This window comes from Pollicipes pollicipes, unplaced genomic scaffold, assembly GCF_011947565.3.
Source record: "Pollicipes pollicipes isolate AB1234 unplaced genomic scaffold, Ppol_2.1 Scaffold_4219;HRSCAF=4965_pilon_pilon_pilon, whole genome shotgun sequence".
NCBI lineage: Eukaryota > Metazoa > Arthropoda > Thecostraca > Pollicipedomorpha > Pollicipedidae > Pollicipes > Pollicipes pollicipes.
In genome coordinates, this window is record NW_023596448.1 from 6,254,482 (window position 1) to 6,382,123 (window position 127,642).

At 56.1% G+C, this 127,642-nt stretch overlaps 4 protein-coding genes and 1 long non-coding RNA gene across 6 annotated transcripts in view; 2 read left to right on the forward strand and 3 right to left on the reverse strand.

The window, feature by feature from the left end:
* LOC119095725 (uncharacterized) overlaps positions 1 to 4,321 on the forward strand; it is a 17,410-nt gene extending 13,089 nt beyond the window's left edge. The window contains exon 3 of the mRNA XM_037218577.1: positions 4,295 to 4,321. Within this exon, the coding sequence (XP_037074472.1) occupies positions 4,295 to 4,321 (27 nt within the window). The remainder of the gene's footprint in view (positions 1 to 4,294) is intronic.
* Positions 4,322 to 56,590: 52,269 nt separating this feature from the next.
* Positions 56,591 to 63,940, reverse strand: LOC119095540 (histone-lysine N-methyltransferase MECOM). The gene is made up of 8 exons (XM_037218393.1): positions 63,525 to 63,940; positions 62,908 to 63,250; positions 61,493 to 61,718; positions 61,060 to 61,169; positions 60,351 to 60,449; positions 59,749 to 59,896; positions 58,578 to 58,788; positions 56,591 to 58,127 (listed from the first exon to the last, which is right to left on the reverse strand). The coding sequence occupies exons 1-8, from the start codon at positions 63,659 to 63,661 to the stop codon at positions 57,713 to 57,715; spliced, it is 1,689 nt and encodes a 562-aa protein (XP_037074288.1). The 5' UTR covers positions 63,662 to 63,940; the 3' UTR covers positions 56,591 to 57,712.
* Positions 63,941 to 64,317: 377 nt separating this feature from the next.
* Positions 64,318 to 66,439, reverse strand: LOC119094890 (uncharacterized). Of its 2 annotated transcripts, none has more exons than XR_005093841.1 (3): positions 66,366 to 66,439; positions 64,810 to 65,000; positions 64,318 to 64,496 (listed from the first exon to the last, which is right to left on the reverse strand). It is a non-coding gene; the product is annotated as an uncharacterized LOC119094890 (long non-coding RNA). The 2 variants fall into 2 exon arrangements; XR_005093840.1 differs by having other exon boundaries at positions 64,810 to 65,023; positions 66,366 to 66,433.
* Positions 66,440 to 67,985: 1,546 nt separating this feature from the next.
* Positions 67,986 to 115,717, reverse strand: LOC119095726 (MICAL-like protein 1). The gene is made up of 16 exons (XM_037218578.1): positions 115,629 to 115,717; positions 114,992 to 115,174; positions 87,826 to 87,977; positions 85,971 to 86,158; positions 83,723 to 83,793; positions 77,137 to 77,340; positions 75,526 to 76,101; positions 74,783 to 75,456; positions 74,176 to 74,297; positions 72,812 to 72,924; positions 72,057 to 72,293; positions 71,446 to 71,584; positions 71,002 to 71,116; positions 70,480 to 70,605; positions 70,000 to 70,112; positions 67,986 to 68,717 (listed from the first exon to the last, which is right to left on the reverse strand). The coding sequence occupies exons 3-16, from the start codon at positions 87,975 to 87,977 to the stop codon at positions 68,578 to 68,580; spliced, it is 2,970 nt and encodes a 989-aa protein (XP_037074473.1). The 5' UTR covers positions 114,992 to 115,174; positions 115,629 to 115,717; the 3' UTR covers positions 67,986 to 68,577.
* Positions 115,718 to 116,057: 340 nt separating this feature from the next.
* On the forward strand, positions 116,058 to 121,374 carry LOC119095952 (pre-rRNA 2'-O-ribose RNA methyltransferase FTSJ3). The gene is made up of 2 exons (XM_037218815.1): positions 116,058 to 116,180; positions 118,487 to 121,374. Exon 2 carries the CDS (start codon positions 118,505 to 118,507, stop codon positions 121,055 to 121,057), a length of 2,553 nt encoding a protein of 850 aa, XP_037074710.1. The 5' UTR covers positions 116,058 to 116,180; positions 118,487 to 118,504; the 3' UTR covers positions 121,058 to 121,374.
* Positions 121,375 to 127,642: the final 6,268 nt, after the last annotated feature.

A 127,642-nucleotide genomic window follows, 5' to 3' on the forward strand; every position in this document is an offset into this window, starting at 1 on the left:
AGAGCAGGAACTTGCCGAACCCACGTGTGGACGTGAGACCGTAGTCGTGCGTAGGCTGGGGTATGACATGACTCCGTTCATCACAAGACCATTCTTTTGTCGACCTCGTGTTTTCCGAGGGAACACCGGCCGTGTTGTCATGGCCTGCCCAGCAGCTTACCCACATGCAGGCCGTCCACCCGCCGGCGGGCCTGGGCTCGCCCGCGGTGCCTTTCACCCCGTTTACGGGGCGCAGCTGATGGGCGACTACTGTTGACACGTTGGCGGCACAACAAAGAACGTATGCAGTCCCACAGTCAGGAGGGTTGGCGTACGAATCCCGGCCGTGGACATAATTTTTGTAACGACTACAAACCACGGCCGGCTGTTCAATTGTCAGGGGCTTATGATGACGGGTGGCGAGCGTTGATAATATTGATCATTGGGCTCACCTTACAGAAAATGTTTCACATTTAAAGGTATTAAAGTAAGCATCAGATATGATGAAACAAGCTCACTTGTAACTATTGGTGGAAGTCCTTAGGTGGATCAGATTGACCTAGACGGCACAATTCTCTAGAAAAAGCGCTACTCAATACGCCACGGTTTGATTACGTCTTCTTTCTTTGCACAGCATTAATTGAAAGCCAATTGACGGCCGTGTTCTCTGGAAACTGCGTTCACGAACACCAGATATGAACGCCTCGACAACTATACTTTGACTTTACTTTACTAGCTTTGGCTTTGATCATCGCTTGGCTTATAAAATGGCAGGGCTTGGATGACGCTTCTATGACGTCATGAACGCCAAGGTGACTTTGAAATACTTCCCCGATATCCCTATCCCAATTTTCGCTGCCGTATAGCTCAGGAACTAGGGGAGCCTAAGTCACAAGAAGGGCAGGATTGTGAACAGCACCAGAAAATCTTCAAGATGGCTATTTTAGTTCAAAACCCCGTACACATGTGGAGCACTCCCTTTAAGCTCTAATACGCCCCCCCCCCCCCCTCTCCTCCCCAACTGTTGCCTGTTGTGGAGCCTGCTCATCGTTGTTCCGCACGACGACCAGGCCCTGGCCCGGTCGTCGCAGGGACACGGATGGGAACGTTTTTAATGTTACGTTAGAATCTCTATGCGCTACCTTTTACTTAACATCTTTCCTCTCTTATTCGGTGCTTCGACTGTGAAAGAACCGCGCAACTGGATTATAATTTTGACCTAAAAATGACCTCAAGGTGGAGTCTGCAGTACCGGAAACGGCGACAAAATGGACAAAATCCCACCTAGTGACACAGTTCATTCAAAGTTATTTAAAATTCACCCAAAATCACGCGGTTATCTCAAAATACACAGGTGGAAGAATTATGGTGTGGTATTATATTGAGCATTTTGTAGTTAATTACAGTCGAGCATGCCATCACTTGCTTCTCAAAATTATGCTTCTTAAGCTCGGGCAATATGCGTACTCTCGCGCCACCTAAAGTCATCACGTTAATCACGATCTATGCAAACATTCGTGAAAAAACAGGACATTGACCAATCTGGATCTAGTGATTTTTAGTTAAGCTCAGCAATCGCAGAGCTTAACGAGTAGATCAGATAAGATTGTTGAAAGCTGTCATCATATCAGCTGACTAGCTTGAATACACTGGATTTCGCGTCTCAAGCTAATCTCGACAGTTATTTTTTGGGCCACTAACCATAACATCAGAGAACTGTGGACCAACGTAGCGTTCCCTGAAATCATCTAAAATACGTGACAAAATTGATCGAGAGGGATTGACATCATCCCAACAGAGCTCTCAGCAAGAAATCAAAGAAAACAAAAATAACGAAGCAGCGCCGTCACCGCGAAATTCAACAAGCTTCCCGATATCGTGAAATGCAAGTGCAAGTCTCAGTACAGCTTTCCATGCCCATTGACTGCACAGTGTATCAAGAGGAGGTTGCATTGAAGGTTGCACCAGAAGCTTACCCTTGGGTCATATGACCGGAACACGACTGTGAATAGGGAGGCTCGCGAGGTGCGGAGGATGGCCAGACAACTCCAGGAGCGTCATGACTCGGCCGCCAGTGAGGCAGTGTCCGCTGCTGAGCCTGAGTCGCCTTCCCCACCGACTGCTGAGCCAGCGCCGCCTGCTGAGCCAGCGCTGGCTGCTGAGCCAGCGCCACCTGCTGGGCCAGCGCCGACTGCTGAGCCAGCGCCGCCTGCTGAGCCAGCGCTGGCTGCTAGTGCTGAACCCAAACCTGCTCTGGGACCAAGTGTCAGCGCTGGCGACTCAGCCGAGAGCACGGATTCCTATATGGCTCCGAACATGGTAGAAGGCGGCGACGACGCCGATTGTTCGTTCCTGTTGAAGCCACCGTCACTGTAGAATGCAACGTTAACGATCTGACTGACACCGCTCAAGCGGTTGACCGCTACGGTGGCTCGAACCGGCCGCTGCTGCTATCATCAGTGCCTTTCAACAAGACAGCAGAGACGGACTGGCTACTTAAAATCAAATATCATAGATACTAAGAAGATATGCTGCGCAGGAGACAGAGCGAGAAAGGAGACGGCTCGTCAAATTGCTGGAGTAATCCACGAGTCAGGTTTGACCATCCTCTACTCCGACGGCCCGCGAAGGCAGGAGCTTCATGAGTCACACGGAGCAGGGCGAATGCCGTCAAAAAAAAAAACAACAAAAAAACAGGTGGTTGTCATCGCTGAGCCAGACAGCCGTTACGGACTCATTTGACGTCCAAGTTCGGGCGCGTTCTGCACTTACCCAACGAGCTACGCTCCGTGCGCCCGCGGTGCGACGGTCACATCAATGTGCTCTGCTGCGATGGCACGGCATCCAACACCGAGACGATAGGCGACGTGTTCCGGCTGTTTGAGCTGGCCGCCGAGTCACCCGTACGCTGGTTCATCTGCTAGTTGCATGGCAACGAGCTGAACCTCCTCCATCTGCTGCCGCTTTTGGACGGCACGACCACGGGATCGATTTTTTTGGACCCTTCGGTAAGACTTGCGCCGGAGAGGTCTGGGAGAGGGACGTTGTGACATTCAAGCCTATTTCGGGGCGTGTGCCAGACCTGCCAGTCGACTTGATTCAGCAACTGAGCACCAACTAGCAGCTGCTCTACCTTCTGGCCTCCGGCGCTCTGTCCGAAACGTGGCAGCCTAGCGCCGAATCGGACCATCAAACCACGTCAGGTAAATATGAAAACGCATTTTCTTCGAATTTATAGCAATCAGTGTCTAAGCGTCATCCAGAATCAATTAATATTTCATGTAAACAAAGAGAGCCAGAATTTCCGTTCAAACGTATACACCGACAGTAGAATATAAACGTCACTGCGCCGATGTTATTTATTTTTATTCAATATATTCTATTATTAATAACGATATTGTTGCGACCAATGAATCTATGCGCATATCCTGAGGACATACGTGGCCATCTTCCAGCGGTTCACATGGAAAGAACCGCACGAACTCTCAGTATGATCAGGAAGTGGACCAAACCAATTGTACGTGTCCGGGGTGCCGAACTGAAAGCCGACGTTGACTGTCCGACAATGCAGTGCAATATATTTTTAACTCGATATGATGACTGTTTAGTGGTATGATGTCAATTGTCAGCTGATATGATGACAGTTTACAGCAATCTAATCTACTCTACTCGTTAAGCTCTGCGATTGCTGAGCTCAACTAAAATCATTCAGTTATCCTCGAGTGATTTCCGCTAAACCTCGTGTATGTAGTCGTTATTCTACAGCTATGATAATGATGACTGATTGCGCTGATTCAAATGTCAATGAAATATCTGAACAACAATGCACATGAATGTCAATCGCTAGATCCAGATTGGTCAATGCACTGTTTTTTCACGAATGTTTGCATAGATCGCGATTAACGTGATGCCGCAAGGTGGCGCGAGTAGTTTATATATAGTTTTGTTTAATAGTAGTATCTTTCACCCATTTTGCCTAATGCGACTTGTTAATTGCGGACATTCCAAGATACTTTGTGATGCACGTTTCTTGCCCATCTTCATTTCTTTCTGTCCTTTCAATTACACTGAGGGAATTCAGCAACGCAAGTAGAGAGTGCAGAGAGTGCAGTCCAGGGCTCAAGGTCGGACTGGACTGACGTCGTCAGCGGCATCCCGCAAAGATCAGTGCTTTGACCAACGCTGTCCATAATTTTCGTGAGCGATCTGTGCGAAGTGCGAAGTGCAACAAGCGCGAAGCGTGGCCAAGATGCTCGCGGATGACGCCAAGGTCTACTGTCGTGTCCCGAAGCCCCTGACTATCTCACCTCTGCAGGTTGACCCCGACGCCCTGGCCAAGTGATCAAAAGAGTGGATGCTCCCCTTTAGTGCAGCAAAATGCAAAATAATGCACATCGGGAACTGGAGCCCGAGGCTGACCTACTTCTTGGACGGCGCTGAAATCGCAGCCAAGTCCACCGAAAAGGACCTTGGGATCTTCAGACAGCGGAAGTGATATCCAAGGCCAACCAGATGCTGGCGGGTCGTGAGACGGTCTTTTGCCAACATCGATTCTTGCACGTTGCCGTTGCTCTATAAGATCTTAGTTTGTCCGTACTTAGAGTGTGGCAACGTCATCTTGGTCCTGTTCGGCAAACTGGACCAAGTAACAGTGTACCAGCTGTTTTACGGAGGTATGTCGGTGTTAGGAATAGGAGTTCCTGACCAAGCACAACTCGGAGGTGACAAGAGGGCACCAGTGGAAGCTCAGAAAACCTCGAGCTAGGACTTTCGTCCGTCGTAACTCGTTCAGCACGCGGGTTGTCAACAACTGGAGCGCTCTTCCATACCCGCTCGTGCTGTCAACATCAGCTGACCAGTTCAAGTCTAGGCTTGATAGGCACTTGGCTGACATCATGTATGGCGTCCCACACTAAAGCTATCCATAATTTGAGACTGTTCGGTTACCGGACCGGGAGCCTGACGACACCGTGACCTACAGGCCTAGTGGCCTTTTATAATTCCCGATCACCATAAGGTATGGTAAGGTAAGGCAAGCACTTGCAGGACAGGGGGATGGGATGGTGATTATTGGTTGTAGGTAGTAGTTCGTTTACCTAAAGAACTTGATTTTGTTGGACAATATGTCTTTTTTACGCAGTTTTTTGACGGACACCCAGTTGACCGTGGGACCCCTGGATGGACAGATTGAATGAGAACTTTCATTAAACGAACCCCTGGTCCATGAGATTAGTCGCACTCTGTAACCAGTCTTCCAACCAGTCTGTAAGTCCAACTGAAAGCCCAGCCAGCTGTTCGGTCTGCCGTGACGCCGGTGGCAAAATGTCTGAGACGATTTTACCTGTGATTATTACGGCGCTCTCATTGCGCTGTGATATCGTCCAGCGAGTTTTGAGCTACGTAGATCGGGAGAGGCAACGCTGCACGTGTGCTGCTGCCGAAGGCCAGAGCACGGTTCCAAGTGCATGTTATGCCTGAGCAGCCACGGCCAGGAGCGGCAGCGATGCGAGGTTGAAGCGAGGTCAGCCCTCCGCCTTATAAGCGGCCGGCTGCTCTCAGTTGGCACCACTGCTCCCACAGCCGGACACCCTTCCAGAGCCAAGATGAACGCCAAGCTGGTGGTAAGGTGTCGACGGTAGAGACTGTGAATTAGCATGCAACCTCACTTTCCAAAGTTCAAAGAATATCGTGACTTAAGTGCCTGCTCTATTCCTTATTGCAATCATCCGCTATATGCACTATGGAAACTTCTTCCTGGTCTGTTGCAGGTTAGCTGCATCATGGGTGCAAAATTAATTTCACCATCAGTTTTGCTGGCTTATTTGTTATGAAGTTCTCCATGCGCAGTTTAGAGCAACGCTAAAAGCTTGATAAACTGACATCTAGCTGACGATCCGTTTCAAATTCACTCTGACAAGTCTGTGCTAACGAGCATTGCGTGTTTCCGTCTTCAGCTGGTTCTGCTCGCCGCCCTGGTGGTCGTTGTCTCTGCCTCACATGGCCGTAGCCATGGTAGCCATGGCGGCTATGGCCATAGCGGCCACGGAGGAAACGGACACGGCCCTAAGCGTTACGGACGTTCTCTGGGATACAGCTACGGCCACGGATCCGGCCGCAGCCATGGGGGACACGGATCAAGCCACAGCCACGGAGGACACGGATCCAGCTACGGGCGCTATGGGCGTTCTCTCGGCTACAACTACGGCCACGGATTAAGCCGCAGCCACGGGGGACACGGCTCAAGCCACAGCCACGGAGGACACGGATCCAGCCGCGGACGCTACGGACGTTCTCTCGGCTATAACTACGGCGCCTATGCCCATCATCCGTATGGAGCCGTCAGCCGCTCTAACTACAACTCGTACCCGTCTCATTATGGATACGCCCACCGATATTAAAAAGGATCTCCTGTGCGAGCTTTCGATCTGTCCGGCTGAGGGATTTTGTGCGGTGTGATCTTTGCGGAAATAATCGCTCATGAGTTGGTCGCACGATGAGAAAACCTCGTTGCGATCTCCGTTGTCATACAAAATACAAACATTTCTGTACCTGATGTATATGTTAAGTCATAGGCAGAAACAGTGGAAATGACATGTCGTTACAATGAAATTAATTGGGTCATCTCCAAGCGTTTTGCGCTGCTTCACAACCAATTACCTTGATTAGTCTGCACACCTTGCTCTGTTTAATAGTAGCATGTTATGGTTTGGACGGTCGATTGTACACAGAAATGACCTGGAAGGTAACAGTACTTGAATGTTGTCGAATGTAAGTGTTGTTTTCTTTCACCAGCAATATCATGCTGACGCATGGAAGTCGCATTTTCCGTTTCCGTTTTTGTTAAAGGAGGTATCACGTCCTTGGGGAGTTTTTCAATAACATACTCTAGGAAAACCTCAGCACTTATCATGTCTGATAATAATGCTGGGTAGTGCCACTGAAGCACAGTCAAGACATAATAAGGATGTCAATTTGAATCATTTTCTAGTCCGAATTACGCTGTCAGCGGCAGCGGCAAAGCAGAAGTGAATTCAAAATTGCCTGCCGATGATCCTACTCGGTTTTTCAGATTATTTTGTTTGAAACAACAAGCCACAGTTTTTGCACGACACCTGGATGCAGGATATTAAACAAAGAGCGATTGCTAGTGATTCAGTGTAGATTTTGTCAAGTTAGATGTAGATGACTCCATATAAATTGCTAAAGAACAGGACCCCACAGACAGGAAATATAAGTGAATCTATTGTTATAAGAAGTCGGCAACCAAATTTTAACAAGCAGAGGTCATCATGGCCAATTATGCGAACGTGATATAGGCCTCTACGTGTGATATGTGCTAGCTTAAACTCGTTTACATGTGTAAGAGATGTCTGACGCGTGATGTGAGATGCCTGCTCGATTGAAGTCGTTTGCATGTGTAATTGATGCGTGATGTGTGATGCCTTTTTACTTCAACTCGCTTGCATGTTTGAATGAAGCGTGATGTGTGATGTATATTTGCTTGAATTTGTTTGCATGTACACGTATACCCGCGCATTTTAACTCTTAGATAGGCACTGTATCTTGGTAATGGCTGGCAATCGCTCTTTGTTCAATCTTCTCAACGTTGGTGTCCTGTAAAAACTGTGGTTTGCTGTTTCAAAAAATAACCTGAAAAATCGAGTAGGATCGTCGGTAGGCAATTTTGAATTCATTTCTGCTTTTGCTTCGATAAAGGCATGTTGCTGAAATATGAACTAAACTATTTCTTCATTCTCCTGGTTTTTCCGAGCAGCAAGTCTAATGCTACTGTCTTATCTATGTCAATAATGTTCCTCGCTAATACACTGAACAATTGACGTAATTTTGACGAGCGGTCGTTAACATACTTGACGCAGTTAACCAGAAGTGCTCACTATAATACCACAGCATATCTCTTTAATCTGCTGATGTTGACATGATAGGGTCCTTTTAAGTGATTTTCACACGACCGTTCATAAAATGTGCAGCTTTTTGTGTGTCCAGCAATTTCTTGTTTTCCTGTCAGGTACTGCTGCCTCCACATTAAGTTGCTTCGGGTTGTGCTTCCCAGCATGCTCCCATTACGCTTGTTTGTCATAGACGAAGCCCCTGATGCGGCATTAAGGGAAAGCAAGTGAAAGGTAGGGCGTTTAAGATGCTAAAGTAAAGCAAAAAACAGCCCCATCCGTTGCGATCAAGCCTGGTCGCAATTCGAAGGGGCATTGGAGTGACGCCATCACTGACACAGGTTTGACAGGCAGTAGAGGGGTAGCAGTGCTTAATTTGTTCTTAATCGGAATCGCTACGGGATGTATCCATGGAGCCGGCATTGTTAGGTCTCAGTTGTCTGCTTACGTTCCCCGGTGCCTGAGTGTACCCAGTGACGACATTGTGCAATACGTAATAAAATAAGCCCACGGAAACAGAACGTGATCCAGTGGCACGTGACCGTCACGCCTCCGGCACCCCCAACTGGTGCATAGCTGAGGAAGGACGGACATGTCGCCCATACGGCGGCGACAGTTGCTAGAGATACCGTCTGCTGTGAGATGTGACTTCCTTCATGAGCTCACAGCACCAAAGGAGGCCGGTGAACATAAGCCAATCACAAGATGGGATTGTGCTAGTGTTGCTGACTGCAAGACAGAGTTCCAGTATCAACAGGCACGCAAAGCCAGTTGACAAGTTCGGCGGCAGAAGACACAGGTATCCATTGTTAGTTGCACTGGAGAGGTTCATATTTCAGCAGTAGAGCAGCAAGATCATTTTCATCCCCACCTGGTTTATCAACCCGTGAACATTTCTAACCATGGCAACTCTATATAACTACAAACGATGAACAACTGATCAACAACTGGGGATCATGTTAAAGTCGAAGACCGACTGGCATAGTCACGGGTTTCAAAAAGGGTAAAGCCAGTAGTTCATCAGCATCCTGAGGTGGCTGGGACCTTAAAGCCGGCGCTGATATTTACAACCAGTTTGGGGGTGTTATAATATTTCTGATCGTTGAAGACGTCGGTCGAACATGGGCTTCGTAAATCAGTATCATGACGAGTCTGTAAAACTGTCGATCGCCACACAGCAAGTCACGCGAATCATCCGTCAAGAAAAACTGGTCCCACTTGAAGGCGTCCGACCATTTTGCTTGTCGTTAGCGACCTGCTGGATATGCCACCTCCAATATGCCTTCACAGCGAGCTGGTGCGGATGGTTTTTACATCTATCCGACAATGTCAGCACATCGTACTTGTTGGAACAGGTGGCAGATGAGAATGATCTCACATCCGTACCACGGCACTGTTGTAACGGACTTGTAACGGACGAACGAACGCTGCGATATCCCCAACCGCGATGCCAAGCACCCATCAATGCAAATCACCATGCACAAAAAGTACCAAACACACACGTTACCTAGCAACGCATGTTCAAAAGAATACTCTGTGGCACGTGCTTACAGCTAAAGATCAAAAATTGGGCTTGCCGTGATTCGATCTGAGGACCAATACATCTGCCAGGCGGACAGGTTGACAAGCCGTATTGAAATGCACACACGTTATGCTCACGTTGTTGGCCGCTATGCTGATGAACGAGAGGATAAGTACGTGAAATAGTTGTTCCCTGGATGCCATATGAATGCAAAGTTGGCTTTAACGCCATGATTTCGAGAACATCCAATTGCACCCTGCTAAAAGCTTTAACTGAACATTTTGCATTCATTTTGGCCCATGTATCAATTCACCAGTCTTTGAAAAGCCATGGTATTGTATAAAACAAGATTCGTTGCAAGGGAGTATTTTCCTGTTGTTCTCTGCTCAAAGCGTGATGTCGCGCAAGGAGAGCCCTTGAAACAGCTTGTTGACTCCGGGCCTTCGTACCCAGCCGTACGACGGTAGAAACTGTTGCAACTGCCTGGGGACCACAGGTGTGGGATGCATATGGCACGACCGGGTCATGTGACCACCAACTAGCAGCTGCTCTACCTTCTGGCCTCCGGCGCTCTGTCCGAAACGTGGCAGCCTAGCGGCGAATCGGACCATCAAACCACGTCAGGTAAATATGAAAACGCATTTCCTTCGAATTTATAGCAATGAGTGTCTAAACATCATCCTGAATCAATTAATATTTCATGTAAACAAAGAGAGGCAGAATTTCCGTTGAAACGTAAACACCGACAGTAGAATATAAACGGCACTGCGACGATCTTATTTATTTTTATTTAATATATTTTATTATTAATAACGATATTGTTGCGACCAATGAATCTATGCGCATGTCCAGTGAACATACGTGGCCATCTTCCAGCGCTTCACATGGAAAGAACCGCACGGACTCTCAGTATGATCAGGAAGTGGATCAAACCAATGGCACATGTCCGGGATGCCGGACTGAAAGCTGCCGTTGACTGCCCGACAGTGCAATGCAATGGATTTTTAATTCGGAGGTTTTCAAAAATTGTCTCGTTGAGGTCACTCTTGCCTTAACATGGCAGCGGACGTAAAAAGTTCGGGTAAATCAAATATGTTTTCTACGCATTTACTTTTTGCATGCAAGAAAAATCAAAATAGGTTTCGCTACCTCTTATATTTATGTTTGCCATCGACAAATTACTGTGCATCTCAACTGATCTCAAGACACTTGTTTTCAGAATATATTAATTCTCGCAGATCTACAAGCTGCTGAATAACCACGCTATTCAATAGTACTTCTCAAATCATATCTTAAGTAGCTTCTGCAATATAGGGCATCTACAGGAAAAGGACCGATGTTACTTTCGTCAGGAGAACCTTTGATACTTATTACTTACCTACTTACCATTCATCACCACTCCCATGTGACTAAGACGCCCTTATCGAAGATGGTGACAGTCACGCTTGGAGGACACGGGTATGAACTGTTGAAATAAAAAAATTGAAGGTAGTCTGGAATACACGTTACCTGCCCGTAATTTCTTTTCTTTTCATTCGAATCGAGTGAGAAAATTTCGCGACAGAAGTACCTGGAGTAAAAGGTAGGGGCGGAGGCCTGTTGGCTGTAGATAGTAATTATTTCCCACGAAAAAATCACAATTTTTTGGACATTTTGAGTCTTTGAAACTTTTTAGACGGACAACTGGTCCGTTGTTGAACTTTGGACTGGGCAATGGTCTGTTACCGAGAAAAGCGTTGGTTAAAATTTGAATCGGTGCGTCGCATGGATCATGTGATATTACCATTCTCAAAGCCAAAGTGCTCGCCGAAAAGAACCACTGTGGTATACGCCATACGGGAGAAACCAAAGGCGCAGTGTAGTGTCTCGTTAAATTCGCCGAATAACAGCTCCGCGTTCGCATGTCTTTTTGTCTAAACAGTGCTTAACAATTTTGTAGCTTTTGTTACGCGAACATGTTGATCCCTTGGTGCGAAGAAAATATTACAGAACACACACATTGGAAAGAGCATTGCAAAGGAAGTGTATTACCTTCATAGTGGTGAGCAGGAAGTCAAATAAGACTTCTCCAGCAGTGTCGACTAACTCAACCATAAATGTTCAGCTAGGTAGAAAAAATCGGAGAAAACTGGTATTACTGATGAAGTCGTACGCGTCTGATGTGACAATAAGTGAAAAGTAAAAACAAGACGACACACTCTATTGAAATGCCACCATACGGCGTGACCGTTCAGCGACCATAGATATCTTAGGTCAACACGAAACGTGACAACGAGTATCTCAACATGTGCGCGTCGTCTAGCCACGTGACTACAAGGAGAGGCTTGCATACACGCACAAAGACACTAACAATGATGGCGGTCAGAAGCTGGAAGCGTGTTCGCCGAGCTTCCATGTGACACGCTCTATGTGAAGGCCATAATCAAGTTCTTGTCTTTTTGATATCTTCGGGAAGTTGCCTGATCCAAGTCGGGTGGCTTACATGAGCCCTTGTCAATAATGTGTTGCAATGCAATTCCCTAAAACGCTTAAGATAATAAATAAAAGTGTCGTATAATATGTTTCGTACGATGGAGACCATAGGAACGGAAGTTCCAGATGGTGATTATCCGGAACAATATTTACATACCATGGACGGAAATCGAATGAATGATGTCGATTTGACAATGAAACGAGATGAGCTGCATTAAAATGCATTGACGTCATGAAAGTACAAACGATTGTCGTGAAAGTTTAACCGCTACCTTGTTTAACAAACACAACAACAATTATTCTGTGTCAACGTCCATCGCTTCAGGACCACCACAAGGTGCTCTTCATGCATGCGTGTTATGGTTTGTGGCCCAAAATAAAACTGTCGAGATTAGCCTGAAACACTTTTATGTTTAAGTAAAATATAGGTCAAGTGTAATTCATGTGAGGATCCTTTCTTAATTTTGAGCCCTAATATCCTGGATGAGCTTTTCGGTGCCGGAGGAAAAATACGGAACATACAGGCAAAGGAAAGATGCCGCCCTCCCACTTCTCGCTACCGGTTTCGGGTAATTTTTTAATGTTAACACGGAGAACAGAATAGATCAAAGCACGAGGCAGGCTTTACAAAACTGGTTTAAAAACTTTGCTAAACTAAATCTCTATGATCGCTCGAAATGAAGACTTTGGGTTTATCCGCGACCTGAACCCGGGTGGACTTATTTCTCGAAAGGCAGGCCCAAAGCAGCGATGTTTTTGCAGATGATATATTGAAGTACGCAAAATCGCATGGCCCGCTGCGGAACTTTTTCAACATGACAGGTTGAAGGCCAAGAGAGGATCCACATACGCACATTTACCTCACTGACTCATCGGACAGATGGTGTTGATCTGTCAAAACCCACCCTTGCGTGCGTTCGGGATTTCAATAAGATGCCATGTACACTTCCACCACACAACAAATACCCTACGTCCGCCAGTGTTTATAATTCCCTGCATCCACGGTCCGACGCCGCCGCACGATACTGGGCCGGTCGGTGGCGGCAAGCAGCTGCGGGAGTCGGCAGCTTGTAGCCTGGGAGTCGGCAGCTTGCAGCCAGACGGATGTCGGAGCCGGGCAGTGTAGGGCCCTCTCCTGTCTTAAGACATTTTTTCCACAATTTTTGTGTTGCCTCGTCTAGCTTGATTTACTGATTGATCTTTGCACGGCGTCCATGTCTGGTTGACAAAGATCCCTCTCACTCTCTACACCTACCTATACCCTCTATATTTCGAAAGGCCGTTCACGAATCTGTGAGACCAGCGGAGGTCTCATATCACGCTCGCATAATTGGTCATGATGAGCCCTGTAGTTTAAGATTTCGTCGCCGACTTCTTATAAGAATAGATTCACTTATTTTCCTGTCTGTGCGGTCCTGTTCTTTAGCAGTTTATATGGATGCATCTACATCTAACTTGACAAAATCTACACTGAATCACTAGCAATCGCTCTTTGTTTAATCCCCTGCATCCTGGTGTCCTGTAAAAGCTGTGGCTTGTTGTTTCAAAAACATAACCTGAAAAATGGAGTAGGATCATCGGCACGCCATTTTGAAATCACTTCTGCTTTGCCGCTGCCGCTGACAGCACAACTCGGACTAGAAAATGATTGGAATTTATATCCTTATTACGTCTTGACTGTGCTTTAATGGGACTACCCAGGATAATCATCAGACATGATATGCTCTAAGGTTTTCCTAGGGCATGTTTTTGAAATATGCCCCGAGAACGTGACACTTCCTTTAACAAAAACGGAAACGCAAAAATGCGACTTCCATGCCTCAGCATGATAGGGCTGGTGAAAGAAAACAAAACTTACATCCGACAACATTCAAGTACTGTCATCTTCCAGGTCACTTCTGTTGTACAATCGACCGTCCAAGTCATAACATGCTGCTATTAAACAGAGCAAATTGTGCAAATTAATCAAGGTAATTGGTTGTGAAGCAACGCATAACGCTTGGAGATGACCCAATTAATTTCATTGTAACCACATGTTATTTCCACTGTTACTGCCTCTAACCTAACATTTACATCAGGTACATAAATGTTTGTATTTTGTATGACAACGGAGATCGCAACAAGGTTTTTCTCATCGTGCGATAAACTCATGAGAGATTATTTCCGCTAAAATCACACCGCACAAAATCCCTCAGCCGGACAGATCGAAAGCTTGCACAGCAGATCCTTCCTAATATTGGTGGGCGTATCCATAATGAGACGGGTACGAGTTGTAGTTAGAGCGGCTGACGGCTCCATACGGATGATGGGCATAGGCGCCGTAGTTATAGCCGAGAGAACGTCCGTAGCGTCCGCGGCTGGATCCGTGTCCTCCGTGGCTGTGGCTTGAGCCGTGTCCCCCGTGGCTGCGGCTGGATCCGTGGCCGTAGCTGTAGCCGAGAGAACGCCCGTAGCGTCCGTAGCTGGATCCGTGTCCTCCGTGGCTGTGGCTTGATCCGTGTCCCCCATGGCTGCGGCCGAGTCCGTGGCCGTAGCTGTATCCCAGAGAACGTCCGTAACGCTTATGGCCGTGTCCGTTTCCTCCGTGGCCGCTATGGCCATAGCCGCCATGGCTACCATGGCTACGGCCATGTGAGGCAGAGACAACGGCCACCAGGGCGGCGAGCAGAACCAGCTGAAAACGGAAACACGCAATGCTCGTTAGCACAGACATGTCAGAGTGAATTTGAAACGGATCGTTGGCTAGATGTCAGTTTGTCAAGCTTTAGCGTTGCTCTAAACTGCGCATGAAGAACTTCATACCGAATAAGCCAGCAAAACTGATGGTGAAATTAATGTTGCACCCATGATGCAGCTGACCTGTGACAGACCAGGAAGAAGATTCCATAGTGCATATAGCGGATGATTGCAGTAAGGAATAGAGCAGGCACTTTAGTCACGATATGTTTGGAAAGTGAGGTTGCATGCTAATGCATAGTCTCTACCGTCGACCCCTTACCACCAGCTTGGCGTTCATCTTGGCTGTGGAAGGGTGTCCGGCTGTGGGAGCAGTGGTGCCGACTGAGGGCAGCCGGCCGCTTATAAGGCGGAGGGCTGACCTCGCTTCAGCCTCGTGCCGGTTGCGGTCCCAGCCGTGGCTGCTCAGGCGTCACATGCACTTGGAACCATGCTCTGGCCTTCGGCAGCAGCACACTTGCAGCGTTGCCAGACCCCTCGCGATCCACGTAGCTCAAAGCTCGCTGGACAATATCACAGCGCAATGAGAGCGCCGTAAAAGCATACGGTAGGAACATGTCAGATATTTGTTTCCGGCGTCACCGCAGGCCGAGCAGCTGGCCGGGCTTCAGTTGGACTTAAGACTGGTTACAGAATTTGACTAACCCTATGGACCAGAGGTTCCGTTTAATGAAAGTTCTCGTTCAATCTCCCATCCAGGGTCCCACAGTCAACTTGGTGTCCGTCCAAAAAGATGTCCAAAAAAATCAGATTGTTCAAAGAAATTCAAATTCTTGATGTAAAATAACTATCTGCAAACAATCGCAACCACCCCATCGCCCGTCCCCTGCAGGTACTTGCGTCGCTGGACTCGCGCACTCGAATCGAATGGAAAGAAAGAAAATGATTATGGGTAAGAAATGTGGATCACAGACTATCTGGAAAATATCCACAATTAATGATTTACGTTTGACAAAGTGGGTAAAAGACTTCAAAGGTTTAAGCGTCTCGGACCAGTGGCCACGGATGCAGTGGTGAATGGGATATTTTTATGTTTAAGTGAAATATGGGTAAAGTGTAATTCATGTGAGGATCCTCTCTTAACTTTGAGCCCTAAAATCCTGGATGAGCTTTTCGGTGCCGAAGGAAAAATACGGAGCATACAGGCAAAGGGAGGATGCCGCCCTCTTACTTCTCGCTACCGGTTTCGGGTAATTTTTTTAGTGTTAACACGGAGAACAGAATAGATCAAGGCATGAGGCAAGCTTTACTAAACCGGTTTAAAAACTTTACTAAACTAAATCTCTTTGATCGCTCGAAACGAAAACTTTGGGTTTATCCTCGACCTGAACACTGGTGGACTTATTTCTTGAAAGGCAGGCCCAAAGCAGCGATGTTTTTTGCAGATGATGTATTGAAGTATACAAAATCGTATGGTCCACTGCGGAACTTTTTCAACATGACAGGTTTTGCGCCAAGAGAGAATCCACATACGCACATTTACCTCACTGACTCATCGGACAGAGGGTGGTGATCTGTCAAAACCCACCATTGCGTGCGTTCAGGATTTCAATAAGACGCCATGTACACCTCCACCACACAACAAATACCCTACGTCCGCCAGTGTTTATATTTCTCTGCATCCACGGTCCGACGCCGCCGCACAATACTGGGCCGGTCGGTGTCGGCTAGCAGCTGCGGGAGTCGGCAGCTTGTAGCCGCGGAGTCGGCAGCTTGTAGCCTGGTAGCTGGCAGCTTGTAGCCTGGGAGTTGGCAGTTTGTAGCCTGGGAGTCTGCAGCTTGTAGCCTGGGAGTTGGCAGCTTGTGGCCAGACGTATGTTGGGCCGGGAAGTTTTGGGCCCTCTTCGGTCTTAAGACATTCTTTCAACGATTTTTATGTTGCCTCTTCCAGCTTGTTTCACTGATTGATTTTTGCACGGCGTCCATGTCTGGTTGACAAAGACCCCTCTCATTCTCTACACCTACCTCTGCCCTCTATATTTCGAAAGACCGTTCACGAATCTGTAAGACAAGCGGATGTCGTCAAGATTTGCTCTCCGACTTCTGATAAGAATAGATTCACTTATTTTCCCGCCTGTGCGGTCCTGTTCTTTAGCAATTTATATGGAGTCATCTACATTTTACTTGACAAAATCTACACTGAATCACCTGAATGGAGAATGAAGATATAGTTTAGTCGATATTTCGGCAACATGCCTTTATCGAAACAAAAGCAGAAGTGAATTCCATGTTGCTTATCGATGATCCTATTCGATTTGTCATGTTATTTTTTGAAACATCAAGTCACAGTTTTTACAAGACACCAACATTGAGGGGATTAAGCGAAGAACGATTGCCAGCCATTACCAAGATACAGTGCCTATCTAAGAATTAGAATGCGCGGACAAACGTTTACATTAGGGTGTGTCATCATTAACAAAATCAAGTGACACAAAGAAATCCTTTGGTGCAGGAGTCCAAAAGTACACGTCATAGCAAAAGTTCTTCCAAAAACTTAAATTCGGGACGCGCGAGCCGATCGAAGTATCGCCGTAAACAGGCGCCTGGCGTTGCAGTCACCCTATGCGGGGTGACGATGCCTGTCGCAGGTAACACCAAGCCGTGGGTGGCAAGCGACGCAAAACAGTTTTGCGTATGGATACGATGTCACCGTGCGCTCCTTTATCCGTCGTAAGAGAATCCCCTGTCTAAGGTGTAATGTGCGGATCAGACATTGCTCGATTGATTGCCCTTTGGCGTAAACTTTATGTGCTGTTGAGTATGAACTAATTGTACGAGTATGTTGGTCAAAATTGCTTTAGACTTTCACTTCTCTAAGACATCTCACGCCATGAAAGCAAAACCATGCGCAGCATATGACTCAGAATATACTGTCTGGTGTACAGTTTAATACATATGCTAAGTTCTGCGGCCTGTACCACGGGCGTAGAGAGAGAGAGAGTGTGGGGGGGGGGGGGGGCAGGGTGACCCCACTCACATCTCCTTGACGAGCCTGCGTATCCGATGCACCGGTCCAACCAGCAGCTGCTCACAGACTGGAAACCCAAAACGCGAGTTGACGGAGATTGCACTACGGTAGCTGAAATACCTTCGCAGCTGGGCTTCACATATTGCCGAAGCTCCAGCTCCAGCCCCAGGCGTCCTCGGCAGCTGCACTCCTTGTGGGAACCAGATAGAGCGGGATTGCCAGTGGAACCTGCACTTTATTCCACAGCTCGCAGTCGCCGGTCCTCGCAGTGGAGGCTGTGTGACTGGTCCGTGCCAGGGGATAAGGTTGGTGTACCTCACGGCCTCGAAGTTAATCGCTGGGATGGCGAAGACCCTGGGCTGAAGAAGACCCTCGGTTTGCTGCTCACGAACGGCGCGACGATCGGAAGCACCTGTTCGCGGACCATGCGGTTCTCATCCCACACCACGTCCAGCAGCAGCTGTTCCGGATGGTCTTAGCACCCGTTACGCTGGAGGACTGACTGCACCGTGGCCTGTGTGCGCTACGGCAGCTCGCGGAGCAGCGCGATGCTTCGGAGCAAGTTGTGTGATCCAAAGTCGCAGCTGCTGTTCAGCCGGATGGCGGACCATACCGGCACATAGTGGCCGACCACGCACCGGACGAGGCTCTTGAGAGTGCTGCTGTGTGTTTCGATACTAGGAGCAAGCGAGCGGCCAGTGTCAACCATATGAAAGTAAAAGCGAATATATTAGAACAATTTGTTACCAACTGAGCGTCAGATCATGCAAAAATTGTTACGCCTGTTAAGTACATGTAATTATGCTGATGTCCAGAGTCCTTAAGTGTGACAGAATGGATATCAATAAATATACTTGTAAGCATGAATTAACGAGCAAATAATGCAACATACTGCGGCACAAGGTATGATAATAAGTGAATGCACAGCAGTGATTACATGAAATATCAATTGATACTGGATGATGTTTAGACACTCATTGCTATAAATTCGAAGAAAATGCGTTTTCATATTTACCTGACGTGGTTTGATGGCCCGATTCGCCGCTGGGCTGCCACGTTTCGGACAGAGCGCCGGAGGCCAGAAGGTAGAGCAGCTGCTAGTTGCAGCTCAGCTGCTGAATCAGGTCGACTGGCAGGTCTGGCACACGCCCCGGAATAGGCTTGAATGTCCCAACGTCCCTCTCCCTGACCTCTCCGGTGCAAGTCTTACCGAAGGGTCCAAAAAAATCCATCCCGTGGTCGTGCCGTCCAAGAGCGGCAGCAGACGGAGGAGGTTCAGCTCGTTGCCATGCAGCTAGCAGATGAACCAGTGTACAGGTGACTCGGCGGCCACCTCAAACAGCCTGAACACGTCGCCTATCGTTTCGGTGTTGGCTCTGCCATCGCAGCCGAGCACATTGATGCGACCGTCACACTGCGGCCTCACGGAGCGTAGCTCGTTGGGCAAGTGCAGAACGCGCCCGAATTTGGACGTCAAATGAGTCACGTAGCGACTGCCTGGCTCAGCGATGACAACCACCTGACGGCATTCGCTTGGCCCCGTGTGACTCATGAAGCTCCTGACTCTGCGGCCGTCGGGGTAGAGGATGGTCACACCTGACTCGTGAATTACTCCAGCAATTTGACGAGCCGTCTCCTTTCTCGCTCTGTCTCCTGCGCAGCATATCTTCTTAGGATCTATGATATTTAATTTCAAGAAGCCAGTCCGTCTCTGCTGTCTTGTTGAAAGGCATTGATAATAGCAGCAGCGGCCGGTTCGAGCCGCCGTAGCGGTCAACCGCTTGAGCGGTGTCAGTCAGATCGTTAACGTTGCATTCTACAGCGACGGTAGCTTCAACAGGAACGAACAATCGGCGTCGTCGCAACCTTCTACCATGTTCGGAGCCATGTAGGAATCCGTGCTCTCGGCTGAGTCGCCAGCGCTGACACTTGGTCCCAGGGCAGGTTTGAGTTCAGCACTAGCAGCCAGCGCTGGCTCAGCAGTCGGCGGGGAAGGCGACTCAGGCTCAGCAGCGGACACCGCCTCACTGGCGGCCGAGTCATGACGTTCCTGGAGTTGTCTGGCCATCCTCCGCACCTCGCGAGCCTCCTCATTCACAGTCATATTCCGGTCATACGACCCAAGTGTAAGCTTCTGGCGCAACCTTCAATGCAACCTCCTCTTGATGCACTGTGCAGTCAATGGGCATGGAAAGCTGTGCTGAGACTTGCACTTGTATTTCACGATATCGAGAAGCTTGTTGAATTTCGCGGTGACGGCGCTGCTACGCTGTTTTTTCTTTCTTTGATTTCTTGCTGAGAGCTCTGTTGGGATGATGCCAATCTCTTTCGATCAATTTTGTCACGTATTTTAGATTATTTCAGGGATCGCTACGTTGGTCCACAGTTCCCTGATTTCTGCCTGCACGGTCTTCAAGGTGGTATAAGTGAGATTATTCTTCGATTCGCTCAGCCCCCTGATGTAGCTCAAGGCTTTCCCGTAGTCGACAGCTGGTGGTATTACATGCTTATACAAGTAATTGGTCGAACGAAATGTGTCACTACCGGCGAGACTAAACATATAATCCCATAGCGCCCATACAGCAAGAACATAAATTGCAAATCAATATTACAATGATGTGAACGATCGCAAACATGAGCCTATCCCCGGTCTGCTGGAGCATTCTTATAACTGTACAGCTTTAGGTTTTACCCAAAAAAACCGGCGCAAGTATCGAATACCATGTTCTAGGCGCATCAAGGAAAAACTGCTCTTGCGTCACGAACATCAACATTGGTGCGGTGCGAAAACCTGAAAGTTTGTCATTAATCCGTGTGCCACGGAAATATTTGGTCTCAATTGATTCCAAGAGCCCCTCGATGACACACCCTAGTGCACATGCAAACGAATTCAAGCAAATAGGCATCACACATCACGCTTCATTCAAAAATGCAAGCGAGTTGAAGCAAACAGGCATCACACATCTCGCATCAATTATACATGCAAACTATTTCGATTAAACAGGCATTGCACATCACGCGTCCGGCATCACTTACACATGTAAACGGGTTTGAACTAGCACGCATCACACATAGAGGCCCATATCACGTTCGCATAATTGGCCATGAAAAACCCTGTATGTTAAGATTTCGTCGCCAACTCTTGATAATAATAGATTCACTTATTTTCCTGTCTGTGTGTTCTCTAACAATTTATGTGGAGTCGTCTACACATAAATTGGCAAAATCTTTACTGAATCATTGGCAATCGCTGGCAATCGCTACACTGACAGCACAATTCGAAATAGAAAATGATTCCAATTGATATCCTTGTTATGTCTTGACTGCTGTGCTGTGCTTCTTGTGCTGCTGTGCTTCAGTCGCACTACCCAGCATTATTATCAGACATGATATGTTTTGAGATTTTCCTAGAGTATGTTTTTGAAATATGCCCCGAGGACGTGACACTTCCTTTAACAAAAACGGAAACGCGAAAATGCGACTTCCATGCCTCAACATGATAGGGCTGGTGAAAGAAAACAAAACTTAAATCCGACAACATTCAAGTACTGTCACCTTCTAGATCATTTCTGCTGTACAATCGACCGTCCAAACCATGACATGCTGCTATTAAACAGAGCAAAGTGTGCAGATTAATCGAGGTAATTGGTTGTGAAGCAGCGCACAACGCTTGGAGATGGCCCAATTAATTTCATTGTAGCCAAATGTCATTTCCACTGCTACTGCCTCTAACCTAACCTATACATCAGGTACAGAAATATTTGTATTTTGCATGGCAACGGAGATCGCAACGGTTTTTCTCATCGTGCGACAAACTCATGAGAGATTATTTCCGCTAAGATCACACCGCGCAAAATCCCTCAGCCGGACAGATCGAAAGCTCGCACAGCAGATCGTTCTTAATATGGGTGGGCGTATCCATAATGAGACGGGTACGAGTTGTAGTTAGAGCGGCTGACGGCTCCATACGGATGATGGGCATAGGCGCCGTAGTTATAGCCGAGAGAACGTCCGTAGCGTCCGCGGCTGGATCCGTGTCCTCCGTGGCTGTGGCTTGAGCCGTGTCCCCCATGGCTGCGGCTGGATCCGTGGCCGTAGTTGTAGCCGAGAGAACGCCCATAGCGTCCGTAGCTGGATCCGTGTCCTCCGTGGCTGTGGCTTGAGCTGTGTCCCCCATGGCTGCGGCCGGATCCGTGGCCGTAGCTGTATCCCAGAGAACGTCCGTAACGCTTAGGGCCGTGTCCGTTTCCTCCGTGGCCGCTATGGCCATAGCTGCCATGGCTGCCATGGCTACGGCCATGTGAGGCAGAGACAACGACCACCAGGGCGGCGAGCAGAACCACCTGAAGACGGAAACACGCAATGCTCGTTAGCACACACATGTCAGAGTGAAGTTGAAACGGATCGTTGGCTAGATGTCAGTTTGTCAAGCTTTTAGCGTTGCTCTAAACTGCGCATGGAGAACTTCATACCAAATGAGCCGGAAAAACTGATGGTGAAATTAATGTTGCACCCATGATGCAGCTGACCTGCGACAGACCAGGAAAAAGTCTCCATAGTACATATAGCAGATTTTTGCAATAAGGAATAGAGCAGGCATTGTGGTCACGATACTCTTTGAACTTTTGAAGGTGAGGTTGCATGCTAATGCATAGTCTCTACCGTCGACCCCTTACCACCAGCTTGGCGTTCATCTTGGCTGTGGAAGGGTGTCCGGCTGTGGGAGCAGTGGTGCCGACTGAGGGCAGCCGGCCGCTTATAAGGAGGAGGGGTGACCTCGCTTCAGCCTCGTGCCGGTTGCGGTCTCAGCCGTGGCTGCTCAGGCATCACATGCACTTGAAACCGTGCTCTGGCCTTCGGCAGCAGCACACTTGCAGCGTTGCCAGAATTCTCCCGATCCACGTAGCTCAAAGCTCGCTGGACGATATCACAGCGCAATGAGAGCGCCGTAAAAGCACACGGTGGGAACATCTCAGATATTTGCTGCCGACGTCACTGCAGGCCGAGAAGCTGGCCAGGCTTCAGTTGAACTTAAGACTGGGTGCAGAATGTGACTAACTCTATGGAACAGAGGTTCCGCTTAATGAAAGTTCCCGTTCGATCTCCCATCTAGGGTCCCAAGGTCAACTTAGTGTCCGTCAAAAAAAATGTTTAAAAAATCAGATTGTTCAAAAAATGTCAAATTATTTATGTAAAATAACTACTATCTACAACCAATAACCCCCACCCCATACCCTTCCCCTGCAGGTGCTTGCGACGCTGGGCTTGCGCATTCCAATCGAATGGAAAGAAAGACAGTGAATATGGGTAATAAATGTGCATCACAGACTATCTGGAAAATATCCACAATTAACAATTCACGTTTGACGAAATGGCTTTCATAATTGAATGGATTAACTGGCTCGGACCAATAACGACATATACAGCGGAGAACGGGCTATTTTTATGTTAAGGTGAAATATGGGTCAAATGTAATTTACGTGGGGTTCTTTCCTACTTTTGACACCTAGAGGCCTGGATGAGCTTTTCGGTGCCGATCAGATGTACAGCCGCCTCTTGAATGTATTGCGTGATGTCTGTGACCGGTGTGCACCTGATTGTCAATCCACGTACGCATTGCGTTCAGCGTAAATGATTCTTCGAAACATGTTTTGCTGTTGTGCCAAGTAAACGTGCTGCAAGCTCCAAATGTTCTACCCAAGGTGCTGCCAGGATTTTCTTAAAGCCCCGGAGCTCGGTGCTAAGCATCATGCCAAGTTTCAGCTTCGTGTCGGTAGCCATCTGTGGTGAAAGACGGAACATATAAGCAAAGTGAAGATGCCGCCTTCTTACTACTTGCTACCGGTTTCGGGTAATTTTTTAAGTATCAACACGGAGAATAGAATAGATGAAGGCATGAGGCAAGCTTTACTAAACCGGTCCCGATCTCTATGATCGCTCGGGATGAAAACCTGGGCTTATCCGCGGCCTGAGCTCTGCTGGAGTAATTTCTCGAAAGGGCAGGCCCAAAGCAGCGATGTTTTTTGCAGATGTATTGAAGTACCGCGGAAATTTTTCAGCATGACAGGTTTTGCGCCAAGAGAAGATCCACATACGCACATTTACCTCACTGACTCATCTGACAGACGGCGTTGATCGGTCAAAGCTCACCCCTGCGTAGGTTCAGAGTTTCAAGAAGACGCCTTGTACACCATCACACAGCAAATGGCCTACATCCGCCAGTGTTTATATTTCCCTACATTCACGGTCCGACGCCGCCGCGCCATACTCGGACGGTCGATGGCAGCTACCAGCGGCGGGAGTCGGCAACTTGCAGCCAGACGGATGTTGGAGCCCGGAAGGGTAGGGTCCTCTCCTGTCTCAAGACATTTTTCAACAATTTTTGTGTTGCCTTGTCCAGCTTGATTCACCGATTGATCTTCGCACGGCGTCCATGCCTGGTTGACAAAGAACCCTCTCATTCTCTACACCTACCTCTACCCTCTATATTTCGAAAGACCGTTGCCGAATCTGCGACACCAGCCGAGGTCGCTCACCGATCGCCGGTCGAGGTACCGCTCGGAAGGGAACAGGCGCCATCTGCCGGCCGGCATCGGCACTGGCGACAGAGGGCAGCACCAGAAGGTGCGCAAACGGGACATGGGCACTCGCGACTCGCTGGCAGAGGACAGGATCATACGGTGTTGACGGACGAGGGCGTCCAGCGCTCGGGCCCGCCTGGGGGTCGGGCGGCGCGCCGAACGCATAGTAGCTGGAACTTGCCGAAGCCTCGTGTGGACGTGAGACCATAGTCGTGCGTAGGTCGGGGCATGACATGAGTCCATTCGTCACGAGGCCACGACGCCTTCAGCGCCGTGTTTTCCGAAGATATACCGTCCACATGGTCGCTGCCTGCCCAGCAGCCTCCCCACGTCAAGCCCGTCGCCCCGCCGGCGTGCCCGGGCGTGCCTGCGGCGCCTTTAACACCGTTCACGCGACGCAGCTGGTGGGCGACTGTCGTTGACCCGTTGGCGGAACAACAAAGAACGTATACAGTCCCACAGTCAGAAGCGCTGGAGTACGAATCCAGGACGGGGACGGAATTTTTCGTGACCACAGACCGAGGCCAGCTGTTTGATTGCTACGGCTTATGATGACGGGCGGCGAACGATGAAATCGTTTATCCTGGGGCGTACCTTGCAGGGAATGTTTCATATTTTAAAAATATTGAAGCATCAGATATGATTAAACAAGCTCACTTCTAACTATTGGCGCAGCTTTTAGGTGGCAAAGGCTGCTCTGGACATCACAATTCTCTGTTTAGTAAATGTGCTCCTCGATGCGTTATGGTTTGAGCACGTGATCGTCACTTGCTCAACATTGACTGAAAGCCAATTGACGGCTGTGTTATCTAGAAATCGCGCCCACGAACGCCAGACATGAACGCCTCTACAATTATATTTGTTTGACTTTGATCATGGCATGGCTTATCAAATGGCGGGATATGAATGACGTTATAATGGCGTCATGAATGCCAAGGTGACTTTGAAATGCTTGTTTAATCATATCTGATGCTTCAATATTTTTAAAATATGAAACATTCCCTGCAAGGTACGCCCCAGGATAAAGTACCTGTACCAGTACCTGAAATCGCAACAAAATAGACACACTCCCACATGGTGGCACATCTCATTCAGTGATTTACAACTCAGCCAAAATCACCCGGTTATTTCAACATGAAACGGTGAAACAACTGTGGCGTGGTAACACAATGAGCGTCTTGTAGTTAATTACGGTCGAGCATGTCAAGAAATGATCGTCAGAATTGTCTTTTCTAAACTCGTGCCACGTGCCGTAATCTCGTCCACCGAAAGCCAGCGCGTAACCATGGCTTATGCAAACATTCGTAAAAATCAGTACATTGCCCGATCCAGAGCTAGAGATTGAGACTCATGTGCACTGTTGTAAAGATATCTCGTCGACGTTTGGATCAGGGCAATCGGTCGTTTTTTTCATAGGTGAAGAATGGCAACTAAAAACGTGGGGCTTAGCGGAAATCACTCATGGATATCTGAATGCGCCAGCAGTCGCGGAGTTTAACAGGTAGATCATATAGGGCTGTTATGTGCTGTCATCATATCATCTGACTCGCTTAACTGCATTGGATTCCGTATCTCAAGCTATTTCGACAGTTTTGTGCTGGGTCACCAATGAAAACATGCATGCATGCAGTTTTGCACATGCGCCATGCAGTGGTTCTCAACCAATGCACGTCGATGCAGAATTGTTTTGTTCGTGAAGCAAAATAACCGTTGGGACATTCACAACAATCGCGTATACCTGCATGAGATCATTACATTTCGATGCGTCTCATCTCGTTTCATCGTAAAATCAATAACATGATTCATTTTATTCCCATCTATGCTACGTAAACTTTGCCCCGAATAAACACCATCTGACCCTTATGTTTCTATGATCTATACAACTATGATAACAAGTGTATAATGCAACAGTATTATTTATTATCTTAAACGAACTATGAAATACATTAAAATGCATTACTGAAAAGGGCTTATATAAGCCACTGAACTTAAATCAGTCAACTCACCGAAAAAACCAAAAAGACATAAACTTCATTATGGCGTTCACCTAGTAGCGCTTCACATAGTAGCCATGAGAGCACGCTGCCAGCGTCTGACAGCCGTCATTGTAATGTCTCTCTGCGTGCATGAAAGCCATTGCGTATAGTCACGTGACTAGAATAAGCGGACGTGTTGAGATAACCGTTTTCGCGTTTCGTGTTGACAGAGATATCTATGGTTATTAAACGGTGACACCATATGTTCGCAGTTCAAGAGAATATTCCACCTTTTTTCTTTTCAGCTATTGTCATATCAGACGCGTACGATTTGATCAGCAATACCAGTTTTCCCCGATGTCTTGTAAATAGCTGAAAATTTATATTTGGATTAGCCGACTCTGCGAGACAAATCTCATTTGACTCCCTGCTCACCACGATAAAAGCGTTACACATCCTTCCGGTTTTTTCTAAGATGTGTGTTCTGTTATATTTTCTACACGCTTGGGTGTCAACATGATTGTGTAATAAATGCTACGAAATATTTAAGCACCCTGTTTAGACAAAAACATATGTAAACACGAAGCTATTATCCGGTGAACTAAACGAAGGACTTATATACGCCATTGATTTCTCTCCTATGGCCACTATGGCGTTTACCACAATGGCTCTTTTCGGCGAGCAATTTCGTTTTTGAAATTCGAGTATCACATAATCCATGCGACGCACTGGTTCAAACACCAACCAATGTGCTTTTTGATCACAGACCTTTACCCACTCCAAACTCCAGGATAAGGCCAGTTGTCCGTCCAGAACGTGTCCCAAAAATCGGGCTGTTAAAAAAGTTGTAATTTTCATGTGAATCAATAATTACCTACAACTAATAGGCCCCCACCCCCACCCTTCCGCTCCAGGCACTTTTGTCGCGGATTTCTCGCACTCAAATCGAATAAAAAGGAGGAAAATGATTATGGACAAGTAACGTGTATGGTGGGCTATCTTGAATATCTTCATTTCAACAGTTCACACCCATGTCTGCCAAGCGTGATTGTCACCATCTTCGATGACGGTAGGCTAGTCAGATGGGAGTGGTAATGAATGGTAAGTAGGTAAGTAATAATTATCGAAGGTTCTCCTGACGAAAGTATTATCGGTGCTTTTCCTGGTGATGCCTCTTATTGAATAAACTACTTCAGTTATGGTTTGAAAAGTGTTATTTTATAGTGTGCTCATTCAACAGCTAAAAGATCTGCGAGAGTTAATTTATTCTGAAAACAAGCGTCCTTAGATCAGATGAGATGCATAGTAACTTGTCAATGACATACATAAATATAAAAAGTAGCAAAAACTACATCACTTGTTTCTTGCATGAACAGTGGAGATACGTAGCACAGTTGCGATTTACCTGAACTTTTTTCGCTCGCTGCCATGTCAAAGCAAGGCTGACCTAAACGACACAAGTTACAAAAAATTCCGAATTAAAAATTCATCGCTCTTTAACGTTGGGCGGTTAACGGCGGCTCTCTGTTCGGCATCCCGGACATGTACCATTGGTTTGGTGCACTTCCTGATCATACTGACAGTCCGTGCGGTTCTTTCAATGTGAACCGCTGGAAGATGGCCACGTATGTTCACTGGACATGCCAATACATTCGTTGGTCGCAACAATGAACCATCGCCGCAGTGGCGTTTATACTCTGCTGTCGGTGTTTACGTTTCAACGGAAATTTTGGTTCTCTCCACCGCTGACGTACACACCTGGCCTCCTCGGACCGTTCCCGATTTCCTTGAAATATGTTTGCCATTCTGTATTTCGCCCTTCCTTTACATCGTTCCACGTCGCAGGGATGCCTTTGCCGTGTCCATCAGTGCCACATGACTCGGTCGTGCCATATGCACCCCACATCTGTTTCAAGGGCTCATCTTGCGCGACATCACGGTTTGAGTAGAGAACAACAGGAAGATACTCTCTTGCAACGAATCTTGTTTTGTACAGCACCATGACTTTTCAAAGACTGGTGAATGGACACAGGGGCCAAAATGAATGCGAAATGTTCAGTTAAAGCTTTTAGCAGGGTGCAATTGGATGTTTTCGAAACTGTGGCGTTAAAGCCACATTTCCATTAATATGGCACCCAAGGAACAACTATTTCACGTACTTATCCTCTCGTTCATCAGCATGGCGGCCAACAACGTGAACATAACATGTGTGCATTTTAATACGGCTTGTCAACCTGTGCGCCTGGCAGATGCATGAGTCATCGGCTCGAATCACGGCAAACCCAATTTTCGATCGTTAGTTATTGGCACGTGCCGGAGAGCATTCTTTTGAGCGTGCGTGGCTAGATGACGTGTGTGTTTGGTACCTTTCGTGCGAGGTGAAATGCATTGATGGGTGCTTGGCATCGCGGTTGGGGATATCGCAGCGTCCGTTCGTCCGTTACAAGTCCGTTACAACAGTGCCGTGGTGCGGATGTGAGATCATTCTCATCTGCCAACCGGTCCAACAAGTGCGATGTGCTGACAGTGTCGGATAGATGTAAAAACCGTCCACACCATCGCGCTGTGTAGGCATATTAGTCGTAGCATATCCAGCAGGTCACTAACGACAAGTAAAATCATCGGACGCCTTCCAATGGGACCACTTTTACTTGACGGATGATTCGCATGATTTACTGTGTGGCGATCGACAGTTTTACAGACTCGTCATGATAATAATTTGCGAAGCCCATGTTCGACCGACGTCTTCAACGATCGGTAAGATTAGAACACTCTTAAACTGGTTGTAAATATCAGTGCCGGCTTTAAGGTCCCAGCCGCCTCAGGATGCTGACGAACTACTGGCTTTACCCTTTTTGAAACTCGTGACGATGCCAGTCGGCCTCCGACTTTAACATGGTCCCCAGTTGTTGATCAGTTGTTCATCGTGTGTAGTTATATAGAGATACCATAGTTAGAGATGTTCACGGGTTGATAAACCATGTAGGGATGAAAATGATGTTGCTGCTCTACTGTTGACATATGAACCTCTCCAGAACAACTCATAATGGATACCTGTGTCTTCTGCTGGCGAATTTGTCAACTGGCTTTGCGGGCCTGTTGATACTGGAACTCTGTCTTGCAAAGTCATCAAAACTAGCACAATCTCATCTTGTGATTGGCTGATGTTCATGGGTCTCCTTAGGTACTGTGAGCTCATGAAGGAAGTCATATATCACAGCAGACTGTATCTCTAGCAAATGTCGCCGATGTATGGGCGACATGTCCGTCCTTTCTCAGTTATGCACATGTTGGGGTGCCGGAGGCGTGACGGTCACGTGCCACTGGATCACGGTCTCTTTCCGTGTGCATGTTTAATTGCATATTGTATAATGTCGCCACTGGTTACACTCAAGCACGGGGAACGTAAGTAAACAACTGCGACCTAGCGATGCCGGCTCCAGGGTTACATCCCGTAGCGATTCCGATTAAGTCAAATCAAACCTGTCAAACCTGTATCAGTGATGGCGGCACTTCAATGCCCCTTCGAACGGCGACCAGGCTTGATCACAACGGATGGGGCTGTTTTTGCTTTGCATTAGCATCTTAACACCCTGACTTTCACTTGCTTCCCCTTAATGCCGCATCAGGGGCTTCGTCTATGACAAACAAGCGTAATGGGAGCATGCTGGGAAACACAACCCGAAACAACTTAATGTGCAGGCTGCAGTACCTGACAGGAAAACAAGAAATTGCTGGACACACAAAAACCTGCACATTTTATGAAGAGTCATGTGAAAATCACTCAAAAGGGCCCTATCATGTCAATATCAGCAGATTGAAGGACTATGCTGTGGTATTATAGTGGGCATTTAATGGTTAACTGCGTCAAGTATGTTAACGAGCGATCGTCAAAATTACGTAAATTATTCAGTGCATGAGCGAGGAAAATTATTCACATAGATAAGACAGTCTCATTAGACTTATTCCTCGGAAAAACCAGGAGAACCAAGATATAGTTTAGCTGAAATTTCGGCAACATGCCTTCATCGAAACAAAAGCAGAAATGAATTCCGAATTGCCCACCGATGATCATAATCGACTTTACAGGCTATTTTTTGAAACAGCAAGCCACAGTTTTTACAGGACATCAACATTGAAAGGATTACACAAAGGGCGATTGCCAGCCATTGCCAAGATACAGCGCCTATCTAAGAATTAGAATGCGCGGGCATACGTGTACATGCAAACGAATTCAGGCAAATATACATCACACATCACGCTTCATTCAAACATGCAAACGAGTTGAAGTAAACAGGCATCACACATCACGCATCAATTATACAAGCAAACGATTTCAATTGAGCAGGCATCGCACATCATGCGTCAGACATCACTTACACATGTAAACGAGTTTAAGCTAGCACATATCACATATAGAGGTCCATATCACGTTCGCATAATTGGCCATAATGAGCCCTGTATGTTAAGATTTGGTCGCCGACTTCTTATAAGAAAAAATTCACTTATTTTCCTGTCTGTGCGGTCCTGTTCTTTAGCAATTTATATGGAGTCATCTGCCTCTAACGTGACAAAATCTACACTGCATCACTAGCAATCGCTCTTTGTTTAATTCCCTGCATTCTGGTGTCCTGTAAAAACTGTGGCTTGTTGTTCCAAAAACATAACCTGAAAAATCGAGTGGGATCATCGGCAGGCAATTTTGAATTCACTTCTGCTTTGCCGCTACCGCCGACAGCGTAATTCGGACTAGAAAATGATTCGAATTTATATCCTTATTATGTCTTAACTGTGCTTCAGTGGCACAACACAGCATTATTATCCGACATCATATGTGCTGAGGTTTTCCTAGAGTATGTTTTTGAAAAACGCCCCAAGGACGTGATACTTCATTTAACAAAAACGCAAACGCAAAAATGCGACTTCCATGCGTCAGCATGATAGGTCTGGTGAAAGAAAACAAAACTTACATCCGACAATATTCAGGTACTGTCATCTTCCAGGTCAGTTCTGTTGTGTAATCGACCGTCTAAGTCATAACATGCTGCTATTAAACAGAGCAAATTGTGCAAATTAATCAAGGCAGTTGGTTGTGAAGCAGCGCATAGCGCTTGGAGATGACCCAATTAATTTCATTGTAACCACATGTCATTTCCACTGTTACTGCGTCTAACGTAACATATACATCAGGTACAGAAATGTTTGTATTTTGTATGACAACGGAGTTCGCAACGAGGTTTTTCTCATCGTGCGACCAACTCATGAGCGATTATTTCCGCTAAGATCACACCGCACAAAATCCCTCAGCCGGACAGATCGAAAGCTTGAACAGCAAATCCTTCTTAATATGGGTGGGCGTATCCATAACGAGACGGGTACGAGTTGTAGTTGGAGCGGCTGACGGCTCCATACGGATGATGGGCGTAGGCGCCGTAGTTATAGCCGAGAGAACGTCCGTAGCGTCCGCGGCTGGATCCGTGTCCTCCGTGGCTGTGGCTTGAGCCGTGTCCCCCGTGGCTGCGGCTGGATCCGTGGCCGTAGCTGTAGCCGAGAGAACGCCCGTAGCGTCCGTAGCTGGACCCGTGGCCTCCGTGGCTGTGGCTTGAGCCATGTCCCCCATGGCTGCGGCCGGATCCGTGGCCGTAGCTGTATCCCAGAGAACGTCCGTAACGTTTAGAGCCGTGTCCGTTTCCCCCGTGGCCGCTATGGCCATAGCTGCCATGGCTGCCATGGCTACGGCCATGTGAGGCAGAGACAACGACCACCAGGGCGGCGAGCAGAACCAGCTGAAGACGGAAACACGCAATGCTCGTTAGCACAGACTTGTCAGAGTAAATTTGAAACGGATCGTCAGCTAGATGTCAGTTTATCAAGCTTTTAGCGTTGCTCTAAACTGCGCATGGAGAACTTCATAACAAATAAGCCAGCAAAACTGATGGTGAAATTAATTTTGCACCCATGATGCAGCTAACCTGCAACAGACCAGGAAGAAGTTTCCATAGTGCATATAGCGGATGATTGCAATAAGGAATAGAGCAGGCACTTAAGTCACGATATTCTTTGAACTTTGGAAAGTGAGGTTGCATGCTAATTCACAGTCTCTACCGTCGACACCTTACCACCAGCTTGGCGTTCATCTTGGCTCTGGAAGGGTGTCCGGCTGTGGGAGCAGTGGTGCCAACTGAGAGCAGCCGGCCGCTTATAAGGCGGAGGGCTGACCTCGCTTCAACCTCGCATCGCTGCCGCTCCTGGCCGTGGCTGCTCAGGCATAACATGCACTTGGAACCGTGCTCTGGCCTTCGGCAGCAGCACACGTGCAGCGTTGCCTCTCCCGATCTACGTAGCTCAAAACTCGCTGGACGATATCACAGCGCAATGAGAGCGCCGTAAAAGCACTCGGTAAAAACGTTTCAGTCATTTGCCACCGGCGTCATCGCACACCCAGCAGCTGGCTGGGATTCAGTTGGACTTAAACACTGGTTGGAAGACTGGTTACAGAGTGCGACTTATCTTATGGACCAGAGGTTCCGTTTAATGGAAGTTCTCATTCAATCTGTCATCCAGGGTCCCACGGTCAACTTGGTGTCCGTCAAAAAACTGCGCAAAAAAAACATATTGTCCAAAAAAATCAAGTTCTTTAGGTAAACGAACTACTACCTACAACCAATAACCACCATCCCATCCCCCTGTCCTGCAAGTACTTGCCTTACCTTACCTTATGGTGATCGGGAATTATAAAAGGTCACTAGGCCTGTAGGTCACGGTCTCGTCAGGCTCCCGGTCCGGTAACCGAACAGTCTCAAATTATGGATAGCTTTAGTGTGGGACGCCATACATGATGTCAGCCAAGTGCCTATCAAGCCTAGACTTGAACTGGTCAACTGAGGTTGACAACACGACCGGGTATGGAAGAGCGTTCCAATTGTTGACAGCCCGCTTGCTGAACGAGTTACGACGGACGAAAGTCCTAGCTCGAGGTTTTCCGAGCTTCCACTGGTGCCCGTTTGTCACCTCCGAGTTGTGCTTGGTCAGGAACTCCTATTCCTAACACCGACATACCTCCGTAAAACAGCTGGTACACTGTTACTTGGTCCAGTTTGCCGAACAGGCCCCACATGACGTTGCCATGCTCTAAGTGCGGACAAACTAAGATCTTATAGAGCAACGGCAACGTGCGACTATCGATGTTGGCAAAAGACCGCCTCACGGCCGCCAGCATCTGGTTGGCCTTGGAGATCTCTTCCGCCGTCTGAAGATCCCAAGATCTTTCTCGGTGGACTCGGCCGCGATTTCGACGCCGTCCAAGAAGAAGGTCAGCCTCGGGTTGTAGTTCCCGATGTGCATTATTTTACACTTTGCTGCACTAAAGGGGAGCAGCCACTCTTTTGATCACTTGGTCAGCGCGTCGGGGTCAACCTGCAGAGGCGAGATAGTCAGCGGCCTCGGGACACGACAGTAGACTTTGGTGTCATCCGCGAGCATCTTGACCACGCTTCGCACTTGTTCTGGCAGATCGTTCACGAAAATTATGGACAGCGTTGGTCAAAGCACTGATCCTTGCGGGATGCCGCCGACGACGTCGGTCCACTCCGACCTTGAGCCTTGAACTCGCACTCTCTACACTCTTGTTGCTGAATTCCCTCAGTCGAACTGAATGGAAAGAATGAAATGAATATGGGTAAGCAACGTGTATCACAAAGTATCTTGGAATGTCCGCAATTAACAAGTCGCATTAGGCAAAATGGGTGAAAAATACAACTACTCAACAAAACTATTAAACTTTTATGCTACTATTAAACTTAAACTATACTACTATCTTCATTATGATTATTACTCGATTATTATTATTACTATCTTGATATGATTATATAAAATAATGATATTATTGCTCTAATACTCCCTCCCCCCCTCTTCCCCGACTGTTGCCTGTTGTGGAGCCTGCTCATCGCTGCTTCGCACGGCGACTAGACCCTGGCCCGCTCGTCGCAGCGACGCGGATGAGAACGTTTTTAATATTACGTTAGAAGTCCTATACGCAATCTTTTACCAAACATCCTTTCCTGCCTTATTCGGGGCTTCGACTGTGAAAGATCTGCGTAACTGGATCAGAAGTTTGACCTGCTGATCTTAAGGTGGAGCTTGCAGATCCGGAAAGGGCGACAAAATGGTCAGACTCACACATAGTGACACACTTTATTCAAAGTTATTTAAAATTCACCCAAAATTACGCGGTCACCTCAAAAACAACAGGCTAAACAACTGTGGTGTGGTATAGTGAGCATTTTGTAATTAACTACTGTCGAGCATGCCAATACTTGCTTCTCAAAATTATGCTTCCTGAGCTCGGGCAACATGCGTAGCCTCTCGCCACCTTGCGGCATCACGTTAATCACGATCTATGCAAACATTCGTGAAAAAAACAGTACATTGACCAATCTGGATCTGGTGATTGACATTCATGTGCATTGTTGTTCAAATATTTCATTGACATTTGAATCAGCGCGATCAGTCGTCATTGTCATAGCTGTATAATAGCGACTAAAAACACGAGGCTTAGCGGAAATCACTCGAGGATAACTGAATGATTTTAGTTAAGCTCAGCAATCGCAGAGCTTAACGAGTAGATTAGATTAGATTGCTGTAAACTGTCATCATATGAGCTGACAGTTGACATCATATCAGTAAACTGTCATCATGTTGAATTAAAAATCCATTGCACTGCACTGTCGGACAGTCAACGTCGGCTTTCAGTTCGGCACCCCGGACACGCACCATTGGTTTGGTCCACTTCCTGATCATACTGAGAGTTCGTGCGGTTCTTTCCATGTAAACCGCTGGAAGATGGCCACGTATGTCCTCAGGATATGCGCATAAATTCATTGGTTGCAACAATATTGTTATTAATAATAAAATATATTAAATAAAAATAAATAACATCGCCGCAGTGACGTTTATATTCTACTGTCGGTGTTTACGTTTTAACGGAAATTCTGGCTCTCTTTGTTTGCATGAAATATTAATTGATTCTGGATGATGTTTAGACACCCATTGCTATAAATTCGAAGAAAAGGCGTTTTCATATTTACCTGACGTGGTTTGATGGTCCGATTCGCTGCTGGGCTGCCACGTTTCGGACAGAGCGCCGGAGGCCAGAAGGTAGAGCAGCTGCTAGTTGGTGCTCAGCTGCTGAATCAGGTCGACTGGCAGGTCTGGCACACGCCCCGGAAAAGGCTTGAATGCCACAACGTCCCCCTCCCAAACCTCTCCGGCGCAAGTCTTACCGAAGGGTTAAAAAAAAATCGATCACGTGGTCGTGCCGTCCAAGAGCGGCAGCAGCTGGAGGAGGTTCAGCTCGTTGCCATGCAGCTAGCAGATGAACCAGTGTACGGGTGACTCGGCGGCCAGCTCAGACAGCCGGAACACGTCGCCTATCGTCTCGGTGTTGGCTGCCGTGCCATCGCAGCCGAGCACATTGATGTGACCGTCGCACCGCAGGCTCACGAAGTGTAGCTCGTTGGGCAAGTGCAGAATGCGCCCGAACTTGGACGGAAAATGAGTCACGTAGCGACTGCCTGGCTCAGCGATGACAGCCACCTGTTTTTTTGTGTGTTTTTTTGACGGCATTCGCCCTGCTCCGTGTGACTCATGAAGCTCCTGCCTTTGCGGCCGTCGGAGTAGAGGATGGTCAAACCTGACTCGTGGATTACTCCAGCAATTTGACGGGCCGTCTCCTTTCTCGCTCTGTCTCCTGTGCAGCATATCTTCTTAGGATCTATGATATTTGATTTCAAGTAGCCAGTCCGTCTCTGCTGTCTTGTTGAAAGGCATTGATGATAGCAGCAGCGGCCGGTTCGAGCCACCGTAGCGGTCAACCGCTTGAGCGGTGTCAGTCAGATCGTTAACGTTACATTCTACAGTGACGGTGGCTTCAGCAGGAACGAACAATCGGCGTCGTCGCCGCCTTCTACCATGTTCGGAGCCATGTAGGAATCCGTGCTCTCGGCTGAGTCGCCAGCGCTGACACTTGGTCCCAGAGCAGGTTTGAGTTCAGCACTAGCAGCCAGCGCTGGCTCAGCAGGCGGCGGGGAAGGCGACTCAGGCTCAGCAGCGGACACCGCCTCGCTGGCGGCCGAGTCATGACGCTCCTGGACTTGTCTGGCCATCCTCCGCATCTCGCGAGCCTCCCTATTCACAGTCATATTCCGGTCATATGACCCAAGTGTAAGCTTCTGGTGCAACCTTCAATGCAACCTCCTCTTGATACACTGTGCAGTCAATGGGCATGGGAAGCTGTACTGGGACTTGCACTTGCACTTCACGATATCGAGAAGCTTGTTGAATTTCGCGGTGACGGCGCAGCCACGTCGCTTTTTCTTTCTTTGATTTCTTGCTGAGAGCTCTGTTGGTATGATGTCAATCCCTCTCGATCAATTTTGTCACGTATTTTAGATTATTTCAGGGATCGCTACGTTGGTCCACAGTTCCCTGATTTCTGCCTGCACGGTCTTCAAGATGGTATGAGTGAGATTATTCTTCGATTCGCTCAGCCCCCTGATGTAGCTCAAGGCTTTCCCGTAGTCGACAGTTGGTGGCAGGACATGCTTATGCAAGTAATTGGTCGAACGAAATGTGTCACTACCGTCAAGACTAAACTTATAATCCCGTAGCGCCCATACAACAAGCATATAAATTGCAAATCAATATTACAATGATGTTAACGATCGCAAATATGAGCCTACCCCGGTCTGCTGGAGCATTCTCATAACTGCACAGCTTTGGGTTTTACCTAAAAAAAACCGGCGCTAGTATCGAATACTACGTTCTTGGTGTATCAAGGAAAAACTGCTCTTGCGTCACGAACATCAACATTGGTGCGGTGCGACAGACCTGAAAGTTTATCATTAATCCGTGTGCCAAGGAAAAATGTTGTCTCAGTTGATTTCAAGAGCCCCTCGATGACACACCCTAATGTACATGCAAACGAATTCAAGCAAATAGGCATCACACATCACGCTTCATTCAAAAATGCAAGCGAGTTGAAGCAAACAGGCAGCACACATCTCGCAGCAATTATACATGCAAAATATTTCAATTATACAGGCATCGCACGTCACGCGTCAGGCATCACTTACACATGTAAACGGGTTTGAACTAGCACACATCACACATAGCGGCCCATATCACGTTCGCATAATTGGCCATGATGAACCCTGTATGTTAAGATGTCGTCGCCGACTCTTGATAAGAATAGATTCACTTATTTTCTTATATACCACTCATATCACTCATTTCACTTATTCACTTATTTAGTGGAGTCGTCTACATATAAATTGACAAAATCTACACCGAATCACCGGCAATCGCTGGCAATTGCTACAATGGCAATCACTCTTTGTTTAATCCCCGGAATGTTGGTGTCCTGTAAAAGCTGTGGTTTGCTGTTTCAAAAAAAAATCTGAAAAATCAATTAGGATCATCGGCAGGCAATTTTGAATTCACTTCTGCTTTGTCGCTGCCGCTGACAGCACTATTCGGACTAGAAAATGATTCGAATTGATATCTTTATTATGTCTTCACTGTGCTTCAGTGGCACTACCCAGCATTATTATCAGACATGATATGTGCTGAGGTGTTCCTAGAGTATGTTTTTGAAATATGCCCCGAGGACGTGACACTTCCTTTAACAAAAACGGAAACGCGAAAATACGACTTCCATGCCTCAGCATGATAGGCCCGGTGAAAGAAAACAAAACTTACATCCGACAACATTCAAGTACTGTCACCTTCCAGGTCATTTCTGTTGATCAATCGACCGTCCAAACCATAACATGCTGCTATTAAACAGAGCAAAGTGTGCATATTAATCTAGGTAATTGGTTGTGAAGCAGCGCATAACGCTTGGAGATGACCCAATTAATTTCATTGTAACCACATGTCATTTCCTCTGTTATTGCTTCTAACCAAACATTAAAAAATCAGGTAGAGAAATATTTGTATTTTGCATGACAACGGAGATCGCAACGAGGTTTTTCTCATCGTGCGACAAACTCATGAGCGATTATTTCCGCTAAGATCACACCGCACAAAATCCCTCAGCCGGACAGATCGAAAGCTCGCACAGCAGATCCTCCTTAATATGGGTGGGCGTATCCATAATGAGACGGGTACGAGTTGTAGTTAGAGCGGCTAACGGCTCCATACGGATGATGGGCGTAGGCGCCGTAGCTATAGCCGAGAGAACGTCCGTAGCGTCCGCGGCTGGATCCGTGTCCTCCGTGGCTGTGGCTTGAGCCGTGTCCCCCGTAGCTGCGGCTGGATCCGTGGCCGTAATTGTAACCGAGAGAACGCCCGTAGCGTCCGTGGCTGGATCCGTGTCCTCCGTGGCTGTGGCTTGATCCGTGTCCCCCATGGCTGCGGCCGGATCCGTGGCCGTAGCTGTATCCCAGAGAACGTCCGTAACGCTTAGAGCCGTGTCCGTTTCCTCCGTGGCCGCTATGGCTATAGCTGCCATGGCTGCCATGGCTGCGGCCGTGTGAGGCAGAGACAACGGCCACCAGGGCGGCGAGCAGAACCATCTGAAAACGGAAACACGCAATGCTCGTTAGCACAGACATGTCAGAGTGAATTTGAAACGGATCGTCGGCTAGATGTCAGTTTGTCAAGCTTTTAGCGTTGCTCTAAACTGCGCATGGAGAACTTCATGCCAAATAAGTCAGCAAAACTGATGGTGAAATTAATGTTGCACCCATGATGCAGCTGACCTGCGACAGACCAGGAGAAAGTTTTCATAGTGCATATATCGGAATATTGCAGTAAGGATTAGAGCAGGCACTTAAGTCACGATGTTCTTTGAACTTTGGAAAGTGAGGTTGCATGCTAATGCATAGTCTCTACCGTCGATCACTTACCACCAGCTTGGCGTTCATCTTGGCTGTGGAAGGGTGTCCGGCTGTGGGAGCAGTGGTGCCGACTGAGGGCAGCCGCCCGCTTATAAGGCGGCAGGCTGACCTCGCTTCAACCTCGCACCGCTGCCGGTGCCAGCCGTGGCTGCTCATGCATCACATGCACTTGGAACCATGCTCTGACCTTCGGCAGCAGCACACTTGCAGCGTTGCCAGACCCCTCCTGATCCACGTAGATCAAAGCTCGCCGGACGATATCACAGCGCAAAGAGAGCGCCTTAAAAGCACACGGTAGGAACATTTCAGATATTTGTTACCGGCGTCACCGCAGGCCGAGAAGCTGGTCGGGCTTCAGTTGGACTTAAGACTGGTTACAGGGTGTGATGACCCTATGGACCAGAGGTTACATTTAATGAAAGTTCTCGTTCAATCTCCCATCCAGGGTCCCACGGTCAACTTGCTGTCCGTCCAAAAAACGTCCAAAAAATCGGATTGTTAAAAAATTACAATTCTTTATGTGAAATAACTACTCCTTACAACCAATAACCCCCCCCCCCCCCATGCCCTTCCCCTGCAGGTACTTGCGACGCTGGACTCGCGCACTCGAATCGAATGGAAAGAAAAAAAAGATTATGGGTAAGAAATGTGCATCACAGACCATCTGGAAAATATCCACAATTAACAATTCACGTTAGACAAAATGGCTGTAATAATTGAACGGATTAACTGTCTCGGACCAATAACGACAGATACAGCGGAGAACGGGATATTTCTATGTTTAGTTGAAATATGGGTCAAGTGTGATTTATGTGAGGGTTGTTTCCTACTTTCGACACTTACAAGCCTGGATGAGCTTTTCGGTGCCGATCAGATGTACAACTGCCTTTTGAATGTAGTGCGTGATGCCTGTGAGCGGTGTGCATCTGATAGTCGACCCACGTACGAATCGTGTTCAGTGTAAACTATTGTTGGAGAAATGTTCTGCTGTCGTGCAAAGTAAACTCGGTCGGCAGCTTGCATAGGAGTCGGCAGCTTGTAGCCGGGAGAGTCGGGAGCTCGCAGCCAGGGAGTCGAATTATAGAAGGTCGTCACCAAGGATTGCTATGGGTCCCGCACGTTGACTTCCATTCGGCGTGTTTTTGTTTCCAGATTGCACGCACCGAGCCGCGAGCCAGTTGCAACTACAGTCCGTTCCGGTGGTGTTGGCCGCCGAACTGTGACGTCATGGCCTCCCCCCCACCCCACCCCCCCCCCCCCCGCCCGCAGACGGCGCCACGCACTCGTGGCCTCGAGGACCGCCGCAGCCCCCGCTGGCAGGCGCAGAGTCGTGACTCATTGGTGGTGAACCGTGGTCAGTCGGCGAGGGTGTGTCCGGAAGCCGGGCGAGGGGGTCACGGCTTCTCGCGGCCAGCACCCGGCCGCCCGTGCCCCCCCCCCCCCCTCCGTCACGCGCCACGGCCGGCGTCACACGGCAGCTGCTCGACAATTTGGGCCACCCCTTCCCCGCTTTTCATGCTAGCGTTCGCCACAAGGTACGTGCAGCAATGTTTGGCCGACGGCCGACGACGGGGATCACGGCTCTGCACGGGCAGCACCCGGCCGCCCGCAAATTGCGACTCAAGTTCAGTTAAGTCCACCTAGTGATGCCTAAAATGGCAGATTGAAATGAGCTTTCCGCCTTTAAAGCGTGTTTCTACTGTCGCTGGTTTGATGCGCAGCACGATGGACACGCTCTGCTGCTGCATCGAGTTTCACCCGGGGCTCTGGCCTCACATGCATGAATAATGCGCATCTATATTACCACGTACTTCCACGCTTAATTTGACGGCGGTTCTTTGCACGTGCGACACGTTTTCCTTTTTTCGACGAAGTTTCAGCGTGTGACTGCATTAATTATGATTTGTGCTGTTATCTCTGATTCAAAGGCAGGGAGTTCAGTATAATGTGTCAACACGCGGATCCGGTGACATCTCCGGCGTGAGATCAGAATTAGTGTCATTCGTGTCAGTGCGTTTGCCTCGATACGGCAACCAATTACAAACGAGATAAGACTGAAACTTTGACACTCTCTCGTGGCAAACATTGTATTCTATCTTTAAAGTAGTCTTGCCCTCACGCTGATAGGAGGGGGGATGCAACCCCATAAGGCTCTTTGAGGATGCACCCGCGACATGTTGTGCAATCGCGCCCAAATGATCAGTATTCTATGATGCATTCTTGCGCGTATTTTAACATAACAGACGTGTTCCTATCGTTTCTGATTTCCGGAGCAGCGGCGGCTCCGAGGAACACTGCGCGGCGAGGTACGGCCGGCGCGGGCGGCGGGCGCCAGCCGACGATGCCGCGGAACGCGCGCGGCGAGCCGACATTGGGCTCCACATTTGAAGAGAGCAAAGCAAGCATCAGATATCACGTAAGTTGTTCAGTGCATTAGCGAGGAACATAATTCGCATAGACAAGACAGTAGTATTAGCCTTATTCCTCGGGAAGAAAAACAGGAGAATGGAGTTATAGTTCGGCTGATATTTGGGCAACATGCCTTTATCGAGACGATAGTCAGAAGTCAAACTTCTGACTATTGTTTCGAATTCAACGAAATTCAACGAAAAAAACCAATGCAACGAAACTTTATACCATGACCTTGAATTATACCCTATGGCGTTTACTGCAGTGGCTCTTTTCGAGGCGCACTTTGGCTTTGGGAATGGGAGCATCATATGCTCCATGTGACGCACTAGTTCAAAATTGCGCCGATGCGCTCTTCGGTAACAGACCTTTGCCCACCGGACCAGTCGCGAATGTTCTTTAATTCACACCAGTAGAGGTGCACATGGTGGTTGTCATGACGACAGTGGTCGCGTGCGCAGGGAAGAAGTGTAGCACTTTTACAATGCGTTGACAGCGTAATTTTTGCTAGAAATTAATACAAATTGCTATCCTTGTTATGACTAGACGGTGTTGCAGTGGCATTACCCAGCGCTGTTATTAGAAGTAACTAGCCTGAGGGTTCACTAGAGCATGTCTTCGAAATATGCCGCGAAGGTGGGGTGTGCCCTTTAACGGAGGCATGCATCATAAACATATGCTCGAAACACGTAAAACTTCATACCGCTGTACTTAAAATGGAACAGCACAAGACACGCTAGTTAAGGTTTCGCGTCTTTAAGAAGTATGGTCTTGTGCAGATGAAAGTGTAAACCTGAAAAGTGCAACTTACCAAAAGGTTAACATTTCAACTGGCATAATAGGGTCAATTATTGACCTAGCAACATAAATGGTACTGCTTGTAGCGGGATGTCGTTGAGACCAATCCACTGGCGGTTTCCCCTAAGCTAAATCGTTCTTAGTTTGGAAACGGCAAGGGGTTGCATCGACACCTCTCTCCCCTCCCCCAACCCCTGTTGGTCCATGCTGTGAAAAACGGCGACACAGGGAGAGGGCTAAATAATATCTAACGCTCATGGACGTGTGGCAGCGAGGTTAGCTAGGAAAATGTCGGGCATGAGTACGCGTACATTTTCGGCCTGGATGACTCGTTTTGGGCAGAAATTTTGTCTCTTAATTCTGTTCTGCCGGCCGATCATCTCGGACAATTGTCCGGAACGTTGAACACGGGGAATCATCGTCGATAATTATCCGCACCGAGTAAGAATGCCGGAAAATTTTCCGAACATGGTCACAACAGAGAATCTTTTTTCGTCATGCATAGCTATGATCGTTGGTTATGCATAGAGCATGCGAGACGAAACTGGGGATGATTTCCTGGCCTGCCGAACGTAAATGGAGAATCTCCGTGGGTGATAACCGGAAATGAAATTTTTCACATTGAATTGTTTTCCGTCGGCCGAATGCGCCCTTATGCTGACATACCCTTCCGACGCCATCCCGGTACAACCGACACCGCAACTGCGCTCAGAGTTCAGACAAGTCCTGACGGCATCCAATCCAATCAGCCGAGTGCAGACAAGTCTTGACGACATCCAATCCAATCAGCCGAGTGCGGACAAGTCTTGACGACATCCAATCCAATCAGCCGAGTGCAAACAAGTCCCGACGACATCCAATCCAATCAGCCGAGTGCAGACAAGTCCCGACGACATCCAATCCAATCAGCCGAGTTCAGACAAGTCTCGACGGCATGCATCAGCGCCGGCCTTATATCTTCTGTGGGGTTTGTCGCAGCAAATCATCGTAATCATGGCCGGCCTCTCCAAAGCCTGGCAGCATCAAAAGCCGGCTTGCAGTCAATCTGCTTCCAAACGGTGACAGATCTTGAGGTTCTTGTAAACTCTCGAACTGCAACGTGTGTTCTTACCAGCCGCAAAGCCGATTGGTAGTAAAAATGGCACATTGATTTCTCCAAATACTAATCCCAGCTCAAATTTCATAACTTTTTTAACAAAATCATTGGGATAAATTGCTAATAACTCTTATCTGTGACGATGGCGACAGGTTTGCACCGCTCCGCTGTTGCCTCGCTACGTTGCATCCTGCTGTTGCAGCGCTACGCTAACCTTTCATTGGCATTGCCGGGAGACACGAAACTTCCTAAGCATCGCCTCTTCAATATCTAAACGGCGACCCTTTGCTAGGGGTGCACCCTTTGCACCCTTTGCAAGGGGTGAATGTAAGCAATTTACATCACTGATCTGTGTCTGAGCTTGCAGGCTTGAGCAACACAGGCTTAATGAAATTATATATATATATATATATATATATATATATGTATATATATATATACATATATATATATAACTTCATAATATATAGCGTTCACACAGGATTCTCAAGACTACTGATGACTTGGAGTGCTCCAAGACACTGGGGACGCTCTCTGGGGCCAAGAGGGTCACCGGCACATGCCCGAATATCTGGCTTGCTCGATTCGCAAAGCGCACGAATGTGATCGCCGCCATGGTCCGCTCATTAACTAGAAGGCTTCTCGTGCCCTTATATAGGTGGGCCCTGGTAGAGGAGGAGAAGGTGGAGATGGCTTCACGGGTCCACCAGCCAAGGTCCTCATGAAGGTGGGCGAAGTCGAAGGGACATGGAGGAATGCAGCTCGAACTTGAGGACAACCTGAAGTCCTTCACGGGCATGTGGGACAGTGAGAAGCTGGTCTGCTCTGCGCACAACGCAGTTGTCCTCTCCCACGGGCATACGGACGTATGCCACATTTACAGGTGGCTGGTCAAAGACGAGAGTATTCGTTACAACTTGTTTGGCTGCACCAAGCCTAAGGAGTCCTTTCAGAAGGTCATGGTACCCGTTGAGAAGAATGACGGCTGGCTGGTTAAATTGTCATCTGTGATAGTTACAGCTTTCTGGACAAAGCGTTCAAGGCGCTGGTTGGCGCTTTATTCAACACAGTCAAACGAACCACAGCAACGCATCGAGGTGCGCAGCAAAGAAAAGAAAGGGAGAAAAAACTACTGATTGGATCGAAACTAATTTTTCAAGACATTTTGTCCGTGATTGCAGCCTCGCGACAATTTTGCTTTGTTGCTGAGTAAACGCTAATAAAATTTTGCAGTCGAATCTGCCGATATGAGTTCCACTTTGGAATACAGCCATTTTCGCAAGCCAAGTCCAGTAGAAAACGAGCCTGTATTCAGAGTTTCACACGATTCAGAAATGTGGCCTAAGCACAACATTTAGAGCACTCCCCACCAGGAAGGCCAGTGCTGAGCATAGTTGTGCCGTCTCTAGAAAGTCTTGGAGCGCATAACATATAGCAGAAAGACGTTATAATGGAACCAGTAGGAGACCGTTCATCTTTAAAAGCACTGAGCTGAATCGCTTTCCATGACCACACCATGTCCGGAAAGCTCTATAATACCCCATGGCGTCGCACGACAATAAGAGTGCAAAATTCTCGTCCTCCCCCCATATTTTTGGAGGATTTGCAGTCGCTTTGGGTACATTAGTGGCACGAAATTACCTGATCCGAATAATTTTGCTCGATCTTAACTTCCTGCATTTGCCAGCCCACACCTGCTGCGTTGTAACTGTTGCCACAAAAAGACAAACGTTCGATGCGTTGGACTAATGCCCCCATTATGGCACCGGCCCCCTCAGCGGAACCTGCCGGGAACACCACGTTTTTGTGGTATCCCTCCTGCATCACTGACCGCTGTCACGCGTGACGCACGCACGCACCACCGCGCCAGCGCTCCGCACGCCCGGTGACAGCACAGCTGACCCACATACGCCAGCAGGGGCCCGGGTGCTCCCAGTGCTGGCAGAGCTGGTGACGCGCCGGTGGGACGAGTTAGCCCTTCCCAGCCATGCGAGCGCTGTTAGCCTGCACCGCACTGGTCCTGCTCAGCCACGCCGACACCAACGCCGGTGAAGGCGGAGATAACCAGACCAGCGCTGGCCGCATCGAGGGCGATGAAGTGAAGGAAGTACCGGTCTGCGGTGAGGGAATTGCTGGGCTGTTCTCTTAAGAAGTATTTCGGCGAGCGCCTAGTAGTTGTTTCGGTAAATGTGGCTGAAACGTGTAATACGTACGCAGCGCTGCTGTGATTTGTCACTTCATTTTTCTTTCTTTCCACGTGACAGTTTCGTGAAATGTCTTTTGATTTTCACGCACTTAGGCCCGTCAGAATTGCAGGTCAGCGCTTCGAAGATTTTTTCATACGCATTTTGTAGAAGATGGGAGAGTGACACGAGGTTCAAGGTACCCTGAAACACGAAACATTTCATTTTCAAAACAAGCATAACGCATCGTTATGCCTATGACCCCTTGATTTGTTTTAAGGTACTCGAGCAGTGAGTGCAACAGTGGTGCTAGTGGTTGAATTGTTTCATGACTACCCCCTTTCTTTCAGTTGAGCCCTGGAGCTACGAGGGCAGTGCAGGTATGAGTACAGACCTCCGTTTTAAACGATAATGCGTTGTTTTGAGAAGGTTCGATCGCATTCTTGACGCATTATAACAGTATGCAACTGCAGCAATTTATTGGAAGTGGCGCTAACCGGCGTTCAACTTTTCCTTAAAATGAAGTTGGAAAAAGCTTCATCGCAGTTGAACAGGTGTGACTCTCATGGGTACTTTGAAAACAGTGTCTATTTTCAAACCGATTTTTCTGTTTTCCGAGTAAGATATGTCGTGTTTAGGCTCTGCCCTGGCTTAAAATATGGTTATATTATCTACCTTGTGTGCTGAATAGATTAAGTCCAGTAGCCAGAAGAAAACTGCCGGCCATATGATTGCAAGATTTCAGTGCATGACCTAGAATCGTATCCGTCGCCAAATGACACCAATAGGCAAGACGTACCAAATTAAAAGATCAAAATAGGCAGCTTGAGAATTCTTGGCGCGCTACCTTAGCTGCGTTACGCTTTGAACCGAACCAATGCACGCTCAGCAAACGGAGTACATTTAAGCTGCCGGTGTTACCAATTTGAAAACGCTTTTGCCATGCATTTGTTTGAAGGCTTTTGAGACACATCTGACTGCAGGCCCCGGGAATTGGACAAGTCTTGGCTTTGCGGACTGCACCGGATTGAGGCAGTCTCCTATCGAAATCGTCACGTGCGCCTGCATCCGGTCGAAAATTCGACGCCTCAGACTGAGGCGCTTTGACAAGGCCCCGGAAAAAATGACGCTGAGAAACACACTTAACAGTGGTAAGTTGGCACCCGTAAAGCTGGGTGGCTATTGCCGTTGCCAATTTTAAAAGGATGGGATGATGTTAATTTGGCCAGGTCAGTTTCACAAGGCGCGCGTATGAGCTTGGATTCCACTCTTCTTCTTTTTTGGTCGGCATTGCTGAAAATTGCTGTTGAAAAGATGCTGCAAAACCGTGGGTAAATGGGGGCAATTGCTGTGCAGGATTGCAGATTATTGATTGCTGATGTCGCCGGCGTACAACAAAAAATAGCGTTTGACATACCTTATTGTGGCAGCGCAACGTTTGAGACATGTGGAAACGCCGGCTGGCCTGGCAACTCCACAACCTATACAGGCAGGGTCCTTGTGAGAGAGTCGGTAACTATGCGTTGTTTGTACATGTGCGTCCGTTGTCACCAGATTTCTTTCGTACTTTTTATAAGAACACGTGGAGTAAATTCACATCGCTAAGATTACAAATTAGCAGGGATAATTATGAGCGAAACCGTACTTAAGAAATCACAACATAAATTATTGACATTGAGACATTGAAGTTTTGTCTACCATAACAGCTAATTAAAAACGGCTAATCCCTCTACCGTGAGTAACTAACGTCGTTTTGGTTTGATGTGCGACACAGCAACCATTTTCACGCTACCATCATTCGACGACCTAAGTTGGTACTAAATCTTAAATTCACAAAAGCTCGCAATCATCATGAGGAAACTCCACCGTTTTTGTCAGGTCGACCAAAACAGCCGCCCTGTGCTTATGAAGACGCTTTCGTTGCGTCAAGTGTGCACATGCATCATTTAATGTTTACGGGTTTGGCCACATGGGACCAGGCCACAAAGAACCGTGCGCGTGAAATCACGACTAAGTATATGACAACAAATAAAAAACGCTGCTGATGTGAATTTCAGCGGCCAGTTTGACAGGCTACTTCTTTCACTGGGTTTTGTTTTTACCGTAGTTTGTGTGTATTTTATTTGTGCCTTTCGTATGATTTCGTATTCGTGCGCAAGGGCCTGTTTCATACAAAAGGCTAATCCGTATTTGAGCATACATTAGGCCCCCACATGTTGCTGACCTTTTTCTCGCCGTGCAGTCCGTGCGAGCTTGACATGGGATGACGACGAAGATCGACCTCTGGTCAGGGGCGCTGGTCTTCCTGGTAGGTTCGAGGTGGTTGGACTGAACTTCCACTGGGGTGAGAACAACTCTATCGGCTCGGATCACGTCATAGATTCTTCCAGGTTAGTAAGATATGTGTCGAAGTGCAGGCCACCCAATCGCCATGTTAAGCCTTCTGTTTTTACAGTGTTGTGGTTATTTTTGTTGTCAAGGCTCATTTTTACCACACTTCACCGGCGCCGTTTGGGCTCTGCTTGGTATCAATACATGTAATCAAGTGGAGTCCGTAATACCAATTATATACCAAAAATAATTGGTCACGATTGCAAAAGTTTAGTCAATATCGTCAGTCGCCGTCTTGTCTGTGTGCATTATTAAAGAGTGTCCCGCCCTTGGGCATGCTTCAAAAACATATTCTAGTGAAACCCCAGAACTAGTTACGTCCAATAATAGCACTGGGTAGTGCCACTGTGGCACTGTCAATATATAAAATGCATATCGATTTTAATCATCTTCTTGTCCAGATTACGCTATCAACACATTGTAACAGCACTACGCTTCTTGCCTACAGTCGCGACTACCGTCATCATGACAACCACCGTGCGCACCTCTACTGTTGCGATTAAAAGAACGTTTGTGTTTGGTCCAGGGCGCAAGGGCCTGTTACCGAGGAGCGCACCGGATGAAGCTTGAAACAGTGCGGCACATGGGTCATATGAAAGTTCCCTTCCCAAAGCCAAAGTGCGCCTCGAAAAAAAATACTGTTTTAAATGCCACGGGGAATAAATCAAAAGCCACAGTGTAGCGTTTCGTTGGATTCGCGGTGTAATAGCTTCATGTTCTCAAATATTTTTGCCTAAACAGAGTGCCTCCAGTTTTCATAGCATTTATCACACAAACATTTTGACACATCAGTGTGTCACAAACATCCCAGAACTCACACATTGGAAAAGCAAGACATCTAAAATCTAGTACTTTCATAGCGGTGAGCAGGGAGTTAAATGAGATTTCTGATGCAGCGTCGACGGCAACTTCAAATCGAAGTTCTGACGTATTCTGAAGGATTTCTGAAAAAATGGCTATACTGATCAAATTGTGCGCGTCCGAAAAAACACTTACTGAAAAACAAGAACGTGGGATACCCATTTAAAACCATGTAAGTAGCTTACCATTTAAACCATTTAAATAGCTTACTACGCTTTAAATCGATGTACATCATGTCCACCGGTGGATGCAAGCCTCTTTGCATTCCGCGGCTTCAAGACGGTGTCAACACATATGTTCCCAGCGTTACACTGGCAACTCCTCCAAGTGCAGAATGACGATCGAGCGCCCATTCGCACAGCCAAACAGCCATTGTCGCTTACAAACTACAATAAAACGTCATGAAAACACAAGCATTCGGTTCACCTTCTCCATTGCGGGGGACGCAAATGGCAACACATGCAACACCATCGTGTTCAATATTTTGTAAAGCGATTTCAGGTCTCGCCCTACGAGAGTTCTTTCAGCTTCGCCTTTCTAGGGGAGGGTCTCACAAAGTTTTCCTGGAGTCTCGAAAACTAAACAAGATAAAGCCACGAGAAATAGTACTGGAAATGTCTCCTCACACTGCATGACATGTTGTACTGGCGAATGTGGCCTTAGACATGTCAGATTAGGCCATAGGGGTGAATGGCTAGCATCATAGGCATCTCAGGAAGCAAGCACGCCACGACAGTGCTGAAAACGGCGATGGGTGGCTCTCGAAACAAACAAGTCAAATGTGCTTCACTGGTAATTGACCGATGTGAACTGCGAAACTTCCTGGCAGGTCAAAGTGGTGAAACCCGTTGTTTCGTTAGTGCGCCTATCCCGAACGTATTGCATCAAGAACAAGTCACACCAATTGGCGAAAATAGCGTTAGAAAGACCTCTTAAAGCTGTAAGGTAGGCGTCATTGGGGTCAAAATAGTAAGATCTTCAAAAGGTAAAGCCCGGTCACAAAAGACATAGTTTACATCGGGTCACAGGTTACAAAAGACATAGTTTACATCGGGTCACAGTTACGACAGGTCACATTAAATCAGGGTACAACATGTCGGAAAACCCCATACCAAATAGCAGGACAGAGTGTACTTGTGGTAAGCATTAGCCCGCGTGAGCACAATGCCGTGCGAATTAAAGTGCGAGTGATTAGCCCGTTTATCAAAAATGCGAATAACTAGCACGTTGTGAAAAGTAAGAATTATTATCCTGTTTGTGAAAACTTTTCATTTGTCACCGAAGCTTCAGTTCGGTTGTTCTATCAGCAAATGGATGAACCCGAGAAAGGACTTGGTCACTTTGCAGCAGGCACAAATTCATCAATTTTTTCCTCTATGCATCAATACAACGTTCAACGAATGGTCGGTACAATATTCCTGCATGCGATTTTCTGATTGGATGAGGTCTGGTCAAGTTCTGCAAAATGATGTCAGATTGGACTGAAATGCTCCAGGTGCGGTGTGTTACAGTAACGGTTTCAGTGCGTCTGCAGTAGAAAGTGGTCTTTTAAGACCAACACGAGCATGCCACACGTAACAGTCTGTAGGCAAACCAAAGTATATCCATTGCATCAAGAAAATGTTCTGGGCAACGTCAGCTCAGTATTTTACGAGTTTCATTATGGCAAAAATATGACGTAATGCACACTGCATGATGCCTGACATTGCAATAACATGAACCATCATGTCATTTTATCGTTTTATTAAAGGCTGGACCGCAGGTCAAAGGCCCGAAGAGAACCATCAAAACGCAGACTTAAGTACACGCGAAAGGCCAATTTCCAAACAATGCGCCATTTGGTCAAGCATGCATTATGGTACAAAGCATACATTATGGTAGAATACCATTATGGTACGACGCATACATTGTGGCCCAAAGCACGCATTACGGCACACAGCCAACGTCATGGTAAAGTATACATTACGTGACTGTTTCAGGTTTCCTCTTGAGATGCAGATTGTTGCCAAGAACAGAGAGTACGCAACGATCGAGAAAGCGCAACAGAAGATCGACGGTTTGGCCATTTTGGCAGTCCTCTTTGAGGTTTGTTCATCAATAAAGACTACTGATGCTTTTAGGGGGCCTCACACGGTTGGTAGCATGCCAGCAACCATCTAATCGAGTTGGTGAAACCACTTAGCGTTGCAATGTCGTTGGTACTTAGCTCACATAAAATGTACTCCTCGCCGAAGTCGTCGAAATATCGCTCAGGTTGCTGCGACCGCTCTGCCGAGACACCCTTAGGTCAAGCCAATCTCCCTCGTGCCAGCTAATGCACCGACGCCGTGACCCCGGACGTGTCTCAGGTCCACGACTGTGGGATGGAGCCGGTGCTGAGCCCGCTGCTGAGACATTCTCAGGTCATGCCAATCTTGCCCCCCCCACCTCCTATGTTACACCGACGCCGTGACCCCGGACGTGTCTCAGGTCCACGACTCTGGGGTGGAGGCGGTGCTGAGCCCGCTGCTGAGACATCCTCAGGTCATGCCAATCTTGCCCCCCCCCACCCCAATGTTACACCGACGCCGTAGCCCCGGGCGTGTCTCAGGTCCACGACCCTGAGATGGAGCCGGTGCTGACCTCGCTGCTGAGACATTCTCAGGTCATCCCAATCTTGCCTCCCCCCAATGTTGCACCGACACCGTGACCACGGGCGTGCCTCAGGTCCACGACTGTGGGATGGAGCCGGTGCTGAGCCCGCTGCTGAGACATCCTCAGGTCATGCCAATCTTGCCCCCCCCCCCCCAATGTTACACCGACGCCGTGACCCCGGACGTGTCTCAGGTCCACGACTCTGGGGTGGAGGCGGTGCTGAGCCCGCTGCTGAGACATCCTCAGGTCATGCCAATCTTGCCCCCCCCCCCCCCCAATGTTACACCGACGCCGTGACCCCGGACGTGTCTCAGGTCCACGACTCTGGGGTGGAGGCGGTGCTGAGCCCGCTGCTGAGACATCCTCAGGTCATGCCAATCTTGCCCCCCCCCACCCCAATGTTACACCGACGCCGTAGCCCCGGGCGTGTCTCAGGTCCACGACCCTGAGATGGAGCCGGTGCTGACCTCGCTGCTGAGACATTCTCAGGTCATCCCAATCTTGCCTCCCCACAATGTTGCACCGACACCGTGACCACGGGCGTGCCTCAGGTCCACGACTGTGGGATGGAGCCGGTGCTGAGCCCGCTGCTGAGACATCCTCAGGTCATGCCAATCTTGCCCCCCCCCCCCCCCAATGTTACACCGACGCCGTCACCCCGGCCGTGTCTCAGGTCCACGACTCTGGGGTGGAGGCGGTGCTGAGCCCGCTGCTGAGACATCCTCAGGTCATGCCAATCTTGCCCCCCCCCCCCCAATGTTGCACCGACGCCGTGACCCCGGACGTGTCTGAGGTCCATGACTCTGAGGCTGAGTCGGCGCTGAGCCCGCTGCTGAGACATCCTCAAGTCATGCCATTCTTGCCCCCCTCTCCCTCCTCCAATGTTGCACCGACGCCGCGGCCACGGGCGTGTCTCAGGTCCACGACCCTGAGATGGAGTCGGCACTGAACCCGCTGCTGAGACATCCTCAGGTCGTGCCAATCTCGCCCCCCCCCCCCAATGTTGCACCGACGCCGTGACCACGGGCGTGTCTCAGGTCCACGACCCTGAGACGGAGCCGGTGCTGACCCCGCTGCTGAGACATCCTCAGGTCACGCCAATCTCGCCCCCCCCCCCCCAATGTTGCACCGACGCCGTGACCACGGGCGTGTCTCAGGTCCACGACCCTGAGACGGAGCCGGTGCTGACCCCGCTGCTGCCGGCACTGGCCAACATCTCGGCGGCCGAGACCAGCGCCACGCTCAGCTCAGCTCCCAGCCTGCGGGAGCTGATGCCGGACAGCGTGCGTCGGTTCTACCGGTACCACGGGTCGCTGGCGGCGCCGCCGTGCTCGCAGGCCGTCACCTGGCTGGTGTTCATGGACACCGTGCAGGTCACCGATGGCGAGGTGGGCTGATGTGGGGAGCCCAGCCGCGGGGGGCGATGTCAGGGATGCTGATGTGGGAGCCTGGCCGCGGGGGGCGACGCCAGGGATGAGGGCTGATGTGGGGAGCCTGCTCACAGGGTGCGAGGCCAGGGATATGGGCTGATGTGGGAGCCTGGTTGCAGGGCGCGACGCCAGGGATACGGGCGGATGTGGGGAGCCCAGCCGCGGGGAGCGATGTCAGGGATGCTGATGTGGGAGCCTGGTCGCAGCGCGCGACGCCAGGGATGCCGGCTGTGGGGAGCCCGGCCGTGCGGTGCAACGCCAGGGATGCGGGCTCGGATGTGCTCGGGCTGGAGCGATGCGGGAGCGAATCGGGTGTGTTTGTACAGGAGGGTTGCCGGTCGGGAGTGCTCGGACGGGAGGGATGCACAAATCAAGTTTCTTGTGATGGAAGAGTAATGACCTCGAAACGTATATATCCTAACAGGAGAGCCGTGGGATTGGGTGTACCCTGATCGGATGGGTTTTGGTCGGATTGTTCTGGAGGGAGGGTACAGAATGGGCTGTGATCAGGTGAGAGGGGACCGTGTCTACTCTGGGGGAACGGATCGGGGATTGAGGTAAGCGCCACGATATCAAGATCGGAGTGGGCTTGGCTTGTAAAGATTACAAAGACTAAACCCCACGGCCGCAGTCAACAACAACAGATGCCGGTTATCATTATCATGTGGCATCACTCCTATTTGGGACATTCTACCTCGAAAGATTCGCTGAATTCCTAAGCAATGAGAAGTGGCTGACGCCGGAAATAACTGTAACGTAGCTAACAAGTATGCAACATAATGAACTCTACATTGCCTAATACCCTCAGCTTGTGTTCTTATCGACCAAATTTTGATTACACAGTACTGTCAGGGCTTGTGCTCAAGGTTTATGACAAGGCGAGCACATTGCAGCACGTTAATGCCCCCATGTTACGTGGACCCACACATCGCTTATCCAAACTAGCCTCCATCCACCACTCGCTCCGAAACGATCCTCCGCACCGCGCGTACATCATCCGTCGCCCTTCCGAGTGACACGGAAGTCGTCCGGCGCGCCTGGAGCTCGACCTCTAAGCTGTGTCCGTGTCCACAGCTGGCAGCGTTCCGCAGCCTGAAGCGATGCGACGGGTCGCCCCTGGTCAACAACTACCGACCCGCGCAGCCCCTGTCGGGGCGAACCGTCTACCTGCGACAGGCCAAGAGGCGCGACAGGTGTCCCTAGGGCGTGCGCCCACCCAATGGCCAGACTGGCAGCGGCCGCCGGCAGCGAGTGCCACGGCAGGAGAAGGTGTGATGGGCTGCAGTTTGGGTTGGGCACGGTCAAGAGTCCAGAGCGCAGCTGTCATGTTTGGGGGCGTGATGAGGCTGGACTGTCACACTGATGTGCGTCAGCGCTGACAACCCCTCGCACCGTAGGGTGGCGTCCCTCCTCGTGCGTATGTGTGCATCCTGAACGAGAACGTAGGCCTGTTAACGTAGGGAATTCGAAATGTTGCAAGATTGTCGCAAAACGCGCTCATTAAAGCTTTCCCTTCATCTGATGGCATGTGTGGCGCTTATGTGCTAAAAACACAAAAACTTGCTATCGTTCGCCGGGTTATTTTAACGGCACTTCGTGACATCAGACAACGCTCGAACGCCGCGACGCAATGCCCGAGAACAACGAGGACACGTGAAAAAACGACTGGAGGGCACGTGAAAAGATGGTACGCGATAATTGCGCGCGGCAGTCCACACTCCAGAACGTCGGCGTATGCCCATTTATGACAGCTGGACAGCCTTTACCAGGCTATCTTAGTCATGATGTATTGCTACCAAAAGGCTTCTATTAACAAAACGCTTCTTTGGGAAACATATATTCAGCTTTTAAAACTATTTAAGTGAATTGAAACGCACATTTGCTTTTGCACATGCAGCTATACAATTACCGTTAAGCTTATTTGTGCGCCTACGCATCGGCTACAAAGCCATCGCAATCAAGCTATCCTGATTTTTGCAGTGACTTTAAATGTGCGGCTTACTGCTGCACGTTTCCAGCAAAGACGAGAGGAGCACAACCCAAAAACGTTCACTGAAAACCGAGCTCAGCGCGCCGCGGACATGCACCATTCTCAGCTCATCGTAAAGTGACATCGGTGGCTCTTGATCTTATTTTTACGTGTCCGCCGGATCTTTAAACGTCAGCATTTCCTCAAGCACATATTCAGTCATACACATGTTATGATAGGTACGTACACATTATTCTACATCGTGATACATGCCACAAATTTGGTGAAGGTGGACACGTGCCTCCAGGGCCTCTATGTGCTCCCCCCCCCCCCCCCCTGTACACCTCTGTCTCTGTGCACAGTGATTGACGCCTGTCTCGAGCTGTCCATGGGACTGGCTCCACTTCCGAGCCCGCCGCGACAAAAACAAACACGTCAACTCACCACTTTCTGAGGGCGCGTCCTGGATGGCCACAAGACATCTTGGGAGCGCTCTCACAGCCGTGCAGTACGGACTGATAACTCTGGAATGTATAGTTAACGGAACGACCCTAACCATTTATGATACGGCGTGCAAATGGGCCCGTGTTAAGTTGACGGCTTGCGCCCAGTTGCCGCTTGGTTATCACCGCGGCTTCTTTGCAGCACGGAATTTCGAGCCAGTCATGTTGTCTCTGCCTCCGACGTTGTATTTCTGAATACCTTATCAGTGCTGCGACGCCTCTATACCGCACAGTTGAAGTCTGGCATGCAAATCGCAGTTTGCTAAATGTTCACTGCTGTATTTCTGATAAAATCGGCATCCTCGTACACCTAGAAATCCCAAGATTCGCCGTCGCTAACGCAACGGAGTGAATATTTTTTAGACTGCTTGAGCATCGCTCAACCTGTATCCCCACACGTACAGTCACTGGTAACCTTATGGGCTTTCAAACGAACTTTCCTACCAGCGCAAGGCGCTCTTCGATCCCCGTACCGGGTCGCAGCACGCATATGCACTTCTCATTGTGCGTGCTGCGAAAATTTCAGGCTGTTACTACCCTCTGTTTAACCTGCACAAGACTCAGCAAATACGAGATGACAAATAGACAAACAGACAGACAGATAAACGCACAAATTTGTTGATAGTTTATTATATGACAGCCTCGCGTGAGTACGTAGACAGTACAAAAACGTTGTGCACCTCCCTATTGTAGCCGATCCTATTGTGTAGTCCGAGGTCTAAACTTGGTTATAATGGAGGGCGCTTGATTACAGCAAAAATATAAAAAAACTGGAAAATAAAAGTTGTAAGCGAAGGCCTGCACGACAGCAAGGCAGCCAAAATACGAAGATTTTGCTTCTGCGTTACCCGGAACTCGACTGGCCCAAATGATTTGGTGTTACAAAGCCCTGTTGTTTTCATACAGGGCTTGATTGGCTCCCGTCCCATCGGATTTTCTTATCGCATGAACGGCTTGCTGATGAGATAGGACAAATCTGCTCCTGGTGCAAAGGTTAGTCGTCCCACATAGAACGATAAAAAATTGCGTCATGACCTCTCAAATAACTTTGCGGCACATGGAGGCCGGAACTTGACCGAACTGTACCTTTATGTGATCAAACAGTTATCAGTTACCGTTGACCTCGCACGTTGAAGACCCGGCTTCCACAGGCGGATGTAGAGGATATGCAGGGAGGGTAATACCGCGGTGTGTTGGCATCGGTTTCGACGCCAGAGTCACTGTGTGTGATAGTTTCCGACCAGGTGATGTTGAGCTTGGTCTGTGGGCCGCTCGAAAGGCGCACGATGGCGTTATGTTTTGCTTCATTATATTATGGGTTTGCGATCCGATAATTGTAACAGGTCCAATACACACGACCAGGGAAAGGAGCTTCCATGCTGAATGATTGTGGTCCTTACTCGGCTATAGATCTTCACAGGTGCGTGGACAAACATTAACACATCGACGGCCAGCCATCACAACCACAAATGGTGGGAACGCACACTAAAGTACTCCTTATCAATTTGCACCAGGGCTTAAAACAGACGGATAGGGATACTGATCTCTCTACCTTGCGGTAAGAAGGAAGGGTTTATCCGATACGATATTTCGTTCCTAATAGAGTTCATTGCATTCGTCCGCCCTTTTTCTCCGTTTCAGGGTCGGTAGCTTATCTTCAGTACGATCCCTGACGCCCGCTTCTTCGCGCGGTGTCGGTAGCTCATGTATATTACGCACGGTATTGCTAGTTCACGTCTGCTCCACCCGTTGTCGGTAGTTCACGTCTGCTCCGCCCGGTGCCGGTAGCTCACGTCCGTTCCGCCCGGCGCCGGTAGCTCACGTCTGCTCCACCTGGCGTCGGTAGCTCACATCTGCTCCACCCGGCGTTGGTAGCTCACGTCTGCTTCAACAGGTACCTGTAGCTCACGTCTGATCCACCCGGTGTCGGTAGCTCACGTCTGCTCCACCCGGCGTCGGTAGCTCACGTCTCCTCCGCCCGGTGCCAGTAGCTCATGTCTGCTCCACCCGGTACCTGTAGCTCACGTCTGCTCCACCCGGCGTCGGTAGCTCACGTCTGCTCCACCCAGTACCTGCAGCTCACGTCTACTCCGCCCGTTGTCGGTAGCTCACGTCTGCTCCACCTGGTACCTGCAGCCCACGTCTGCTCCGCCCGTTGTCGGTAGCTCACGTCTGCTCCACCCAGTACCTGTAGCACACATCTGCTCCACCCGGCGTCAGTAGCTCACGTCTGCTCCGCCCGGTACCGGTAGCCCACATCTGCTCCACCTGGCGTCAGTAGCTCACGTCTGCTCCGCCCGGTACCGGTGGCTCACGTCTGCTCTACCCGGTGCCGGTAGCTCACGTCTACTCCGCCCGGTGCCGGTAGCTCACGTCTGCTCCACCCGGCGTCAGTAGCTCACGTCTGCTCCGCCCGGTGCCGGTAGCTCATGTCCAGGATGAGGCCAACGCTGGGTTCGATGCTGTCCAGCTCGGTGCGCGAGGCGTCCCGCAGCAGGCGCGGCCCGTTGCTCTGGTCGGGCAGGTCGCGTGACACCGAGAAGCCGGGGAAGCGGAGCCGCTCGGGCCGCTCGGGCCGCTCGGCTCCCGCCGGCTCCCAGATGGCGTCGGAGCGCGTTAGCCGCCGCCGCGCCGCCGCCGCCGCCGTCGCCGCCGGCTCCTCCGACAGGGAGCCGGAGTAGGCCGTCAGAGTGAAGGGCACGGCGCGGCGGATGGGAGGCATGGCCGAGCCGGTCAGCTGGTGCTGGCGCCGGTAGTGGAACTGCAGACACTGCTTGGTGGTGAAGGTGGCGCCGCAGTCTGCCAGCGCGCAGCTGGGGAGGGACGTGGCGTTAGAGAAGTGCGAGCAGATGGCCGTGCTCTGTGACGGCCGTGCGACGGTGCGGCTTTCGCCACTGCATCCGAAACGTTTATCACGCGTCACCTCGTTTTTTCACGGCCGCATCGAAATATTTCATAATTTTAGCATGTGCGTTATGGGCGTGATGCAAAAATGAACTCGAAATTATATCTTTGTTCAGTCGCCCATCATGGCCATTTCAAGAACGTTCCACCTCTGGTTACCATTCAACACACCAAATGAAAGCAAGGTGCGCATAACACATCAAACTGAGAAAATACCACAGTTTAATATTTCCACGGAAAACTAGCGCCTTACTTCGTCGCGAACGCCAGGTAATCTTTGACGGTTTTTACCCATAGCAGAGCCTACCAGCACGTATCATGACGGGAGCTCGCCATTCACCAAACCTCGCACCACTCACTGGAACGGCTTGACGCCGGAGTGCGTGAGCATGTGGATCTTGAGGTTGGAACGGTTCTGGAAGGGCTTGCCGCAGCGGCGGCAGTGGAGCTGGGCGTGACGGCCGTCCGCCGCCGCGTGCACCTCACGCATGTGCCGTCGGAGTGCCGTGCCGCAGCCCAGCACCCGGCCACAGCTCTGGCAGCGGAACTCCGGCGGCGGCGAGCCGGCCTCTGCGGCGCAACTCCGGTCAGCTCCGGAGCTCCGGTCAGGAACGGCAGACACTGGGACGGGGACCACCCGCGCTGCTCAGCAGCAGGGACACAGGGATCACGCGGTACTATGATTGGCAACGCAAGACGTAGAGACCAAAGCCACGCGCGCTTCGGGATCAGTGACGACAGGCGCAGGGATCACGCGCTTGTTCTGGTCAGCAGCGAGAGAAACAGAGATTGGGGTCACGAGCGTGCTCCAGTCAGCGACGAGAGGCACAGGGACCACACTCGTGTCTCCGGCAGCAGCGCGAGACAGGGCCGGAACCTGGTACGTGTTCCGGTGCGAGCCACACCGCCCATTTGGCCGTTCCTGGACTCCGAATGTGCCTTCGGGTAGCCACGCAAGATCACCTCGCACGTTTCGACGATAGGCACGATAAGTTGTTCGTGTTGTTACGAGAACCCGGGCGCTGGTGAGGTGATAAGTGAAACGTCTCTCATCGGCGCTTTCCGCGAGGTTGTTTTTGTCGCGGTTTGCCATCCCCAGAGATGGAGAAGGCGGAGGACTATGACACGGCATCCAACCTTCATCCCATGGCGCACGACGTCCGCTGTAGTCGACGCACCCGAAAGATCAAACGACCGCCATCACAATATTGATATCAACTGCTGGCTTTCCTAAGACGTTGCGACCGAGTGTATGCTACATTTGTATCTCAACGTCATTATCTGCCTGGATGGAACGAAGGTGATCTCGCTACCACACATGACATTGGTTGGGCGTGTGCTGAATGGTCCTATTAAGCACACACCATTCACTAAACAACACTTTGCATCCATGCTGCAATACATTTTTGATAAAATTCGAATAAAAAATTACGGTATCTGCCACAAACAGCACGTTTCTGTCTCGCCGCTAAGATGGCGGCCGCCGTTACCAAAGTTACGTGACGGTAATACAGCCGCCGGGGAGCGCACCTGAGTGGACACGTCGGATGTGCGCGCGCAGCTTCTGCGGCTGACAGAAGCGCGTGCCGCACAGGTGACAGAGCGGGTGCGTGCGCAGCGGGTTGGCCGCGCAGCCGTGGTTCCGGTGTACGTCCAGGTAGCCGAGCCGACGGAAGTACTGGCGACGGGACAGTCAGTGACGCGGCGCCGACAGGGTCACAGCTGCAGACGGACGACGTCTGAACATGTGAGATTGCTGGGGAAAACTTGTGGGAGATTGTCCTACAGGGGGCGGCTCTCCCGCGGTGTGGGTGGCGTTTCAAATAGCCGCAAGCTGAAGTAGCATATCTCCTGTCGCCTGATGTGTAACTAAATACCCATTGCCGGGACAGGCATGCAGCACCTTCGCGTTACCAATATACTGTTGCCACCTGGGCTTTTCGTGGTTATGAAAGTGGAATAACGAGACAGTGACATCAGTATTGCTGTGCTTTACGTGCGTTGTATTTAGTGTCGCCGGTAGGTAAATCATCTGATCCGGGGGATCTTTCATAAAAACCTGCAGGAAGTCTATTTACGGCTCTACAAGTGCCTAACGTAAAGAGAACGACATAAACGGTCAGTGGACTGACCTTGCCGCAGTGCTGGCACTGGTAAGCGCCGGCACCGCCGTGCTGCTCCAAAGCATGCCGCAGCAGCTTCTGACGTCCCAGCACCGCCTCACCGCACACCTGAGGTGTGGTCAGAGACAGGTGTAAACACAGCAGCTCCTGACGTCCCAGCACCGCCTCACCGCACATCTGAGGCGTGGTCAGAGACAGGTGTAAACACAGCAGCTCCTGACGTCCCAGCACTGCCTCACCGCACACCTGAGGCGTGGTCAGAGACAGGTGTAAACACAGCAGCTCCTGGCGTCCCAGAACCGCCTCACCGCACACCTGAGGTGTGGTCAGAGACAGGTGTAAACACAGCAGCTTCTGACGTCCCAACACCGCCTCACCGCACACCTGAGGCGTGGTCAGAGACAGGTGTAAACACAGCAGCTCCTGGCGTCCCAGAACCGCCTCACCGCACACCTGAGGTGTGGTCAGAGACAGGTGTAAACACAGCAGCTCCTGGCGTCCCAGCACCGCCTCACCGCACACCTGAGGTGTGGTCAGAGACAGGTGTAAACACAGCAGCTCCTGGCGTCCCAGCACTGCCTCACCGCGCACCTGGGGCGTGGACAGAGACAGGTGTAAACACAGCAGCTCCTGACGTCCCAGCACCGCCTCACCGCACACCTGAGGCGTGGTCAGAGACAGGTGTAAACACAGCAGCTTCTGAAGTCGGCCTGCTCACCTTACAGTAGTACTTGCGAATGGTGAGTGGGGTTCCCGGCTCGTGAAATAATGAGCAGTGGCGCCGGTAGAACAAGGGGTGCTCAAACTTGAGATTGCAGCCGCCACAGCCTGGAAGCATACATGCAACATACGTTTTACTTCAACTCTCAAGTCGGCAAATCTTCCCAAAACGAGGAGGGCGCTCATGAGAATGTCATGGAGAGCATAAGACGTTGCTCTCACAGCTTGATACCACTCACAATCAGGTCATTAAAAGTCCTCGATGATGCTCTTTCATCATGACGCTGCACCTCATATGCGTCCAAGCGCGTTCACCAGCAAAATCAATCGGTAAATGAGCATTACGAGCCTGTGTTCGACTTCGCTGTGTATGGCCGACTGAGTTCGACCTTACCACAGAAGGCTCGCCGTCGCGCATGGCGCCAACTCACTGTTCTTCAGCATGTTCTTGCGCTGCCAGGTGTTGCCGGGGTCGTCCTGCCAGTACAGCAGCTCCTGGTCGGGAGCGAGGTCGCACGTGGTGACGGCGAACAGGCAGCGTCCCCTGGTGAGGACTGCCACCGTCCGTTCGGCCCGCGTCGGCGCCGGTCGCAGCAACCGGAACCAGTTGGAGCTGGCAGGGTCTATCGTGTCAAGGAACACGCCCTCCCCGTACACCTGGGATAGAGCAGCCTTCCTGAGAAGTCTGCCCCCGAGCAGCACGCACTCAGGGGCGCAGTTTTGAGAAATTATTTCGAACGCGAGATGGAAAAAATTGGCCAAGGCTTCCTACAAAGCATAGCCAAACAGCCCGGATCACCCCATATTTAGCCTGTCTTCTGAAAGTTAGGGGCCGAAGCTTCCTCCCATCCCAAAACAGCCGAATGGGGGTCTACTGACTGCATCTGCTCTATTGCATCTCTGGAGCAGGGCAAGCGAGCAGGCTCTGACATGCTCAAAAATACACTTTCCGCATAAACAATATGAGTACACGTTTAGAAATGCGGCTACGTGCCCATGGGAGTGCACAAGTTCCAATCTGCATAAAGGCTCATCATTTGATTCATGCCTGTTGGCAGACATTTCCTTGAAGATGTAAACAGTGGTAGTGGTTTAGTGAGACGGTACGCTTACGTCATTGCGCACCAGTGCCAAAGGTGGCGCACCAGAGGCGACGCCGTTTTGTTAGGGCTCTCAGGAGTTCTATGTTTACTGGTTCCCCGAGCTGGGAGGACGTGACACGTTTAGCTGTTTGAGAAGTCTGTTTAGCGTTTTGTTAGGGCTCTCAGGAGTTCTATGTTTACTGGTTCCCCGAGCTGGGAGGACCAGACACGTTTAGCTGTTTGAGAAGTCTGTTTAGCGTTTTGTTAGGGCTCTCGGGAGTTTCATGTTCACTGGTTCCCCGAGCTGGGAGGACCAGACACGTTTAGCTGTTTGAGAAGTCTGTTTAGCGTTTTGTTAGGGCTCTCGGGAGTTTCATGTTCACTGGTTCCCCGAGCTGGGAGGACGTGACACGTTTAGCTGTTTGAGAAGTCTGTTTAGCGTTTTGTTAGGGCTCTCGGGAGTTTCATGTTCACTGGTTCCCCGAGCTGGGAGGACGTGACACGTTTAGCTGCCGTCTGAACGGAATACACCATGCTTCATGTGAAACTTATCTTACTACAGTCGAATCCTTTTTATCTTACCACAGTCTACAGAAGATGCTAAACGTGAGACCATCTACCGTCGACACTGATGAAGACCTTCGGCCAATGGCCGTGCCTCAGGGGAACAGAACGTTGACCACACCTCACCTGCACCGACTCCTCCCCGGAGACACGCCTCCCACCTGTACTTCTACCCCACCTTGCGCCGCCTCCCAACTGACCTCCCAGATGTGGTGGAGGCCCGTCGCGTCCGTGACCTGCTCGGGCCGCACCGGGCGGCCCCGCAACGGCCCAAGCAGCGTGAAGGCAGCCAGGCCGGCCGCTCCCGCCCGCACCATGCTGCCATCTATGTGCAGACACGGCGGTAGCGTTTCGGCAGCCGTCGGGCCGTCGGCGTCCTGCACCCAGCATCGTGGCTGCAGCAGCGGACACGCCGCCGACACGTGCACGCAGTCGCAGCTGGCGCAGGGCGATGGTGGCGCCGCCTTTACTGACGGTGCCTGAGCTTGTGCTGGTGCCTCCGTGGCACTCGGCGCGGCTGGTGCTGGGTGTTGCCCGTAGCAGCTGGAATCAGTGTCGTAAACGGTGGCACTGTTTTATTTTGGATCGTGTTTTTTTGGATGGATCGTCCTAAGCCATGGCTGCATTCTGGTCCTTCGGCAGGTTTGCAGCAGCTATTACCATTTGGTGCGGCACACATTCCTTATTGCATAAATGCTTTGCAAAGCGTGTTTGGGCCGCATCTCCTCTGAAAAAACCACGATGCTACTCAGATTGCAACAGCGTCACAGGTCCAACGTTCTTGAAAATCAGAGGCTGGGCGTTTATCTGACCTGACCTGTTCTGGAGCTGGCACGGATCGACCGGAGCTGGAGATCCAAGCGGAGAGTCACAACCCTCATCAGCAGTGCCCCCGTGGGCACGGAAGTCCTCTGTTGCCGAGCTTGCAGGAACGTCGCTGGCTTCACCGCACATGGTGGCACCACCTGCGAGGCAGATGACAGCATCTGCCACGGCACGACCGGCCGGTGCGCACGGGCTGCAGGTGGCGCCACCTGTCTCGCACGTTGTGGTCTCGCTCCTGTTACCGGTGCTGGGATCATCCGAGGCGCAAATGACAGCGCCATCTATATCACAAATGGTAGCGCCATCTGTGCTGCAGATGGCGCGACCTCGTCGCAACACGCAGGGCCGCGTGGAGCGAGGCGGGCGCGCCGACGAGGGGCCACCCGGCCGGCCCTCTTCAGCCGGCACCGTCCGGCGCCTGTGGTGATCAGCTCCGCACGTGGCCGACCGACCGGCGACATCCGCACTCGCTGGTCCCGCCGGTCCCGCCGGTCCCACCGGTCCCACCGGTCCCGCCGGTCCGTCCTCGCCGCTTGATGTCCGCAGCGGCTTCCGGCTCGGATCTCGCACATGACGTCCGCCCGTCGGCGGTGGCTCCCCGCAGTATGACTCGGCGTAACCGTCGGCCGGCGCGCTGTTCATCGGGCGCATCTCATGGACGGCATCGGAAGGGAGGCTCTCCCCGTGCCGGGTGCTGGAGAGGTTCTCCGCGAGGTGGTGCTTCTCTCCACTGGGAGATTCGCTGTGGAGGTGCGCGCGCTGGCCGGCAAGGTTCCCTTCCCAATATTGCAGGTCTGCTCTGACGTCGGCGGCCGTCGTCAGGCCCCTCCTACTGGCGGCCACGTCACGGTGAGACGGCGCCCCATTGGTTCCTGACGACGCCTCATCAGAGCTTGACTGGCTCTGATTGGTCAGCGGCTTTGGCTGGGTGTGGTGCGGAGATGTCTCGTAATCGGATAGTTCTCTGGAACAAAAGCGAATTCGTGGTCACAAAACGATCTCAAAACGAAGCTTTACCAGCAAACCAGCTTCACCATCTCAGCAAACTTTAAACTAAGCCATTGAAAGCACACTCTGTCGACCTGTGTCGACATATCCTTCAGCTTCAGTGACGAGCGTGACATCGGAGCTCACACAGCTAAGCCACCCTGGCAAACCTTGGGACCAAAGGTGGCACGAGGCAGGCTCTGCAAAACATCACCTAAAACATCAGATGTCCACCAGAGAGGAAGTCCCGGTATTTCGCCATGGAAACGCGAGACCCCACCACGGCTCACCTGCAGTGTTTCTCGGCCAATTGAAGCAGCGCCTCCACCAGCGGCGCCAGCCGAGCGCAGCGCAAGAGACGGAGCACGACCTGCCACCTGGCGGTGCGGTCGGGAGTCAGGTGCAGCAGGCCGGAGCAGGCTCCTGCGCCGCTCACCTCCAGACGGATCATGCCGGCTCCTCGGCAGAACCGGCGCTGCGGCTGGAGCGAAGCAGAGTCAGGCCCTGGGGGCAAGGGCGGCGGTTTAGGGCAGATGCGGCCCTGCGCTGCTCGTGTCGGAAGCGGCTTCGTGTCTCAACTTTTCGGCACGTTACCCAGGCAGGCGCAGACGTCGTCGGCACTATTGGCGAGCTGGCTTCCGTGGCGATCGACGTGTGGTAAAGATGGCGCAGTCGGCAACACGCTTCGGCGATATGGTATGCTGCTTTAAATAGGTTAGCAGTGTGGGTATTTTGGTTCCGTGAACATAAGCAAATAACACATCATACACGTGTGTATGATGTGCTGTGAGGCGCGCCCGTGAAGAACAAGGGTCCTCATGCCAGTTGGACGGGACCCTTCATTTGGGACGGAGCCTGTTAGAGTGAAAGATGCAAGTATCGGTAAGTTACTCCGGCAACTATTTGCCACCTGCCGTTTGACAACGGCTCTTGATAAGGCCAGCGCGCCGAGCAGTGATGGCTCAGCATGACGGGCGGTGTCACTGATTCATCCCTCGATTCACTGTTCACGCCACGAGTGGTGCTGGTGCGCACAGCTCCGCACGCCGCACGCAGGCGGCTTCTCTGGCCACCTCCACCTGACTCCATATCGCCAGTTTGTTGAAGTAAAACGCGCGGTTTCACCATTGTTTTGTTTTTGTTTCGTACTGCACTGAAGCTTTTGCGGCCAGTTCTAACCATGCCATGAATGTGGAATGTGGGCAGTAGGGGGACTTCAACCTCAGCAGTAGGGGGACTTCAACCTCAGACTTCAAGACTTCAGCCACCGTGGGAAGCCCCCGGGTAACGGGTCTCGCTTGGCCCGGAATCTCCGGATAAGTGGGATTCTGACGGGTGTTTGTACGGAGCACCCGCCAGGGCAGCCGGGATGCCAGGGCGCCTTTGATGGCTGCGCTTTACTCCGGTGAAACGGAGAGCTGCGAAGATTTCGAATCAACTGCTGAATGGAATCAAATGGTGAATGGAAGCGCGACGGATGCTTTCATTTTGCACATCCAAACGATAGCGTGCGTCATCGTGAGAAGCGCGAGTTTTTATCAATATGCTCGTAATGCGATTGTGTTGATTTAATGTTAGACAATGGTATGACCATAGTTCTAATTCTGGCAAGATCCACCTATTTGTTCGAAACGCATAATGCTCAACTAACCATCCTGGCCCATTATTACTTCACAGCACGTTGTGATGCAAGGATGTCCAGCTAGCAGTGTGTTGGGCACGAGGGCGCAGACAGGCGGCAACAAAGTGAACCAAAACCGGGTGCATGCACATATTTTTCAGCACAAGCCATGACCTTGCACGCGCCCACCTCCACGGACCCACTGAGACATCCACGAACACTCACCAGGCCCCGCGAACGCCGCGCCTCAGCTGCCTCCTGTGATTTTCTTCCCCGCCGGCTTAGCGCACGCTGCCCACAGTACAACACCCAGTGCGGCGCGTCTGGCTCACGCCGCAGCGCCTGCGCCGCCTCCGCCGCCTCGCCACAGCCGCGCGCCGACCGCCGCCGAAGTGCCTCAGGCGTCGTTTCGCGCGCTGCCGGAGCGCGCGCCGCCGGAGCGCGCGCTGCTGCGGCGCTCGCGTCGTTGGCCTGGGCCGCCTGTCGCCGCCGCGCTGGCCGCCGCCGCCGTCGGCCGCCAACAGGTCGAGACTGCCCGGCCGACGCTGCCCGATCGATACCAACCCACAGGTGCGTCGGCACCGACGCCGACGACGGCGGCGACGGAGCCGACGGAGCACGGCAACGTAGGCGACGGAAGCGACTGAGCCGGCGGAGCGACGGCGGTGACAGAGCCGGCGGAGCATAGCAACAACAGCGACGGAAATAGCAGAGCGACGGCGGCGACGGAGCCGGTGGAGCGACAGCAGCGACGGGGCCGGCGGAGCGTGGCAACGACGGAGGCGGAAATAGCGGAGCGACGGCGGCGGCGGGGCCGGCGGAGCGACGGCGGCGGCCGGGCCGTTGAAGCGTGACAGCAAGCAGCGGAGCCGTCGCAATTGAGGATGCCAATTCGACAGTACGGCGAGGACCCTGAGTTTGCGTCATACGTGAGCGCCGCTGCCGGTGGAATGTGGGTGCGGCGCCGGGTACCGGAGCCGACGACTGCGGCCCAGGGACCACGCGGCGCCGTGCCAGGGTCAACATTAGCGGCAGGCACGGCGCTTTGCGTGGCACACAAATGATAACAAGTCATGTCTGCGTTGCCTGGACCGCCTCCCGCCCCGTGGCTTCAGGTTCGGTCGTCGAGGTGGTGGGAAGGTTTCTGTGCGGCGTACCGGCCGCGCCGTCCTCGCCCCGTGAAACGAGCACCGTGCGCTAACGGTCATTGCGCGGCGTTTCCGCGCAAGGGACGCGGACGAGACACAGGGCGTGGTTGTTCAGAGCGATTCGCCCACCACCCGCCATTTGGCTTTCCATCACGACCTGCGCGTGTAGTTCAAACAGGTTCATCTGAACAAATGCCGTTCTAACGGTGTTGGCCCGGTCAACAAGGCCTTTGGGGGTGCTTCGGTCCGCAGGGTCTTCCATTGGGGGGCAGGGGGAGGGGAGGGTTTGACACGCTGCTTCTTCTATCTCACTTGTGTGCAATTGGAACCCGCCTCATGGTTCAGGCACTACGGCTCGTGGTGGAATACCGCAATGAGCACGGCGTGACAACAAATAGCAAGGAAAGTTTTGAAGGCCATGAATGATTACTCACGAGAAATGTCGCAGAAATCGTACACGGTTTCCCCTGTCGATTCTCTCTCAGCGAGCAGTGCCTTCAACAACACAGTGGAGATTAAACGGCTATAAAAACTCTGCCTTCCCCGACTCTCGCGCGCAGGCCAAACCCGTCACATCATGACCACGCTTCCTCTCTGAGCGCAACGAGAGCTTAAGCAGCCACAAGCATGATCATGATTGGGGCTCTGCGTCCCACAGACTATCAGGGCCATTTCCAGGCGGAAAACAGTCACAACAGACACTATTAAAATATATTTGTTCACCTGCGAGGACAGCCCGGCGGCCCTCCCCCGCTGCATGGAATGTAGCGCGGTCTCTGCCGACCCCTGGCGTGACACCGCTACCCTGCCCCGACGGTCGCAGGGTCAACAGCACGGCCGCGACACCGTTCTCTACACACGGACAACCGGCCGGCGGCCACATCCGACCACCGACACACGCGCACGCTCCTCCTACGCTTAGATAACGGACGCTCGCACACACGCACGCACTGCCGCCTCCGAGCACGCTTCCCGCCGGCGCGACGACTATGACTGCAGGTTGAAATCCGCGCGCCGCCGGCGCCGCCGCACGCTGGCGGCGCCGGCGAGCGCGGCCGTCCCGCGGCGGCGACCGACGCGACTCGGAGCCGCGCGCGCCGCTGCGGGAGCCAGGGGGCCGGCCTCGTCACGCTGGGCGAATGACTGCTGCACGGGCCGGCGCGTCACGTAACGACACTAGAGACACGCGCCACGGAGTTATTATTCCTTCTAATCGCTCGGCTACGAAAACAGTTTCTTTAGCTTAATCTTCTTGGATTTCTTCTTCTCCGTCGCCTGTTCCTTCTCGTCTATGTCCTTGTCGTCGTCCTGGTCCTTTTCTTTTTGCCGCTTCTCTCCTTCTCCTTCTTCTCCTTGTCCTTCTTTTTCTTCTTCTTCTTGTCCTTCTTTTTCTTTTCCGGCGTCGGTTCTGCCGAGCCCACTCTTTCCGCTGGAAAATCCGAAGTTCGCATTGTTAGACCACATCCCTCACCGCTGATACGGAGCCGGGGCAGAGCTTCGCAACGTTATCAAACTATTTTCCCCGGAAAGACGATTTCCATACGGCCCTGTATCCTGCGGCAATACAAGCCGCCGCAGAAAGATAGTGTTTGGTCACAGTGGGTGACATCCGCAGCAGCAATGCCAAGCAACGGCCTTTACTCATAGCTTGCCTGGTTTCACTGATTTCAGCCAAAGTACCACTACTGGTCTCATCCACCGAGAAAAAACAAGGCTAAATCGTGCAACTGCACGGATTTTCCAACGTGCAATGCCGCGGGCATGCGAAAGTAATTAATATTGTGAAACCAAACGCCAGGTTAGCATGATCTGCTGAACACAATCACATGCTTGGAGTATGAATTAAATGTCACATAACCGAACGCGACGTTAGTGGAAACAAAACTTGGAAAACCTGCTCATGGGCCATCTCGCATACACGCGAGACACGCGTTAGACAAGAGGAATGCCATACAGCAAAGCAGCATGTCAAAGGAAACCAAATTAATGCTATGCTGAACTGGTGTAACTCCATTACGTTACAGAAGCTAGCCTGCCACCGCCAGCGGCGGAAGTGGCTCCCCCCCCCCCGCCCCATCCCCGACCAGCATGCAGCGGCGGCGGCGTGCCGGCCCCTCCAGTTGGAGGAGGCCCGCCACGGCCACCGCGCCAGCCCGGGGCAGCCGACAGGGGCGCCGCGGGCACCGCCGGCCGCCGCGGCCGACGGCCGGCGGCGCCACACGGCCCTACGTGCGAGAGATGGGGAGAGAGGAGAGCGCAGGCGGCGAGCGTGCACAGGTGATGCCAGCAGGCGGCGGAGGGAGCAGGCGCGAGGCCGACATGCCCCGCGCAGAGTGAGGCTCCCACGCCTGAAGGCGCTTCCGGTCCGGTTAGGTGGCATCCATCCATCAACAGCCTCCAGGCCGCCTCAGCCATCACAGAACCACGCGCAACGGAAAGGATCAAGCATTCCACACGCCAGCAGACAAGCCGGCAGCAAGCTCGACACCGCCAGCTACATGCACGCGCCAGTCCCACGCGGCGCCTCCGAACACTGCGCCAAGAAGCGAGAGGGAGAGAGACTGCCTGAGCCGTGCGGTGCTGGATCTAAGGCGCGCGCGCCCCCGCCGCCGCCCGGCCGGCCGGCGGCGAGTCAGGACGACCGGCCCGGGCGGGCGGGCGGGCGGCGGCGCGCGGCGTCGGCGTCTTTGCCCCGGGCGGGCGCGGTATACCTGTGTACAGACCCATGTGGTAGTCGATGCTGGCGTCCTCCTGGATCTCGCGGATGCGCTCCATCTCCAGCATGGTCACGATCTCGTTGCGCTGCTCCACCACCGAGACGAGCCTGGGGGCGGCGGAGCGGGCGGGCACGCGTGAGGGTGGCGTTCCAGAGCGAGGGCTAGCCGAGTTTTCGACAATAACGGCACCCAATATGTCGGCCCACACACGACGCATGGAAATATAACTCTCAGATATAACCCAGATCCGACGTCCCCGCCCCACCCTTGGCTTCTGCCGGACCCTTAAAAATCCGACGGTCTACGCGAACACGCCTACAGGACTGAGCCAGACCGCTCCAAGGCGCTGTCAGCCTCCAGCCGGGACGACAGCTGACGCAGCGCTCTGGCGCCAGCTGAGCACACCACGCCCCGGCGGTTCGGCAGACCCCGAGCCCTCGAGCGCGCCGCGCGGCCGGCGGCGGCCTCTCGCACCGGTCGATCAGCTGCTGCTCCCGCTGCCGCTCCGGCTCCGTCTTCAGCGAGTCGGCCTTCATCATCAGACAGCGGATCTCGTACTCCAGCTCGGCGTGCTCCTCCTCCAGACGGTGCTGGCGCCGCCTGGTGGAGCGCGCACCAAACAGGTCAGCGGACCCGCGGGTCCGGCGGCGGGAGGACGCCAGGCGCGGTCCGGTGGTGAGCGGGCTGGACGCGTTCCCGGCTAACCAGCGAAAACTAAGACACCAGCACACTGCGCTCGACATCTGACTGGCACGGCGCAAGGATAAGACTCCGCGCCGATTATCACGGTGGTGATAATCAGGGGCGATAATCGCCACAATTCGCAGGCAAAACACAGCTACGGTAGCTGGTGACATCGGTCCGCAAACACATTAGCTCCTCCGGCTGGCAAGCGGACATGTTCGGCCCTGCTTGCATGTCCACCACATCACTGAATCCCGCTACACGTCCAACACTCGACGATATTCGACTGCACACCAGCTTGACCACACTCACATGTACATCAGCTCGGCCTGGCGCCGGAACAGGGCGTTCTTCTCGTTGACCAGGTCAAACAGCTGCAGGATCATGTCCTCGATGTCCAGGCCGTAGGGCGCCGTGCTGTCCAGCTCTGTCGGCACCGTCAGCCGCTGGTAACGAGCGGCGCTCACACTGTCGGACCGGCCGGCGGCGGGCGCGGCTACCTGTCGCCACATGCTGACTGCCGAGCGGGCGTACCGACTCACCACTGCGTCACGAGTACCTGGCTCGAGACCCAGACGGCCCGCGGCCCCCGCGGCCGACGCCCTGAACAGCTTCGGCCGAAGCCTCCGCTACATTTACAATCCCCAGCGGCGTTCGTGAGCGCGCGACGCCCGTTGCTCGCGCGGTCACCGGCCCCTGGTCAAGTGCGAGCCCTGCAGCCCCCCCCCCCTCCCCTCCTCCCCCGCAAGGGCGCACCCTTCTGCTGCTTGTCCTCCAGCTCCGTCAGCTGCCGGATGGTCTTCTCCAGCTCCACGCCCTGCCGCTCCAGCTCCAGCTGCTTCACGTTGATGTCGTGCAGCTCTGTCTGGGTCTCCTTGGGAGGCAGCGTCTTCACCTGCGGCGGCGGCAGCGGCGGCAACATCAGTGACGGCGACACGAGCGCGAAGTTCATAGAATGAGGGGTGTGTCACTGACGGAATGAGAGGTGTGTCACTGACAGAATGAGAGATGTGTAACTGACAGAAAGAGAGGTATACCACTGACATAATGAGAGGTGTGTCACTGACATAATGAGAGGTGTGTCGCTGACAGAATGAGTGGCGTGTCACTGACAAAATGAGAGCGCAGGACAGAATGATGGGCGATGGCTACCGCTGTTAACGGGCGCTCCGGCAGTCCCAACACGAAGCTGGTTAGATCAATGAAAGCTTTGCACACATGACACGGATGTTGCCAAGCATATCTTCCGCATGTCTTCATACTTTCTCTTTTCTGTCCGCAGATCGCACTCAGCTAACGTTAGTGCCCAGTACAGAATTCCTACGCATACACGCACGACCGACATCTTTCGCCCACTTCGCAATTACCTGTCTCTTGATAGGCTTGGGTCGAAGGGGGGCAGGTCCTTTCCGTCTCTTGAATTTCCCCTGGATCGACTTATTGGTAAGGTTCATTTTCGTATAGTTGTCCTGCTCCTTCTCGGCCTTGCTGCGCTCCGGATTGGGCGGCGCCTCCGGATTGCCGGGCGATGATTGGCCGACAGGCGGCGGGGGCGGGGCGTGACGCTTCCTCAAGGTCGCGGGAGAGTCCACCGGAGACACGCCCTGGTGGGGTCAGAGTCAGGTCAGGTCAGGTCAGACTCCGCAGGACAGCACCGGCAGCGAAAGAGCGCAGCAGCGTATCAGGTGCAGGAGGTGCCTCCGCGGGCATCGCGCATCACCACCAGCCCGTCCCTGGAGTCGGAGCCGATTCTGCAGTTCCCTGCTGACGCCAAGAACCGCTAGTCGACCGAAGCAAGACACCGCACTAATGCCGACGCCGCTCAGCACACGGCATCTGGCGTGTCGACCCGTACGTCAGGGGCGCTTCAAACGAATGACTCGCTTCGCGTCGCGCCGCCCATGTAGCGGGACTGTCTGCACAGACGTCGGGCTTCTGTCTCACGTTAACACGTACGTCGAGTCCCCGTGTTCATTAGCCTGTTTGCCACCGAGTTTAAGCCCGGGCCGTTCTCAGCCGCCGGTCCCGTCCCTCCCCTAAGCCGGCAGGGGGGCGGCCAGCCGCAGACCGGCTGCGCCGACCGGCGGCGGCGACGCGACGGTCCCGTTGCGGCGGCGCTCACCTGGCTGGCCGAGGGCGAGCTGAGGCCGGGCGGCCGCGGCGCCGGCCGCTTCTTCTTCCCCGAGCTGGAGGTGAGCGAGGTGAGCGATCCGGAGCGCTGCTCACGCACCAGACCTGCGCGCGAGGACACGCACACGCGGCCGTCAGCGGGCCGCAGCTGCTCACAGGGAGTCGGGGCTGCACACACGGACGTACTCCACACAGCCGCCACGAGGGGCTGCACACAGACGGGGATCACACGGGCGTCAGCGGGCCGCAGCTGCTCACGGGGAGTCGGGGATGCACACAGGGACGTACTCACACAGCCGCCACGAGGGGCTGCACACAGGGACGTACTCACACAGCCGCCACGAGGGGCTGCACACAGACGGGGGATCACACGGCCGTCAGCGGGCCGCGGCTGTTCACGGGGAGTCGGGGCTGCACACAGGGACGTACTCACACAGCCGTCACGAGGGGCTGCACACAGACGGGGATCACACGGCCGTCAGAGGGCCGCAGCTGCTCACAGGGAGTCGGGACTGCACACAGGGACGTACTCACACAGCCGTCACGAGGTCCACAGACACGGTACACAGACGCGTGATCACGGGGCCGTCAGGAGGCCCAGCAGGCGAACTTTTATGCATTAGCTGCGCACAGATATCGATACACTGCGTGGTCACCTCGTCGCATCCACCAACGCGAAACTTCCAAGGGTCAGGCGGGCACACAGACATAAAGACACGCGCGTCCGCCACAGCCCTGGGGTCAACCGAATGCCAGAGAGATGCTACAAGGATGTGGTAGGGGGAGAATGTGCCCAAGCCACGTGAGCAGTGGATCTAGCGTAGCAGCTGTACCCGTTGTGACATGGGGCCCACGAATGTATGTAAACATTTGGAATGCCACCGGAATTTCCTTTCAGCGCAAATCGACGAATGCAAAACGCCATCGCAGTTCGTCTTTGGTCGCTCCAAGCAATTCTCTTGTCAGATTTTTCAACTTTAATTGACACGAAATTGCAGGCTTTCAAAGGTACACGGGTGCAAAGCTGGCCGGCGCCATGAGCAAAGTGGCGAACGGCCTAGGTTAAAACCCTCTGCACATAAAACCGTGGCGCCACCGTCCATACCACAGGAGATTTTCAAAGCGCTGAGCCAACGTGGGAAAGTAATCAGCTTCTAATAAATCAGACCTGCAGCCGCAACAGGCGGCTCAGATGCACAGGTGGCGACATCAACGCGGAACTGCACCTTAAGCCAGGCCGCAGCTTTGTCTAAAACGGGCCAGATCAAAGCGTCGCTGAAACAGCACGTGCACACACATTCCCGGCTTCAACACGCCAGCGTAAGCCGGGCAGCGCGAGGTTCGGTGTCTGCTCACCAGGCGGCTCTGCCGGTCGCGGCGGCGTGCTGGCGGCGGCGCGGGCCGCCAGCACGCGCCGGTCCAGCGTGGGCGGCGGCGGCCGCGGCGGCTTCTCGAACGGGTTGATCTCCCGCGGGCTGCTGCCGGGCGGGACACACGCGGGGTCAGGCGGCGGCGTCCGCGCCAGCACGGCGAACGCCACCGGCGGAGGATGGCCAAACACCACAGACGCACTGCCTCCCAAACACGCCGAGCACGGCGGGCAGTGCGGGCAGTGCCAGTCCCTTCACAGCTAAAATGCTGACAGCAATGTGGAACGTCCAGAAAAGGGACGGGATTACACATGCGACAAAACTGAGCCCAATAAAACTAACAATTGTATGATGTCAAGTCTTACTTGAACGACAGCGAGTCACCACACAACTAACCGAAACTAGACAAAAAAGGCACATAATCCGTAACTAAGTAAACAACAAAACATCAGTACACAAACCATACAGAAATATTATTCCGTCACAAATAAATCCAAACACGGCCAGCCGGCGTGTGCCATACTGCCGCGGAATCGGCAAATGACACCACATCAAAACACATACAACACTGGTTCATAGACAGGCATCCTCACCTCACGGGCTTGGAGGGAGAAGACTGGGTACTGGACACCGGGGTGACAAACCCAGACCCCGTCTCTTCTTCATCCTCATCGTCTCCGAAGGGATTAAGGCTAGCCTCAGCCGGCTTGGGCGGCTGAGGTGGTGCAACAGGGGGTGCATCATCTTCTCCGTCATCACCGAACGGATTGAGGTCGTCCGGATACTCCTCCTCAGCCTTCGCCTCCACAGTTTCCTCTGGCTTCGTCTTTACCACTTCTTCTTCCTCTTCCTCGTCTTCGTCAAAGGGGTTGTATTCCTTCGCCTCGGCAGGCTTGGTGGGCGTTGGCTCGGTGATTTCAACAGTGGGTACAGCGGAAGGCTTCTCCGCCGGGGCTTCCTCGGCTTCATCCTCATCATCATCATCATCATCGAACGGGTTCGCAGGTTCGTCCGGCCGAGGCTCCTTGACCGGAGAATCCTGCTTCTCAGCTCCCCCCTCCGCTCCTGGGGCTCCTCCATCTTCATCTCCCAAACGCTCCTCTCCGTCCCGCCGCTCCTCCGTCAGCGGCACCTCCTCTTCACCCCCGCTGGCCGGGGCGGGGACCTCTCCCGCGCCCAGAGTGGCCGCCTCTTCCGGCGCGGCTGGCTCTCGCCCTCGGTCGGCCTCCGGCGGCGTGTCGCGCGCCAGTCCGGCGTGGCGCCGGGGCGCTGGCTGCGGCCGCTCGCTCGCCGCGAACTGCCGCAGCCGCTGCTGCACCAGCGACAGCCGCTCGCCCGCGCCCCCGTCCCCGGCGCCTCGCGACCTGATTGCCGGCTCCGGCTCGGCCGGGACCGGCTCCGGCTCGGTCGGAACCGGCTCTGACTCAACGGGCACGGACTCTGGCTCGGCCGGCACCGACTCCGACTCGCCACCCGCCTCCCCCACGGGCTGGCTGTCCGTCGCCGCCGCCGCCACCGTCTCTAACCCCGCGTCCGTCGCGCGGGCTGCCTCGGCAGTCCCGTTCGCGGCGGCCTCCTCCGGGGCCGCCTCGCTGCGGCGGCCCTCCGCCGCCACACTCGCACCACTTTGTCCGTCATCACTGTCGGGGATCGCCACATCCGCCTCGCGCACCACCTGCGTCTCTGTCGCGGCCGGCTCGCTCGACTCGGAGTCGCTGTCGCTGTCGCCGGAGCTGGAGCTGGCGCTGGACGGCGGACGCCGCGGCGCGGCGCCGGCCGCCGGGTCCGGCGGGCGCAGCTCCAGCTCCAGCACCGCGTCGGCGTCCTCGCTGAGCGGATCGTCGGCGGGGCCGGCCAGCACCGCGCGCTCGTGCGCCAGCACCGCGGCAGTCTTCTGCACGCGGCCGCCAATCTGGGGACGGACGCCAACAACGCGGTCGTCACAGTCTACAGCGGACCATCTGCCGGAAGTCTGCAGGACGCAATCTCGGGCACGCGGTGAAGGTACACAGATGATCACATCACCCAGCGATTGGTCAACGTGGTGAAACCACAGCGAAAGACACCAACCGGAGAAACCAAACATGTTTTTCAGGGGGGCGCCTGTCCAGCACCACTGCCAGGCCATGGAAGTCATCCCAGTCACACAAGACGGCGGGCGGCGGCGGCGTGACAACAACGGGCCGGCCAGCTGACAGCCGACTGCTGATGGCCGGCTTTGGAGCGGATTGGGAGCGGACTACCGCCGGCGGAGCCTTGCGGATCGGACCGCCGATATCACGCCGTGTGATTAGCAGGCATTAGTGGCGACATGTTTGGATCAGTGGCAACACAGCAGGTTGGCGCGGCCGCAGCAGCGCAGCGCACGGCAAACGGCGCACACCAGCGGCATCTGCGGTACGTCCTCCTCGTGTAGTCACTAGAGCATAAAGTGCATGGCTGAAAGCCGCTTCAAATAATGCAGGCAGAGTGCATGCTTTATCTCAGTTGGGCCGTGCTCACATAACGGTGCGTGTAGTCGGGAGATTCAGTTACTTCGCAGTAATAAGGTTGTAAAAAGCACATTAGTGCAGCTGATACGCGACACTGAGATACGAGTCGGCGCCGCGGAAGAGTTCAGCTTCCGCCGCGGTCGTGGCGTCGGTGGGGGCGGCACAGGCGCCGGAGAACTGCACCGGAGTCACAGAGGTCAGCGCCGAAGGCGGGGGGGGGGGGGGGGAGGGCGAGTCATGCGTGAGGCCAGCGTCGCGAGAAAGGCTGCACCAGGGAACACAGTCTGGGACATGGTGACGACTGGCTTCACGGCTGGACAGAGGTACCACCAGACTAACATTCTCGCTCTCAAAGGAGCTTCGTTCGGCCTTCCGCACCGAGCACGGCTGTCGTGACTGCCCACCAACAGTCGCCCACAACCTGAGACGCGGTGGTCACCCGTAACCCGACTCACCTCCTCGTCCGGGCACACCTCGCAGCAGAACTGGGCGTCCTCCGTGACGTAGTAGTTGGCGGTCGACAGCTGGCTGCCGCAGCGGGCGCACTTGAAGCACGTGCGGTGTACCAGGCGCCGCTCGATGAGCATCCTCTCGGCCAGGAACACCGGCAGCCGGCAGGCGGCGCACGGCTCGCGCTGGCGGACGGATGTGGCGACGTGCTGCGGCCGGAAGCGGAACTACAGGACCCGCCACGCGGAGCGCGAGCACCATAGGCACGGGGAAGGGAAGTCACGTGTTGACGTTGGGGCAGTGGAGAGGGCTGGCTGGCATCACAGAGGGACGGAGAGTGGACAAAGCCAACAAAACGAACGTGAAAAAGAACATGAACAAAGGACGAAAGAGTCAGAAACAAATGATACGACGGAACGCAAACGTAACGATGAGACAGAAACATTGAGAAACAAAGAAAGCGGACAGCGAAACGAAACGGAAGTTGTTGGACAGGAGAGAAAAGAGGTTTAAGGAATGCGACAGCACAAAAATAGAAGAAACGGAAACAAGAGAGCAGAGTTCGCCAACACATCAGGATAGCTTTGGTGCTGACCTAATGGCTCCATCCCGACCGTCATGCCATCTGTCTGCTGAGAGAGAAGAATAAGTTAGTCTGTCGCCGTTTGGCGGCTTTCCTCTCACCTCTCAGCAGAGAATATCGTGACGGTATTGGCCAATGATGTCCAGGTTTTCCTAGGGAAGAAACGTGTTAGTTGCCCGCAGAAACGCCTCAGCTACGCATTCAAAGCGTGAAGTAAGCTGACCGAGTGCCAGGGTATAAAATTTGGCCGGTGCAAGGAGATCCTTCCCCAGGCAGCTTTCACACAACGGTCTTCAACGCCAATGCCATGAGAAAATGGTCGCCTACACCGATTTGCTTTAAGATGTCACTAAGACAGTTGCGCGTTTTCCAATCGGTTGAGCTATTTTACAGGTATTTACACGTTTTTATGCCCGATCCGGATTTACATTCATGCTTTCCACAGGCAACCAACACCTTTCTACATGTGCGCTGGTGTGCCAGCGGCGTTTAATGTGTTTAGAAACCGGTGAGAGAAGATAGCATGCCCGGTCCGAGTCACGTAACCATAGAGAGGCCACGCTCCTTGAAAAGAGATCCCGATCAGAGTGGCGAAATGACTGTGATAGTAATTACATGCGTCGTGAAAGAAGTGGTGAAAGCGGGATCACAAGGAGCAGGGGGTTGTAGATGAAACCGCGATGCCCTGAGCCGGCATGTGAAGTCGAGACGTCTTTCCAGCGCTTTTCGCTCGGAACTCTGCCCAACCTATCGTAATCCCGTCACTTAAAGACAAGCACGCCCCGAAGGCAAAATAACCTAAGTACCCGGGCTCGGCGTCCGCGGAGCCACGCTGTCCAAACAGCAGATGGGGTTATGTTCAGCTAATAGGCCCGAGAATGCCGAGCATCTTCGCGCCGTCCACATTCCACCACTCCCCAAATATCCGCGTCCAACGGCTCCTCCCAACGGCTCGTCGAGCGTTCCTTCCTCCCGCCGCCTCGGCGGACTCCGCGGACGTCGCCTTCAGCCGGACAATAGTGCCGCTATTATCCCCAACGACGGAGGAGATGTGGAAGGTGCAGCCGGAGCAGGTGTGGGTGCAGGTTGTTAGGGAGAGGGGCGAGCGGCGAGGACGTTCAGCCGGGGAGAAGCAGGCAGCGCTCTCCTAACCGCGGGGTCTATGGTGAGAGATCTGAGTTGGTGGGTCTATGGCGTGACCCGAGCTGGTGGGCCTATGGAGGGTGATCCGACCTGATGGGTCTATGGTGGTGACCCGAGGTGGTAGGTCTATGGTGAATGACCCGAGTTGATAGGCCTACGGTGAGCGACCCGAGCTGGTGGGCATATGGTGAGTGACGGCGGCCGCGGTAGTTTGCAGGGCCGGCCGAGTGTGTTCGCCATGCCTGTCGCCACCCGTCGGACGTCTGGCAGGGCTCTCGGGCCCACGCCCGCCGCACGTCCCCTACTGAGAGGATGGAACGGCCGCACTGATTCAATGTCCGCCGTGGGACCGCTCTTCAGCGGAGACCGAGCGCACTCAATGCCGTGCCGGCCGGCCGGCCGGGCGCGGCTTTTTGCGAGCGGGCGCGCGCCGTCTCCGGCCTGAACGGCGTGCCAGCGACGGGTCACGCGATGTAGCGGGGGGGGGGGGGGGGCAGCGCCGGGGCTGGCGGAGACGGAACGGGACGGGGCAGGGCCGGCTCCCGTCGCCGAGCAGGACTTCACGAGGCGCCAGCTGGCAGCCGCAGCCGACGGCCGCTGTGGCGTGCATGACCCCGCTGACCCGACTCAGGGAACCGTGTGGCGCCGACGGAGCCTCAGGCGACCGGCACGACATGGGTGCCGCGACATAAAGTGGACTCATGGACCCAGACACGACATGGAGGGCGTGCCTGGGGGCGGACGGTGGCGTGGAGACTCCGTCGACCCGTCACCAGGAATCGGCCAGAGCAGCTGCCGGCAGCGAGTCGTGGCCACGACCAGGCCACAGGGCTAGCCGATGGAGGCAGCTGCGCGACTACCCGCATGCTTGCGGACAAGCTGAAGGGGAAAGCCGACCCCGGGGTGACCACACGGGCTGGTCGTCCGGGAGCTGACGGCGGCCAGCCACAGCGGGTGAAAACGAGCCGCCGCTCCGGAGAAAAACCCTTTCCGGGCGCCCACCTCCCGGAGGGGAGATCATGCAGGTGTTACGACACGAGCGTTCGGCGCCGGCCGAGCACCGGACGAGGAAAGTGAGGTGACACTGGAGCCGTGCCAAAGTCGTGCAACCGGCCGGCGATATGCTCCGCCCTGCTGCATGATGCAGATTGCATGAGATTATCGGACGGCCCCGCGCCGCGCGCCGCCAGGGCACCGTGAGGAGGCCTTCCGGCCGGGCGGGCGGCGCGGGCGGAGGGCGGGTTTTTACACGGCGGCCTATCGCCGGATTAACGACCGTAGCCAATGACCGCCGGGTGAGGAGAGCAAGAAGCAGAGCGGGCCAACAAAGAACGGGCGATGAGCGTCGACGAACGCCGAGCGACCCATGTTTTGTGCACGGGTGACAACGGGGGCGGAAAAATCGTCTGGACGGGCGTAACTGTGCCGAGATTTGTGGCCATAGCCGGCGAGCAGGAGGCAACTAACTGCACTACGTGATCTCAAAGCCTACGCGGTCTTCTGCCGGCGTGCACAGCGGCGGCACCAATGACGAAGAAATCCGTCGATTGCAAAGCAACTGCCGAGGTCTTCCGAGGCTGAAGTCTGTATGCGCATCTTAACTTTATCAACTCAGAGCCTGCAGTCCCGCTTGGGAACCCCTCCGGCTGATATAGCGAACACCTGAAGAGCAGACAGTACACTTGTCGACGCAACACTATTAGCCTCCCCCTCACAGCTGTCTGATGGCGGGCACACGGGGCCGGTGATGTACCACCGGTCGGCCGTGACGCGGCTGCAGAGGCGGCCGGCCCGGCGACGGACCTACGGCAGCTCTCACCCGCAGACCGCGCCGCGACCACGGACCACGCCCACGGACCAGCCATGGACCACGGCTCTCTCAGCAGGTCGGACCCGCGGACCACGGGTCTGTTCTGCGACCAAACGAGCCGCGTCTGCCGGCCGGCATTACCTCGACCGTCAGCTCCTCCTCGATGACGGGCAGCCGGGGAGGGCGGCGCCGTCTCGTGGCCCTAGCGCGGCTCGCCATGCGCCGCTGGCTGGCCGGAAACCGGCCGGTCCTCGGCGATCTCCCCGTCGACCGGCTTCTCCGACGACCGTGCGGTCCTCACTGGCCTTCACTTGACTTCCCGTCCGGACTGTCCGCGTCCACGCCCTCCCTCGACCCCAACGCCAGTCTCCCGGTCCTGACCGCGCTCCGTCCCTCGCCGCGGCGGTGACACCACCCCCGGGCGACCACCGACTGGCCGACCCTCCGCGGCGACGACACCGGCACCCAGCGGCGTCGCCTATTTCCGACTCGCGCCGGCGGCCGCGCCATTTGGCACGCGCGCACCGCGCCGGCGCTGTCCGCTCGGCAGGCGGTGGCGGACGGGCGGACAGGGCGGCGCGGCCGCGAGCGCCGCTGTCTGACCCGGACTGACACTGACGCTGACACCGGTGCCGGGAGGTCACGACCCGCCGGCCGGACAGGTCGTCGCTCGGGGCCGCTGGCGTCCGACCAGAACAGGGCGCGGACTCGGTGGCGTCCAGCTGTCGTGGGAGCACTGGGTTGTTGTGCATAGCAAGGGAGGTGCGCCCCCTCCAGTGTCGCCAACACGACACGCCAAAGGAGACAGGAACAGATGTAATATGTCCGACCTCCGTTTATGCGCGTTGCATGATGCGTGAATGCACGGATGTGAACCGACATCGCCTTGTGGCGTGTTGACGGAACGGAGAGCACCACCACTGCTGAAACCAGCCACTCCCAGGCCTCCCCAGGGTGCGTGGGAGGCGGCGCCAGGCGTGCCCCCCCCCCCCCCCCATTCCCCAACCCTCCCACCTCATCAGCAGACCGCGCCACGGACGGGTTGAGGCCGAGGCCGGCGGCACCGGTCGCCATCACCGCCGCGTCACACTGACCCAGACAAGGCGTTCGACTCGGCCGTGATGGGCCGTTCTCATGGCGCGCGCGGTGTGCCGCAAGGGAGCCGCACGGGTGCCGCTCTGTTACGCCCGGCCACGCCGCCGCCCAGTCGACTGTGGATGATCGTTGGCGGGCAGCGGCTTGCGGGGCTTCCAGAGTGGGTCACGTTACGCGCCGCTGTCTGCAGTTACGGACGCGAAGCCCGCTTGGTTGCGTGGAACCGTGTCATCTGCCCCCTCCCGATGACTTGGCGAGTCATTCATCAGCTTTTGCTAATATTGCTGCGGACGGCTTAGGCCTGGCGGACACAACAGACCGACGGCGACGATTTATAGCACAATCAGCCAACCACAAAAATCAAACGAATTGGACATCCATCCTGAGGACGTAAAAAGTCACTCGTTTTTGTGCAAACGCAGATTTCCCTAACGACTCATCATAAATCACACCGCAAAGAGCAATCTTACGCGCCGCGAGCGCCGGATTGATGACAGACTCTAAGACAAACCCGAGACGAGCGGCCGACACCGGGGGCGCGGCTCATCGCGCGCCGCGCGCTGCCGCGGAGCCCGCATCCCAGCCCACCACGGCCAACCGATCGCGATCGATCTAGAGCCGACGCCGAAATCGACTCGGGTGGGAACCGCGTCAGCATTAACCTTCTTCTTCACGTGGCACCTGTCCAGAATCCAGGCCCGCCGGAGCTAATTCGACAGCCCTCATTCCGTGCAGGAACTGTGTCAGCTTGACCGCAGGCGAACGGCGGTCCGCCGGCCGGTCCTGAGACATCAACGCGGGCGGGACGCTCCCCTGCGGAGGTGCTGGACTAGCCGCCCGAGCCCGCGGCACCGACGGGCACGAGCGCTGGGTCACGCCCCGCAGCTGGGCGCCAGCGGGGATGCACTCACCTTGCGCCTCGGCGACGAGTGGCAACGCCGTAACCTACACGCTGCAGTTTGTCGTCATAGCTGTACAACTCTCCAAAGCGCTCACACAGCCCGCAAAACAAGTGACGCACCGTTTCGATGCCACGTGTGCAGGACCGAAACTGAACGCCGCTTCCGGGCCGCCGCTCGCCAAAAGTGGCGACGCCACGCCCACTGCGAGCCCACGTGGTACACCCGCTAGTTGGCCGGGGGCGGCGGCTCCGGCCCCGCATGTCATCCCCGGCAGCAGCCCCGTCCTGCGGTCCGCCACCGCCGCTCGCCGTGCACCGGCTAACTCGGCAGCGCCGGCGGCCCCCTCCCGGGCCGCTCGGCCGCCCGCGCCGGCACCGCTGGCCGGCCCCGGGCGGCCCTGGGCGGCCTGCGGCCAGCCAGAGCTACAAAGCGGCGCGCCGGCAGCGCCAACCGTCGCCTCTGCCGAGCGCGGAGGCGTCCGCCGCCGCCGGCAGTGAGGGCGGCGGCCACCGAAGGCCCGCCATCTACCGCCCAATCAGGGTTATTCACGCCGCCGTTGCCGAGGCGGCGCGGGAGGGCTGTTTGTTAGCTAGGGAGCGACAGGCGCGGGTAAACACTACGGAGGAGCGGCGCGCACCTGGTGCAAGTCGAGCTGAAGCGCTAAGGTAGTCAGGCGCTCAATGTGAAAGTTGCTCGGACCAACAACACGTTCTGGTAGGTTAGTGCAAAGACTCATGTCGTGTACCGTCGAATTTATTGGCCGTAAAGGATGGACAAACGGCGTCATGCAATTTAGGGTTGCGCCCACGCCCCAGCCATGCGACGGAGAAAAGCAGTCGGCATGCGTCCACGACACAACCCGATCCTCGACCATCCGCGCCGCTCCCCGCATGCAACCTCCACCACCAAGCCGGAACGACGACGGTGTCGCGGCGGCCGAGCGCATGCGAGCCGGCTCACGCGGCCCACCGGATGCCGAGCAGCGCGCAGAGCCACGCGCACGCGGCGGCGAGCGGCGAGCGCGGCGCGACGGCGGCGGCGGCGGGCGGCGCCCCTACCTTCTCGTCGGCGGGTGACGCTGAGTCCGGCGAGGCCGTCTCCGACTCGACGACCGGCTTCCGGGGAACGCCTGCGGCACGGGGAGAGGTCGAAAGGTCAACGGGGGGGGGGGGGCGGCTTCAGAGGTGGGTCGGGCAAATCCATGAGGGGAGGGGGAGCGGCAAGCGACGGGGACACGTCGGCGCGGCGGTCGGCTTCTTTCTCCCCTCCGACGAGCGAGACCCGGGACTCGAGACCCCGGACTCGAGAATCGAGACTCGAGACTCGAGACTCGAGACTCGAGGCTCGAGACTCGAGACCCGAGACCCAAGACCCCGCCACGGACGCCGAGAGACCGAGACCCCGCGCCCGCCGCGCGGCGGCCGCCACATCTGGCCGCGGCCGGCCCGTCCGGCGGCGCCATCGCGCGTGACCCGATGGCCGGAGCGCGGCGACACCCGCGCCGCTAACGGTGCCGCCGCTCCGCTCTCCGGCCCCGTCTCGAAATTAGCCCCGCCGCGGCCGCAGTAATGGAAACGTAGGACGGCGACGGAAGCGGCGGCGGCGGCCGGCCCGTGTCGTTCATCACGTCACGGTCCTCTCACGCCGAGTGGCTTTAATTAAGGCCATCATGCGCATGATTAGCCGGCCCGGCCGGCCAGGCTGCCGGCGGGCGCGGCCGGAGCGCAAACAGCGCCGTTCCAATGCGTCGTTCCGGCGGCGCCCGGGCTCGCAGGTCGGCCGCCGGGGGCGGCGAAACAAAGGCGCCGCATCGGACGCGGACGGCCGCACAACGGCCGATCGCGGGCGGCGCTCTGACCCACTGTGCGCCGGCCGGACGGCGACGCACAGCGGGCCACTGCTGCGGCCGCGACGGCACCTGTCGCCCATTGTTGCGGTGCGCCCCCTCGATCGGGCGGCTCTCTCCGCGCGCCGAGAACTGGGACGGAAATGCGTGGGCCGGCCGCAGGAAGCGGGCGGGCCCCACTTCCCACGCGCGGCACGCACGTGCGTGCCGGCCCCGGCGACAGGTGACCCGGTCAGCGCGCGCACGGGGGCCGGGACGGGGGCGGCGGCGGCGGCGGCGGCGGCGGCGGGTCCCGTTGCGGCGAGCAGGACGTGACGTCGCCAGACGCGGCGGCGACTCTGGCGTGCGCGCGCCCCAGCTTCACTCTCTGCAGCGATGGCCCGGTGATAGTGCGGCAGCGACGCCGCACAAAAACAGCGACACACATCGCGCTCCGGCCGGGTGGTCCGGCAGCTCCCCGCGGCACGCCGCACACACCCGATCACGGATCTCTGGCCGGACAGCGGCGCCGACCGCGACAACATCGAGCCTCGCGCCAGACCCGACAGAGCCCAGCCGTCCCGTCCCGCCTGTGCGTGCGACGCGTGTCCCGCACCATCACCGCCGTCCGGTCCAGCCGCCTCCAGCCGCCAGGCCGCGCACACCAAACCACGTATCGGCGCCCGCCCAGCGCGCCACTCGCGGCCGACCCCGAGCGGCGCCCCTCCCCTAGCTGGGGGGCGCGGCGGCGGTGCGCGTCGGCGGTGCGTGGCGACGCCTGCCCAGAGCGGCGGCCTTTCCCAACAACGAGACAAGTCAGGTCAGAGCCGCCACTATCGGTCATCAGCCGTAATCGACAATCGCCGATTATCGGCTATACTCATCGGCTGAGTTGCGGCCCGGCCGCTGGCTGCCGGCTACCGATCATTCCCTCTCGCGTCGTGCCCCGCCCCTGGCCGCCGCCGGCCGGCAGCCGCGCTCATCGCGGCGCTGGTGGGGGAGGGGAGGGGTCGTCGGCCGGGTCCGCCTCTCAAGGGCGCGCCCAGCGGGGGTCGCCGGGTCGGTGGCGCGCGGCCCCGCGGCCCGGGTCGTTAGCCGCGTCGATGAGCGGCGGCGGACGGGCCGGGGACGGCACGGGCCGCCGCCGCCGGCCGCCGGCGCTGTCCGGCCGGCCGGGGCAGAGCAACTCCGCGGTGTCCGATCCAGGGGAAGCACATTGCCATCACATCAGGGAGGTTTAACTCTATCTTTCGACGGATCAGGTCAGAAAAACCGAGTGGCATGGGATCTATGAGCAGACTGCTCTTTCACGCTGCAAGGTGAGGGTTTCTTCGAACACAAAAACAGAGCGCATTTCTACTATTGCCCGCATGCTTATCCTGACCACACAACATCCTCACACAACGACGTGACCCCCTACACCACATCTCCTCCCCCTCCCCCACTCCTCTGCCCCGCCCCCTCCCGCTTCCGACTCTCACCCTGCTGGCCGACGAACGCCTGGTAGAACTGCGACACGTATGTGAGGATGGACAGCCGGTCGGGCACCTCGTAGTCGACCATGTCCTGCGGGTCGAGCAGCGCCGGCACGCTCAGCGACGTCTCAGCCGTCTCGAACGCCAGCGCGTTGTTCTTGTACACGTCGTCCGGCCGCAGCGAGTCAAAGTCACTGCCGGGGACGGCGGGAGTCAAGACGCAGCGAGTCAAGGTCACCACCAACGCGGACGAGGGTGACACAGGTTGACACGGGTTGGCACGGATTGACACGGGTTGACACGGGTCGACATGGCTGGCATGGGCTGTCGACACGGACTGCCGAGGCCCGAGGCGCTGTTTTACACGCCGTCCGGCACCAGTGGGTCAGGTCATTGGGCTGTCGAAGTGGGGAAGGGAGGGAGTGTTAACAGCTGGCGGTGGAGGGCTGGTGGTCACGGCGCATTCTGGTGGCCATAAACGCGACTCCGCCCAAATCCTCGTGTGTTTGCCTTTGAGTGTCTACGACGCCACATCCGGTGGCTTTTCAGCCTTTCAAGAGCAGTTATTTGCTTTAGTGTGGTCCATTTGGCGGGAAACTAACTAAACAAACCAGTGAAAACAAACCAGGAGTTTCTAGAAACCATCACGTTTCACAAACAACACACTTCAATCGGTCCTGACACCAGCCACACGTGTTTTGAAGTAAAACAAAAGAAGAGAGAGATGTAACAACATGCACTGCGGCGCCAGCACACCACCAGCGCCCACCGTCCGCATTCACTGACACCCAGCAATCAACCGAAGCCGTGCGACAACACACCCCGAACAACGGCGGACCACGAGCGTGACCCGGCTGTGGGGCGACGCGACACGCCGCCGCCGGGCGCACACAATGCCGCGTCCGTACCAGCGCCAGCGCCAGCGCCGCCGCCGCCGCCGCCGCCGCCGCCGCGTCAGGCGGGCGTGCGACGCGGCCGCTTCCGTGCGGCGGGGCGCACGGCGGGCGCGCACGCGCTCACTTTTGTTTTCGTCGTCGCCGGGCGGCCGTAACTGCGGCGACCTCGGCGGCCGGGTCACGCCGGGTCAGGGGTCAAGGGGCACGTCGCCGGGCAGCTCGCGGTCGGAACACCCCCTCCCCCCCACCCTACCCACCCACCAACGAGAACGGGGGGGGGGGGGGGAGAGTTACGGGGCGCAGTGTTTCCGGTTGGAATGAGGATCGGGGACGTTGATGACGCGCTGCGGTCGGAGGACGGGGTGTTTTGGACGCGGCGTCCACGGCACCGCAGAACGCCCGCGGCTCACTCTATAGCGGTTCGTGATGACGACCTAACGAGCGTAATCTTGGGAAGGGTGGATGCACTCCAACCGGTACGGACACGTTGACTTTCATAACGGTCTCAGCTAATCACATTAATTGCATGACGATAATACTGCTTGCTCGACACTAATGGTACACCTGTAACGGGAGGGAGAGCACGGGGAGATCAGATAAAGGGAGCCGAGCGAACAAAGTCGTAATCTGGTCTCATTTGGCGAGCTCAAGAGTAGAAAGCCACACGTGGGCTCATGGTTCAGGATCAGCAAAGCAAGTCATGCTTTTCTACACGGGCACTGCAGAAAAGGAGGGAGTATAGAAAGCGGCTGACACCCTTGTACGCTTTGACGAGTTCAAATTTCGTGACACCTTGCAATACCTGGTTCGAAATTACACCGACACGACTATCCCGACAACCTGCATCCCACCCCGCTACTAGGCCTGGCACTCCCTTCCGCTCCGGTAGCAGCCGGCACCACCACGCCCAGCGGCGCCGCTCCCCTCTCCCCTCCGCCGCCACCCCGGCGGCAATCCCCACTCACATCAGGTCGGGTCTGAAGTGGTGGATGATGGCGCAGAAGCCGAGGCCGTTGCGCCAGCTGGTGGTCATGTTGGTGATGCGCACGCCCGGGTAGCCCTTGGTGATGCGCCGACACCACAGCTCCAGCGCCTTCATGCCGCGCCGCTCGCCCATCTGTGGACAGAGGGGGAGGTGGAGGTCAGCACACCGGGTCGAGGCATGGTGCACGGCCAGACTCGAGGAGCAAGCCCCCCGCACAGCCCACCCGGGGCAGGTCGTCACTCACATACCCCAAGGGAGCGGGAGCCTGCGGGAGTCGCCACGGAGAATGGTCGCATTCTCGGTTTGTAGAGGGCTGGGTGCCTCTTCCACCCAGCAATCCAGCTTCCCTTGCACCACACATACACAAGTATCACATATCACACCCACACACCCACACACACAACACTATGGCGCATACGCCCGGCACATCTACGTACTCCTGGTGAGAGCATTCAACTACAGCACTCCAGGACATTCAACTACGCATTCACGGCGAGGCCCCGGCCCGGGCGCCGGTGGCCAGACTTGGCCGTCACGTGCGCCCGACCGACGACCGCCAAAAGAGTCCAAAGGTCGACCCCGTCCGGCGGCGGCCGCGGCGTTTGAGGGCAGAGAGCGGCATCGAAGACGGAACGAGACGACCGCAAACCGGTTCAACGCAGTGATAAATGACATGTCAAAGCAGCTTTACTAAGCTGGCCGATCAGGCGGCTGCGGAGTTGAAAAAGTCTGCGCAGTTAAACGACAAGCCAGCACAACTTGTTTGGCGATATGTTATGAAGGCACGGATAACAAAAGCTGTCATCTTGTGGTGCGAGACAGTATTCAGCACGCAGCCAGCGCGGATGGTCTCGCGTGCCAGACACTTCAGCACCGGACAGGAGGCACAGGAAGTTTACGAGCCCAATTTGTGAAGTGGAGGTGTTCATCATTACAAATGCATCCATCGAAGCCGATGGTGCATCTGCACCGCTGCACAGCGCGCTGCGCTCCCGAATGCCCCTACACCTGAACCCAGCCCGCGTCCATCGCTCCTGCCGCCCTGGAGCGAGCACCGCCCAGCCGGGCGGCGCCCCGAAGAGGGCAGCGCTGGCCCCGACCATCCCCGTCTGCCACAGCGGGACGACCTGGGAGGGAGGGGAGGAGCGAGGCTGAGCGGGACGGGCGGGGATGTCGGGGTGACCCGGACGACCCGGCGCGTCACCGCCGCCGCCTTCGATGCGTCGCCGCCGCGGCGCTTTCGCCGTCTGCGTGGCGCGGCGCCGGCGGCGGCTCCAGCGCGACCGATGTGTGTCAACACGTCCACGTGGCGGCCGCAACAAACCGCCGAGAAAACCGAGACGCCCCCGTATGAGCGCCGCGCCCACCGAGCGGTCCGCTTTGTCCGGCCCGGACGCGGCGGCCACTTCAGACGTCTCTGTTGTCGTCGTCGCGCCACGCACGCACCGACTGACAAAGGCTCCCGGCCGGCATTGTGACGATTTCGGCGGAAAACGAAAGCACGAGGCACGTTCGACGCGCCGCATACCGGCCGCTTGAGGTGAAAACGAGCATGTTTGACACGGCGAGGAGCGACGAGTGCGTGTGGGCCACAATGACTCTCCCGACCGTCATCATCGGCCGGCCGGCGACCAATACCTGGACAATGTCGGCCGCCCTCCACGGCGGCCGTTCTCGCGTCGCGAGCCCTCGAGCCGCGCCGACCCGCGGCGGGCGCGCCCCAGTAACAAACGCCACCTGACCGTGTCGGTCACGCGTCGCCACGTGTGCATCCAGGCAGCGCGCGCTCGCCGCCGGGTCGGCACAGCAGCCTTGTGCCACAACTCCGCCGCGCACGGGCGCCATCCGGGCGGAACGGCACCGGTGCGGACGGCGAGCCGGTGCCGCGCCCACGACGGTCCGAGTTGGCGGCCGGCGGGTTCGACTGCTCGGCAGACGGCCAGTCTCCGGCCGGGGCGCCGCCCGGCGCGCCCTCTCCGGCCGCGCCGCCCGAGCGGCTCTCGTCCACCACCAGGCGTCACCACCCAGTCCCCAGCGGCGCCGGCGCCTGCGGCCACGCGTGCTCCGAGGTTTCGGCGCGCGCGAAGCCGCTGGCGGCGGCCCCGAGCGGCAGGAGGGGCGGCTGAGCCCGCGGCGCGGGAGGTGCTCGCAATCAGCGGGGGTAAGGCACGGCGCCGGGCCCATCTGCCCGTCAGCTGCCTGAGCCGCTCGTTAGCGCGGGTGAAACGCGCGCCCGACCGCGACAGAGGCCGGCTCCGGCGCGCGCGCGCCGGCCCCCCGCGCTCTGCGCCGCGAGACGCGCGCCACCGCCGACGGGCAGCGCGCGGCAGAAGGTTGGCCTTTCGCCATCCGGCGCGGGAATCGACAGACGGCCGACGAATGCGAAATCGAAACCCGCAGACAAAACGGCCGCTCACGCGCGATGGAGCGGCGCGCAGCCGGGGTCCGCCGGCTGACTCAGACCCGACCTCCGCCGCTGGCCGGGCGGCCACGTCGGTCCCGACCGTGCCGGACGGTTTCTACCTGTCCCAGATGGCCGCCAGAGACTGGCATCAGATGCCCGCGATCCTGAGAAGTGTCACATGGCCATGGGCGATGCATACAGACAGTAGCCCCAAGCGCCCCAAACAGCCCCCGCGGTTTCACGCTGTCTCCTACCGTCCACACCGGTACCCGCGGTACGACAACCCACACGGTTCGGGCAGACGCCCGGCGGTCCCCATCAGCACCGAGCCGCCGTGTAGTCTCTCGGCCGACCCCCGGCGGTCCCCATCAGCACCCCGCCGCCACGCAGTCTCGCCGCGTGCGCGCCGCGGCCGTCACCGCGCGCTGGGCGCCGGCCGCCGTGGCCGCGGCCGGCCTCCGTGACGGCCCTGCACGGCCGACCGTGGGAACATCGCCGGACCGTGGCCGTGCCGCGGCCCGCCGCGCTGCCGCCGACGCTATCCGTCTGCAGCAAGGCTGCGTCGTATCGCTGCTACGTCGCACCGGCAGCGGGCAGCGCGCTCTGAGAGTCGGGGCGCCGACACCGCTGCGGGTCCGGCTCTGTTATCTGGACAGGACTTGCAAGCGCTACGTCTGTTTTGCGGTGAATTGGTCGCTGCAGAGGCGGCGCGTGCAGACTCGCACGCTGCTGTGGACCCGCTTCCCTAATCTGAACCCGAATTGCAAACGCTGGGGCGATTTTGCGGTGATGTAGTCGCTGCAGGAATGACAGTGACATAACCGTCATAAAACGCTGGTCACAGCGACCCTATCGCTCAGAAGCTGTCGGCTACATTCCCCAAACCAGTCCCAAATTCTGCCACTTCACCCGCCGTATTCTGCACAGCACGTCGGCCCGCCAGCATCTCCCTCACGTCGGCGGGCCGTGAGGGCTGAGCGTCCACCCCGCCCGTTCGCGAGGCGGTCGCGGCCGAGCGCGCACGCGCTGCGAACGCTCCGCTAGACGGCCGCTGGCGTCCGCCGCTGAGTACCGGGGGCTTCGAGCGCGACACAGAAGCCGGTCGGGCAGGGTGGGACAAGCGGCCCGACAGACGCGCATCGGCACAGCCAGCGGGCTCCCCAACACTCCCCAACACCCAACAGCTATCGAACATAAGAAGCTCCGAATTGGGTTCGGGTCAAATGTGTGCACGATGCTGTGTGCGCAGCCACTCGCCCGCGTATACGACTCAAGGTCTCGAAACTTCGTCCTCCGTTTCCTCAGGCTGTCTAAGTGATGTTCCAGGCAACAACCACAACCTGAGCCGCCATCCCTCCAGGCACTTCCTAGAAATCATCGTAATGTCTGACGCAATGCAAAATGTCAAACCGTCCCCAACAAGCCGAGTCCGGGTTTCACCAGCCGCAAGTGCTGCCGATGCAGACGACGCCCGTCCGTCATCTGCGTCACTGATGTCACTGGTCACGTCACACACGTCACTGCGCCACACAATAGTCCTGAGTGGAATAAGCTTTTTACGTTCACGGACAGGTTGAGCGACAACTTTAACGTATGGCCGGCGATTCAAGTGCTCTGTCAGGCTCCTTGACATCCGTCGCACAATAGCGCCGACGCACAGCAAGACCGGATTCTCTGGAGACTGCCTTCAGTCACACAAAGAGACCGCAGGGATTGTAAGCCGGTGTGTGGCGCGAGCCGCCGCGACGGGACCGAAGGACCCTGTTGATTTACCCGGCGACCTCAACGCAGCCCGCAAACACCGACGCAGCAGACGTGCTCGACTCGTCCCAGCTGAATACTTTCACTGATGAGGCCCACCCTGCCCAAATACGACTTTGCATAGGATTTGCCTCCTGATCCGCCTCCCGCCACCAATCCCGGCGAGGCTCAGTTGCATGCATGCATGCCGAGCTCGCTAAGCGCATGCTGTTTTCCAAGCCCGCCGAGCAGAGCGCGGCCGAGCACCGCCAAACAAATTCCGTTTCCGGCAAAGGCAACAAACAGGCGGCTTAGGCGCGCCGGCGTTTTCCCGGCCGCGCAAAAACGGGCCTGTTTGCGCCGGCGTCCCGGAGACGTGGCGCCGCGGGCCGAGGGGTGTTGGCCGCACCCGCAGGGCCGCGTGCCGCCCGAGACGGCGCACCCGGCCGGCTGCAGCGCCGGGCACGCCAGCGAGACGACCAGAGCCGGCAGCAAATAGCGTGAGTTATTTATGAGTTCTTATACTAGTCCATAGTCCATAGACTAATCCATAGTCATTAAAGCGGATTGCATTTGGCTTAAGGCTGATATCACCTAGTCACTGGGAAATGTGAAAATGCTCAAAGCATGATATGTACTAAGACTGTTCGATATCTTTGTTTCACCAGAATATCCACGCGTTTTGAAAGCCGCCTTCTTCCAGCAACATACACTGCAACGGAACAAACAGACGAAAAAAGAGGTGCTTAACGCATTCCCTCCTTAAATCAGGGGGTTCAGTCCCGAACGCATGGACCTTGCTGCCCGAGCGACCCAACAAGTCTAGAGGACCGGAGAAACTGAGCAGGTTAGGCGGACCAAGTGGACCACATGGACCACGCGGACCGAGAGCACCCGGCAGACTTGGCGACTCAAGCGGACTGCGCGGGCCAGGTGGACCGCGCGGCCGGCCGGGCGGCGGGCGGCCAGCGGCGCGTGACGGCCGGCGGCGGGCGGCGCCGCCGGCCGGCCGGCCAGCCCCGGCGGCGGCGCCGCCTCCGACGGCCTTCCCACGCGCCGGCCGCGCCTCAGGGTCGGCCGAGCGTCGCCGGCGGCCGCGGACGACGCTCGCCGCGGACGGGACACCGCAGCGGCGGTGGCAGGCGGCGCCGGCGGCTGCCGCCACAAGTTTGTCGGCGACCCCGGGCGTCGTACGCCCTTCCGCAGGTCAGCGCTGGGCCGGACCCAGCTGACCAGGGCTCGACCACCGGTCGCCCGGCGTCTCGGGGCGGCCCGCTGGCCGCCGGCGACAGCACCAGCGGGCGGGGCTCGTCACCACGCGGCGCGACGCCGGCCTCTCCCGAAGGCCGGAGTCGAGAGCGATTGGCTATTGTCGGCACCAGCGGAAACCATCCGGCGACCACGGCGTCCTCCAGCTGCACCGATGGACAACACGTCCTCGAGCGCCCCTGACGGCCACCGAGTCCCTGAGCAGTTCCCATGGACACTGTTCCACCGCAGTACTGACGTCCCTGATGCCGCTGACGTCCCTGATGTCACGTCACTGACGTCCCTGATGCCGCTGACCGCGGGCACTGCTCGCGCGCCGCCGGCCTCTGGGCGGTCCGAAGGGTACGCCCCGACGCCACACGGCCGCCGGCTTCCCCCACGACGGTAGCCCCATCCGAGTGCGGCCCGCTCTGTCCGCTGACAGGCAATGACAGAGGTACGGGGTTCGGTTCCCCGCGATACCCGCCCTTCCTGCCCGGGCGAGCGGCGGGCGACGCCGTACAGCCTAAGCAGCTGGGCGCGAAGTCAAGCCCCTGACGACGACGATGCTGTCAGTGAACTGTCGCCGGCCCGACCGCAGTACGGCTGTCGCGTGTTGTCGATTTCTACCTGCGTTTAGCGCTGCCACCCCCGCGAAATGGGCACCCAGCCGACGCCCGTCACATGACGCTCACACGCACAAATGACAGCTTTCTCACCGACGGCCCGGTGCGGTGAACAAGGCACCGCCCATCTCCACCCCGCAAGTACCCACGCGCCGTCATCAGGGCAACGCGGAGAAGGAGACAGCTGAGGTGAAAAGTGAACTGTGCGAGCACCAGCCCACGCAGGTTCGCCGCTCTCCCGCTGTTTACGCACCGTCCCACGCCACGCTCCATGCCGCGGCCGGCCGTCGGTTTTGGTGACTCGGTATATTTCGCAATGTTTGCCGTGCGTCGACACCCGCCGTGCTGAGTTAAAACACACGAGCGACAGACCTGGACCACCCTGGTCGGTTCCAAACGTTGCGTCGGGACACATTGCGGCTCTTAATCCCACCTTCGCCCACCACTTCGCAGCGTAGCAGCTGCGTCTCCCGTGCGGCACTAACGGCAACTGCCAGTCTGTCGCTAACACGGAGCATTCCCTATGGGCTGGCAGAACGCAGAGAATCCTAAACGACTGTCTCCGTCGTCGCGGGCTGGAGGCGCCCGGTCAGCCCTGGCGCCTCTTCTCGGCGCCGCCCGGCTGTGACCGTGTCCGTGCCGGCACCGGCGGACGGACCGGCAGTGGCACGGCCTGCAGACGCCGCCGCGCCACCGTTAGCCCGGCGCCGGACCGATAACGCGGCCATCGGCGACGGCGGCAGCGGCGGCGGCGGCGGTCACACTGGGGCCGCCGCCGCGCCGGCGACAGGCCCGGCCGGGCGGCCGTCAACGGAGCCGGCGCACCGCGGCGGGTCAGCAAGGCAGCAGTGGTCACTCCACCCGACTTTGATCGCGCTGCGAAGACTGACCAACGCTCTGAGCACGGGTGCTCTGAGCACGGGTGCTCTGAGCACGAGTGCTCTGGGCACGGGTGCTCTGAGCACGGCTGCTCTAAGTACGGCTGCTCTGGATACGGCTGCTCTGAGCACGGCTGCTCTGAGCACGGCTGCTCTGAGCACTGCTGCTCTGAGCGTGGCTCCTTCCTGAGGATGTCCTTCTCCAGGGCCTCCCTCTGACCCACGGCGCGTTACTTGCGTTGCTTTGCTGGAGAGCTCGGCTTAGAGGCAACCAATCCATTAAAGAGGGGCCTCCTCAGCGACCTGCGTGCCTGCTGGCTATTCATTAAGTTCTCCAAAGCATGGATGGGTGCACAGGTAGGTCACGTCACTTGGAACACGCTGTTGCCAAAACGAGTTCACATACAGTGCCCTATCTCCGCAGAACAAAACAGGTCATGCGAAAGACATGCAACGGCGCGGCGATTTGGATGCTCGAACCGGTTCGCACGGTCAGTGATGCGCCGCTTTCCAGCCGGCTACACACTGGTGTAGGCGAGCTCCACTGCATCCCCCCTCCCCCCCCCCCCCCCCCCCAGCAGAGCGGCCGCTGTCCTGGCGGGTCAGGCTGCGACCATGTTATACGAGCCGTCGTGCCATTCCGCCGCCATATGTGAGAGGCGTCACCTGGCTGACCTAATGGTCCGGTTCCCTACAGACTGTAGTGTACCACTCCACCTCTCAGGCGTGGGGGGGGACGCCACCACGCCTGACCGGCGCACTGACCTGGCCCCTGAAGACTGTGGCGCACCACTCCAGCTCCCAGACGTGGGGGGGGGGGCGCGTCACCACACCACACCCCGCCGTCCTGGCCATCGCCCCTGCAGTCGCGTGCGTGGCGTGCCGTTCCAGCCTCGGGAGGCGCCGGCGGCGGGCGGCCCCACCTTCACGCGCCGACGGGCACAGCCGGCCGCCACGCCGCCGCTGTTCGGGACCACGGCAGAATGACGGCGACACGCAGCCGGGACCGAGTCTGAGCCGTCCCGGGTCAGCGCGCCGCGCCGCTCCACGCCGCCGTCACGGCCGCGAGCGACGACCGGCGGACGGGCGCCTCCGGGCCTCCGTTAGGACCACGGAGAGGGGCGCTGGGTCTTGGTCAGCACGGACCGTGGTCTGACTAGGCCTACGCGCCCGGCGTCGCGCGCAGTGGCCGCGGCGACTCGAGAGCTCCGCTTCAGAGGAGCCTGCCGTACACCCAGATGAAATGCAGTGACGTTTCTCGAGATGACTGATCCTACTCAGAGATTATAGACTGGACGCCGGGTGATCAATCTGCTAAGATAACCTAACAAAGCTAGGGTTCGCGACAGCATCGCATCGTGTTAAAACAACCGTGCCGACACCGTCAACGTCCTACCGCTCGTAACCCGCGCATTGTTGCCAAATTCGGACGCCCTTCCATAGTGTGAAAACATTTGCAAACGGAAGTGCGGCGCTGCAGCACCGATCGAAACGGTCTGCACTTTCCAAGTGACCCAAACAGCGGGCACAGCGGGCACTGCACGGCGGCGGCAACCCGCCCAGCAATGCGGCCCTTCACCACGCTGCCTGGACGGCCGCGAGCGCCGGCGGGCCGGCGCCGAGGCGCGCCCCATTATTATGCAACAGCTCCCTTCACGCCGGCCACTTCCGGAATCCGCGGCCGGAAGTGGCGGGCGCTCGCTCGCGTCGCCGCGTCGCTCCGCTCCCACGGCGCCAGGTCGTGACTTGCCGACGCCCCGAGGCGGCGGCGATCGTGACCTGCCGGTTACGTGGCGGCGCGGCTGGCTCGCTCGCGCCGGCTCCGGCGGGCGCCACCCGCCGCACCCGCTCGCCGGAGAAACTCCCCCCCCCCCCCCCCCCCGAAGGGCCGGCAAGCAGCTCATTAAACGAAAGCAAAAGCCCTTCCTGGTCGGAGAAACCGGCGCCGTCCTGTCCGCCCCAACCCGTCGGCACACCGCGGCGCGCCAGGCGCCCCCGGCCCGGCCCGACAACCAACACGCGACGCCCAACAAACACCCGCAACGCCGCAGCGGGAAAGCCATGCTGCGAACGGGCGCAGAGCCCCGCGAGCGGAGTCGCCCCACTCACCGGCGGCAGGGCGCGCGTGTCCGTCTCGGCAGCCATCGTTCCCGCGCGGCCCGCCGCCGTTCCACTGGGTGTCCGCGGCGTCCGCGGCGGCGGTAGCGGCGGGCGGCGACGTCGCCCGAGTCGATGACCCGGCTGGTGACGTCACACGCACTCGCGCACACGGCGGGGGCGAGTCACGTGACGGACGGCAGGTGGGGCGGCGGCTGCGGGCGGTGACGTCACCGGACGCGGGCGGTCGGGCGGACGCCGGCGGCCGGGCCGGGCTGAGCGCGACTGACGTACAGCCGCCCGTCATGACGCTCTGAGGCGCGTTGTGGCCGGCCAGATCAAAACGAATTCAAAGACCGGCCAGGCTGCGAGCGCAGCTGAGCACAGCCGGACAGCCCCCGCCACGCGGGCTTCGGTCCGAGCGCGACGAACAAGCGGGCGCCGTTCCCAGCGCCTGACGCCGGGCCAGCGCCCGAGCGCAGCTGAGCACACGGCCGGCCGGACAGCCCCGCCACGCGGGCTTCGGTCCGAGCGCGACGGGCGCCGTTCCCAGCGCCTGACGCCGAGCCAGCACCCGAGCGCCGTATTCAGGTTTACGGACGCGCTGACTGGACGGACGCGCGCCGGCGGCCAGCGGGATGGCCGCACGCCGCTCGGATGAGAACCCGCGCCGCGCCGGCACCGCAGCAAGGAGCCGGCTGACCGAACGTGGAGACGCCGCAGAGAACGGGAACGGGACGGGGCCGGCAACTGCTGAGTCAGCCGCGCCAAGCGAAGGAAGCGCCCGGCAGCTCCAGCCATCACCGGCTGCACCCAGCTCGGAGGGGCTTCTGCGGGCTGGAGTCACCTGCACAGCAGCTGCCCAGGATGCTGGTGTACATCTACGGCATCGTCGGTTTAGGTGAGGTGGGCCGCTTTCGCTCGCGTGTTGGCCGCGCCACGCCGCAGCGGCCCGCTGGCCCCTCACCACTGCTATGTGAGCGGGCGGGTTACATTCGTTAACGGCCGCTGCCCTACCCTTTGGAGGACAAAAAAAAAATACTGACAGCTTCATTGGTAGCAGTACACATGACTGGCCGGGCTTTGATTCCGAATTGGGCCCAGTGCCACAATTGTGTGTCCTGGACATGGTGCTGTCCGCGCGTGCGTGCACACCAAGCAGCAGCTCCAGCCCCAACTCCAGCTCCAGCTCCAGCTCCAGCTCCAGCTCCAGCTCCAGCTCCAGCTTTAGGAGCTCCGCTCCGGCGCACGGAGCCGAGCCGTCTCCCAATGGCCTGATAGCCTGCGTACGAGGCCGTGACGTCCGAATCATATCCCTTGATCACAAGCCGGCCGGCTGGACCGGCGCTATCTCGTGCTGTGCCGGGGTCCGACAGCACGCACGTCAACACGCTGCGAGAAAGAGCACGTTCACAAGGGCACGGCGTGACCTCTCATGCAAACGAGCCGCCGCCGTGCCGCCCCAAGACCTTCAAAACCTACGCGAGGTCGGAGTTCGTCCGGCAACCGCGGCAAAAACACGCCGCGCTCCCTCCCACTTCATTTCACCTTCGTAACAGCATCGCAGTGGGTTTAAGCAGCACGCTTCCCAGCAGGCGTTAGCCAAGACCGGCCACTCACGAGCGGTATTGTTCGGCGTGGGACGCGGAGGTGGCGCCAGGGCCAGCAGTGGCAACTGCTATTAGCCCGGGTGGTGCAACGGTGACGCAAACAGGGGCGCGGATGGAGCGAGCGAGCCTTGAGGCCCAGTGTCCCGATTACGTTCACCACTGTCGTCGACTCCCCGTCCGACCGGCGACAGGAACTAACAGCTCGTAGGTGAGACGGCAGACATTGACTCTACAGCTATCAAGATAGTGAGCGTGTATTTCGTTGATGTTGACCGTCTACGACTATCGCCGCTGTCGCTGCAGTGCTCGATAATCCGCTACATAATCACGGAGGAGGCGGCCTGGCGGCGCCGGCGAACCGGACGGCCCAACATTCAATTCCATCACGCAATGCCGCTCCGGCTAATCCCAGCGTCATCACAGCGCCACACAATTCGCGATGCTTCCAAACACGGCTGGACTGCAGCGCTCGATGGCAACAGGACCGCCCCCAGAGGTCGGCGACCCCGCCCCAGCCGCACCACACGTTCGAGGGGGGCGTGGTCCCCCTCCCCAGCCGTCACAGCTGACCGCCGCCCACCACGGACGGCAATTGGGTGAGTCACCAGCGGCAGCCGGCCATGGCACGGCGCCGTCACGAGGTCCGCGGGAGTCGGTCGGTCCATCCGGCTGGGAGGCCACAGCCGCCTGCGGGCACCGGCCGCGGACAGAGGCAGCGCCGCCCCGGCTGAGCGGGCTCCCGGCCGGGCGCGGGGGACGATGCCGCGACGGGGTGGAGCGCGGTCCGCTGCCGGGACGTAAGTCACCCACAGCACCTCCGGAGGTCGCACCGCCGCCCCCGGAGGCCGCACCGCTGCCCCAGCAGCCGCCGGAAACATGCTGAGCTTGGTCCAATCCCAGCCGCTGAACAGGTGAGGTGGGAGGGGGAGGGGCACGACGGGAGGGAGCGCGCCTAGTCCCCCATGCTCAGTAAGCGTCGAGTGGCGGTCAAAGGGCAGAGAACGGCACGACGGCACCAGACCCGACGGGCCAATGACCTGACATCAAGGGAAGCCTCGAAGCCTTTGATAAGGTCAACTGTAGTTCAACTCTGGCTGACGATCAGGCTGGCTAAAGAGTTAAACCAAACAAAAACCTATACAATGCTGTTGCAGTTAGACAGTATGACTATGGCGTAGGACCGTGGACGACGTACTGGCAAACAATGGCCACCCGAGTGTTACATAATACAATATATAAAAGCAAGCCCCCCCCCCCCAAACATGCGGATGTATCGTTCTATAGAGTCGCATTTCCTGAACCCATTATATGGTATTTCCTCGCCTTACGATACAATATTCCCTAGCCGCATTATCCAGTATGCCCTAGTCTCATATTCAGTGTCACCCCAAGCACTACGCAACAATGGACGACCACAATGAATGGACGAATTCAATCACGACCGTAGAAAATACCCCACATAGGGCACAACCACCACTTCATAGCCGAACGACAGCACCTGGCTCTTCCGACCTGACCTCAGCAGCCGTGCCCGCCGTATCGCTCCCGCCCGCTGACCCGGAGGGGGCAGGGCGGCCGTGCCCCGACGGCGCCCGGGCCGGGCCCGCCTGACGCGGCCGGCGCCCCGTAAACACGGCCGGGGCTCGGCTGGCGGGCGCCTGGCCAGCCGGCCGGCCGGACACGGCCCGTGATTTGTCGGCGCCGAACCCGACAACAGACCGGGCACGCTCATGAATCCCGTGATTTATCGCGGCCGCTTTCACTTTCCCGGGCCGCGTCGGGGGCCCGTGGCGGACAGTTCGGAACGCCACGGGGCCCCGGGGTCACCCGGCGCCGTGCTGGACCCCGGGCTGGGCCCGACTGGACTCCAGGTCCCGGCAGTGGACATGACAAACACTGTGCGCCAGACACGGTGGGCCAAGGCCGACAGCAACAGATCCACTGCGACAGACCAGCGAGCGGCCCAGCGCCGAGACGACGAGCATCGGCCTGTGCAGGCCAGAGACTGGAGCCTAGCTTCTTGTGTGCAACACACTAGCAGTGATGGAGCGGAGCCATGCGGATCAAAGTACCCTGAATTCACCACGAGCCCGGTGCTACCGATAAGTGGATCAGGACAAACGGGCTTGGTGTCTTGAAACGCATGTTTTCACCCCAGTGAAAGCAGCTTGATTCTTTGATTTCTACAATGGACACCGATCTAGCCCTACACCACCTACTTAGAAAGACTGGCTTCACGACGCCGACGCGGCAAAAGTGACACGACTCCCGTCCAGTCCCAATTACCGACGCCATTACAGCGCAGGCACAATAGCGCGGCCGGCCGGGTGCTTACTCAGAGCAGGCGCCGAGCAGGCGGTTCAGTGGCCCCCCACGCATCGGCGCAGTACCGGCCCGGCCCGACGACGCAGCCAGTCCGCGGACGGCGGCGCCCCTGCCACGGCCCTGGTCAAACCCGGCGTACTCAGCAGGCCGAGCCGCCGTCTGCCTTTGCTCGCGCCACTGGAGGACGCCGCAGCGCCGCGGGAGGACGCCGCGGCCACATGGCGTGGCGCCCGGCCGCGTGAGAGGACGTGGGAGCGGCGTGCGCGATGTGCACCGGCCAGTCGGCCGTGCTGGGGACGTCCCGGGCAGGAAGCGGGGAGGCTTCCGGCTGATCAGCTGCCGCTAACGAAACCACAGGCTCTCACTGACCCGCGCTGGTTTTCATCAGGCAACATCCCACCACGTCACGCGTCGCTCTCAGGACCCCACGACACGCCCCGCCCATTTCCCCGCGAGCGGCAGCAGCGGTGGGCGCGGCGTCCCGAGAGGGGAGGGGCTCGGCTAGGGGGGGGGGGGGGCCGTCGCCGGGCGGCGGCGCCGCATCGGCGCAGACCGAGGAAACTGCCGCCGACTGGTGACCTTCAGCGGCCGACAGCGCGCTCCGTTTGCCCGGTCGAGTGCGGCTGAGAGTCGGCGCAAGTGCAGCCACGCGCCGCCAGCGGGGCGGCACGGGTGGCCGGTGGACTGACTAGGAGGTCAGGCGGCCCGGGAGGAGGCCGAGCGATCCTGGGAGGCAGCCGGGCAAGCCGGGGGTCGTGAGACGATCTACACCCCGGAGATTTGCTTTTAAAACCACAATGCTTACGCATTGGGCCCTTGCCAGTTGATTGCTTACGATCTAGATAAACAACAACAAAAAAACATTGAGGCACGGGTGAACCGCTGCATCGGCCACCGGAGCCACCGGAGGGGAAGGGCAGTCGACGGGGAGGAGGGTGATGAGGGTGATGAGCCGGACCTAAGGCCGGCAGGTAACGACGACAAGACGGTGTTCAGAGGCCAACGGACGGGAGCCAGGACCGGCGGACAGACAGGTCAGAGTCGGAGGGTCAGACAGGTCAGAGGTCAGGTCGACAGGTCAGAGGTCGGCGAGGGCGGGGCGAGCCCAGTCCACCGGCCGGAGGGGGACCAGAGCCTGCGGGGAGGCGGACCGGGGACCGGAACCGGGACAAACGGACGTCGCAAAAGGCCGCCAGGAAATGCGCCATTACAAAGACAAGGCTCCGAAGTGAAGGACGACAGTGCCGATTAACGAGTGCGCCCCACGAGGCCGGCGATACCGCCGGCCCGCGTGCCGAAGACCGACGCGGTTCCGTTTTATTGGCCAGGAGATGTTCGTGGTGCGCAATGCCCGTCATACTGCAACCGCTTAATGTTGACACGAACTTTTTAGATGCGGTTGGCAATGGTCCCGCTAGTAATGACGATGTCATTCCTAGTTAAGTTGCTTTTCGTTTCAAATCAGCTTGAATCGTGTCGGTGGAGTGGGGTTGCGTCGATGACTGCTTCGGAAGATATCGGTGTTTCAAACATCGCGAAGTCTGAGCCTCAAGCACGTGAAAACGTCGGCTCCGGACAGCCTGCTCTCCGTGTATACACCGAGCTCACTCACGCATGATCGATGTAGGAGGGCAGTCAAACGTCAAAGTGGCCAAGGCCCAAGTTAGACCGAGGCAGTCTCGTGTAGGAAAGACGCCGAGACACACAACGGTACCGGGGTTGAGGCCGAAGAAAAACCCGGCGCAGACAGGCTTTGCAGATTGGCCCGTGTCCGCAGCTGTATTGTGAACAACTCTAGAATGTCTCAGGTCGAGCACGAATGCTGACCACTGTTGCCAGCGGGAGCTCACACATCGAGACTCCCATTAGATCAGAAATTGGCCTTAGTCAGGCCTTGTGTTGATGTTAACGTGTATTTGGGCAATCCCCAATAAACTCCGGGCCATTACTACCGACCGTCAGCAGAAAAACGCACGGCTGAAAAGTCATGAGGACAAAGAGTCATTCAACAACGCATGCACTGAAAAACACGCACAGGCACACCAGTCACGACTTCGCTGCACAAACAGGTCATTGCTTCCTCAGATGCCCCTCGATACGCCGCTCGTAGCATATTTGTGTGTCGTGCGCACGGACATCCCTGCCAGCCGGGCAGACATCGGACATCCCTCCGAGCCGGGCGGACATCGGGCATCCCCAGCCGGGCGGACATAGAACATCCCTCCGAGCCGGGCGGACATCAGACATCCCCCAGCCGGGCGGACATAGAACATCCCTCCGAGCCTGGCAGACATCAGACAGCCCTCCGAGCCGGGGGCACATCAGACACTCCTCCGAGCTGGGCGGACATACAAATGTTCCGGGTTTTGCAGTTGATCAATGCTGATCGCGGAAGGCGGGCACATCAGTCCGGCGCGTCATCAGGCGCACATCTGCGTGCACATACAGCCGGCCCAAAACAGGCGCTCTGTGCACATAATTACGCCCCATCACCCAATCACTGTCAGCTGCGCGTATCCGTGGAATAATTCAGCTGATTACGTCATGACGGAGGGTCTGGAATGCAGCGGCAGCCGGCGGCCCGTGACCACCTGGACTCGGCGCGGAAGCCCAGACTCGGACTCGGCGGGGCTGCGGCACCCAGCGCGGGCTGCTCGCTCTTCAGCATCGGGCTCCACGCGCTGCGACCTAGACCCAGCGGCTCTGCCAACCGTCCTGAATACACGCTCTCGATATGGCGGCCGCACTGGCAAAGCTCAAAATGCGGCGGCTGCCGGCAGCGTTTCCAAGCGGCCGCGGCGGCGCCCCACACGCCGCGCCCAGTCACCCGCGGCGCGCCCGCGGTGCGACGGTCACGGCGCGCCCGCCGCCGGCGCAGGAGGGCGACGGGCGACCGCTTCCGGCGCGGCGCGCCACGAACGGGGCCAGCGGGCCGTCTCGCCTGATCGGCAGCCCGTCAAACCCGTCATCCGGCCGGCGCCCAGGCCGGGCCGGATAGGACCGGTCGGCGCTGGCCAGCACGGCACAGCATCGGCCGATGCTCGTGTTGCAGCGATGGTCAATGTGAAGACAGAACACCATCGATGCTCTGCGTCGAGACGGAGGAAAGCCCCGTCGACACCCAAGTCCCAGCGACGCTCGACACCCGTACCGAGCGCCGCTCCATCACCACTCGAGCGGCGCTCAGCAGCACTCGGTCACGGACACGACGACCGATGACTCCTGATTGGCGCCACCCGGACAGCACGGAGACAAATCGAAACGCACCGAAGGACGCGCCGAGGTCAGGCCTGTGGCCGATTCTGCGCCGAGGACGGTTCCGGGGACCCCGCTGAGAGGGCGACCCCGGCCCCGAGAACGACGCTCCCAGCATAGGCGGCGCCGGCGGCGGCAGGCCGACAGCGGGCCGGCGCAAAAACTCGCCGGCAAAACCCGCCGATGGGACCCGGCGCCGCAAAACCCGCCGAGTGACGGGGCGCACCGCGGGAAAAACCCACTGAGCGGCGAGGCGGGGCACTGGCCCGCCGTGACCGCCTCACGCACGTCTTGCACGTCCTCACGTCTTGCGACTACGCGTACGCAGACACTGACATTGAGCACGCGTGTCCAGCTTAATCGCAGACATGAGGCAGACAGGAGACGGGTCAGCGGCGCACGCTCAGCCGCGTGGCCCACCATCGTCGAGCGCACCATTACAGCGAATATGAGCCGTGCGGCCTTTCCAGGAGTGACACGGCAGCACGTCATCGGAGCACGAACTCGTCGTTGAGGTCCTCTCAAAACTTGACGTATCATCTCGGACGTCCGCCGCGCCGCCGCCGGAAGTGAGCCCCAGAGCGGCACCGGTCAAGACCGGTTCGGTCCGGCGGTTCCCGACCTGGCTCACCCGGTCCCCGTCGTCGACCGCCTGCTGCCGACCCGAGCGGCGGCGGCGGCGGCGGCGGCGGCGGCGGCGGCGGCGGCCCGGCCCAGCGGCGGCCGCCAATCAGGCCAGCCCCGGCGGCGCTCAGCTTGGATCGGGTCGGACGGCGGCGCGTCAAAGGCTGCGGCCCTCATCAGCGCGCGGCGGCAGGGCCGGGCCGCCCGCGGCCGCCGCCGCACGACCCAGTTCGGCCTGGCGCGCCGCCGAACGCGGCGCGCCGCGAGCCGCCCCGCCAGGCCGGTCCGTCCCCATCGCGAGATCCGCCACCGGTGGTACAACTTGCCCTGGTCTGCCGTAACCATGCAGCCGTCGCTGCCCTGCTCTGCAGTGATCATGCAGCCGCCGCTGCCCTGGTCTGCTGTGACCACAGGACCGGCGCCGTCCGGCGCGCTCCCGGTCCGAGCGCCTGAAAAGCCCGCCGCTGAGAAGCGAGCCTTCTTGCCCCGTCCCAGCGCGGCCCTGGCGCCAGCGCCGGCCGGCCTGATCCGAATGTTAACAGCGCGCGCGGGCCGCGAGCGACCGTTAGCGGCGGTCAGCGGACGTGACGGGCGGCGACGGCCGGCCGCCGCGCACGCACGCACGCACACCCCGCCGCTGACCGCCCGGCGATTGGCGCCGACGGAACGGGCGCCGACGACAGACTGCAGGCGGCGCGGCAGGGGCATGGCCAGGCGGCCGGATGGGGAGGCGGTGTGCGGTGACGCGTGCAGGACAGCTGAGACAGCGGGTCGCAGGAGACGGCAGGTCGCCCGTCCTGAGAGGGTCCGCTGCGGACAAGACCATGCAGCACACTCTTCGCCTCCCCCTGCGGCCGTCTCCTGGCCACGCCTCTGGCCGTGGGCACACACGGGCGACCACGGATGCGTCTGGATACGAAACTCGGCGATGTAATACACCGGCCACCACGGCTGGCGTCAGGATGGCGGACGTGAGCCAAACAAAGCCCACCTAGCCGGATCTCAGCCGGGCCTCGACCGCGACCACAATGCATTCACATCTCATTCAATGCGACCGCAATTCATTCTGACAGGCCAGCTACATGGAGCGATACGAGACGTCATCTGCAGTTATCTTCTGAGCTCCTCGCGGCATCGCTGACGCAGACCGCTCAAGACACGGCTAGACAGCCACGGCCGGGTCAAAGTACAAAGTCGGGGTCATCCGATCTCAACCACTTAGAGCGCAGCGGCGATCTCAACCACTTAGAGGCAGTGCGAACGACCGTCCAAGAGCTGCTGAGTAGCGCATGCTCGCCGAGGGCCGACGCCGGAGCGCTGAGAGCGGAGACCACTCCTGCCCGCTTCCGCACGCGTGCCACGCGGCCACGCCCCTCTCCGCCCCCCCCCCCCCCCCCACCGCCCCCTACAGCCGAGCCGGCCTGTCCTGGCCAGCAGCAGCTGCAGCTCATTGCGGCCCACGGCTGGGCGGCCACTGGGGGCACGCTAACGCTCGGCGCTGACGTCACTGTCGGGTCTGAACCCAGCTCCGGGTTTCAACGCGCCGACTGCAGGAGCGGCATCCATGCACTAACGCGACACGGTCACACTGGCCACGCTGTCCCCCCCCCCCCCTTGGAGCCAGCGTGGCGGATTAAGCCGCCGGTCAGGAGCTGGTGCGCGGCTCCTCACCGCGTACCGAGGCGCAATCTTCCATGCGCTTTCTTCCGAAACAGAGGTGCCGTCGGTTCAAAACACACGCGCCCTCCGCTATCGCCGCTGAGAGGCCGACCTCATCGGCGATACGGCGATACGATAACACGCACTGTTTATTTAGGGGTCATTCGGCCAAGTGGCCTGCACACACGCACGCACGGCGGAGGAAATGGTAAGCCTAGAGAACACACGGCTCGAACAACGTCCCCCATTCATCACGCGGAGCCCGCTCCACCGCGTACAAAGCGGCCGCCTGCGACAGGCAGGTCAGTTGTCACACAACCAGTTGCTGCAGGCCGCCAGGCGAGCGCTTTCACTGCTGCAAATAGAAGCGATACATATCTCTCCGTGACGGAGAATTTCTGAACGTCATCTGCAGGCACGACGCAACGGCCATACGTAACAGTGTGTTCCGAAGCGCTTCCGTGACTTCAGCGCCAGGCCGCGTCACTGCACACCACGTGACCCAGGACCAACCGCCGGGAATCACGTGGCAGTCACATCACGTGACGTGCCGAGAGGCGTTGGATTTCAGTTTCGCTTCTTGCGTGCGAGATTATGAATATCCGAGGCCGGAGTGTAACGGGTAAAAAATATTTCTGAAACCGCTTCGAGTAATGGAAGTTGATTTCACAGCGGTTCTCGAATGAACATCGCGTAGCACGTCACGTCACGCGGAGCACTAAATAACACCATTCGAGAGCCGTGTGAGCCTCAGAGCCAAAGTGTACCGAACAAAATGTCCCGCACGAAGAAAATCCAGCACCCGACCATGCCTCGAACGCCGGCGCCGGCGCCGGTGCCGCGTCACGCGACCTGCGGCAGCCGTGACGCGGCGGCGGCGTGCCGGCGTGACGGCACGACAGCGTGACGGGGTCGGCGGCGGCGTGACCGGGTCAGCGGCGGCGGCGTGCCGCGGCGTCGTGACGGCACCATCGCACGAGCCGCCGACGGCAGAAGCCCGCACTGCCGCCGCCGTGCAGTCGGGTCAGCCCGACGTCGGCGAGGTAAGGAGCTCACCGCGTCTCGCCGATGCGGAAAACAGAGATCACAGGCGAGACGCAACGGCGACTCTCAAACACCGCCAAACATCGTGTCCACAACCACTGACTGCAAAAGCAAAGGACATTACAACGTGCAACCAACAACCAAGCTCACAGTCATCAGCTGGCAGCATAAAACGCGTCCAATGCAACAGCCCAATACGGTATAGCAGAGGAATCATCGGGGCGCGGAGCTTTGGTGAAGGGGATCCGTGTACGTCGCGTCAAACCCACGACCTTCAACGTTTCGGCCACTAATGCCGGTATTAGCGCTAGGTTCTGTGCGCGGCGTTGAACAGGGATGGGAACTCTTGCTCACCTGTTAATGGGTGATGGGTAGGTATTATTACTGACAAAAAAACCGTAGCAGTTGAGACAATGAGCCCACGCTCTCCCTCTGTCTGCCCGCGGCTGTTCCCAGCAGCATCGCGCCCCGCCGTTGGAGGTCAGCGCGGCGCCCTGCCCTGCCGCGGGAGGCCCCGCACCGGCCGGCCGTCGGCCGCGGCGTCCACCGGGCCCGGCTGGCCCGGGTGCCGCGGGCTCCCGGGCGGAGCCGCTCCGGCCCGGCGCGTATTTCCAGGTCAGCCCCGCCCATCCGTCTTCGGTCGCGGCGCCAGATACGCCGCTAAAGGCGCGGCCGCGCCGGCTTTGTCGCCGGCCACCGGCGCACCCGGGCCGCGCCGGGCGCGGGCGTTACTTTCGTTCGCTGTATGGCTACTATTCATTACAGGTCTCTCCGCGGGTGTATACCCACGCTAGGGAGAGATTCGAGCGCCACAGTTCCATTGGACATCTCTCTGAAACGTTATCCATGTGGATAAACTGAGCCTATTTGGCCGGCCTCCGCGGCCATGTTCGTGTACCCTTGACCTGAGGCCGAGCCGATACAGCATGACCCCGGCGAGGGTAGCGGCGGGGAGCGTGACGAGCTCATCTCGTTCCCACGCCCATCCGCCCCGGCGACCGGGCGCCGGCCCGGTCCGTCATCCCCGAGCGCGCCAGCCCGCGTTATCTGCCGTCCCGGCACATAAATCGCCGTCCGTCCCGTTAACGAACCGGCCGACGCCGAGCGCGCGCGGCGCCCGCGCCGGTCACGTGACCCGTCGCCGGCCGGTCGCCGGCGAGCACGTGACCCGGACGGTGGCGAGCCGGTGTCGGCGGACGATGACAGAGCCGGCGTCCAAAAACGCCAGCTGGCCGACCGGCGCTGGGCGGCCCAGCTGATAACGGCCGAAACGGCGGGGCGTCCAGTTATGGACAGCTAATGGCCAGCCGGGCGTAGCTGCGGGTCGCAATGAAGAATAATTGGCTGTGGTAGGTAAACCGTTTACGGAGACCCAAAGCAGTGATTCGTTTCTCTCTATCGTTTTGTTTCTCAAGTCGTAGGCCGCCGACGTCATTCAAAAAGGAGGTCCGGGACAGTTCGTCCCCTGTGATTATTCACTCCGCTCGCCGGGGCCGTTCTAAATTGCTTATTTCCCGGAAGATTTAGTGGGTAATTAATTATTCAACACGACGCGTCAATGGTCTGAATGCACTTCACAAATGAGCTTAAAAAACTTGATTGATGTGAAGTGATATTAACCGAGGGCCATTGGCGGTGGAGATGGTCTCAATTAACGCCCACAAAAAGCATTCTTGCGTGGGGTCTCTCCCGGAGACAGAACGTCGTACGCAGCCTGAAGGCACTTTGTGCGCGACGTTTAAAAGACGGAAGGGTAGGATTTAGCTCAACGAAAAGAAACATGATATGAAGTGCCTTTAACAGACCCCTATTGAGCCAGAGCGCAAACACATCGTCCTTTTCCTGGGCGAGCCCATATAGAAAGCGGCGGGGCGATAAATCAAGGAAAATTACGCCCACGCCGTTCCCCAAAAATGACAACGCCGGGGGCCAATCGACGCAATCGGTACGCCAAACGTTTCGCTTTCCTGCTCGCAAGACAAATCGGCGGTGGTTGGCCGGCCCGGTCGCGCGGCGGGGAGCGGTCCGGGGCGCCGCCTGGTACAGCCACCGCCGCGCTTCCCTCGCCGAGCTGGGCGGCGCCCGCTCCCACCTCCGTCCTCCGTCACAGCGCCGAGGCACCGCGGAGGCGTTCGCCGATTGGAAACGCGATGGGCTGGGGCCGACGCGCCTTATAAGGCGTTCGGCCCATCAGCCCGCCCGCCCGCCGCCGACTGCGCAGCAGATCGGCTCCCGGACCGGCGAGGACGGACACGCATGCTGCCGCGACACGGCCCACTAACAGCGGCGGCCTTCTCTTCCCCCCCCCCCCGGCCTCGAGAGGGCCTGGCGCGACCTGACCAGCCGCAGTCGCAGCCCCCCCCCCCCCCCCACCAGCACCACCGCAGCCGAGCCCTCTGCGAGACGACGGGGACAAGGCGGCGGCGCGACCCGTACCGCCGATCGGTCGCTGTCCAGCCGGCACCCGCACGCGCTGGGCGGCCGCGCCGGGAGCGCTGCGCCGTTCCACGAACCGACACCGCGACGGCGGCCCCGCCACGGCACGGCACGGCTCGGGCTGACTCACGGCTGGCGGATGGGCCGCCGATGCTTGCGGTGCGTGATTCATGAAGACGATCGACCGCACCGCCGCCCGACCGCTCGCCCTCTATTTGTCTTGACGGAGAAAGCACGAATGGCTAAACACGACCGAAAACGGCGCGCACGTTTCCTTCGTTGTTTGGTCTATTCAGTCACGGGGAGCCAGGCGCTCGCTGGCCGCGTCGGCAACCGCTGCAGCGCCAGCGAAGCAGAAACCGGTCCGTGAACTGTAAGGTCAGGAGCCGCCTCACGAACGTCACGCCGGCCGGGGCGGGGCACACCGACCTGTACACACGCGCCCCTGCAAATAAACACCGGCCGTCTGAGCTTGGCCCCGACGATGAGTAAATCCGTGACCTCACCCTCTCGGCAGAGCCGATCGGACACATAAACACGCCCACGGTCCCGCTTCCAACCGGCCTTATTCGGCGCTCACTCCCATCCCGATCAAAGTGATAACCCTCTCCTGGAACTATTCGACGCACGCAAACGTCCAGCCCGCATGCGACCCGGCTCACAGCGTGGGCAGCGTCTGGCTGTGACACAATTTGACAGGACAATTTGCACGTGACGCTGATGACCGACAGCGGCTACACGCGTCCGGAAACATCCCGACGTCGAGCTGGACCGGCCCCGTCCCACCGGGGGCCTCCCGGGTCACTCGCCTCGCCCGCACGCATGTCCCACTCCCGGTCCGCCACGGTCAGCCCGGTCCACTTGGTCCGGTCCAGCCTGGTCCAGTTCGGTTCGGTCCGGCCCAGCCCGGCCGCGCCGGCGGCGGCGGGCTGACGTTCCCGGCTCACGCAGCGGCGGCGGCGCCCGAGGCCGTCTGCAGCGTGCAGAGCCTGAGCCGGCCTGCGCGGCGCCGCCCGCTCTGGGTCAGCGGTGCAGCGGCGCACCGGCGGCACCGGGTCAAGACCGCACGCGCCGCCGTCGCCATGGCGACAGGCGCCCGGCGCGCCGCGCGCGGAAACGGCGCCGGAATGGCGCGCCCGGAGACGTACGTCCGTGAGGAGGGCCGAGGACAAGAGGCCACGGCCAGCACCCCGCGACGCCTGCGTCGACGCTCGGCGGAGAGAATGGATCCGCCGCTCACGGCCGTCCTCCGGCGTCGACTGCCGACAGCTGACGACCCACCGGGCGAACTATCCCCAAACAGCTATAGACAGCCCGAGCCCGAGCCGCTCCGACCGGCCCCGGCGATGACGTAACCCAACCCCGCACCAGCCGCGAGGTAAAACAAACACGCGCCTGCATCACAGCCTGGGTTTCACCGCAGCGCCGCCCGCCTACCTCGGCGGGGCCCGACCCCGGCCGGCTTCGGCGTCCTCGGCCGTTTAAAGCGACCCCGGGCCGAGCCGGTGACAGGTCCGGATGGATGGCACGCGGCCGCGGCGGCAGGACCCGGCCGGCCACCCGCGGATCACACCGAATCTGCTCCGCCGACGGACGGCAGCGGCGCGGGAGCGCCAGGGGGCAGGGTTCATTCAGTCACAGACCAGGCGGGTGAGAGGTGGGTATGGCGCGGTGTCGTACGACGAACGCCGCACGCGTCCGGCACCATGGCGTTGCTTTCAACTCCAGGCAAGCTGAAAGTTCTGCATCGTCACCGAGTAAAGACCCAGCATTTTATGGATTGGGGGATAGAGCCAACGCATACAAGATATTACCCGTACCCCGAGCACCGAGTTCACTTCCAAACACGACAAGAGCCAACTTATGTCTTTTCTCCTTTAGAAGCCCCCCGCCTCAACAACGAAAAGCGTGTAGTTCATGACGGTGATCCCGCAGTTCATACTATGCCGAATACACCAGCTAACGTCAACTCGCTCCGAATCGGACACGAACTCTAAGACTAGTCGGCGAGAGGTGCACCTACTCGCACCTCCAGCAGCGAGCCTGCAGCTAACTCCGCACCCGGCCAGTCCAAGCCGGGACCTCGGTCCCAGCGCGGGCCGGGCGGCCTAGGGCACGCGTTCCCGTCGCTAGCCGCCGGCCGCCGGCGCGCGCGCGCGAGGAAGGAAGGACAGCGCGACCTTGGCCGGCCCGTGCCGTACCCATACATAATGAGACGCGCCTCGCCTTGACCGCGGGCGGGTCAGCGGTGGCCGGCGCGCGCGCCGCCGCGGTCCGCCCCTCCCCCCTCCCCCCCCCCCCCCGTCTGACGGAGAGACGTCCGTCCCCGTGTGTCGCGGACATTAGCCCGACTCGGGACCGGGGCACGGTTTCTAGTCGGACCGTGGCGTGTCGGCGGCGCGGGACACGGGCCGCGCCTTCCGTGAACGCCCTCGTAGCACTGTTAAACAGAAAGCTTCGAGCCGACACGCTGAGCTTTCCCATTCACACGGCTGTTCCAGAAATTATCATTTCCACCCGGACCTGCGTCCTCCTCCACCATGAAATGGATTACGGACCAGCGCCCTCGCTGGGCAAAAACTGACATACAATGCCCATGAGATCATCCATGCGCGACTCCGCCCGAATTAGAGGATGACAAACAAAACTGAGCGCGGCGCATGACATGGCGCGCGCGCCCGGGGACAAAACTAGGCGCCCGCCGCCGTGTGTAATGGTCGGCTATATTCACTTGAGCTACGTCGGTCCCCGGAGCTGGAACCACCGCGAACCGTCCGCACGCACCCAACCATGACCACAAAACACAACAGCGTTGATCGATCGGCCTACGCGACGGCTCGTGAAGCTGCCGAGCGGCTGTCGCGGTACGCGCCACTGAGCCGGTCCACGTGACACGGCGCGACCGAGCGAGACGTCCCAGCTGACCGGGGCCAGCGCGTGACCCGCTCCGTCGTGTCGGGCCGGCCGGGTCTGCAGCCGGCGGACCCTGCACGCGCCCCGCACGGCCGGCACGCCCCGGCCCGCAGCGCGATGCGCCGCTCCCCGTTCGTGTGGCGCCTTTCAGAGCTGCGCTAACGGGCCGCTCTGTATAGGCGGCGTGTGGGTCCCATTTTTAGTTTGGTATATTTCCGGGCACGGTCGACCGTGCGGTATCGCCATCACGGCGGCCGGCGCGGGTCGCTCCGGGTCGAGTTGAGTCGCCAGCTGCGCCCGCTTCGGGTGCTACCGACGGCGCGCACTGACTTGGAGCTCCACAGATGTAAAATGTGGCCATTTGTGCGCACTACGTGGCTGACAACGAGCCGCCAAAGCCCAAGCGACAGCATACGATGTGAGGCTAACCAGTATATCACTGTTCCACACGCATTATTTCAGAGTTAGAATTAGTTGGCTAATGCATTCCGTTGCACGCGTTCCACAGGTGGCGTTGAAGACGTGAGTCATATCCCAGTATGAGCCGTTAATGCCGTTCATGGCATGCACCATGTAGTGACACCGCACCCAATGTAGCCCAAGGCGTCCTTTAAACCGCCAACGCGGTCGCCGGAGCGCGCTCGCGAATAATTTACAGTTCGCCAGAGTCCTGACCGCCACTACAGATTGAGCACTTGTCAGCCCACAGTGGCTGCCGCGGCGGTGTTGCGACACCACCGCCCGCTCCCTGACGCCAGCCCACCCCCTGCCGTTCTCAAGTGGCCACGGTCTGCTCATTGAGCCCTTTCACCGCATTACAATACGTCCTCCGGCCGGCCGGGATATATTAGCGACGGAGCGCGCCCGCCCTCCGTTCGCCACCCCACCTGCTTTGTCGACCAGGTACCGCAGCCAGGGACGTCTCCCTCCGCGTGACGCGTCCGGGGGGGGGGGGGGGGCGCCGGGGAGGGGACAAAGGCACGCGGCCCGACCGGCAGCGTGGCCCATTATCCGCCTCCCGGGCGGTACAAAACAGCGGCGAGCGCGCCGCAGCAGCGCCGGTGACCGAGCGACCCGCCCGGTCCGGTGAGAGGTGCTCCGCTAGCATCGACCTCTGCAGGGCGGAGGGAGTGGACTCTGGCGCGGCACTCGCACGGATGGAGGCGGCCAGGCACTCTGGAATGCTGCCGGAGTGGGCCACCTGTTCTCGTCGGGTTCCCCCTGCCCCCCTCCCCCCTCCGCCTGTGTGAATGGCCGGCTCACAGCAGTGATTTTCTCAGATCGACGCACAAGTATGCGGTGCAGGAACAGCCGTGATCCGACGTCGGTGCTGGCCACTCGTGATTAGCGCCTCAGAGAGCTCTCTGAACTGGACTGCACACGTGGAGTGCTGATCCGATGCTCTCGGGTGAGCATCGAACCGCACGCCACGGAGCTCAAGAGAGCGCCGCTTGCAGCGTCTCGCCGGAGGCTTGGCGGCCATTCCACCGCTGAGACCACGGGTGGCCGACGGAGGCCAGCGGTGGGTGGGTGATTCTCCGCGTAATGAAGGCGCCCCAAGTAAGCGGGGGTGTAAATCACCAAGCCTGGCTCCATCCCGCGTCTCAAGCATTGCGACTGTCACCAACAAACTGCATCGAGCAAATTGCGTGGCGGCCCATTCGCGAGCAGTTAATCAACGGACAATGCTGTGCTCCGCACCGCGCCGACGAGAAATGGCCCACCCCGGGCCACCATTTGCTGTGCAGAGCAATGCGCCATTTCCGGCCTGTCAGCCCCACTGTCAAGGCCACAAACGGCCGGCCGGTTGTGAGAGCGGGTGTCGCCGAGAGCCGGCGTCGGCGGCGTGGGAGCCACGACACAGCGAGCGCCGACACCAGACCGCTCCCCGCGCGGGGAGGCGGCGGGGCCGTGACCCGGCTGTGACGCAGAGGGCGGGGGCTGCCGCCGAGGGGCGCGGTCAGTGCTCCGCCCGCGGTGGCCGCGACGGAGAGATAAGGACCGGTCATGACGTCACAGGCCGCCCGGCGGACGTCGGGAGGCAATCAGCCGCAATACATGATGGACTGATCAGACAGCCAGCGCTGGATACAGCGCAGACTGATGAGAAGGTAGCGCCGCCCGGAAACCAGGCAGGTTGGGTCACGTGGAAACCGGCCTGCGACGACAACTCCCTCCTAATGTCATAGCGGTCACGCCACTCACGCAGTAATGAGTGCGGACCACCTGACCACCGCGACACTGATCCCCCATGCTCGCTCATCTGCGCCTTTCTGACTGGACTCACCTTGCCGTGTTCTGTGTGTCCGCGTCTGGCGGGGCGTCTGCAGCGGTCGACGTACGGGCAGCAACTGACTGACCGTCACCACCCCGGCGCCGTGACACAACTGACTCACGGCGTCCGCGGCCCACCACCAGCCGGGCGCCGGCAGCAGGAGCGGCGGCGCCCGCACCGCGCACGCAGAGCACTCTGTCGGCACAAAACATAAGCTTTAGTATACGCCAAACGCAAGGCGAGGAAAATATGCGACCAGGTTCCATTACTCATTTCATGCCAGAGCAAATGTGTCTGTATCAGCTGCACCCAAGATATCCGGAAATGACTTCCAGGCGCTAGGTGCCTGGGTCAGTCAGTTCAAATCTAGCTAGGCGCTTTTCATGAAGCATTTCCTTGAAACAAAATTTATCTCAATCCTAACCTTACGTGAGGGAAGAGCCTTCTCGAGAAAACTGGAGAACGGATACGGTCACAAGCAAATCTTACAACACGAAATCTGAAGCATAGTGTAACAACTCAGAAACACGGAGGCTCGAGTCCACCCCGATAGGTAGGTTACACGGAAGTTCTAGCCATGCCCGGCGCCACAGCAAGCACACCGCACTCTTTCATTGTCAGTTATGAGTGATCCTGGCTGTAAGCTTACCTTAACTGTCATCCAAGCGGTGAATGAAATGCGAGTAAACAAAGCATCACGGGCTCCTCGCCCAAACGCCCTTTCGCTCAGCGCTGCCGTTTGCACGTCGTGAGTGCTCCGGGGCTTTGGCTTCCAAATTTCACTATTCCGTAATGCTAAAGTCCTCTGTGCCTACCTTCAACAGCATGAAAAATGATTTTCCTGTATTTCTAGTTTTTCTCGATATCTTGAAGTTTAAACTGAAAAGATCCGTGCTAATGAAATTGTTATGATAATCACAAACAGAATCATTTTTATATTTTCCATCTACACTTAAAATGCATAGTAAAGGAACTAAATCTGGAGCAATGGCCTTTTCATTCATAAAGGGCGCTTATGCGACGTTTACGAATGGTCCACGCACATGGGACGAATGAGCTAGCTATTGTTAGCGGTAGTGCCGTGTAAGGCACTGATCATCGGCGGAGGGTTGAGGACGTGAGGTATTTCGCGAAGGCATCGAGAACTGCCATCAGTATTGGGCATAAGGCAGGTTGATATTGCTGAGGCTCTTCAAAGGAGGTAATTATGCGAATTGCTGCTACAAAGGAGTCGGTATGCCTGTTTTTGTGGACATTTGCATCAGTCCATGCGTGAACAGGGTCGGGCTGCAAAGCATGGCAAACCGTTCAGTTATCAGTACCTTTACCAGATAAAAGACATTGCATTCAATATGAATTGTCATCAAAGAAAGGACTTTATTTATTCCCACATTAATACCAATGCTTGCACCATATTTGTTCAGTACAGTTCAAGCTACCATGCATTCATTATTTCCCAGCTAACAGCACTTGGAAAACTGCATTATTTTCTGTGGTTATCACATCACCTGCTACATGACATCTTTTTGGTGGTGGTATACATTGCTACCTAATGTTAGAAAAAATTCATTGTACACTGTTTGTCATGTTTAAGGTGGAACATATCATAAATAATCTTAAAACAGGTAGATTCATGCTCATACCCTCAAGTTTTAACATTTACGACAGCAAGCTCCCGAGCGCATGCACCCCACCGCCTCGACTCCCCAGCGCCATTTCTGTGTTGCCGTTGTGTAATTACAATATTTCTGCTTATCAAGAACCATAAAAATATGTGGGACTAAGGTAACGATCATAATGCAATGAAAAACGTTTCTTATCGCGTCCAGGTACGTTTATGAAACAGACAGGCCAGAATAGTCCAGAACATAGCCTTAACTAGCCTGACCTGACCTAACCTAACCTAACCTAACCTAGCCTAACCTAACTAACCTAGCCTAGCCTAACAACCTAACCTAACCTCACCTAACCTAACCTGACCCCCACCCTATCCCATTCAATTCAGTGTCCCATTGGCATCCATGTTCCATGTCATATATATGTACTGTATTAAGAAGTTTTGTTTAGCTGCCATATTCTCATTTTGCTTTTCATTCCCACGCAAAAACGTCATATTTCCCCACCATGTTGACCAATCTACATACAATATGGAAGACTGCTTGGATATGCAAGACACATTTTATTGAATTCTTGTTACCTTGGCCTCATACATTTTTATGGTTCTTGATATGCAGTAATGTTGTGATCATGCAGTAATGCTGCGATCACATGTAGAAATGGCGCGGGGTACCCTGTGGTTGCTGCATGTTTGCGCTCAGATGTTTGCTATCTTAGTTATTTAAGCTCCAAGGTGAGAGCTTAGAGACCTGTTTTATGATTAATTACAATATGTTCTGCCTTAAAAATCATGATTGATGTACAATGCTCTCTCTCAACATGAGGTAGCAATGTATACGCTGACCCTGCAAGGAGCAATTTCAGCTCATGCATGCCATATTTCAGAAAGCTCATAGTTTGATGCAAGTATACCAAATACAGCATTTAGAGGGCCTATGCTTCATTTAATGATGATGATGCTAGGTTAATTCAGGTCCACTGTTGTCCTAAGAAATTCAAGCCAAAATAAGTGAAATTGTTTTCCAAATTATATGGCCAGTTTTTCATATTATGCACCAGATAAAGCATACTACTGTGGCATAGGCGTCTCAGAGTTTGGGTGCAGTAGATGGATTTATGTGAATGGGCAAGGTGGTGAATATTACCTGCTAGCACAAAATTGGCATGATTGAGTACACAAAAAGCTGGCCTAGTACCAATGAGATGTTGTCATGACTTATGTTTTGTAATGGAGGATAAACTGAGTATAGCAGTGCAAGACAGGTGGTGGCATTGACCAGCATCAGTTAAACTCATCTTGTCTTTTTACTATGAATAACTACTTAGCATTTAATTTTGGGCTCAGCCCCTTCTTACTTACTTCTTTACTTCTTTCTTCTTACTTTTTTAACCATAACCAAGGTTTTTTTCTCCTTTTTCTACCAAACAGCATCACCAACATAGCTTTTCAGGGATATAATTTGGGAAGATACAGTTCCACATGAAAACCCTGCAGTCAGTCTATCCAAATTCATCAAGTTTGGTGTGAAGGTGAAATATGAAGTCATCCAACACAGTTTCTGTCTCCTTGCCAATGTCTGCAAATATGTTGTTCAACTCTTATAGGAAACCCTTTGATTTTGAGCCCTGACATCTGACCTGGGTAGCCAATTTTCCAGGCCTGAGACATGGGGGCTGGTTCGCTGAGTTGGCTGCCACCCAGTCCCATGTTGATTGACCCCATGTTGATTGACTGATCCTGCGCAAGTAATGAAAGCCTATGTGAATCATTTGCTCCTATATGCTCAAATGCACTTGCACTCATATGCACTTGCTCCATGATGGGCATAGTTTTAGAATGTAACACTTGTAAGTCACATGCTGGAACTGAAGTTCTTCTTGTTCTTTCAGTGTCACTAAGGCACCACAATGGGTGTCAAACACCAAACTGGCAAGCAGCGGAAGGACAAGTTCTATCACTTGGCCAAGGAGACCGGCTTCCGCGCTCGCTCCGCATTCAAGCTGATCCAGCTGAACCGCAAGTTTGAGTTCCTGCAGAAGGCCCGCGTGGTGGTGGACCTCTGCGCCGCGCCTGGATCATGGATGCAGGTGGCGCGCCAGAACATGCCCATCTCCAGCATCTGCGTGGGCGTGGACCTGGTGCCCATCAAGCCCATACCGAACTGCATCGCGCTGAAGGAGGACATCACCACCGATAAGTGTCGGCAGGCGCTGAAGCGGGAGCTCAAGACGTGGAGGGCGGACGTGGTGATGAACGACGGCGCCCCAAACGTCGGCAAGTCCTGGCTGCACGACGCGTTCAAGCAGGCCGAGCTGACGCTGTCAGCGCTGGCGTTGGCCACTGAGTTTCTTCGTAAGGGCGGCTGGTTCGTCACCAAGATTTTCCGCTCGAAAGATTACCACGCTCTGATCTGGGTGTTCAAGATGCTGTTCAACAAGGTGCACGCCACCAAGCCCCAGGCGTCTCGAAACGAGTCGGCCGAGATTTTCGTGGTGTGTCAGGGCTTCAAGGCACCGGACAAGATTGACCCCAAATTCCTCAGCTCGAAGTACGTCTTTGGTGAGCTGAATGAGGAGAAGCCGACGCAGCTGGTGTTGGGAAGACCGCAGAAAAAGGAGAAGGCAGTGGGATATGCTGATGGTGAGGCCACCGTCTTCAGCGTGTTGCCGGCGTCAGAGTTCATTAGCAAGCCGAACCACCTGGAAATGCTGCAAGGTGCTAGCAAGATCGTCTTTGACACCGATGTCATCGCCAATCATCCTTCTACTACTGACGAAATCCGTTCAAGTTGCGAGGATATCAAAGTGCTCGGTAAAGCAGAGATCAAGGCACTGATCAAGTGGCGAAAGAAGTTAAAGGAGCAGCTGGAAAAGAAGGAGGAAGTAGAACCGCCCAAAAAAGAAGAATCCGAGGATGACGAAGAGGATGAGCTGGCGAAAATAGATCAGCAAATCGCCGATTTAAAAGCCCAGCAGCATGCTGAAGCGAAAAAGAAAAGAAAGAAGCTTCTTCAAGAGAGACGAAAAATTCTTGAGAAGCTTCGCGCCTCTGGTTACTCAACAGAGGGAAGAGTAGAAACATCTGAACAGGACCTGTTTGCGCTTCGTGACGTTAAAGATCCCAGTAAGGCTGTCGATGCTGACCTTAATGACATTCCTGTGGAGGAGGAGGCTGTTGAACATGAAGAAGGCCCGACGACGAGGCAGTTTGCTCGCGACCACGAAACTCGTGATGCGATGGGGAACTTCGATCCGAGTGTGGAAGATCGTCTTGATGAGGACGAACTGCAGTGGGTCGACGATGATGCTCAAGATCCGGATGGCCTCGGGCTGGAAGCCGATGGTGAAGACCGGTCAGACGAGGAGGAGGAAGACGAAGAAGAGCCTCAGCTGCTGGTGGATGACATTCAGCTGACGAAGGGCGGTAAAGTGTCAAGTTTGGAACGACGAGCGCGCAAAGCGGAGTTGTGGTTTGACAAAGACGTGTTCGAGTCGATCGAGGATGAGGCAGACGAGGATTTTGAACTAGAGCAGGCCATCAAATCTCACGAAGCAAAAGGTGGCACTCTGTTTAGTGGTAGTAAAGTGGAAGAGGGGAGGGCGGAGAAGTCCACTAAAAGGCTCTCGAAAGAGTCAGCGGCAAAAGAGAAAGATGCCGACTTGAATAAATTTGACAGTGATAGCGAGGAGGAGGAAGTTGACGCCACAGCACAGAGTGACGATGACGCCAAGTCAGACAGCGACACTGACAGCGACTCGGACGATGAACCCCGTGGTAAGCGGTCAGCCAAGCGCGGCAAGCGCACGGCCGAGCCGTCAGAAGCGGCACCGAGCGCCAAGAAGCGGGTGGTGAAGCTGGACGCTGAGGGGCTCACGCTCGGCTCCATGATGATTCACTCGAAGAAGGCGCGCCGCGACATCGTCGACGCCAGCTACAACCGCTACGCCTTCGACGACGTCAACCTGCCGGCCTGGTTCGTGGATGACGAGAAGCGCCACATGCGCTGGCGGCCGGAGCTGGACCCGGCACTGCTGGCCGAGTACAAAGAGCGACTCAAGGACGTAGACGCGCGGCCCATCAAGAAGGTGGCCGAAGCCAAGGCGCGCAAGAAGCGGCGTCTCCAGAAGCGCATGGAGAAGGCCAGGCACCGCGCGGAGGCTGTGGTCGAAAAGGAGGACACGACTACGATGGAGAAGGCGCGCGAGCTGCGCAAGATTTACAAGCGTGCGCGCAGCAAGAAGCAGCAAGAGGTGAAATACGTGGTGGCGAAGAAGAGCACGACGCATGGCAAGCGCGCGCAGCGGCCGGCTGGTGTCAAAGGTCACTACAAGGTGGTTGACCCTAGGATGAAGAAGGACATGAGGGGGATGCAGAAGGGTGGGAAGGGCGCGAAGAGCGGAAGGCCCGCCAAGGGTGGTACGGGACGTGGGGGCGGTAAGGGACGTGGTGGGAAAAGGTGAAGAAAGAAATAATACGCGAGTGTCTTCATCACCGTGTGAATAAACCATTGTGTACAATTTGTTAAATGGTATCGTCACGTTCTCTTAGGAACATTATATGACATACGACAATGAAAGGCGCATGCAGCAGCGAACGAATGTTTGTGCTGCGCCTGCGCTGTGGTTCTCCGATCAGCGAGTGCGAACTGGGCGTGGCTGAGTGTGGATGCAAGTTGCAGCTTGCAAGAATGTAGATGGTGTCAACTGGATTTTAGTGCAGTCGGTATCTCTTCTATTCAAAGTACGCGAATTTGGGGTTGGTGTTAAGGACCAAGAAAGTGGACATGGGGGGGGGGGGGGGGGGGAGGCGAATGTGGCAGTGGCTTCCTCCCTTGAGGAAGCGAGCGGGCGAGGGGCGGCTGATCAACGTCAGGTGCTCTTCCACGTGGCCGGAGTAGACCTTAATTTGTGTTATGCTTACGTTCCTCTTAAAAAACTGAAACGCTACAATGATGACTGGGCTGTTACGAAGGTTCGTAGAAGTGTTTAGGGCCGATCCTACCACTCACCACGGTGATCCATGCCCAAAAATGTTGCACGGAAGTTTTTTGAAGTTCGAAGAAAGCTGACGTGAATGATCTTAAGTCTCGCGTGCGGCGACAGGAGGCTGATATTCGCTGACAACATAACGTCCTTTACGGGCTGCTATTGTTGAATGCTGTCTGAATATTCGCAAGTTAAATAAAAAAAGTTCTTGAGATTGCGGCGGTCATGTTTTGGTTTTACGAGCAGAAGACATGTGGCTCACTGTTGCATTTGTTTACGTTTAGGGTTGTGATTGGGTCCCGGGCTGTGGAGCGTTGTTTAAGACCTACGAAGGCCGTTTTAGAGCCGTTTTTGCTGTACTGAAACTTTGATGGTCGGAGTAAAAACAAAGAATATTTCGTAAGTCCACGGACATTTCTTCCATGCTTTTTCTTCCTTCTTTATGGGGATAGCTGGAGTTGTGACCGCCCTGTGAGAAAGTTCTGGTATCACTGGCGTAAGCCCACCTTTTCTCTGGGCCTAATTTTGCCTGAAAATCTTTACGACAATGATATCGAGATATCCTGTACAACAAGGAGGAATAGTATTACATTTGTCTACCTGTAGGTGCCTGATACCCCGAATTGATCCTACCGCCCACACCTTCCAGTTCCAGAACGGAACTTCGGTGTGGGCGGTGATGCGCGGTGACGAAGTTGCTGCTCTTGACAACAAATTACAACATTAGGGGAGATTGGAAGGACCGAACGACACTAGACGAGACCGGGTGAGAGCGAGAGGGACGTGACTGGACCGAAATGGGTGGTATGGCGTGTTGAACTGAACCCAGAATCCGCATTACAAAGTATCGGCCCCTCCGACTTCCTCTGAACTGCCGCATCGCCTTCCATGAGGCGTCACAATGGAACATCAAATTTTATCTCAATCGGGCAGAGTGGCCCCTGCTCCTTCCCCAACCCGCCGCTTCCTGACTGCACAGTTCGTCTGTGTAATAGTATTCACGACATTACGACCGCTCGGGTATTACTGGGCATCCAGGTGAATGCAGCAGCGCATATTGGCCAGCCAGTCGTCCCGATCCGGACAGATCGGCACCACTCCACACCACACAGAGAGAAGCCCAGGCAGCGCAACAGGTGACTCTCCCGGACCTGGACGCCCGTGCTGACTGAGCATGGCCGCACCGCAAGCGGGCATTACGACCATCGCCGGGCTCAGCCCGAGCCTGAGCGGCACCTGCAGTCTGCCGGCGCTGGTGATCGCCAAACAGGACCCCAGGGTGATGCCCAGCAAGCGGGGTGAGTCGCACGTGATCACCGCCGCCCCGCGGCACACCGTGGCCAGGGGAGAACGCACATAGTGGCCCCCGAGGGCACGTGCTCATCCCCCCCCATACCAAATTTATGGCGTTTATAGAGATGCTGTTTCGAAATGCTGGCAATCGAAATTCCAGGTTGGCACTTAGGAATAGTAAGATGAAAAACATGCGATGGTTTCGTAGTGCTCAAGAAATTTAGCACGGTTTTCATCCCATATTTTTTAGTTGTGCCACACTCCCACCCTCTCGCATCGTGACACCCTGCCCGCACCCCTGGCCTGGACCGTGCTGGATTGCTGCAGATCGGCGTGCATAGGCTGGGGAAGATACGATGTTTAGACTACTTACCGGAAGTCATCCCCTACCTGCGTATGCCCGACCGATTAAAGGCACCTATCATGTTGAGGCGGTTTATTTCATTCATCGCTTTTTCAGGGAGCGTCGCGTGACCCGTCTCATCGCTCACAGGAATTCCCCACATGCGTCCCACGCAATAGTGTCACTGGCACCGCATATCCAAGCTGGTGCCCGTCAGGTTGCCTCGTGACCCCTTTTTATCGTCATCGCCGTCACTGAGCCTTTACGACGCACTCAGCTACTGAGGCTATGTGGCGTCGTCTGCCTCCCACCCTGGTAGGAAGCGCGGGCACCGCGGGGAATCGAACCCCGTATCTCCGGTTTCCTAGACGTGCAGCGGTTAACGCAGACGCGTTAACACCACACTATCGGCACCCTTATAGCTGACTACTTTTCAGATCCGCTGACATCGGTATCCGTGTTATCCTTTACCGTGCGCGACTCGGTGGATGACATCATCACGTGTCCAGCTGGGGCAGCCAGCGCCACGTGGCCATTCAGGCCGGCCTTTTCCACGTGGGAGATACGGGTACGTGTAAGGTTCGTACACAGGGAGACGTGCGGTAAGGGAGAAAGTGGGTGACTGTATGTGTGCTGTTCCCAGGTTTGCCTGTCCGACGATAAACCTGGCGTTAGTTAACATTTACCAAGCACATCCGAAATACTGGCAATAAACCAGCAAAACTGAGGGGGGGGGGGGAGAGGCGGAAAATAAGCTAGCAGACAGCCAAGACGCATGTTTAGAACCTGTCATTCGATCAGGTTCTTCGTTTCAAATATTTTCCGTTAAAGCTGAACATTGCCCCCCTCTAACAACGCTGCCTGAACAAGGCTCACCAAAGCATTGTCAGAACTAATCCGTTAGTATCACACGTATTCCCACCACTTGTAGCGGCAACAATCAATGACTTCCAGCTGCATTCGACATATCCCCATGTTGTCTCATGCGATGTCGTTAGTTCTAGTGTCGTGCTTGGTGTATCTAGCAAGCTTCTTTAAGTGGATGTGCAGTGCGTTTACTTAAATTGAACGATTATTACTGATTAACTTAATGGAATTATTATATTCAATGCTAGTATTAGATTAATAGTATTAGACCCTTAGACCCCTCCGAATACTAGTGTGTCGTGTTCGATCGTCTATTTAGTCATGACATTACTTTCTTGTCTTTTACCACGCAACATGTCCTGAGTTAACTTGCGGCAGTAGGAGAGCACCGCCGTCAGTCCGCCAAACCAAGCAGATGAAGTTCACGCCAATCCGAGCGTTCGTGACCGAGGCAGCGGCTGTCTGGCGCGGCGCGTGGAGGGCGCCGGCCGCCGGCTGACCGCCGACCGGCCGTGTTTCAGTGCTGCTCCAAAGCCCGGTGGTGGTGATCCGCCAACCGACGGACGTTGACGAGAACTACCGGCCGCACGCCACCAGGTCAGGCGCCGACCCTGCCGCCCGGCCGGGTCACGTGCCCAGGCAGTGCCGGGTCTGGCTGCGACCTGCGTGCCGCACGCGTGCCAACCGGATGTCGTCAGGGACGTGGACGCATCGGATCGTTGCGCTCCCCTGGACCCCTGTGATTTGCTCTGAGCTTTGTTTTCTCATGCGGTCGATAGGTACTGCCTAAATGTCGCAGTCATTGCCTGCTGCGGTCGGGAGCGTTGTTTTCTCATGCGGTCGATAGGTACTGCCTAAATGTCGCAGTCATCGCCTGCTGCGGTCGGATGCTGCAATCGTATGTTATCGCTTACTGCAAGTACGTACGACGTCGTTGGTGTGAGAAAGCTTCATCAGATATGCACAGGGGGAGGCTTGTCCCCCAGCACACACCTGAAAGGGTCGCGACGCTGTACCACCAGGCGTGCCGGCGCTGGCTAAGGACGCGCCAGACAGCACCCCGCTAACGACCGGACAGCTAACGCTGCCTGGGCGTGTGACGGCCGCTCCGCCCGGCGTCCGGTCTGTTGTCGCTGAACCTGAGCGTCAGACAGTACCCCGCTAACGAACGTACAGCTGACGCTGCTTTAGCATCTGACGGCCGCTCCGCCCGGCGCCCAGTCCGTTCTCGCTGAACCTGAGCACCAGACAGCACCCCGCTAATGAACGGACGGCTGACGCTGCTTTAGCGTCTGACGGCCGCTCCGCCCGGCGCCCAGTCCGTTCTCGCTGAAGCTGAGCGAGAACAGCTCGGCGGTGACGCTGTTCGAGGGCGACGACCTGCAGTACCGGCAGCTGCTCAGCCTGCCGCCCGGCCCGCCGCACTACCTGCCGCTGGCCGAGGCGGCCGCCTCGCCCAGCCTGCAGCCAGTCACACGCTCGCTGCTGGCCGTGCTCCGCCGGGTGAGTGACGTCATACCGTCGGTCAGTCACTGTCGGCTGGTGATGCCCAGGCGGGTGAGTGACGTCATACCGTCGGTCGGCCGCTCTCGGCTGGTGATGCCCAGGCGGGTGAGTGACGTCATACCGTCGGTCGGCCGTTCTCGGCTGGTGATGCCCAGGCGGGTGAGTGACGTCATACCGTCGGTCGGCCGCTCTCGGCTGGTGATGCCCAGGCGGGTCAGTGACGCCATACCGTCGGTCGGCCGCTCTCGTCTGGTGATGCTTAGGCGTGTGAGTGACGTCGTATCGTCGGTCAGTCGCTCTCGGCTGGTGATACTTAGGCGGGTGAGTCACGTGTGGCGCCCGGGGCGTCCCCGTGCCCTCTGGGAAGTGCTCAAGAGGTTGGATGACGTCACACGGTTTCCAGGCCGTCTCTTGCTCCGTGTTGCGGAAGCTTTTGGGTTGTCAGGCGGGGGGTGACGTGATGCAGTGTGTCGCCGGTCTCCTGCTAATGGTGCCGAGATGGGCGAATGACGTCACACCACATGTTGTCATGCTGACACCCGTTTCTTTTCATCGCCATTCGTATAAAAAGCCAGTACTGCGATGCATTCCGCGCACAGTGCACAATCGCATGTTGAATTGCATAAGACAAAACGGTGGACACGAGCGTAAGACTGACCGTCGCAACGTAGATCGATGTGTGTGGTGCTGTCTACTGCAGCGTGTTCTGCTGCCCTTCCCTTGTGTACACAGACGGCCAGCAGCGCCGCACCGCCTCGGGGCGTGCTGAGCCCTGGGCGCGCCTCCGCCGGCTGCGCTGTTGGCCGACCGCGAGCTCGAGTGGCTGCCTCTGGCGCCGCCAGGTGTGCCAGCCGCGGGACGTGAGCACGCGCCAGGGCCGGCAGCTGCAGAGCTGCGAGCTGCGCCTGATGGACCCCAGCTGCGCCAGCTTCGGCCTGCAGCTCTGGGACTCCGAGTGGATCCGGCTGGCGCAGCAGTGGACGCCGTGGGAGACGGGTCGGTGCGGGGGCGAGCCGGTGTGGTTCGTGTTAGGGCCGGGGACGACCCGAGCGATGCTGGCGACGGCCGCCGGGCCAGCCTGGGAAGCTGGGGACTCCACTGGAGCCGGGTCGACGCGGCGGGCGGCGCATCGTGTGAGCCGGCTCACCATAAGCCGTCGACGCTCCCGAACGGAGACCAGTGTGTGCACGAATGGTCTCACATGCGTGAATGCGTCTCCAGCCGCCACAGGGCTCCGCAGATGGCGACCGAGGGTTGAACACGCCAACGCCTACAGGGCACTCGCTCTCACGCCGCACGCCCACAGCCTCATCCCCAGTCCGCAGCCGTATGTTCGCCAGTCTGCCACCCGCCTACATGACCCCGCGCGCGCGCCGTGTGGCAGGGGCCACCTGACGGGCGCCGCCGTCGACCGGCAGTGCTCTACGTCACCGACTGCCGGGTCAAGTACGACACGTACCGGCAGACGGCCGTGGGCGTGGTGAGCTCGCAGACCGTGCTCACGCCCAACCCGGCCCTGCCGGCCGCGCAGCAGCTGGCGCAGTTCGCGCGCCGCGTCCGAGCCGAGCGTGCCCAGCAGTTCACGGCCGATGAAGAGTTTGACGGTGGGTGGCGGTGGCCCGCGGCAGAGGATGGGTTGTTGTTGTGCTTCAGGAGGTTGAATGTAGAAATGGGCTAGAATTCCAACCTTTGATATGATGTCACGAGCTTTTGAAACATGACTGATTGCATCTCCTGGGAAATTTGTCAATGGATTTCGGCTACAGCCACATGATGCATGATGCCACATGCCATATGATGCACAACATTTGCCTTGGTTCAATAACTCGTCTGATATGCTACATTTTCTCTTCAAATATAATCCGCAAAGATGGGGGCTGTTGCGAGCACTGAGGGACAGACGCTCTGTGGCAGAGATTACGGGGAAGGACGCTGGGACCTCGCTCAGCGGTTATCCTGAGACTTGAATGGTTACACGGCTGGATCGGGTAGATGCGCCCGTAACACGAAACAGCTGAAGCAGTGGCAGCAGCAATGATACCATGACGTCT

Coding starts and splice junctions, on each gene's coding strand:
- LOC119095540 (XM_037218393.1), bottom strand. CDS start 63,661: ATGTGCGGTGAAGCCAGCGACGTTCCTGCAAGCTCGGCAACAGAGGAC. Junction 61,719..62,907: donor GCCTCCACCACATCTGGGAG/GTCAGTTGGGAG, acceptor GCTCTATCCCAG/GTGTACGGGGAGGGCGTGTT. Junction 60,450..61,059: donor TTCGCAAGTACTACTGTAAG/GTGAGCAGGCCG, acceptor ACCACACCTCAG/GTGTGCGGTGAGGCGGTGCT.
- LOC119095726 (XM_037218578.1), bottom strand. CDS start 87,977: ATGGGCGAGCGGCGCGGCATGAAGGCGCTGGAGCTGTGGTGTCGGCGC. Junction 74,298..74,782: donor TCTCCCTCCAAGCCCGTGAG/GTGAGGATGCCT, acceptor CCCGCCCGGCAG/CAGCCCGCGGGAGATCAACC. Junction 72,925..74,175: donor GCGACCGGCAGAGCCGCCTG/GTGAGCAGACAC, acceptor CCTCGCGCGCAG/GTCTGGTGCGTGAGCAGCGC.
- LOC119095952 (XM_037218815.1), top strand. CDS start 118,505: ATGGGTGTCAAACACCAAACTGGCAAGCAGCGGAAGGACAAGTTCTAT.